We start from the raw sequence: 136,682 nt of genomic DNA on the forward strand, positions 1-136,682 counted from the left end.
TTCCATGACTTTTCTGGCTGCTTTCACTGGGTTTTTCACTGTGCGCAGGCAGGCCACGGATCCCGAGTTGCTCCCGCTGCCATCCACGATAGAGGCCTCCAGCTCATGTTGGCCATCTTTGTTGTAAACAGCGCCTTTGCCAGCGTTGAAGAGGAAACAATCCTCCAGGGCCACAACACTTCTCTCCACTGCATCCAAGCTGCTTCCTCCTCTTCTCAGAACTTGTGCTCCTAGACCCAGTGCAGTTTCCAGGGCAAACTCAAGGACTTCGACCACTTTCTGGTTCAAAGACACATCTTCGCCAGCACCGCCGTGAATTAACACTGTGAAGTCTGGCTTCATCTCCCTGGATTGTGGCGCTTTTCCACTCGCATTAGGGCCTTTGGAAACCTTTGGCTCCAGGCCGCCATTGATATGGAGTTCCTCACGTTCCTTCAGGAGACACTCTAGTGCGCCCATCTGTCCAGCGATGGCATACCTGACCGCCAGCAGCATGACTAGCTTCAGTGTCATCTGCAGGCTTGCGTGAAGCTTGTCCAGTACTCCCGCAAAGCTACCTTTTCCATTCAGCACGATGCGAACACGGTCTTTCCTCCCGAGGTAGGTGACTGCGAGTTGGTCACGGGCATACACATTTCCGACGGCGCACTCAACGCCTTCCATCAGGTCTTTCCCTGTCAGATACACAGACGGGCATCCGAAGGGATCGAGGAACTTTTTCAGGGGATTGTTTGGAGACATGCAATGGCGCAAGACTGCCAAGTGTGGACCCACTCCCTGACCATTCTTTGTGGCCTTGATCAGACCCTTGTGCTCAAGAAGGGCAGAGTGGAACATGCTGATGAGCTCCTTGGTGTACCTTGGATTCCCATCCGGTCCAACGCACGTATCCAGAGCGCTGACTAACTTCCTAGATCGGCTCGTGAGGGAGTAGGTGGGATCGCAGCGGCCGTGCTTGTAATGCCGCATGTGTGTGGGGGTCACCATGATGTGTTTTACTGCTGCTTCCCCGAGCGTTTGCCTCAAACTGAGCTGCAGTGCAAAGTTCACCCAAGCGTCGTAGACCCCTCGCTGACTCCTCAGGAGGGTAAAGACGTCGGGGTACGAGGGCATTTCGAACGTGAGGATGGGGTGGGTTTCTGGAGTGGTTGTGTTCGCCAGGTGACTCGGAATACTGATGTCGTCCAGTTGGAATGTCAAGGGTTCAGGTTTTGGGATGCCATCAGCAGAGTCTGATTGACTTTCTGCGTGAGCACGGATGAAATTCTTGCTCTGAGCCTCCGACAGGTAAAAGACGCTCTCGGCCACAAGCCCGGCCACCATGCCATCCACGGTGCAGTGCTCGAACACCAAGCCTGCCACGCTGTCTTTGAACACCACCATGTTGACCACCTGTACAGATGGGGAAAAAGGAAAGGAAACATTTTTTTTAACTGAAAGTGGCAATACACCATTTGAAACATTCACATTTTAACCCTGGCTTCGTTATATAATCGAGTTTTGCCTTTCTGCTGTCCTTCCATCGTTCTCTGACAATGCAACTTTTCCCTCCCAACTAGCATTTATTATTGAACAGCATATCATTGAAACCAGCTATCAATTAACTGGTCCTATCCGGTTCAGTGATATATGCTAGCTTGGGACAAAAAGTAAAATCACCTGACTCAAAAAGGGCTCTATAACCTCAATAACTAATTTACTCAATTAAAATAATTTCCTCATCCTGTCGTAATACCTCAGGCACCTCCATCCCCTTCCCCGGAGCAAGACAATTACTTTGTTTTGTATGATTTCTAATTACTTTTCCCATTCCCTCTCTCTCATAACTCTCTCCCCACCTTGTCGTAATACCGCAGGCACTTCCATCCCCTCCCCCCGAGCCTGACTGCGTTGAGCGTGCTGGCCAGGTCCGTGGGTGCCGGTCCGTCCTCCAGCGACACCGCCAAGATGGCACTCTCCATGACCTCCAGCGAGGCCGCGGTGGCCCCGCCCTTCTTCTGGATCTTCTCGCGGGCCGTGTGCCAGTCTCGGCGCGGCAGCGAGGACAGTTCGCAGATGGCGGAGGCGTCGTGGGCGGTGTCTGCGGCGGGCAGCGTGCTGATGTGCTGCAGTTGGCGGTAGATGGCTCTCAGGGGCAAGGCTGTGCAGGGGCCGCCCTCGCCCTCACGCGGCCGGCGCAGCAGCTGGACGGGGAACGCACCTGCACGACAGGTGAGCACGGCGTGAAGGCTGTCTGGGTAGAGCTGCAACACGGACATGAGACATAAGTTGGCTTATTATTGTCTTGTATACTGTATTGTACAATTGTACTTTTAGATGATTTATATGTATTATTAGAGTAGGTAGCCTGATCAGGGACTGAGGTTGCAAATTAGCTATCTAGCTATAAACCTTCCATGTATTCACATCTGCAAGTTGTGTCATGGCTTTGCCATGTCATGTTTGTAACAATGTGCACTGCATTGTCCCTGCCAAATAAACTACAAATAAAAAATAAATAAAAAGGCACAAAGAATTACATATAGACACATACTGAAGTTACACTGCTTTCTTATTGGCAGAGTCACACTGCAGTCAAGTTTAACCCGGTAAGACACAGTGCTATAAACTTGCTGTTACCTGAATGGCAATGACCAAGTCACAGTGCATTACGTAAGGCCCTGTGTTATGTCATAGTAGTGTAGTACTATGGTAGTTAACTTTTCAATGGCTATTACAGCGTGCCACTGGTGGTACGGCGTGCATTAAGGGGCTACTCCATCAATACACAGTAGACCACTGGTGCACATTTGAAGTTACAACTGAGGCAACGCAAGTAAAAAAAATAAAGCCTGTTAGTAATTTTAAAAGTTATACTTAAAATGCTTAACAAACTTAATAATGTTCAGGCCTTGTGCACAGGCCCTCAGTAATACAGCTGTGGATGTGAGGCAGGAAAACTTGATCAAGAATGAATATTCACAAAACAGTGTGCACAGATCGCTGTTCTCTTTTGTCTCGTTTATTTCTTGCATTGAACAATGCAAAGCTGAAGATACACTTGCCAAATACGTTTTTTTTCTCCATGAAATAAACCAAATAAAAAAGTGAAAAGTAATGAGTGCACAGTCATTTTTGAGCATTCATTCTTTATACTGTATAACATTGATGTGGTGATGTTTCCTCTGCCTAGATGTCGTATGTGCGCTTCATATAGAGTTGAGTATGAACCAAATGAAAGGACTCACTAATATAATTTACTGGTCATTTAACAGCCACAGCTGTTGATGCCTGACTGTGGGCTTAACAGGCAGTGACATCATCGCCCTCCCTTCTGTGCGTTACAGCAGCATAACGTGGGGATTGAAATATACCAGTGTCTGGATACATCCAGCCGGATTTGTTTATGCAACATGATGTGATTTCATCTGTTTAATGGACAGATGAATGAGGCCCATATATATATGTATTTAAATCCTAGAGCAGCTTAGAATCAATTCTGATTATCTCATTATGTGTCTTGGGAAATGTTTTTTCCTTCTGCTATTGCATCATGAGTCAATGGCATTTTCATTTAAATGGACAAATACATGAACAACACATTAAGTTTACAGTAAGCATCATACATTATCATCATTAAATCCGTCTACTTATCCAACATATCACACACATACAGCATGAGTAGCATGAGAGAGCATGGTCACACACGCGCGCACACACACACACACACACACACACACACACACACACACACACACACACACACACACACACACACACACACACACACACACACACACACACACACACAGGGAGAGGGAGAGAGAGAGAGAGAGAGAGAGAGAGAGAGAGAGAGAGAGAGAGAGAGAGAGAGAGTGAGAAAGAGAGGAGATTAATAAATTGGGAATAAAAGCTGTGAAATACACATTTGAAATTTGTCCATTAAAGGTACTATATGTCATTTTAGTGGTTTATTTTCTAAATGTGTGCCACCCATTTGCAAATGTGATCTTTTCTTGAGTATGACTAAGTAACAAACGAATATTTTATGGTCTGACCCAAAGCACAGTTTTGGAAGTTTTGCAGCCCAAGATGTAATTAATTTGTAATGGCAGATATGGAGAAGATCCACCTTTTATGTATTTTTAAGTGTACATTTCCAAATCATAATGAATACTCATAGTGGTGGTAAATATTCATGACAAAGATCTGCACAAAGAGGCTACACAAAAGTCATCTGACTTCTTGAGAAGTCAGATGTGACTTATAATAGACCTTCTCATCATCTTCTCTCTGATCCTAAATTAATCATATCAAATGGCAATACGTTTTTGTTTTATTGAATTTAACCGCTTTCCTATGTTCTAAGAATGAACTCGCATGTCACATCATGTGTCACCTCGGTCCCCAACCCTCCCCGGATAATGCCAACTTTCTCCCTTAACTCCTTACCTCCCCTCGTCACACAAACCCACCTCCTCTCCTTTTACCCCTTCCTTGCGCCTCTGGCCTAACACTTCAACACCCAAACCCACCTTGTCTCCCTTACCCTCTCTCTGCATACCTAATCTAAGGCCATGTCCACAGTAGCCTCTTACTGCAGATGGGGCCGCCGGCGGGCCTATTCACGATTTGTTGAAAATACTCAACTACATCATGACAACATTGCTATGACAGTACAGAGAGCTTTAAGCAACAGATTTAGACATAGCTATTACAATTTTGGTGACAATAAGGTTCTACGCTAAGGGGTCAGGCCAGATACATATGAATACAGGTGACGTTATGACTTCATGGGCTCCTGCTCCTCTCCCCCTCTCTTGCTCCCCCTGGCCCTTACCAAAGGTGTCAAAAGTAAAAGTAAAGAAGAAACACATTTTTCTTGAAACACAGATCATTTATTTGAGTAACCAGTAGACCTGTGTCCTTGTCTTAGGATCAGCTGACTGTGCACTAGGCCTTGTTAGTTTTTTTGTGTGTTTTTCAGTAACAACAGCCAGTGTGTCTCCCCAGCCAAACCTTCTCTAGCTCACACCTCTCACCCCAAACCCAGCCAACTAGTGTCTGTCACTCCAAACCCAGCCTATGTCCCTCACTCCTCTCACCATGAATTTACTTTTACTTTTGACAGCTCTGGCCCTTACCCACCCCAACACTCCCCTGGCCATGTCCTAATACAGTGGTTCCCAAACTGGGGGTCCGGACCCCAAGGGTGGTCGTGGAGGTCCTTCAGATGAGTCGCAGAGAGAAGGGAGCACTTGCATAAAACCCAAACAATTACATATACATCTTGACCTAAACCCATGTCCTTTACTCTCCTCCTCTCCTACCCCTACAGTCGTCCCTGAACCCATCTTTACCTAATGTCATGTTGCTCTTACAGCTCTTAACCTTCCTGTACCCCCCATTCTCCTTTACCTAATGTTCTACCTCCCCCTAAACCCTTGCCCTCTCCAAGCCCCCCCCCCCCCCCCCAACCTGACCCCGATTTACCTGAGCCCCTGCAAACCCACCTTGCTCTCTTTTTAACCCCCTCATCCCAACTTGACCTTGTCCTCCCTAAGAGACTCCCCCCAGCCCAACCTTGACTTACCTAAACCCCTGCAAACCCATCTGCAAACCCTACACCCCCCACCCCCAATCCACTTTGACCCCCCTTAAGCTTAACCCCCTGGCACAATCCACTTTGACCTCTCCAAGGAACCTTGACCTCCTTAAGGAACCTTGACCTCCTTAAGTCCCTACAAAGCCACTTAGCTTGGCTACAAAGCCACTTTAGTCTTCCCAAGCCCACCCAGCATAACACTTTCCCAGTCAAACCCTTTCCCCTTAAACCCCCCTCCCCAACTCCCCAAACTCTGTCTTCCATCTCTCACCTTGACCTCATCTTGTTTCTTCACCTTGTCCCCCTAACCTAACGCTCCTTAATCCCACCACCTCGTCCCGTCACCTTGACCCCGTCCTGTTTAATCCCACCACCCTGTCCCCCATCTCTCACCTTGACCTCGTCCAGTTTCCTCACCACCTCTCACCTTGCCTCCCCCCCTCACTCCAAATATACCCCCCATCCCCGACACACACACACACCTTTACCTCGTCCCCCCAATCCCACCACCCTGGTCCCCTCCTTTTACCGTTACCTCGTCCTATTTAATCCCACCACCCTGTTCCTCTCGTCTCACCTTGTCCATGGCCCCTTAATCCCACCACCCTGTCTCACCTTGACCTCGTCCTGTTTCCTCCCCGGCAGGCGGCTGGCGGCGAACACCTCAGACTGCTGCGTGCGCTCCATGGCGACGTCACCCCCCTCCACCAGTGAGGGCTCGCTGTGCAGCTTGGCCATGGCCCACATGAGGGCCGCAGCCCGCCCTACGCCGTCCCCAGTCCCCGTCCCTGCCCCCTCCCCCTGCCCCTCCGCTCCCCATGCCCGCGAGCGCGGCAGCACGGTGGGGATGGCGGTGGAGATGGGCAGGGCGTCTCCGCAGGACAGCAGGCGGCTCTTGAACTGCTCGGTGACCCAGTTCTCGCGGCCCGCGCTGGCCTCCGAGAGCTTCCTCTGGGCCTCCTGCAGGATGTCCCTCTGCTGGGAGAGCGCGGCCTTGTACTGCATGTAGAGGTCGGGGCTAAGGGTCAGCTGGAGGACGCGGCCCGCCTCCTGCAGTGTCACGTCCAGGTCTGGTATAGGGTAGTCATGCAGCGCCATCCTGTGGAGCAGAGGACACATTACAGCAAAAGGTCAGTTAGCTGGAAGCAGGAGGAATTGCACTAAAACCCCTCAAAACACAGCCACTGTTATATATTAGTGGTTACCAGAATGGCAATGACCAAGTCGTAAAGTATTACTAAAGGCCCTGTGCACATATATTACTAAAGGCCCTGTGTCATAGTGGTGTAGTACTATTGTCATAGGCGTACACAGATAGGGACACAGAAGTGGTGTTAAAGCACCTGCCCCTTTGCCCTGCTACACAGTAAATGCCCCTTTGAAAGTTTTTTTCTTGAATTTTGTTTTTAAATTGAACTGTGGTCCATGCTGACGTGATCATAAGAATGCTTGGTGATTAATTAGTAGGATAATATAATATGGTATAATATAATATATTCTAGGAAGGCACCTGGAAATTCCACACACCCCTGACCCCCTTTAGAGCACTTGCCTTTCAAAATGTCTGTGCACGCTACTGACTATGGTAGTGATGTTTTTTCAGTAACTATTAAAATGTTCCAGTGGTGAAAGGGTGTGGGTTAAGGGGCTAGCAACATGCCCACACATCAACTACATGCAGATTAAAACATTGGAAAATAACTGTAAGTAGTTTTTTTTTCAAACTTCAAATAATATTCCCAAAATGCTTTAAAACTGTAAGCAAGCAGTCATCTCTTCCATTCAGGTAAAGAAAAAGATCTAAACCTAAATCACATGGCAGCCCATCCTGTGTTGCTCATACCTTGAAAAACAACTTAACAATATTTGTCTTCTTGCATTCACATGCACTGAAGTGAATAATTGAGTTGAACCATACAGCCAGTTATGCAACTTCAATTAATGATGTCCAAAACAACTCACTGCTTTGCTTTCCACCATGAGAACGTATATAGGGACCCTAATCCCCACAGTGTCTAACTTCATTTTGAATTTTTAGGTTATTACAACTGGTTCAGTGATCAATACTTTTTGGAGAAGGAAGCCAACACATATCAGAGGTTTAGAAGTGCTGGTAGTGGATTATTGTTCACTTCAGAGGGAAGATACGATACCACACACTCTTGTCCAATGCTGAATTTATTTAACAATGTTTCAGCCAGTGTGGCCTTTCTCTTGGCCACACTGGGTGAAACGTTTGTTTAAATAAATTCAGCATTGGGCAAGAGTGTGTGGTATCTTCCCTCAGTCATCCACACTGCCATCAAGGGCATCAAAATATCACCAGAATGGCAACACAAACACAAATGGATGAACAGAAATGTACAGTTTACATGAGCGCTGTGGACGTGAGGCACATGTCCTACAATCTTCTACGAAGGCCGGATAATTAAGCGTCTTGCACGTGCTGCACGAGTTTCTCTGCTTTATTGTTGTGCCTTTAATTCAATCAGGCCATTACGGTCCCCCAATGGAAAACGTCTATCTGCCTGTCTTGTCTGTCCGTTTGTCTGTCTCTCTGTCTCGGGGGCAAACAACAGGCCCATTGTAGCCCAGTCGCCGCTTCAGTAGCCAAACGGCGCCTAGATCTGCCCCTGGATTTTTCCTGTAGTGAAATGTCTCAAAGATTAATTGACTTTTGGGATAAACCTCTTTGTGCACCCTGACGCATGCACGCGCACACACACACACACACACACACACACACACACACACACACACACACACACACACACACACACACACACACACACACACACACACACAGGATACACACACACACACACACACACACACACACACACACACACACACACCCTAGACACACACACACACACACACACACACACACACACACACAGGATACACACACACACACACACACACACACACACACACACACACACACACACACACACACACACACACACACACACACACACACACACACACAGGATACACACACACACACACACACACACACACACACACACACACACACACACACACACACACACACACACACACACACACACACGTGACTTGTGAGGATGCAGCCTGTCATGATTGTTGATGCCTATTCCCCTCTGTCCTGAGATAACTATGGAGCGCTTGTTTGCATTCCGTTGTCATGGGAGTGTGTCTCATGGTGCGTGACCTGAGAGCTATAATTTGATTAGAGCTGATGGGTAGAGGCTTTAGTTTTTCACAACACATACTCCAACAATTATCCTCTCCTCTCCTCAGCCATTCTCACCCCCAGATCTGCTCCAGGTTCAAGCTAGGTGAGATTTCATAAAGCAATCAACTTATCAATTAACTTTTGTTTGTTCCAATTACCACAGCACCGATTGAAGAATCATATTTAGGCCCATTGTATGAAGATTGTAGGCTGCCTAGCATTTGTACTGTCAAATCTAATTGCACACTGGGCACAGGCAATGATCTTTTTCACATTTTACAACTTCTGGCTGAAAATGAATCCAGTTCAAAGCTCTTAACACTAAGCCAGTCATCTTGTACATGCTGCAAAGACACACCCTACTGATTCAGACTACTGATACTGACTGACTTTGGATGTCGACGTATTAACACAGCAATATAAAACATTTTAAAATGTTCTTTTAAGTCACAATAAAGTGCATATTTATCAGAATGGATCAGTATACCTAGTAGACCATAACATTTAAATACAATCTCAAACCCCAAACAAGTTTTACCTATCGAACAAATATTTATGACAGTCAAACATTTTCCAATGCCTTTCAGGGAATATGCAATGTAATTGTGAAATAAATGTGTTTTACTTGTGACTAAATTGTTGAGCCACCCAGTTTCAACAGCAAAATATTTCAGAAGAATGCCAGCACATTCATGTTTAGACTTTAAATGCTATACACGCAAAAAACAATCTCATATAATATCAGCCAGTTATGCACAATTTAGCTTCTGAACACTCTCACACAATAATTTTATGCAAAATCCATCTGTGCCCAGGCCTTTCATATGAGGAAAAAGGGGAACGTGACCTGCGTGAAACGCCCATCCCCTGAAAACCTCCTCAGACAGTAACCGTATGAATAATAACTATACAATCTTAGAGCATTGCTAGTAAGTATTGTCTTACCTCAGTCCTGAACGTGTTGAAATATAAATGCCAGCACAACGGAGAGAAGGCCACTGCACAACAAGTTTTGTTGCATCCAACACAAGGGATCGGCAGTAATGGCTACCTAGTGACTTCAATTAAGCAATTCAATTTCCTGTCTCTCTGGACGGGAGAGAGCAGTTGGGTGTGCTCTGAAAATTCCCTCCTTTCACTGGAACTGAAGGAGTGTATTTTTGAAGTGACCTTGTAACGTGCTCTCAAAATGTGTGTGACCACTTAAACGAGGATTCACAAGCTCACAAGCTATCCTCCTGACACAGCACACAGAATATTTCTCTCTCTCATTTCCTGGATTCTTGGGGGGGAAACAAAAGACTGGATAGTTTGATCATTGAAAAAGAAATTAAAAAACAAGTCAGTTCAAAAGGGTGAAATAAATAGATAAAATTTGAGTCTGAAGTCTGAACAGGGAGGAAGGGTTACCGACTGTGTAAAGGTCCAACTGAGAACTCAAGAATAGGACAATTGGCTTGGCCTATTTAATTTACTGTACACTTTATAATGAGAGTCACTCAGAACATTGTATGCTAATATTTTATTATAAATTATTTAAAATGGCAGTGCTTAGTGTGTGGCGTCATGGTTATAACCGGTTGTTCTTGTGATCAGAGTGCCTGTTCAAAGCCCATACGCCTACCACTAGGAACTTGGAAGAGTGTGTGCGCTCTCCAGTGACCTCCCTCATGCATGGTATAAGTGCCTTTGCAAGGCAACTAAGACCACATTAATATCCTGTACATAAGCTACATAATGCTTCCAATAAAATGTGAGAAAAGTGGTAGGCCAAAATTGAATGACAGTGTTGACACCAAGTGGCCTATTATTGTCAGACACCTTTAGAGAGAGAGAGAGAGAGAGAGAGAGAGAGAGAGAGAGAGAGAGAGAGAGAGAGAGAGAGAGAGAGAGAGAGAGACAGACATTGAATAGACACCACAAAAGGCACTACACACACACGCGCGCGCGCACGCACGCACGCACGCACGCACGCACACACACACACACACACACACACACACACACACACACACACACACACACATAATATGTAGCCTATGTATTGATGAGAGAACTGCAAATAGGACGAATCACTGGTTCGCACACTTAGCTCGTGAGTGTCAACCAGGCAAGGGCACACTGGGCGCGTGGGCTGTGTTGTAACACCTACAAGTTCCTGTCAATTTTTTGTCAAGTTGTCACTTTTCCCCACCTAAAATTCTTGTTTTTTTCCTTACTGTTTTGAATTTCTTTCACACACTAGTTTGATTGGTCTTATGGACATCATTTTATCTTATGTCATTAAAATATATTGATGCTGCTGCATGTACAAAAAAAAGAGCTCTTATGGGAAAAAAACGGATGTGATCACAGCGCTGACAAAATCAGACCGCTGTCTTCTTCCGGTTTTCCGAGTCTCCACTGACCCTGGTTTGACGGAGAGCCCTAGACATTATGAGAAACATTTTTTGGGCACAAACATTTTTCTCTTCCTTTGGGTATTAAGCGTAAGTACCCGTATTTCTATGGCTTAAGCTCAACTGTCTTTCCCATAATCTTGTGGATGTATGATTAAAAACGGACAGAATTGATGCCGCTGCTACACCACTCATGTTAGCAGCTAACGTCAGTGGTGCCTTCCTATTCAACATGGCCTGTGTCGGCTGTCCAAAATACCTGTAGCTGTCTCTTGCTTTTTGGCACTGTGCTCTTCGTTTAACACCCCTCATTGACAAGCAAATCAAGACAAGCGAGGAGCTGCAGTTCACTGGGTTCGGGTTGTTAAAACATGTGAAATGAGCCAACATTCAGCGAACATTAACGTTAGCCTTCGAAGCTAAGTAACGTCATGCTTAGTCAGATACAATTGTGCGATAATTATGAAAACGAGAACCTTATCTTGTTTAAAGTGTCTCGCTAATGCTGTGGCATTTGTTATAAATATCCTCAGCTTGAACTTGGCAGCCAGCTTAATTAGCTTCGACGTTGGAATGCGGTTGGAAATGCACTGATCCAGCCATAGCATTTGGTCAGGCCAAGAAATGCCAAGGTTGTTTGTCCGATTTCTTTGCTACACTTTAAGAGGGCTTATATATATATATATATATATAAAAAAAAAATACCAACGAAAGTATTGAAGGTGTCATACATGCATGTGCTTTGCAGTTTACACACGGACACCGACATCTCTGGATCATGGGACATGTTGACATATTAATTTCCATCTTGATCAATAAATGATACTCTACAACTCTACTCTACTTTCCTTACATTGCCCTTTAAAACAAACACCACATTGGCAACTACACCTGTATGAGTTCATATATACCATGGAAACAGGCGGTCATTTTGTTTCCAAGATGTCAGTCTTTCTTTCTTTCTCCTAGATAGTTCATTGTCTACCTAACCTATCACACCACCCCTGTCTGAGGTGAGGTGTATATTCACTGTCATACAAGGTAATGACATTGCGTACACTACTGCTGTTGGGTTTGCGCTGTCAGTGTGTGTGCATGACTTGTGTGTGTGTGTGTGTGTGTGTGTGTGTGTGTGTGTGTGTGTGTGTGTGTGTGTGTGTGTGTGGTAATGATGTGGTCATTAGGGCATCCTCAGGCCATAAATACCTCTCACTAGGACTGCAGTCTTTCATCAGGCGGTCCTCTTCTGTGTGTATTGCGTAATGCATCATAACCTCACCGCATGATCTGCATGTTAAAAGAAGATAATAACTTGGTGTCTTTCCTTTATGAAATGTTATTTCAGAGCTATGATAGGCTACGAGATATAAGTGCTTAGTTTGTTGTCATATATAAACTTACTTATGAAAGATTATTGTGCTAAAAGGCACAAAAAGGCTATTGGTACGGGCCTGTATGGCCAGACTGTGTCTCTAGCTAGATGTTGGGTAAAGAGGAATAGATGATGTGTTTGGCTTTCTTTATGCAGTGTTGGATACGGAGGCTCTGGATGCAGGGTAGCTCAGGTTTTATGTGCTACGCAGGTTTAGCAGTTGATCCTTTTGAGGGTTTCTCCCCCCCTAGTTCTTCTAGAATTTGATTCCAGTATTCTAGCTCTTACAGCAGACGTCTGTGTTAAAAAGAAGCCCTTGTGACATCAGAGCGAGAACTGTAAAAACTTACATTTTGCCAAAATTGTAATCGCGTACTACATGTGATAAGAGGGCAGGTTCGCAGGTCCAGCTCAGGTTGGATTCTTGACAGTGGCAGGTGGGAAGGAGTGATTAGATTTCCCCTTTAAGCTCCCCCATGACGAGGTGCGTGCAAGATAATTTTAACTGTCTATTACAGATGGTCCACATGCACCATTACTTAATAGCCTATAACATCCCCCGAACATCTGATTTGGGCTGTAACAGAAGTATGATTGGGCCTCTATAACATCTCATTCATGCAACAGACAGGCTCATTTGAACTACTATGTACGATGAGAATGAGTGTTTGTGAAATTTGACTTTGAGTATTAAGTGCGTGCATGAACAATTTTGGTTCGGCTTGTGACATAATTTCAGCTTTTAATTTTGGCCATCAGAGAATATAAGTTTGATACCCGTTTTAGAGCCTGAAGACTGGAGATGGCGAAGGAGAGTAGAGTTGCCCTGCCATGACTGAAACCCGGAACTTCTGGGCTACCATAGTGGGGCTCTGATCGCTACACCAAAGAGCCAGACTGGTTGGCGTGACCGTTAGGGTTCACCCACAACTTTAGTGATGGCCACTCCAAACATCTTAAGGGGGCGTTGTCCCCTTTTTCTTCTTCTCTTTCTGTGGCATTTGGTGACTGCTTGCATGAGATGTGCGCTACCACCATCTACAGTGCGAAGGGAACTCCATTCATTCTCAATCTAAAGCCTCCAAAGGTCTCCTAACTGAACGTCTCCTATAGGGGCGTTCACCTGACATCACATGGATCCAGGAAATGCATAGGCTTCTCCATCATGGAGTGCGTTGCAATATGCGACCTTGCCTCCTCCACTTGCCTCCTCCACTTGCTTCTCTCCTTGTACCAGGCAGGAAGTAATATGTCATGATGACATCACTGACAACAGCACTATATTTCAATATCTTGCAAAAGCTCAATTGTAGAGTCTTTTTCTCATTTGCAATTGGGATGGTGAATGAAAAACAGTCCCTCAAAAGTTGTTGTGGCTAGGCTGACAGCTGGGAAACTTTATCGTTTTCTCCACAGAGGAGGGGCCAGGAGGCGGGACGAGGAGACAAGCACAAGTGGAGGAGGCAAGGTCGCATATTGTAACGCACTCACAGTCCCTTGTTAGTAAAATGAACTCCAGGCATTTGGCACCCTCCTGCTGTAACTTTGTTATGCCTGAGTAACACTGTATTTCCCCCTCATGTTGGTTGTCGTAGTTTATGTTAATGTTGCTGTTGTTGTTGTTTATGCTTTGGATAATGTGTGGAGCAGCTTCGCTCTAGTGGTTTAGGAGATGAGCTTCAGATCAGAGGGTTCCAGGTTCGAATCCCACCTTCCACTCCCCATCTCACTTGAGGTGCCCTTGTCCTGGATTTGTGAGTCGCTCTGGATAACATGATGTAACTGTGTAGTGTACTGTCCCTCACTCCCCACACTGCTCCCCATGCCCTATGGCTGCCCACCTGTTTGTGTGTGATGGTGGAATATGGTTGTGTTTTGTCAGTGCACCATGTGCTGTGCTGTGATGTGTTGTGTGATCACAGTGCCCAATGGGGACTTTCATGTCGCTTAATCTCATTAGAGGTTTGTTGTCATTTCGCCACAGAAAGTAGTCCACTGAAATAGATCAGTGTTGTTGTTTTGAGTCATGGAGTGGAAACTGCCCAGCTGCCAGTGTGTTTATAAAAGCTCTCTCGTGTAATGTCTCTCGTGTAGATGGTTTTGAAAACGAAACTACTAATAGGATGTCGGTCAGTACAGTAGGATCTGTTGACTTAGTGCTGTTTACACATATCCAGATATTTTTAAAAGTGGATTTAAAAAAAAATTCTGTTAGGGTGTTAACACAATATGTGGATTCAAATAAAAACTCCATTGTAACAAGTGCACATTACCCTTTAGATTTTTAATATACAGATGTTGAAAGAAAAATGTCTGCACACTTAAATCCCCTTTGTGTTCTTTTTAATAGGCCAAGCTTTCGGTCTACTGACCTTCCTCAGGGCTCAGTTCTTTCAATTTTACACAGTTTTTGTTTATGTTTGGCACCTTTTAATCGAGAGTGCGGTGTGATCCGGCTTTACACATAATATACAGATGTTAAAATTCTGTTTATGTGTAATTGGAAGGCCAAAACCAATGCGTTTTCAAAAAGATCCATATAGGTAAGCTTGCATGTAATGACTTCTTAGTTGGCTGTCACATTGTTCTCTCTGCGTCTAGTAGAAGAACTCTGAGATGGCTGAGGGTGTCAGGTGGTGGTGATTCAGCATGTCCTCTTCTAACTGTGCCTTGGAACATAACTATCTTTCTCTTTATCTCTGTCTCCCTGGCTGTTTCTGTCTCTCGCTCCGTCTCTCTGGCTGTCTGTATCTATCCGTCTCTGGCTGTGTATGTCTCTCTGGCTGCTGTGTCTGTCTCTCTCACTCACTCACTCACTGACTGCCTGTCTGTATGTCTGTCTCTCTCGCTGGCTTTCTCTTTCTCAGGTGTGTGTGTGTTAGAGATGTTAACCGATGACCATTTGACCGATGGTTGACCGAATCAGCACTGTGTGTGTGTGTCTGTCTGTCTGTGAGAGAATCTGAGAACTGCTGCCTTCTGACCTCCATCTCTCTCTTTCTCTTTCTCTTTCTCTTTCTTTCTCTTTCTCTCTCTCTCTCTCTCTCTCTGTCTGTCTGTCTCTCTCTCTCTCTCTCTCTCTCTCTCTCTCTCTCTCTCTCTCTCTCTCTCTCTCTCTCTCTCTCTCTCTCTCTCTCTCTCTCTCTCTCTCTCTCTCTCTGTCCAGTGACAGGTGTGTGTGTGTGTGTGTGTGTGTGTGTGTCTCTCTATGTTGGGCAGCTGGTATCGACTGCTACTGCCTTCTAACATCCCTCTCTCTCCCTCTCTCTCTCTCTGGCAGGTGTGTGTGAGCCAGGTGTGTGCGCGTGTATCCCTGATGGGCGGCTGGTCCCGCAGTGCCGTGCTGCAGCTGTACCGAGCGCTGCTGCGTGCAGGGCGCCACCTACAGTACACCGACCGCAACTACTACCGCCGCGCCGTGGCCCGCGAGTTCCGCCGTTGCCAGGCTCTGCAGGGCCCCCAGGAGAAGGAGGAGGCCCTCAGGAGGGGCCAGTTCTTCCTCAGCAGCCGGCTGGGGGGGCTGGTGTAGAGGGAGGGGGCCGGCTACTACATCACAGGTAGGAAATGCATAACAAATGCTGGTCATGAGGCAAAACCATGAAACGCAGAGGAATTCTGGAATGTAATACAATTGACCTATCCTGGGAACTCCCATGCTGTCTTTAATTGTACACAATCATTCTGACGTGAAAGAGGAAAATAATCTCACTTGTGATTAGGTCTGGTGGTAACCAGGCAACAATTGACCTGGGTTGCAATACCTGTTGACCTTTGCCGGCGTTGGTCGACTCCATGCACCACTGATGCGAAACTGTTATTAGAAACCATGGTAATGCAACAGAATATTTGTTTAGGATGCTCAGCAAAGTTGAATTTTCAGGAATTTGATAGTTGCAGTGAATATGCAGTGTCCCAAATGCATTTTCGCTCATTTAAGTGCAATTTATATGAAGAAATTTGACATTTAGTCACCTTTGACTAGGGGGGGGCTGCTACAACATTACAGGTAGGCTACGTCATATGTGTCATGCTGTTTAGCTAGTGAGTTCTACTCATTGGTTAACCATTATTAACTTACAGTAGAGTGGGCAGTGTCTGTCTTATACTGACTGATGTAACAGATCATGCCTCATGGTTGCGCATGGCCTTTGAAACAATGGGAGTCACTTCACTCACAGTGGTCAATGTGTAAGCTTAACTTACTACTGAATATCTACACTTGGAACTACGTTGTCCCCAAGGACTGACAACCAAAACACCAATTGGTTTTGTTATTGATTGCCTTAGCGCTGTTTTAAATTCCAGGCACTTCTTTACTGAAGCCACTTTGGGTGTGCCTGATCACACACCTCTGCATGCCTTAGTGCCCCCATACTCAAATAGCGGCATCTATTTGTGGCCCTCGAATAATTTTGAAAAAAAAAAAAAAAAATTTTTTTTGTTGTTGGTCCGATCGCGCTGCCGGCTCTTATTTTGAAATCGCGCCACAGACGCTAGGAAGATGCGTGCCGTGTCTCCGCCCCCTCAATCAGTTTCTCCCTGCAGGCTCCAAACCAAAGAGGGTTGAGACAAGAGGGCTTACTCACGTCATAACAGCGTAGTAGGAAATGATGGCGAGGGGAGTACGGAAATGTTATTCACTGTGGAACAGGTCATAGGACAGCGTGAATGTCTGTCAGCTGTCCTTAATTACCCCCAGCAATTACTGCTGACCAACAGCTGCCGTTACTTGGCCACAAATTACGGAGTACGAAAATGGCATCCATCATGGATGGATGACCAATGACCATGCGCAAGGGAGTTAATTTTCCATCCACTCGTGTCCTCAGGCAACGCCCCCGTACTACACCGTGGCCAATGCATTCCCCGCCATGAGATTGTTCTTTCTCTTGAGTTTCTTTGCTCCAAACAGAAGTGACTATGAGGGTGGCAGAGGCTGTTGTGAGGTAGACTACAGAAGGGAAGGACGGTAGAACTTGTAAATAAATTATTTACAAAGTTCTCTTTGCCTCGTTTTTGAAAGTAATGGTCCACATTTCATTGCATACAGTGTGTTAGGACTTCGAATTGGTTTAGCACTAGCTGTAGCTAGTTGCTAACACAAATGAAGGCAAATTGTGTTTGAGCTCTGCTGGCAGCTAACTAGGGGTAAACTTTTCACACTTTTAAACAGTCCCCAAATAGTTCGTTTGGAAAGCTAAGCCCCTCATAAGATTTCAAACAAAGTTATGAGCAACTTGATGATTTATTATTGGCTGTTGCATTTAATCAACATTGCATCAATGTGCCATTTTCTTGTTGGCAAAACCTGGTGTCCTCCTATCTATGTGTCCTCTTTGTTGGGTCCATTATTGCATCTGATTCTCATTATGCATGTGAGAGCTGCATAAACAAAGTCATAATAAGCAACATTTGTTTGAAAAGTGTTATCTTCAGGCTTATTGGTTTTCTCACTAAGAATTAAATGTTTATGGATGTAGTCTGCAAATATAGGCTAATCTTATGTCATTTAAAAAAGATAATCTTATGTCATTTAAAAAAAATACTGAAGGGTGGGTGGCAATGACAGCAAGGCAGGCACCTCACCCCACAGTGCTCCAGAAAAATGCAGGCCCTTTATGAGAGAAATGTTCTCCCATCCTGTCACTGGAAACTAAATATCTGCTGTGGGTGTGAGTGTGTGTGTTTTGTGATTACAAAGGCCTTATTTTTATTTATTTTTTTAAATAATTTTTTTGGTGGGGGTCGTGTCGTGTCAGCCCGGCCCGGCCCTTTGATGCTAAGAATTTTGAAAAACTGGCCCTCGGGGACTTTTAATTGAGTACCCCTGCCTTAGTGGCTTTCTCTTCTAATCTACCCACATTCCAATGTCAGCAACTGGGCTCAGCAGGGTTTTCAACAGGAGACCTTTGAGTTACCTTACTGCCCTTAGCTTACTGTCCTTTAACCCCTTAGCGCAGAGGCTATGTTATAACCTTACTGTCACCAAAGTTGTAATGGCTATGTCTTAATCTGTTACTTAAAGTGATACTGTCCCATTTTTGGAAATAAGCTTATTTTACACCTCCCCTTGAGTTAAATAATAGGGTTTTACCGTTCTCCTGTACTTTCAACCGTTCTCTGAATATGGCAGTGCAAATTTTACCTCCATGCTAGCAGTTAACATTGAGCCCTATGAGACCAGCTTGCGGCTAACTGGTCTCATAGGACTCAATGTTAACTGTTAGCTTGGAGGTGAAATGGATTGCGTCGCCGGATCGATTATTGTTGACGCCAGAAATAGCAACTTTGTCTCAGGCTTATGAATTAGAACCAAACTTAATAATGCCAGAATTTTAGAAACCGCTTTCCATAACTGATGAATATGCTGAAATGAAATGAATGCATTTTCCCAGCCACCCAACCGGAGAGTAGCCTTCTATTTTAGTGGCCCTCCCCTGTGGGACCTTATTGGCCTGCTGTTGGCTTGATCTGGCCAGCTGGTTAGTTGACTGGCTTAACAGCGGTGTATTTGCCTCTGATCACGTAGCGCTCTCTTAATACTTGTTTAATCTTTTATTATGTCATCCCCCTCTCCCTCTCCTACCTCCCTTGCTCCTCCTATTTTTTCGCCCATTTTCCACACTATTCTGCATTTTTTTCTTTAATTTATCCTTCTCCCTCTTGCCCCTCTTTATCTCCTGCAACTCTTCTCTCATCCTCCCTCCTCCTATTCTCTCTCTCTCTCTCTCTCTCTCTCTCTCTCTCTCTCTCTCTCTCTCTCTCTCTCTCTCTCTCTCTCTCTCTCTCTCTCTCTTTCTCTCTCTCTCTCTCTCTTTCTTTCTTTCTTTCTTTCTTTCTTTCTTTCTTTCTTTCTTTTTTTCTCTCTCTCTCTTTCTCTTTCTCTTTCTCTTTCTCTCTCTCTCTCTCTCTCTCTCTCTCTCTCTCTCTCTCTCTCTCTCTCTCTCTCTCTCCTCCTAGTTGAGGTATGGCAGGTGTGAGCGGTGACCGTAAGGGCGGTAAGAAGGATGACAATGGTCTGGGCACGGCTCTCGACTTCATGCTGTCCAACGCCAAGCTGGTGCTTGGGGTGGGCGGAGCCGCCATGCTCGGGATCGCCACCCTGGCCGTCAAGAGAGTGAGTGGACACACACACACACACACACACACACACACACACACACACACACACACACACACACACACACACACACACACACACACACACACACACACACACACACACACACACACACAGCATCGACCACAGGCATGGCACAGATTTGCATACGTCTCTCCTGACTCCTCTTGCCCTTGTAATCCAATCACTGGCGCCCAAGCCTTTACCCAGCAGTTCAGAGGAGGACAGCGCGGCTGGCAGGTGACATGTGAAGGCATTTCCATGTGTGTCGGCGGTGAGACTCTTGCCCTGCAGCAAGTGCCTGCTCAGCTGGTGGCTGTGTCGTATTGCGTAGTGGTCAGGCATAAAGGCCTTGTCACCTGGCTGTGGTCTGGTGTAAAGGCCATGGGTACACTCCATTATCCTAACTCCCGTCCTCGGCCTGCGCTGGTGGCCTTGCGCTTCACTGATGCCCCTCCTCCGTGTAGAAAACGGTAAAGTTTCCCGGCTGTCAGCCTAGCCACTTTTGGGGGACTTTTCCCCATTCAACATGCCGATTGAATTACCTTTTGAATTGTGGTTTAGTGAGATATTGACATAAACTTCAGTCGTCAATGATGTCTTGCAATGTCATCACGAGGCCACAAGCCCAACGGAGGATGGGAGTTAGGATAATGGCCTGTATCCCTTGTCACCTATCTGGCCCCATCAGCACATGCAGCATGACTCCACTGTGACTCCCGTCAGCTGCATCCCTCTGACCCCTCACCCTACAGAGCAGCATTGTTTCTGATCAGTACCTTTGCACCAGTATTTCTCAACCTTTATTGAATTAATGTAACCTGGACCTCATCATAAGCCCCCCAGTGCCCCCTTGACCTCATCAGAAGCCTGCCAACGCCCCCCTTAGTATTGAAAAATAAAATCAACTAATGCCCCCCCAGTGGCAACTAAGCAAAGCCCCCTCTCAGCTGTGTCCTTCTCAGCTCTCCCTTAGGGCTCCCCACGCCCCCTGGAGGACTGGAGAGCCCTCGTTTAGAAATGCCACTTAACACCCAGTTCTGTCAAGTTCTTTTGGCCCCCACTCACCCCTTCAGTAAAACACCCAATAAAGTAGTTCTGCTCATTCCTTGCTCTTCTCTGGCTCACTAGGTCCTTTTTATCTACCCTGTACATGTGCCCTGGTATCTAATGACCTCTGTAACCTTTCACCTCTGACCCCTGTAGATGTACGACCGGGCCATCAGTGCCCCCACCAGCCCCACTAAGCTGGAGCCATCGGGGAAGCGCAGCTGGGAGGAGCCTAGCTGGATGGGGGCGTCGCCACGGCAACTCAACCGCGACATGAAGAGCAACGTGAGCCGCTCGCTGCAGACCCTGCCCACCTCCTCCAATGCCTGCGAACCAGGTGAGCCCCGATACACCACACACAGGTGGACTAGGTTTGGAATAGGGCTACTACATCATACACAGGTGCAGACAGATGGACATTGGAACAGGGTTACTTGCATACCAGATACTGTACACAGGTGGACTAGGTTTGGAATAGGGCTACTACATCATACACAGGTGCAGACAGATGGACATTGGAACAGGGTTACTTTTGACTTTTACTCAAGTCATTTGACAAGATGATGCTGGTACTTCTACTCCACTACTTTTCTCCAGTACTTTATACATCTCTGCGTAAATCCAAGACACTTTTCTATACACGTGGAAACGCAGCGCGGGAACCACAGAAATTCCAGAGCCAGACTAAAAACTTTCCAATATCACGCAAAATTCGTGAAAGGACTGTCATGTTGGGGACACTTGGACAAGTATAAGGGATAAAGATTCAGTAACTAGAATTATTTTGAGCAGCCTAACCGTTGAACACCTATTTCTAAGCGTGAGGATATTAGGACACAGAAGACGTTGCCAAATCAGGGAAACGTAACCGGTTGGTAATTTCTTTTTTCAAATAGCCCACTGCAAAGGGTGTTACCATCACAGGCTGTCTTGTTCTTAATGAATCTCCCCCCAACAACAAAAACGCGGGTTGTGGTCATTGCGTTATGACAGTTGCGTTTGAGGGAAAAGACGCACACTAGTAGTCTATTTGATAAGCGGTCCCACGGCCCAAGCGGCCCAATGGTGCGAAACTGAAAGTTGTCTGAGGCCCTGGAGGCTGTGAGCGCGGCCCAACTTTGGGCCGCAGCCCTATGGTTAAGAATCCCTGTTCTATGATTTGCTGCTGCCATGAAAGACTGTTTGTACAATAGATGTTTGATACCAAACATGGTGTATTGCATCTATGGAAATGTAACTGACTCCATTAGCCATAAAAAACCAGAGTGGCACTTATTAGATTCTTACTACCAACTTCATATACCCTACTTCATGCTTTTCTAAATGTACCTCTAACTAGACTGTTAGTTTTGATGGTGTTTGCTGTTTGTGAATGTGTGTCGGACTATTATTACTGTGTGTGTGTACTTTCTCACATGAACCTCAGGACAATTGGCGCCTTCTTGGCAGCCTCCAGAGCTGGTGTTTGAATGTGAGAATGTGTAGCATGTGTATTTGAAAGCACTTTAAGTCACCTGTATAGTTGTGATATTGTGAATGTGTGTATAAACTATAAACGATGGCTTGTCCTCACTGACAGGCGCGTGGCTGCTCTACCTCTCTGGTGGGTGAATATTCCATGGTTGCCATAGCAATAGATATTTGTTGTTTCATAGCATTCCTATCATGTCCCCAACCCTAGCCCACCAGGCATGGATTCCAATCACGCTACCAGCTTGTTTAGGGACAGAAATAGTGACCTTACTCGTGTTATGTAGTCACCTTGCAAAAATAATGAAATTCATGTTTTTCTTTTTCTTTTTTTCATAAATCCTCTCCTTATGATGGTTCCTTCCACCCTAGGTTGAATCACCAAAGCCCTCTTGGGTAGATCATGTGCTGATTAACCTTTTGGGCTACTGTCTGGCATCTTGAGTGCTATCTTGAGGAGAGAATTTCTGAAAAAAAAGTATACCTCCCCCACAGAAAATGATTTGGGGCGTTATTTTTAGCAAGGTGGTGAGGTGCTACCTCTATAGTAGTCACTCCTGTTATTCCCCATATTGGCCTGTTCACTCCCCCTATTGCCCCTCGTCACTCCTGTTATCCCCCATGTTGTCCCTTTCCCTATTCGCAATAACCCCCACCCACCCTTCAACCCTGTTATTATCTCTGTCTCTGTCTCTCTGCACCTGTGACCCCTGTCTCTCGTCTGGTCACTCCTGAAACTCTTTTTTTGGCCCCTCTCTTCCCCTCCCCCTCCTCTGTCACTCGTCTCATTGCCCCTCTTCCTATTATCCCCTCTTCAACCCTCCTCTCCCTACTGCCCCATCCTACCCTCTACCACCCCTCTCTTTCCTCTGATTGCCCCCTCCACCCCCTCTCCTCTCCCCTCCTCCCTCTCTCCTTGCATTTCCCCCATGTCACCTATTTTCTTCCTATTGCCCGCCACCCTTTGCCTTTCTTCCTGTTGCCCCGTTGCACCCCTCTCTTTCTGCCTGTTGCCCCCTGCCCCCGTCCATTTATTCCTCCTTCTCTCCCCCCTCCCCTCTACTCCTCTCCTTACTGCCTCCCTTCCCCTCTCCTCTCCCCTCCCCTCCTCATCTCCTCCTCTCCCCTTCTGTCTCTTCTCTTCTCCCCTCCCCCGACCTCTCTCTTTCCTCCCATTGCCCCCTGCCCTCCTCTCCTCCTCCTCTGCCCTCCCCCAGAGCTGCTGCGTCGGCCGGGCGGTCGGCACGGCCACGGGCAGGTGGAGTTGGCGCGGGCGCGCATGCGTCTGTCACTGCAGGAGCACCTGTGGGCATACTTCCGGGAGCGTGTAGCGATCCCTGGCGACGAGCAGGCCGTGGCCAGGAGGGCGGCGCTAGACATCTGCAGCGAGCTGCGCGTCTTCCTGCACGCCAAGCTGCCAGACATGCCCCTCAGGGAGATGTACCTCAGCGGCAGCCTCTACGATGACCTGCAGGTGAGATGTGCGCGAGCGCGCATGCTGCATTAAACCAAGCTACCTGACATGCAGCTGCATGCAGATGCACCTCAGCAGGAGTCTGTTTTATGACTTACCGGTGATGTTAAGGGATTAAAAAAAGAACCTAAGTCGGGCCGCACATTTTCTGCCATCGCTAACATGGTAATGACAAATCAGTAGTCTGCAATCAATTTTTAAACATGTTCCTCTAACCTAACCTAAAGCCTAACTGCATTGAATGTGAATATACAAGACAGGCAGGAGATTCACAAGAAAATCACGTGTTGTACTGCAGTATCAAAACTGAAATACTGTATATACTGCTACAGTTGGGGTCCACGCCTGGACCTTATCTGGGCCGCATGTGGCCCTCGGGCCGCCAATTGAATAGCCCTGGTTTAGTGTGTGCTCGCGTGCGCTACTTTAACTGTATCTATGACGACCTGGAGGTGAGAGGGGGTTAATCTGATTGGAACCTTTGCTTGCTGTAATCTGGCCTTGGCCATGAACCCTCAGGACAATTGGCTCTGCCAGCCTAATCTGGAGGAAGCATGCCTTGACCATGTGTTTACAGAGTGATTTTAAAAGAGAAGGAGATCATTGTACACATTTTCATTATTATTTTTAATTATTATTATTATGATTTGTACTTTATCTGTTAAATGTACATTTATATTAAATGTGCACTGTGTAGGATGGTGGCCAGAGTCGGTATTGCAACTACCATCTTCCTCCTTCACCTGTCTTCAGGTGGTTCTGCCTGACCATGCCAGATTCAGACTAGAGCATGGCGGAACGGCAGCAAGACAACTGAGGTCTTTGTGCTTAGTTTCGACCGATGTGTTCTACTCTGCCTTTCACACCAACAGCGTCGGCGTGCGCGGCCAGTCCTGTTCAAAGTCCTCCCTACAGCCAAACCTAGCTCGCTACTTTGCCATTCATTTGAATGGGACACCGCCGGTTGCTGCCGTCCAAAATCCCCACGAATTCTATTTTCCAAATGCAGTGCGGAGCAGAGCCGGCTCCCGCACCGCTACTGCCCGACTACCACAGGTTGGTGTGGAAGGACCGATCTTGTTTCCATGTATTTTCGCCACCGCCACTAAAAATCTCTTATGTCCCGCCCTGCGTCCCCTCTCTGGTGGTCTAGGCTTAATGTGTAGCGCCCTGTCCGTCATATTAACCTGTGCGTAATACACCCGTCTGCTCTCTTCACCTGTTCTTCAGGTAGTCACGGCGGACCACGCCCAGCTGATGGTGCCGATGATCCTGGAAAAGAACCTGTGGTCGTGGGTTCCGGGCGAGGACACCATCATGAACGTGCCGGGCTTCTGGCTGGTGCGGCGCGAGAACCTGGAGTACTTCCCCCGCGGCAACAGCTACTGGGACCGCTGCATGGTGGGAGGATACCTCTCGCCCAAGAGCGTCCTCGAGGTCGGCCTTACTTACTTGTTTGTTTGTTTGTTTGTTTGTTTGCTTGTTTGTTTGTATTTATTTAGATTGGTGGTTCTCAACCTTTTTGAGCAAACGCCCCCTTGTCATCATAAGCCTGACAAAGCCCTCCTTAATTAAAAAAAATAAAATGGACTAATGCCTTTTCTCTCCTCTCCTGTCCTCTCCTCTCCTTTTCTCTCCACTCCTCATGTCAGGTGTTTGAGAAGTTGGTTGCAGGCACCATCAACTGGCCGGCCATTGGCAGCGTGCTGGACTATGTGATCCGGCCGGTGGTGCCTTCAGAGACACTGACTCTAGAGGTATGTTACATTGTACACTCATGCTGCGTGTAGACCGGATATGACCTACGAGACCCAGGTAGCTGAGGTCACTGAAGAAGTTTCGTCATGAATTCGCTTTATTCACTCAGGACGTGACATTGAAATGTTTGATTTAGCTAATCACATAACGGCTCTGGCTTGGCAGCTTGGGACATTCGGAGATATGAACAGTCCAATTGGTTTTCGCCAAACCGCATCAGCTAATTACCATAATATTAGCTTGCGGCTGGCGGCTAGCTAGTCTCATAGGACTCAATGTTAACTGTTAGCTTGGAGGTAAAATTTGTACTGCCATACCCAGAGAACGGCAGGAAGTACAGGAGAAAGGTAAAACGCAATCATTTAACTCAAGGAGAGGTGTAAAATAAGCTTATTTACAAAAATGGGACGGTCTCCCTTTAAACATTAGGCCATAGCTGTGCACTTAGTTATTTAGGTACAGAGCCAGTGTTGCCAATAGGCAGACTTAGCCATTACCTCGGGCCCCACAAAAACTGTTCGGTTGAAGGGTCCCCAACAGTTGGCTGCCATGGTAAATGCTAACAAAAATAATTCAAAAGGGACCCATGTCTATATTTTGCCTAGGCCTCCCCAAATGGGTAGGACTGCTACGGTTTCGGTGCAGCACAGGATATTGGTTACAGTCCCTGAGGACTTCCTTCCAGGTTTTAATAGGCTACTCTGCCAAACAATGGAATATAGTTATGTTCTTTTGTACTTACTACAACTCTGCTTGGCTGCCTCCTCCCACAGGTGCAGTACGAGACGGACCGGCGTCTGTACGTGGACTTCCTGCCGCTGCTGGTGATGGAGGACGGGGCGTCTCTGATCGCCAAGCCCCACCGGCTGGCAGCCGAGCGGCACCAGAACCTGTGGAGGCAGAGCTTCCGGGTGGCCGAGACCGCCAAGCTGCGTGCCCTCGACCAGGAGGACGGAGGATGCCGCTGCGTCTGCCTCAAGGTCAGGAGTTGGTTCACTTTACTTGCTTTATAGGCCTTGAGCCAGAAGCCAAAAATTGACCTCTCGCAATCGAACGGGTGGGCAAGTTCTAATCTGTTTTTTTGACTTCTTGGACATCTCAAGTTAACAGTTTGGCATGATAACCATTGCAAACAGGTAGCTTTTTGGTAGTTATCATGTGTTGAAATGGTGGACCAGTAAAATGGAAATGTGAAAAATCGGTATTGTGGTTCTTTGTTATTATGTAGTTTGTTGACCACACAGGGTGCTTAAATGACCTCAGGGATGCTTTCCCTTCTATCAGGACCCTACAGGAGTTGTTAGACCACACTAATAGGCTAATAGAATCACCTCAGCAATATGTGAATGACAAAATGTGATAAAATATGAAATCCGTTTTTGTTTTTATTAAGCTTATTATTATTACATTTCCCCCAACAGTAAAACAAAAACAAAAAACATAATGAACAAACACATACTAACATGTGATAACCATACTGTACATTAACATGGCATGATAACCATTGCAAAAAGGTAGTTAGTGAATGATCATGCATTGAAATGGTGGACCAGTAAAACGGAAATGTGAAAACTGTATTGTTTTTTGTTATTATGCAGTTTGTTGACCACACAGGGTGCCTACATTTCCTCAGGGATGCTTTCCATTCAATCAAGACCCTAAAGAGGTTGTTAGACCATACCAATTGACCTAATAGAATCACCAAAGCAATATGTGATTGACAAAATGTGATAAAAATGACAACATATGAAATCTTTTTTTTCTTAACTTTTCCTGCAGCAGCAAGAATAAATAAAGAGCATTATTTCAGTCCTCAGGATCTGACTCAGTCTAGTAAATATCTGCAAATATGTCACCATGATTATCCTCTTCATGCTGATATACACATGTTTGAAGTTTTCAGAGGGTTGTGCAGCATTTCCAGCTACTTCTCAGACATTGGCAATCCAGCAGTTTACATTGATGGCTGTACTTGCAAGACATCAGTTGTAACACTGCCTCAGGGGCTGAATATCCCCACATCCACTGTATAGTGAGATGGACATTTTCATCGTTGGCCCAGACATGGTCAAGTGGGCTTGGGATTTGTGGATGCTGCTGAAGACTTGCTTTCCAGATGCCAGACTGATAGTTGGCACACATAGTTTGCATGAGGAGGTAGTCCTCACACTACTACTACTACTACTACTAGTCCTCACATGGTGGAAATTGGCTTGATTCACACTCTCCATGCTGAGTGCAGAAAAGCTGGTAGCGGGCTGTATTTATGTTCTACGTATTTGTCGATGCTATGTAGAGTTGGCACCTAAATGCTTCACGAATAGGTCCATGGACAGTTCCCAGTCCCGTCCCAGCTCATGAAAAAACTGTTTGAAAGAGCTCTGAACTCATCGTGAGCTTTAAGGCTGAGCTTTCCACGACCTGCACATCCTTTTGTGTTTTTATGATTATTTTTGTATTTACTTTTCTATTGTAGCCCTAGCCTCTTCCCCCTTACATTAGAAAATTAGTATTTCAAGTAAAGATACTGTATACCCTATCACATAACCTCATGGCTTGGTGGTACTCACACTGGGTACAAAGTAGTTCAAGAAAACCATCATGTGGTGTACTCCAACTGTCATGTGGTGTACCCCGGCCGCCTTTAACGCCATAACGCAGTCCCTCTATTATAACAGATATTGTCATTATTTGGTGTCATTATTGTCACCAAAATGGTAATAGAGCTTGGTAAGTCCCGCCCCTTAGTTCCGCATTTCACGGGACCTAAGCTGACCATCTAACAACATGGTAGAGAGTAATTATCTTCCAATCTCAGTCATTACATGCGCTGGGCAATGTTAGCAATGTTCTTATAATGTAGTTCAGTGTTTTCAGCCAAGAGTGAATTGGCCTGTCGCCAGGCCCATTTCCAGTAAGAGGCTATCAGGGGTGGAAAGAATACTAAAACATGTAATTAAGTAAAAGTAAAATTACATCTTTAAAAATCTACTTAAGTGAAAGTAAAAAAAAAAAAAACTTAATAAAAATGTGATTTGAGTAAAAGTTACCTTCAGTTTGCTTTCATATCGCTTTCCTTCAATAGCACCCTTCGTGACCTCTAGCTACAGTATCTCTGCACAAGTCATCTTCCAATAACCTGGCGATCGTGACAACAAAATTCTGTGTGTGCTGGTGTGGCAAAGTTGCAGGGCTAGGGTCAGCCCATTCATACAACAGCCCATTACTCTGAACTTAAGGGTCTGGATTTCATTGTGTTTGGGTCGTGGGCCTTAAATTGCAAAGACTGGGAAGCCTACCAAAGGAAATAGTCTGGTGGATTTCATTTAATTGCCAGTTGTGAGATTAAATTCATGAATAATTTTGTTAATAAACAATAATTCTTGTATATATTTTAAAACAACTGATTTCAGGCTGCGCTGGTACTCCCTCAGCTTGAGTCCTTGGTGTGTGCTCTACTATTCCCAGCCAGTTACTTGCAACTCTATTGTGTACCGTCTGTGGGCTGTCGGACTAATGGTATGGGGCCGGCGGGCCCTAGATAGTCATCCAATAGATTAGTCCAAAATATATAATTTATGTTAAATGGTAAAAACACACAATTTCCCTTCATGTCTGACAGATTTTCCCCTTTATTTCAATTTTGCCTACCTCAGAATTTACTCAGACCTCAAGGTAGATTCAAATGTAAGTAAAATACTTTGGCCAAACTGTAATTTGGGTAGAAGTAAAATCACCTATTTTAATAACTACTTTGGACTCAGTTACTCAAAGTACTCAATTACAATAATTTGAGAAAATGTAATTAGTTACTTTCCATCCCTGGAGGCTATGGAACTTTTGTATGAGGTGGCGCCTTGTCAGTATACTGTACTTAAGTACTACTTATTACTACTTAAGTGTTTTTGGGAAACTCAGCCGAAGACAATATTATAAGAGTTACCAGCAGGGACAGCCAGATAACGGTAGATAACTGAGCAGCAGGAGACAAATGCCAGCAGACTCATGCTGTCCACTGCATCTGTCAGGCACAGACACACAGCCAATGCCACACCAACACACATGCACATTATGTGTTTTCTCTGGGTTTCTGGTAATGTGTGGTTTGGCAGCAAACGCCAGACTATATCGTCTAGCAGTTCGAAAAGAACGTGCAAGGCAGCATGGGTACTCCCAGGCTAGGTAATGTGTGGAATGATCAAAATTTTAGAATAGCATAACATGTGAATCTAGAAACCATCACTTATTTTCACATAGTAAATGTACTTTCATTACCAGACACTGAAGCAGCAACTGTAAGGGAATGCAACTCATCATTTTTTTATTCTTAATAATGTAATCGTGAAACATGTAATCTGTTATTCCCCATTACTGGCCTGCTCTCTGGACTCGGAAGGCTTTGAAAGTGAGGTGATCCCTCACCCCTCCTACTTTAAGTGCAGAGCGGGTCAGTCTGTTGATTTGGGACTTTATTTTTACTATTTCCAAACACAAGTGATTGCATCATTGGCATGCACAGATCTAGGAATGGACTTGGTGGTTCTAAAGCAACAGTCCCTTTGCCGTACTGGACGAAAAAAGGCCTTTTTTTTAAGTTCCTTTTTTTTCTTTTTTTGTCACAATGTGGTCCATATTGGCATGATCATCTATGGTAACGATTCTTGAGATCAAAAGCATGTGACAATTCACCTTGATCTAACATAGCATAATAGAAGGGTGGGGACTCTAACTTATGTCTCAAGATGTCTCCCTGATGTAATTTTAATCTTATGCAGTTTCACATGGAATATGACATGTTTTGTAAAGAACTGTTAGAAATTCAATTTGCAATACAATTAAGTTATGTTTTCAGGGGACCTAGTGAAGGTGAGGTCTGTTGTGAAGGTGTCCACCTTCAATATAGGCCTAACTGCAGGGGGAAATCCTGGTTTGTGTTCATAGTACAGCCCTTTATAAAAATTGAAGTGGCCCTCGAATGAAAACGGCTCCCCACTCCTGCTCTGGCAAGGCAACTGGAAGTTCCACATGCCCCCCGCCCCCACCTTGAGCACCTGCCCCCCAAAATGTCTTTGCATGCCACTGGATTGTATAGTGTAGTACACTCTCAACAACAGCATGGTAAAAAAGTGACTTTATCCTTAGTCTATGTAAAGAGTGCAGTCTCTGCTTCATCCAATAGGTCTTTGTCTACATATCGAATTTGGGTGTGTATGTAAAATAGCTCACATTTAAGTACATTACACTTAGTGTGGATAATGAAACACAACTTTCAAGAAAACTTGTAATACAAAACCCACCTGTATTGTAATGTAGATGATAAACTGGGAAAATTGTTGTATTTTTGTACCCAATCTACCAGTATTTTCTCGCTTGGGAAATAAACACTAATTTTTTAATGAAAAGTCAGTGAAAATGGGGGCCTGAACTAAATTAAGTGGGAAATCTGTGTAACGTGCCCTTTAAACTATCTAAGAATTTTGTAGAACAACTTTTCCTATAAATATATATATAGTCATTTTTACTTTCAATTTATCAAGATATTAGCAAATTAGCCTAGGCGTTTTTAGTGTAAAATGGTTCAAATAAGAAATGCATGATAAATATGATAAAGCTACTGTTCTGCAAAGGTTATCATACCAATTCATAAACTAGACATATATATCAATATTAAAATACCAACAAGACTTTGCCCACCCTTTCGATTGCGATCGGCGGTCTGGCTCATGGACTATTACTTGCTTTACGCTGCTGTGCACATGATACAATAAGACCACGAAAGCAGTAAGACAAGAGGCCTATACTAAGAAGCTGGTTCAAGAGTAAACCAGGTTAAGTTTAGCTTAGCATAATCACTTGAAGTAAATGTGAGCATTAGCATCAAGCCACAAGTGATCACAGGACGGCATTAAATAGTTGTTATGCACTCTGGTGAATTGTACATTCATTTTAAAGTAGTTTATAAGTGCATTTGATGATGCTTTGTTTGCTCCCATAGACTTGCATTGCTATGCTTAATTTGATTATACTGTATAACTAGGCAATGCAAACACATAGACGAAAAATCCTATGTATAATCATATTTTACTGCAACTTAACTAAATATGAGCAATTTCTTGAAATGAGGTGGAGGGAAGTCATGTAAACATGCCTGCCTCCTTGTCTCCTCATGTCCTCCTAAGGTGGCCAAGGCGGTGTGCAAGCTGAACCCGGCGTTGTCGCGTGTGTCGGCGAGCCAGCTGACTAACGCCATCCTGCTGCTGAGCGAGCGAGAGGGCGACTGGACGGAGGACGCGCTGGCCGACCGCTTCATCTCGCTGCTCAAGGCGCTGGTGGGCCACCTAGAGGCCGGGAGGCTACCCTGCGCCCTCAACCCCAAGGTGGACCTGTTTTGCGAACTCACTCCCCAGGAGGTGGACGAGCTGGGCTACACTCTCTACTGTGCCCTCTCCGACCCAGAGAGCCTGCTCAGGACTGTGTGATGAAACTAACTATCACAACACAGCACAGGAGACGCTATGGACCACAGAAAGAAAACACACACAAACACATGTGCGCCCTTCACACCATAGGAATGTCGTAATGTCAAGTCTTGAGCTTGATCCGGACTGTGTGAAAACTTCAAACGACACAGGAGACACTATGGAGCACAGGGGGAAAAAAAACACACACACTCACACGTGTGCCCTTCACACCATAGCAATGTCGTACTGAGTCTTGAGCTTGCTTACGACTGTGTGAAACACGAGACGCTATTGACCGAAAATACAAACACACTCATGCTCTTCACACCGTACAATACCAGTGACTTAGTAGGGTGATTGAGTATGTCCAACCCAACCCAGAGAACCTGTTCAGGACCCTGTGAGAGACACTTAATCAACGAAACCCTTCACACCATACCAATGTCGTACTGACGAGTCTTCAGCTTGCTTAGGACTGTGTGAAATACTAGAGACACTTTAACACACACACACACACTGTCATACCAATACCGACAGTGTGCGGCAGTGTGTGAGACGCTTCAGCGCACCCTTCACACACACACCATCATACGGTCATACCATACCGTACTGGCATACAATACTGCAGCAGGATGACTCCTGTCTGTCTGTCTGTCTTGTCTGATGCGGAGAGACTGCTGTGTGAGACGAGGCAGCATAGACCCAACACACCAAAAAAAATGCATCCAGGGTGATTCTGATGAACTGTGTGAGAGACAACAGCCATCACATACACACACACACACACACACCATCAATATCGTAGCTAAGCGGCTTAGTAAGGTACACTAAGCAGAAATGAGTTGAGATCAGTTAGTCAGCCTTGAATTTTTCATCATGCTCAGATTCAGTCTGAGACTGTGTGACACTGCAAAGAGGGGCGTCTCGCCACTTCCCACTTTTGTGTGAGATGCCATGCGCACAACACAAAATAACACCCCAACACTGTAGCAGGTGGACCAACCGATCCAGCAAAGAGCTTCTCTAGACATGCATCTGTCTCTGTGTTGTGAGAAATGGGGCTGAGACATCAGCGTATTGGCTTCAAACTTTCAGACAGGTTGTGTGGTCACTCGGGATGCACCATTAACATACCAAACCACACAGCACGGCGTCGTAGCCTAGGGCCGTGTGCAATGTGAGTGTCAAGCACTGAACTTTGCATCGGGCTCAGACAGATTTCCACATCTGTTGTCTGGTGGTTGACAGTTCAACAAAGCAGACCTCTGTGGTGGCTGAGTCAACTGCCTGTGATCAGCCTGTGAAAATGAGTCTCTGTGTGTGCTCACGGCGCCCTCTGGTGTTTCTCAGCTCACATTGCAATAAACCTGAGGCTGCTGGAATCATCTGAAATGTAAGAGCAATGACATTTATTATTATTATTATAAATAAACAGCGCTCCATTCAGACATCTGAAATCAGTAGCAGAATGCTCTTTGGTGTCGTGCCTGTGGATTTAGATGCTAGTCTTGGATGCAAATGGAAGCAAATGCAGCCGTCTGATTTTCATCATAGCCTGGTGGATCTGTGGGTCATCATTTTGTACATGCGTCACCATGATGTATATTTTCGTAATGGTGATTTGAAATATCTTAAGTAGAAACCGCAGCAGCAAAAGGCCGATGCAGTCACCGGGTGATTATGTAACTCATGCTGCCCATTGTTTATGACCCCTGGACCATACTATCATATCTGTTGCACACACACACATGCATGCACGCACACACACACACACACACACATACACATACACACACACACACACATACACACACACACGCACTCTCTCTCACACACACATACTGTGAAGGGTGATTGCTTTAGTGCACTGTTTCCGTTCTGTGTTGTCGGCTACTTGAAATGTTAAAATGTTTTAAAGCGCCATATGTAAGAGATTGTTGAATATATAATCTATCTTATGACAAGTTCCTGTCTGGTTTGATGATATGACATGAGTTCCTCTGCATCGTGTATCTGGTGTATGTTTGGGTTGAATGGGAGTGATGATGTTTTGGCAGGCTCAGAGTGAATGAGTTGTGTGGGTCTACTACAGTGTGTTGGAAATCAAGCTTGGACTTAAGGACTACTTTCATCTGAAGCACTTACTTGAGGGGTCGGCCTTGTTGCAAAAGCTTTCTCCAAACGCAGTTGTCCACTCAAAGGACTTTTGCCTGTAGGCACTGCTTCAATATGAGATGATGACAATGATGGAAAGGGACATTATGGCCAAAAGCTTGTTTAATAGAGATATGATGTTCATTGTGTCTCACTGTTATAGTAACACTTGAGTTTTTCTTATACTTCAGACGTGTAAACGTTTTTCATCTTTTACCTGACATGTTTCGACGGTATAGCTTCCATCTTCATCGTAGGGACTTTTACATGTCTGATGTACAAGAAAAACTTCACTGTTACTAAAGCTGTCTGGTTTAGGGCCTGCTGTGATCATGACATTATGGGACATTGCTAAAAGCCACCTTGTGTAGAGCCTGCAACACTGGTGATTATAATTATGACGGCATGCAAGATGGCTGAACACAGTCAGGTTTATTTAGAGCTGTCTGCAATCAGAGCCGTATACAGAGATATATACGACTCTGTCTGCAAGGGTGTTATAGCGCCCTCTGTTGACAGCAGTCCAGTTTCAAGTTGTCTGCAGTGGTGTCAGTCTGTTTCCTCCTACCTCATCCTCCAGTGTGTCTTGAGTGAAACTCCCAGTTTGATAGACGGCAGGAGGACGGAGGTGGAGAGGAGGGAGACGAGAGAGTGCCTCTGGGAGGGATCCTTCACCCTTTTAGTCAATGGGCTCGTTCGTGACGATTGAAGCAGTGCTGCTTTTGCTAGGCAGTGGGCATGCGCACTTTGCCAGTTTGATGCATTCTGGTTAGAATTTTCTAACCACAATGCATCAAACTGGCAAAGTGTGCATGCTCGCTGCTTAGCAAAAGCAGCACTGCTTCGTCATGAACGAGCCTAATATTTTGACACCGTAGGACCAGGCTTCAATATTTGATGCAAAGGGTTACCCCTTTTGCATTACCCTATTGCCCTGTCGCCTAGAGACCAAGATCTCGCCCTACCCCTAAACCCATCAGGGAGCCCTTTTTACACCAAGGAGGGGAGCTTTGCCTTTAGTGTCACTATGTGTAGACCTAACCCATCAGGGAAACTCTTTAGTGCAAAGGGGGTATCTTTTGCCTTTACAGTCACTATGCAATGCAAAGGACCTACCTAACTCTGACATCACATATTGAAGCCTGTTCATAGAGTTGTATAATGATACGTTGGGTTGAGGCCGTGTTGCCCATGGAGTCCATGTTGCGAAATGAGAGCAGTGTTGTGTATTGGGGGTGGGTGTCACATGGGCCTATGGATCAAACCAGAGATGTATGAAGTAGAAGTACTCTTACAGATGTAATTACAACACTAGTGGTGTGATCTTACATGGTCTCAGCTTTAATATCATACATCTAGTGTTGTAATACTTTATACATACTACTGGCCAGGCATACACCGCTGTCTAATGAAGTCTGTATGATGGGTTTCTGTTTTGTTCTGTCCATTTGTCTCTTCTTCCTTTCCTCTGTCTCCTTAATTTTTTTATTTTTATTTAATTGAATGATTTTTGTTTTTGTTTTTAAGTCTGGTCTGTCTGCGGAGCATGATGTCTCTATGATTGAATAAAACTCTGATGTTGATTACAAACCACCAGACTCTTGGCCTTCTTTACAACACACTCCTCTTCACAACAACCAGCTCTCTCTCTCTCTCTCTCCCTCTCCCCCTCCCTCCCTCTCTCTCTCTCTGTCTTTTCTGTCAAATTTAACAGAATATGATTTCCACATTATCGACAGTAGGATAGCTGCAGTAGTGGCAAGTGTCGTCTTTTTTTCTCTTTTCCTTACTCCAAGAGCAAGGGCCTCGTGTACAAAACTTACTAGCTCCGTAAGTAACTTTTCTCACATTTCAGATGCACTTAAACTGATTCATGTGAAGATGCATGTACTGAATTTTATGTGAAATCAGACATACTACTTGAATCAGCATGAAAACCTGTTAATGGATGGACTGATACATTTGAAATTCCAGGTGAAAAATGTATCTTTCAGATTTTCACTTTTGAAAAGATTCAGTAGGAAATCTAAGGAGGTGTTCATACATGAGGCCCTAGGGCAGCCATGACCCATAGGTGCCGGAAAGGGGGATGCAGTGGTGCATTCTCACCCTGACTTTTGGGCTCCCTAAATTTGACTCAACTTTTACTGCAAACAATTGAGTGTAGCAGCAGTAACATTTTTAGGAAATATAGAATCAAGAAAAAAAATATGCACCACCAACGCCCTTGGTGTGACCTGACAGTTAGGATAGTGGTCTGAGGATTACAGGCTCGAATCATACCCTTACTTACACCTCCATGCATGGCTGAGGTGCTCTTGAGCAAGGCTCCTAACCCCACATTGCTTCAGGGACCGTAACCAATATCCTGTAATTAACTGTAACTTGGTTTGGATAAAAACGTCAGCTAAATGTAATGTTAGAAAAAAACTGCACCCAAAGCCGCGTTCTGCGAAAACCCCTTGCTCCCCTCTCTCCTTTGATCTCTCTATCTTTCACTCTTCTCTCTCCTTCACTCTACTTTGATCTCTCCATCTTTCTCTACTCTACCTCTCGCCCCAACCACTCTCATTCTCTCCCTTTTGAACTCTCCATCATTCTCCTTTTCCCCTTCGCTCCCACCCCTCTTTATCTCCTTTACACGCACTCTCTCTCTCTCCTTTGCTCTCCATCTTTCTCCTCCTCTCTTCCTTGCTCCCCCTCTCTAATGTCATTACTTGAGAATGTGCTGGGACAATGTGAGTGTGGTCCTGTAGTGGATAAGAATGCCTTGTCAGAGCCAGCGATGGCAAACACACACACACCGGAGTGGATAAGAATGCCTTGTGAGAGCCAGCGATGGCTTCATTGGAGTCATGTGGCGTGCGGAGGCCACAGGGGGTCATGTGGTATAGCAAGAGCCAATGGGACGTGCGACGCGATTCACTTCCTGTCATATGTCAAAGAGGTCAGGAGGGAGTCAAACACATCCATCAGACATCTTTAAAACTGATGCTTTAAAACTTAATCTGAGCCCCTTAAGTTGATTTAAATAACTGTTGTTCTATACATGACCGCAAAATGTGTCTAATTTGAAAAACATAACGTTTTTATGGAAACACTTTAGAGTACAGTAACTACCCCTAAAAGGCTTTACACACATAAAAACATTTACAAATGTTTGTAAATCAAGGAGAAATACTATGTTACCATAGCAGACACACAGCAGTCACAACAGTCCTGGAGGTTTGTTCTCCAAAGACCAGAAGGCATGAAACCATGGATATAGAAATATTCGGCAGGCAAACACAAATAAAATTCATCCAGTGAGTCAAATCCCACTAAAAGGTTTTCTTTATGATCAGTCCATTAATAAATGTTCATAAAGCTTTTAGAGGTAGTTATTCTAGTGTTTTTTATTAATATGAGATAGATGCATGATTCATTTGCTCCTCTTTGGCTCCGGTGTGCTGGGTCATGTTGGCTTCACAGCCCCAGCCCCAGCAGGTTTTGGGGCCAATAATGCTTTAATAGCACCAGACAAAGGTTTACTTGGAGTTGTAGGGTTAAAGAATGTCCTCTCCCTCTTGCCACCTCGCCAGCAGGGGCAGATTATGACTACATGGGCCCCTGGACCAGACAAAAAAGCCCAGCAATTACTTACAGCAATATAACACGATACTTTCTACCAAAAAAACCCAACAGACATAAGTGTGTGTAAATGTATTTATTAAAGCTGGAAGCACAATCACCTCTGGTACAGAATGGCAATCATTAGAATATGGAGTGGGCAGTGAAAGGTCCATCCTCGTAGAGTGCAGAGGGGATTATAATTAGCCATTTGTACAGCAGGTTACACATGAGGTTAGATTTTCACTCGGTAAACACCTTTGGTCACACACACAAAAAAAAAACACTTCTCCAAAACAGTCACTGATCATTCAAACATTAAATTACTGTACCAAGAAAAAAAAAGCTCATTTAAAAAAAATACATACATCAAACCAGTGTACCTTTACCAAAACATAAGCAACGCGATTTTGTTTTTCCTTTTTAAAAAAAGCAGAAGTGGACAGTACCCAAAACAGCAGGGGAGAACTGGACAGCGAGGGAATCGGCACCAAAATTGTGACCCTAATTAGTTCCAAGGGGAACCTGCAAGACCCATTCTTGGCCTGGTCCGTCATCAGCTGGCCTTGTTCTTGTTTGTGTCTTTCAGTGGGGGGGGGGGGCGCCAATGAGAAACAGGCGGACACAGAGGCCTTGTGGAGCGTGTGGACATTATACTGCAACAGGACATCACGTTACATCACATGCACTTCCCCCAGCTCACTTGGCAGGAGCCAGGCCGATACGGTCGTTATCTCGGTCGAAGACACTGCAGTAAGAACAGAGGAGAGGAGAGGAGAGATGACTTCATTAATCCCCAAAGGACATCAAGGTGTCCAGCAGCAAAATGGACAATTCTGACATCATGTGTACATGCATGCATAAAATAACGCACAAAAAAAGTCTGCAGATAACGTAGTCCAAGTGTCTTATGCAAGGGACATATAGTAGGAATACAAGGTGAATTCACTTGCACGCGTCCCTGGAATCAATAAGGTACGGTGTGTTATTGTAATTCAAGTATTATAATTAGTGTGCTGTATGGAACTGTAGTCCAGGTACAGTACTTCAATAACGTTCAATGTGTGGTGTGGTGTGGTGTGGTGTTATAGTCCAAGTGTGGTACTAAGGCGTGTGGTGCTGTAGTAATAGTGTGTTCAGAGTCTTACCTGTAGTAGCGGCCGATGAAGACGTCTCCCAGGATCCAGAGAGGCCCAGCAGGGGGCGGCACATCCAGTGCCATGAAGCCGGACAGGCACACCTTGGCTCCCATCTGACTCTCCTGGGGGAAGAAGACACAGAATTATGAGATGGCGGGTACACACAAGGACCATTTTCACATGGGTATATCCTTCAGTTTTCAGAGGAAGAGCTTAACACTGCTTCTTTACAGGTTCGTTTTTAAAATAGACTAGGATAACCTGAAAGGCTGCACCTGCTGACAAATAAAATCTCATGGTGTGTGGCCCCTCGCGAAACATATTAATATCCCCCTTACTATCCACGGTTACAAGGATGTCGCTAGGGCTGCACGATTATGGAAAAAAATCATAAATCACGATTATTAATCACGATTATTGATTTTTGCAGATTTTTTTTGAAAATGATAAGATGAAATATAACCAAGAATGAATTACATATACAGGATGAGCAAAATAAAAAGAATTGTAATAATTATGTAAAGGCAATAGCATGAAACTTAGGTGGACATATTTCTGGACAGAAACACCAGCCTGTCAGTATGTTCTGGCTTCAAGGACGCTCTCAAAGGTAGGTCACTATTGCCACGATTAAAATCACGACTTCAATTTCATGAATTGATCACGATTTTCGATTATTTTCGATTAATTGTGCAGCCCTAGATGTCGCCATTACCATTTGGTTAGCAATTGCTAGTGCCAAATAATTCAGAAGTGCAACAGGAACCAAAACGTTGACATGGGCAGGGTAATCAGGTGGATACTGCATGTGTGTTTTTACACCATGTAACGGCTCAGGATTAAGGAGGGTTTGGTCTGGGCACTGTTTAGTATTCTTTTAGTTTAAAAACAGAATTTTGTGAGGAGTGATGCTTGTAACAGTGTTTAATGACATGCCAAAAAAAACAAGCTGTGGTATTCAACACAAGAAATGCATCGGCGAACAGTCTGCACACACCATCAAATGTCCAATTATTGCCCAAGATTCATGGCATGGATAGGTGCAATTTATCTTTCAGAAAAAAAATAATAAAGTCAGGTTTGAACACAATTAACACAACAATTTGCAAATGTCAGTTTGCTTATGAAGGAGAAGTAAAGCTGCAAGAATAAAAAAAGATCAAAGGGAGGAGAACCTGAGCTGCAAGCTGCTCACCTGTAGGACGTAGTCTTCCCCAGTCAGGTTGAAGAGTTTCCCCCCGATGTTAAAGGAAACCACGGGCAGGTTGGGGATCTTGCCGCACTCAATCCAGTACTAGAGGAGAAGGGGAAGAGGAATTAGGATGAGAACCTCTCCATCCAGTACTAGAGAAGGGGAACTAGGAGAGGAGCCCTTCAATCTAGAACTAGGGGAGAAGGGGAATCGCCCCTCAATCCAGTACTAGAGAAGAGGAACTACGATGAGTACTGCTCAATCCAGAACTAGAGGAGAAGTGGGAACTACATAGGATGAGGACCCCTCAATCCAGTACTAGGATGAGTACTGTCAACACAGTACCCGAGAGCAAGGGGAGATACAGTAGGGATAGTACCCCTCAATGGGGCACCTAAGTCACGCCCTCTACTTCCTGGTTCATGGGGCAGAGGGAGTCAAAAAATTATTACTGGGCTTGAAAATGAGTGATTTTTGGATTTGTGGTGCATGGGTGGAGGTCCAAGGTTTGGATTGGTGCCAAAAAAACACTGAGTAATTATTTTTAGACTCCCCCTGCTCCATGAACCAGGACGTAGAGGGCGTGACTTAGGTGCCCCATCCAGAACTACAGAACTAAGGGAATTTAGGTTGAGGGCATCTCAGTCTCTGAACACCTTCATAGATGTTGTGTTACCACCCACAGGTTCGCCTTGCCACCGCTTGATGGGAGAGTGCAACATGTCGGCGATCTGACATCGTCAGTTTCTAAATACAAAGCAGTGATCAACGCAGCAGCTAGTGTTGAGATCCATGTTGTGGCCCTACCTACCTCGCCCATGAGCAGTGGCAGGGCTCCGATGGCCTTGTGGAGTGACCTCACTTCTTCCGCAGGTCCCACCAGCAGAGACGTCCCCGTGTCAACAATCGCCTGGCAACCATCCTTACACAGAGTCAGCTGATTGCCAACCTCAACTCTGATTAGCAGGGGAGAAGAATATTGTGAAAGTCACAAAGGTTAATTAAATTTAAAAAAAATAAATAAAAAAAAAAAAAAAAAAAAAAAAAAAAAAAAATTATTAGTTTTGCTCGTTTCATTGATGGTACAATGAAATTGATACACTTTAGCACATCAATTGCCTAGTAAATTATACCAACTCCATTTCGCCTGCAACAGAATATGGGCAGGCACATTTGAACCATGGTTGGAATTTGTTTGTGAAATTAAAATTTCAGTGTTAAGTGCATGTATGCACAGTTTTAGTTGTGCATCCTTTTTTTTTTTAAATAAATATTGAGTTTGGCCTGTGACTTCGTTCCAGATTGTGGCCCTCGGTCTATTTGAGTTGAACACCCACGCTCTAATGTTCGGCTCCGTTAAGTTGGTTCTATGCCTCTTTTGAGTACACGTGTTCAGAGCAGTCATGTCCCAAACCGTTCAAGTTGACTCACGCGTCCATCTTGATCTGCCAGTAGGCCTTGCGTGTGACGTTGACGTAGTGGAGTTCCCCCTCGTAGTACTGTGGATCAGTGCCCCCCAGCATCAACTCTCCACCCACTGGAGCCTGCGTGTTCCTATACAGAACAAAGATACAGAGCACACAAGATGTTACTCCATTATCTACAGCAGATTTTCTTTTAAAAACAACCAACTCCCATCAACTGGACGTCACAGTATCATCTACATAAAAATATTAAGTCTACCCACCACAGCCTGTGTGGTTCTACATTATACAGATGAGCAGACAAGACATTACTCTATAATCTACGCATCACAAGATCAGCTCTCCACCACTATAGCCTGTGTGTTCTTACATCCTATTACTAGGATCTGTGAGTTCCTACAAGTCAGTAGCTTAAGTGTGTAGACAGACAAACGAACAGAAGCTGAAAGTATACTTGTCAAAGGATCATTGCATCCGCTCTGAGACAGAGTTCCTACAGGTATTCAAATACAGAACAAAAGCCGAGACATTACTAAATCACCTGACAGACAAAAACATTATCCCTTAATAAATATGACTCGTGAAGGCATTAGGCAAAGACCAAGAGGGAGGACACACACATGGAAAATATACAGTATTGTATGCTTTGCAACAAAAACGGTATGTTCTGTTCCAACTTCAGCTTTTACAAGAGGAAGTACTGTAGCTGTTATCTTTCCATTTCACACTCCGTAGTTCCTCTTTGTACTACTCACTCAAACAGAAGGAGGTTTTGCTCCATGTCTTGACCCAGACCTGTGCAACATCTGATCAGTACAGCCCATCTTCAGTGATTGCCGCATGGACACTTGTTTGGAAATCAAAGCGAACCACAAAAGTTTGTTTTGCCCATTTTCACTGCCCATATGCGCTGATGCAGGAGCATTTTCAAACTGACGTGACATAGATTAAGTAGAAGATGTACGTGCTCTTCCTGTGTGAAGAAGTGTACTAAAATAGGCAAGTGTTCACAGCTTGTGCAAAACGGCTGTGACAACAAAATGTCAGACATCAACTGGAAAAGAATTATGGCTTTGTGCACACTGTTTAAGTAACATTTGAATGAGAAGGGAAGGGCAAATACAGCCTGCATGACAAATACTCAACATGTTTGAGGACCAAGGAAATTTCATGGATACTGTACATTAACAGTCAAGAGTACATAGAGTACATTAACCAGTCAATGTGGCCCAGCTAACAGATAAAGCAAACAATACAAGCAACAGTTTATACAAACCTCCAAAAATCATTCGAGTGGTTCATCTACTCGACACAATACCTGGGGCCATTTCCAAGCTAGTTGCTTAAGAAAAAACCTGAACTTGCCAATTGCTGAATTTCTTGAAAGTATTAGACAATTTCCATGCATTAAAAACTTAAGTCTTGTTAACACTAATGGGACTTTCATGCGACAGACATCTTGGATTAATACATTTGATGCAGGTACAATTTGCACCCGGTGGCAAGGACAAACTTTACAATTACCTTATCCAAAGCAGCTGAAGTCATTTTTAAGTACACTGTATTTGTTACAGTCCCTGGAGCCGTGTGGAATATATGCCTTGCTCAAGGGCAACTAAGCCATGGAATGAGAAGGGTGGGAGGGAGTGGAAGGGTGGGATTCGAACCAGTCATCCTCTAATCAGAAGTCCATCTCTTTCACCACTAGGCCACAGCTTCCCCGTAAACTGCATGCCACCGTTTTCTATCCAAAAACGGCAGACATTTATACCCGATTCACTTCAAAACTGTATTGATTTACCCAAATATGATAGTAGACCACTACACACCTGTTGAGGTAGAAGGAGAAAATGTTCTGAGGCAGCAGTTTCTTGGCCATGATCTGGTCGAAAACGGGGGTGACCTTCTCCACGGAGATGGTGGGGTAGCCCATGCCAAACACGCCGTCGAAGCGTGCCACCGCAAACACAATGCCAGGCTGCTGCACTGCCTCGCCGAACTGCTGCCCTGGAACGTTCACACCTGCCAGCTAGGGAGGGCACACACAAACATTTATCACAGACTGAACACCATTTATTTATCTTTTGAGGAGGAAAAAAAAGAAAATCTACTCTTATTAAAGAGATCCCTCCCACCTTCACAAATGTGGACACACCTAACCATTAATTTATCTTTTGAGGAAGAAAAATAAAACCAATTGTTCTCTTCTCACCCAATGATGAGGAGATCCCTCTCCCTCTATTACACATGCACACTCATAATTTATTAATCTTTTTATTTTCTGACATAGTTTCACCCTTATAACATTATAATGATTAAGATAGATATAATATGTTGACATTAAGAAATGTTATATGCACTCATTTAGACTTTGGCGACAAGAGAAGAGACAATCCAACCAAGCTGCTGCCCAGGCATATTCAGACAGCCTATGGGAGGTTGCCAAGACACGTGACCAAATGGGTAGGCAACAACTTTTGCCCCCATTGTGGGCAAATCAAATTCTAGCGCCTGTCAGATAGTAGCCTGGATCCGCCAATGCTAGTTGTGTAAACAAGACTAAACAGACCTAAGGTGAGCGCCATGACGTCACGTTGGCCATCTCTATTGGGAGAGACGGGTATTGAACACACTTCAACACGGAGACGGATACATTTTACACACCAATGGACGCAAACAGAGGAAATGCTGTCACACAGACACACGCAAGACACACTTGCATCTGCCAACCTGGGTACCACCTATACGCACACCTGGCATGACAAGACAACCTAACAGAACCAGATTCCAAATACTACCAACAACATTGCACAATGGCACTTGGGAGTTGAAATAGTCAAGTATTGTTTCAAATTTTCATTATGTCTGCATCCGTGTTCCATTTGTCCCCTGTCCCTCAATTCATTCACCGGATAAGGAGGATCTTGCACATGTCCTAATTGGAAGCACCTGACACAGCAATCAAACCATATTCAGGCCTTGTTTACACAAGCATCAGACACTGCAATCAAACTAGATTAAGAGCTCGTTTACACAAGTATCAGACAGAGCAATCAAGTCCGATTAAGACCTTGTTTACACATGCATCAGACACTGCAATCAAGCAGCAGGATACTCAAAGACCTTTCTTGTGAGGGATAGCTGGGGCCTCTTCAGTCATGGAACTTGTGTTTGCCTTGTGATTTGAACTGTTTGGCAGCTTTTATGATGGCTAATTTCAGTCATAATGTTAATGTAGCAAAGGGGAGTGGGGACTAGAGTTGCCCTGTCGGGACTCGAACCCCAGCCTTCTTGGTACTGGGGCTCTGACCGCTACACCAAAGAGCCAGGCTCATTGGCTTGACAGTCAGAACACACTCGTATCCCTAGTGATAGTCACTCCATCACACTGCCTTCCCCTTCAGGCTTCACATACTTATGGTGTTCCTCATGCAACTGTCCATCATGCTTCTCCCATCCAGTGTGCCTCACCCATCGATGGGGTCCCTCACACCGGGGTCACCCATCCTGGGGGTCTCTCAAAAGGAATTACTGCTCACACACAATGGGACACTTCCGATGGTCTCACGGTAACCATCCCACTTCTCACACCATTTGTAGCAAAGGGGAGTGGAGTTGCCCTGCCTGGACTGGAGCCACGGTTTTGTACTCGGAAGGCCTGAGTTTAACTGCTACACCAAAGAGCCAGGCTAACACGTCCACAACATTAGTGATGGTCACTCCACCACAGTTAATCTTAATAAAATCCCTCAGGTTAGGTTGAAATTTCAAGTGTTTTGATAATCACTAAGATTAGTGATTGTTTGAGTTGGGCTACAGGCTCATACAGAAAAATTATCTATGTAAACTTAAGTCACCTTACTGTAATTGCAAGCGCTATACATTTGTCATTCATGATACCAATTATGCAATATTGACAGTCCAGATTGATCAGGGTAAAGGTATCTAAATGGAGTCTTACGCAAATCTCAATATCCCTCCTAAATGCACTGTTGGCTGCACACAAAGATCACAACAATATTTCTATAGAGTATTAAACCAAGCCCAGTTGGCCTCATCTCAAAAGTAGTGTTGCCTGTGAAGCTATACCGCCAACATATATCTACCCAGTAATGGTGTGAAACATGGCGTCACTACACAATTAGGACGTGGTGAATTTTTTTTATTTTTTTTTTATTAAAAAAAAAGTATGTTCAACTACACATTTGCTTGCAAATAGCATGTGTCGTCTTACCTGCATGTTTACTGAGCAACCTGCTGCCCTGTCCATGCATATGTGAATATTCAGATGCAAGTGCATTGACAAAGACACACACACACTGACCACTGACCACATCATGTTTCGCACGTCTAAGTAGTGCAAATAGACCTGCGTCTACACTCACATTGACCACACGCCATGGGCTGTGTGTGGTGTGCGTTTACACGCTCATGTTGACCGTTTCTTCAGCTGCCTCGGTCACACATGATGGTGAGAGTGTATGTGTGCCAACACTCACATTGACAAATATCCTGCATGTGTGCTCGTCTACTCACATTGACAGATATCCTGCATGTGTGCTCGTCTACTCACATTGACAGATATCCTGCATGTGTGCTTGTGTACTCACATTGACAGATATCCTGCATGTGTGCTTGTCTACTCACATTGACAGATATCCTGCATGTGTGCTTGTCTACTCACATTGACAGATATCCTGCATGTGTGCTTGTCTACTCACATTGACAGATATCCTGCATGTGTGCTCGTCTACTCACATTGACAGATATCCTGCATGTGTGCTCGTCTACTCACATTGAGAAATATCCTGCATGTGTGCTCGTCTACTCACATTGACAGATATCCTGCATGTGTGCTCGTCTACTCACATTGACCGTGTCCTCGCTGATGAAGCCGGAGAGGCTGCCTCTGCCGTACCTGATGGCGAACTTGGTGCCGTTCCTCACATAGGAGCTGGACTTCCTGGAGTTGTAGCGATGGTGCAGCCCTGGAGAGAGAACATGAATTAAAAGCACAATAAATTAAATGAATACTTCGCTTGTGCATTGTAGCGATGGTACATCACTAACGAGAGCACACGAGTAAACATCACGGAGGCTATGTCTCAAATGACACTTTTGTCAGTGCACTGACAGTCAGTGCACAGTGCACACAGTGCACACAGTGCACACAGTGCACACAGTGCACACAGTGCACACAGTGCACACAGTGCACACAGTGCACACAGTGCACACAGTGCACACAGTGCACTGACGTCTTTAGTACATAGTGTCGTGGAAATTTTGAGCACTTTGCACTGTGCCCTCACTGGAAGTGACGGCTGAGCATGGCAGTAGCTCGACAAAATATGAGTTGGCTACTGTTTACAATGCAATGTAATGTAATGTATTTCTATGTCCTTAACCCCAAAGGACAACAATCACACATACAATACTTTGGTTGGCATGAAAAGGTTGGTGTCCCATCAACATTACTTACAGAATTAGGAGACTGTTGACCAAACTCTTCTACTGAACTGAATGCCACATTTCCTCCATGTCATTGTCAACATGGCCGCTGTTTAGTGCGTGCAGTGTCCATCATTCAAGCACTGCATTTTTCTGTCCCTCCCTGTTAGGGGATCATCCTGGCACTTTCAGTGCACTGGCTCAAGTGAAATTTTCAGCTTGAGCGCCCTAGGCACTGAAAAACAGTGCCCGAAGTGCACAAGTGCGGCATTTGAGACACAGCCAGTGACTCAAGTTTAGTTGGAGAGCTACCTGGAGCTAGTACCATGTAAAGATGGTGGTCACTTGAAGCCAGCTCACTTCCTGATGAAGGCTTCATGCAAAGGCATGTCAGTGTTTCAATGGGGTTATGCCCATTAAAATAAAAGGCATTTTAACTACAAAGATGAGTGTATCTGTGTTCTACAGTTTTAAAATGATCACAGTGAATGAAAAATGCATTTCAGCAGAGCTCCTTTTGATGAACATCACCATGAATAACGAAAAGTATTCAAGCCATTTAAGGCTTTCATCATCCTGACAATTCACTTGTGGGTAAATAGTGCTTTTGGGGGGCTCAGCTGTCAAGTGGTACAACCACAGCTAATACCCATCAATTAATTAGCAATGTGTAATTCATGTACTGCAATCAATAAGCTTTAGATAACCGACTGAGAAAACAAAAATCCATACAGTGGCATTGGCATAGGCTGTGGTTGCACCACCATGACGTGTGCCATTACTAAAATGCATCCCATGCAAACCTGGAACAATGGGGATAATTCAGAAAAGACAATGCACTTAAGTTCTTCAGCTGAATCCCTGCACAAAACAGGTTGTTCACAAACAAAGGACAATGCCATTTTGAAGCATTTCATACTTGAGGCTCATGACACACAAGAGCTGGGTTTCCTTCTGTTGATGCAAAGATTACAAAAGTTGATCACTGAAGACAGTGCAGTGACCGTGCAGTTCACAAGAAACCCAAATCGAAGTCAGTGATTTCGTCAGTCTAACAAATGTGCCGTTTTATGGTCATTTACGGCAGTAACATCCTACTTCAACCAGAACAGCGCAGGTGACCCGTCCTGACCAATAAGGACACATGCATGACGAGTCATTTAATTTCAAATCATTGATCAATCGTTCATTCATTATGACTCAAGTCTTCAAACTACTAATAGTGAAAATGACCATGCTGCAAGCAAGGCCCTCTTTTTTACCCCACAGCAGTCCAGGGAGCTTCACATGTTACGGTCACAAGACTGTCTGCCATTATTACTCATATAGACATGTCAGGCTTCTCTGAGGCAGAGGGAGATAATCTGATCTGTGCGGGGCCTAATGGGACCACAGGTACCGGCCTTCACCACACCAGCACAGATCTCCTGATTCCACTCATTTTTAATAAACCGCTGACACACAGCCAAGTGATTGACTTGACTGATTGCCTGCTTGATGGATTGATTTGACTAATTTCTATCAGGTGTGCTACTGCTGGCCTGAAAATAAGAACAAGGGGGCTCACACACAGACAGGGCTTTCCCTCGCCGAGAAGCGCCTTTAATTTCAACGTTCCTACTTACAGCAGGCGATATCAAGGAAAGAGCAGTGGACTGAGGGAACCCAGAGGTTTGAAGAGCCGGTGTCGAACAGCACTTTGAATTCCTGCGGTGGCGTTCCAATGCTTATCACGCCGAAGTACTGGGCCTGAGAGAGGACAAAGAGAAGGTTGAGAGACCACAGGATCATACATTCAACACACTGCTGTTATAGATTGGGCAGGTCTCAATTTACGGTCAACATGGGCCGACAGATAAAACCGTTTGTCCGACCAGTTACGCAGAAGAACAGCACGTCCTGTACACAGACCACCCTCTCATTCCATCACATATTTCCGAGTGCACAGTGGACACAAAAACAATGAATTCATGAACTCACGTCCATGAAGTTGGTGAGTTTCTCGGCCGGGGCTGGAGCTGAGGTGGGCGCTGGCGTTGGTGGGTCTCCTCTTTGCGCCAGGTCAATGTTAGCCCGGCTGAGCGCTAAAAGTTGCTCCACACTCATGCCGTTATCGCTCATCTGACGCCTTGCCGTCCGCACCTTGTGCAAAGGAACCCTGCAGCAGGCGAGTAGATTAGCGTGAATAATTATAAAGAAAGTTCTGAATGGACAAAACAAAACACTTCCTGTGTGTGCGTCAATTGGTTAATTTGTGTCGGAGTTTGTATCACTGCTCCCGACACTTCTAAAGTCAGAGAGAAAAGACGGATAGAAAAAAATGATTAACAATGAATAAATAAAACCCAAAAGGCAGAGTTTCCTGTCCAGTTTCAGCTATATTAGAATTAACTGAAAGACACGTGTGACGCATCACAAGCAAACAGATTAAATCAGGCAGTCCGCCATGGAGCTTTTACACAGCGAGCAGAGAATAAATTCAGACAAAAGCGATACGAATGTTTGCTTGACATAACATGCCATTACAGTGTAACGGAATGTAAATCATAACATTTCCATACCTGATAATTGCATAGCTGTGTACCAGTAGCACAGAGAAGACGATGAAAAGTTCTTTGGCACGAAACATTTCGCTTCCCAACACACCAACTTCGACTCAATTCCTCTCTCAACTATCCACTCTACCGTGCCCAACTCCTGTGTGCCGCTGGCCTAATCAACACCCCCAGCGTGGGTCAGGTTAGGATCATAAATGACATTCGCGCACCTTCTGAACAAGTCGCATTTGTTTGCGCATCTCCACTCGGGTTGGCCAGAGCTTCACATTGCGACGCTGTCATTGGCGATGGGAAGTGTCAATCATGCTGAAGAGACAAGCGGTCCCGCTGTTTTATAAAGTCACGAGTTGTCAGGCACGTCGTATGGAGGTCATCATTGCGTTTTGGAGATGCTCCCAGATGACAATGTTTCCTTTTTATTCTATGATATACTAGTTTGACTTACCCTCAAAATGTAAAATAAAAATTTGTATCGCTCCAAAAATGTTATTGTTCACATAACTAAGCTAAAGATAAAAATGAAATGTCCACCTTTGTTCTTCAAAGGGTACCTACCTACACAACAGCTATAGCCTATCCAAACCTTACTGCTGGATGGGAACCTAGCTTCTGTGCATGGCTGTTTCTAGTCAATTTGGTGCCCAAGGTGAGCACCCCATTTTCTTTTTTGGAATAAAAAATTGGCATTTGTAAACATAGTGTCACACCTTTGATCAAGCACAGCTGATCTAGGACCTATCAACTTTAATTATTTATTTCACTTAATACTCTAAATATGTGGGATATTTGGTGCCTATAGGTGACCTCCTTGTGTGCCTATGCACAGCACTGTCCCTGTTTCTGTGTGCCAAGCCAAGTTGGTTGTCTTTCTTTGCTTATTTTTCCTAATCACTACTGTGCAGCAGGTCTATATCTCCATGGTCTATAACTATGGTCAAAGTAGGCCTAGCTGGAAGGAAGGGGTAGATAACGCAGCCAGCGGATGTCTGTTTTCACATGTGGTTAAACTGCTGAAATGTCTGTTGCACACATGTAAAACACAGCGAGCAAGCGAGCAAAGGGGAAGTGACCAGTTTATGATAGTTATATTTCATAAAACTCAGAAAGAAGTTTCTAATTCATGTACAGACCTCATTAGGCCTCTTATGCACATGTTTCTTTACAGACAGTGCATCTACTGCATAGCATTTTTTTCTGACATGCTGCACAAAAAATAATCTGTAGGCATTTTTGCTGGTTAATGATGACCACTAAAAGGGAAATCACAAAATGCAATTCCAGTAATCAAGCTGAGTCAATAATCCATTGTCTAGCCTCTATGATTATTTTATTGGCCTTCAATTGCATTACAAGCTCCTGCACTGACTTTGTCCCCGAATACACTGACTTGAGCACAAGGATGCATTTCCCCCTCTTGGCCACAAGATGTCAATGCCTACCCATCTCCCTCAAAGCCCTATACTCCCCTGTGCAGGCGATTCTACAGAAGTCCTGCAAATTCACACGTTGTAGTGCTAAGCAAGTTAGAACATCTAGTGTACTCTCATCTCCCCAAATTTGTCACAACCGAAACACATCAATATTTGGTAAGAGAACATTACTTTTTTGTACAATATTTGTATTTTATTTTCATTAATATACCAAATGTATTTCTTGTTATGGTTATCTGTTAGCAGTGGCAGCAGCAGCCACAGTGGCAGCAGAAGCAGCAGCAGCCACAGCAGCACCTACGCCAGCCGAAGCAGCAGCAGCCACAGTGGCAGCAGAAGCAGTGGCTGCAGGAGTGGCAATGGCAGCAGTGTGTGTGTGTGTGTGTGTGTGTGTGTGTGTGTGTGTGTGTGTGTGTGTGTGTGTGTGTGTGTGTGTGTGTGTGTGTGTGTGTGTGTGTGTGTGTATATAATAAAATAATAATCATATAATGAAATAAAACCATGAAATAAAAATACTTTTAACATTAAATAAAAGGTGAACACACTCAAACTGTATGTCTTGTGTACTTTGTCATCTGGAAGTGAATGAAAATGAAAATGAAAATTTTCAATTATTTTCTTCAAAATAATTACACTTTAGACTTGCCATACAATAAAATGTTACAATCAAGAATGACAGATACAGTATAACAGGAGCATTACAAATATGATTTCTTTTCGTAAATGAACATTTCCTGATAAGAGGGGCAACACGCATAGCCTACTTATGAGGCTGCTCTACATGAATCAAATGAAGACGATATACAAGTGAAGCTTTGCGTTGTAAATTTGTGTGGGCCTATCCACCATTTTCGGTAGGCATTGAGAACTCATTGAGCAGCATGAATCCTGCATTCCGTTGTTGCATTGCATGCTCAGTTTTTTTCATAGGCTATTAAAACATGCAGGGGTGGATTAATGCACGGGCCTACCGGGCCTTCAAAACCACCTTCGCAATAATAATAGGCCCACTGACATCCACCTTGCGATAATTTACTAGCAATAGCCTACGATTGCAATATGAAGACGAAATTTGCAATATTTTGTAATTATACTGGTCCAGCCCATGTGAGATCAAATTGACTCCAAGTGCCCCTGAAACCCCTGCCCTACAGCCTATGTATTCTCTGGGCCCAAGATGCTTGTGGTTGTACACACTGCCACCTGCCTGGCTGATGTGCTCTGCATCCACAGGCCAAACGAGTAGAGTACTTTTATTCATCTGGAAATAAAGGTTAGAGTACAGCACTTTTAATACATTTCATTAAATAGCAGACTACTGTACTTTTAAAGTATACTCTGCTATAGTCTGGCTCTCCATTTTGCCTGTGGGTGATCGATCTTGTGCGGAACCTCACAATGGAATGGAGCAGGGCCCTGTGTTGTTGTCTGGCCCAGGGGCCCTTGGAGTAATGAGGCTGCGTTGGCAGTTAAAGGGGACTAAATGATTCTGCACACCAATAGCACAATGTCAACACTGCTGAAGACAAGACAGCATAATTACAGGACGAGGTGTGACAATGACAGAGAAGACAATGAGAGAGGTGTGTGCGTCAACACTTCTTTAGGAGCTGGTTGTTGGGGCCTTTTCATGTGTGTGTTTGTTGCAAATGTTCCAGCCATGCTCATGAACAATAGTGTCAATTAGCCTACAGTACATCCAGTTTCACTGACACTACTTATGGTTGGGAGGAGGAGAGGAAATGGATATTATTGTTACAAAAATGTGAAACAAAATAGCGTTTTTTAAATCGAGAGTGAAATTAAAAGTTTTATTTTGTTTTTGAAAACAGACATAATTAAAGCTTGTGTAAATATTGTATAAACCTGCTCTGCAACTCAGGTTAAGCACCAAGTGATGACCCAGGCCGTCACAAACATAAACACGTTGACAAGAACTACTTGGTGCCAGTCTATCATCTCTATAATGGGAAGCAATGCAACATTACACCACATGAGGTTTTAGGCAGGGCTTTGAACCAGCATTGTTTTGCCATGTGCCAGTATTTTAACGCTCCTGGTTTTCTGTTCCACCCTAAAATTGATGGTCTGGAACCAGTTAGAAGTTATCGTGGCATCTTCATGGGGGTGCAGAGTCATCATTCTGTTATATACAGTAGCCATATAGTGTGTTTGCAATAAGTAATTGATGCTTGAATGCAAGGCCTTGAACCGCTTCAGGGAACGAAAACAAAAAACAGACACTTTTGCCATTGTGCTCAGAACACAAACAAAACCAGAAGCTTAATCCTTTTTATTGTTTTTTTCTAAATATTCTTTTTTCAAAATAATGGTGACTGGTTTATGGGTCAGTGAATAAGGGTCTCTATCGTGCGGAATTCAAAAAGCTCTTCAGAAAGCATAAAACATTTTAAATGCTTCCAGCAGGTTTTCACAAGTCTCTATTTTGTATTCATGTTAGTTTAGTGGTGGAGTTTCAAATTTTGAGTAGCCTATGTAGGCTAAGTAGCCTATTTAGATCAAAGCCTTGGATTTAGGACATATTCACAGATTATTTCTGAAGGACTCTTAGGCCTACATATAGTATACATACATATAAAGTCAGGGAGTCATAATGACCCTGACCAAGGCAAACCTACCTGTTCGACAACCGCTGACTTCATACGTCAACACACAGATTGCTTTGGAATGTAGATAATTGTAGGCCATCATGTGTAACAGAAGAAACAATGCGTATGAGAACCAGTTGTGCGTCACACCTCTCCAGGGGTGGATCGCCCATTGATAATGGTATGGCACAACAAGTTCAAAGTGGCTAAAAAAACAATAGCTCATAGTAAAAATCAGGTATCACTGATCCCTAACATGTCTTGTTACATTTCATCACAGTTGACCAACTGTGTTGACAAGGCTTTTTACTGCACTGCAATATTCACAACTGATGTGAATAATAGTGTGTGTGATAGTGATATGATAGTCTGTGTGTGTGCGTGTGTACATATTCTTCCAGGTTGCAATATACCTATAAGGCCAAATCTGCTCTTAACCCCTTTCGGAGTTATATGTAGGCCTATCCATTTTTCCAAATGTTTATGATTTGCAGTGACTTCAAATTGGACATCGCAATATCTCTAAAACATTTGGACCATGAGGCGTTGTCTCAACATAAAGGAGGAGTAATGAAGACCATTCTCAGTCTGAACAAAATTTTGACAAAATATGTAGGCCTACTGCACTTTGCCTTTGTAGGGCAGGTCAGCGGATGAGGGACAACAGGAGCAGTGATGTGTCAGTCGCGAACGAGCCTGTTCTAGGAGCCGGCTCTTAGAAGTGAACATCAGGAACCGACTCCACAATGGGAGCCGTTCTGGTAGCCAGATTCTTCCAGTACTTCACCCTGTCTCCCCCTCCCTTTTGTTGCATCTATGCCCTATGTAACCTATGTCATTTTCACAGAGGCGACAATTTGTTTCCCCTTGCCGGTGCGGGACTACACTTTTTTCTCAATTTCTTTGCGTGAAAACATTACATATTTGGCCAAGATGTATAATGAGCATCCACAGGGGTTACCGACAGCAGTCAAGGAGCAGAAACATAACGGGAGCAGACCAGAAACTCGAGAAATAATTGACAGCCAAAAGAGCCAGCTCTCATATTAAAGAGAGCCAAAAGAACCGCTTCGAGGAAAAGAGCCGAAAATCCCATCACTAAACACGGTCTGCTACAGAGGTAAAAAGAGCTAACTGAGCTCCAGAGGGCTACCAGTGGCCTAATTCAAACCTATGTCTTGACGGCCGTTTGCGGCAGTTGAAGCTGTTTTATCCGGCCCCCCGATATAATTTTAATGTTATGCAGCTTCACATGAAAGGTGACGTATTTTGTAAAGTACATATACAAAAATACAAAAAAAAATACATTTGCAAAACAATTAAGTTACATTCAGGGGACCTAAAGAAGGTGGGGTCTGTTTTAATGATTGCTGCCTTGAATATAGGCCTAATGTGCAGGGGAAATCCTGATTTTTGTTCATAATACGGCCCTCTGAGGACTTTTACGACCCTCGGAGGAATTTGAAGTGGCCCCTTGAATGAAAAAGGTTCCCCACCCCTGCATTACTGACTCGCCCTGGCCTGGCATTACTGAGTGACACTAACCTGGGTCCGCCCATCCTAGTGTGACGTTATACATGTTTTTTTTGTTTATCAACACGGAGTGCATCTTAATATGCGACCTTGCCTCCTCCACTTGCCTCCTCCACTCGCTTCTCGTCATGATGACATCACTGACAACAGCATTATATTTCAATATCTTGCAAAAGCTCAATTGTAAAGTCTTTTTCTCATTTGCAATTGGGATGGTGAATGAAAAACAGTCCCTCAAAAGTTGTTGTGGCGAGGCTGACAGCTGGGAAACTTTATCGTTTTATCCACGGAGGAGGGGCCAGGAGGCGGGATGAGGAGACAAGCACAAGTGGAGGAGGCAAGGTCACATATTGGGATGCACCCACGGTGTTGAGGAGGGGCAAGACACTGGCAGCTAACCACATGGCTGCTTAGCATCTTTTCCTTCCCAACACGAATGTTTGTAAATGTGAAATTTATGTATTAGCCCACAGAGAAGAGTAGAGCGATGGAAGTAAGAGTTCAGCCGATCCCACTGACCTTAAAGGATAGCTTCTGCCAATTTCAATATGCTGTTGTATTGCTCACGGTACCCTTGACTTGTCAGTACCCAGTGATGCTGCATTTTTCAGCTCAGCCCTTTCCCAGATCTGAGCGATTTTAATGCAGGCAGGCTTTGTTCATTTTAAAACCCTTCTTAACATAAGCCTACTCCAAATATTATCCCAAAAGGTATCGCTGTTTGCTAGTTGTCTGCTGATGTTGCATAATGCATAAAATGTAAACAAACGCCTGCCCCCATTACAATGACCAGGATCTCGGAAAAGGTTGAAGGAAAAACATTTTTTTTTCAGGTACTGATAAGTCCAGGGTAGTGTGAGCATTACAACAGCATGTCGAAATTATCCTTTAAAGTGGAAATGAAGCACTGACAACTATTATCATTTTTTGGCGGCTTATTTATTTTCATAAACGAATGGATGTTCGTTGAACTGCACTTTTAAGTAGTTTTGCTGAAAAATGACATGTTATTACCGAGTTTCGCCACAAGGGCGCAGCCATGTTCGCCGCCTACGTAACGCGAATGGTAGAACTTGGTGGCTAATGTAGCCTTCCATTCACTTAACGTTAGCGTGTGCTAACTACAGCGCTAACTGACTCGAATCGTGGCAGTAAAATTGAAGAAGGACGAGGGGTTCATTTTACATTGTCCATGGGGTTTCTATGTTATATACCTACTATCAGATGAAAGAGAAATGCCAAGTGTCATTATCACTTTGTCTCAAAAAGCCTTTGCTACGAGCATGGTGGGATAGCTGCAGCCATCCACCCATTGCCTCCACCATAGGACAGGAGTCAGGACTGGGGCTGCTCGATCTCATAGGTTTGTAGTGACAGACCGTCACCAATAACGTCTTTTTCCTGCATTGTTGGACGCTAATCTGAAAGCCCATGTCTTTAAGTTGGCTGTGTGGTTCAATTCAGTAATAGAAAATAACTTGCAAAATTGGCGAAAGTTTGGAAAGCTTTGTGAAGGGAAGGGATGGGACGCAGCCTGTGTGTGTGGCTATCCCATCCTCTCTCGTCTCGCTCTCGGAGTTGGAGGAGCTTTGGGGATTTGAAGTTGATGCCACGGGAAATGACATGTTAAACTATCATGGCCTACATTAAGTTATGGCATGCTTAAAGTAGCTGCATCTATTGTAGTAAACTATTATGTTATTTAAGTCGCGGATGCATCCTCAAACTGGCTGGAATAGCGTTGTTGCCTTGGATTATTGTTGACTGGATAACATCGATAAACGTGGGCACGGAGATGTCAGGTGCTTGAAAAATGTTGGCGAAATCATCGGAAGATGAAGGTAGGGAACTGCAACATTGCACGACATCGCACGATTATGAATAGTGATCATGTTGGCTCATACCAAAATGTGTTAGCGACTTGTCACCTTAGCAAAAAAAAAGCTGCTTGTTTACCTGTGGTTCATGTGATGGGATGTCTTGTCTGCCTTCATGCCTCATATTTGTTCTGTCCCACCCAAACACATATTCTTGCTTCATTTGGGTTAAGCAAATAAGCTCATAATCAGCCACGCAAGTCCCAAATGTTTAATTCACTACTATCATAACAGCATTAGAATAGGAGACTACCATTCGCGTGACGTCACCCGCTGTTGGCTGGAAACGTTAACAGAAACGTTACGTGTTTGTGCTTTATTTTTTTATTAACGACTTAAATTTCAGACTTCAGAAAAATATATATTTGCTGGCTTATCTTACTGGTGTTATAGACCCCTATATTAGGTCACTGCTTCATTTCCACTTTAATGTTCAATTTGTTACACAGCAATGGCAGTTTGACGCATAGACCACCATTGACATACAGTAGTTCCACAAAGTTGTGTACACTACATATTTGCTTGTTATGAAGTGGTTCTGTGTTAATCTCGAGTGAACCAAAAGCTGCCGCCTAAAACTATTTGAATCTACATTAATCTTGTCACCATTCAACTTACTGTGCCCGGGTTGTCACAACTCTGGGGTGCATTTCTGGAAAGTGTAGTTGTTAGCAGTTAGCAACTTCTGTAGTTGCCAATGGGAAATTGCATTGCAACTGACAACGTAGCTAACATAGTTAGCAACTACGCTTTCCAGAAATGCACCCCTGAATTCTATGGCACTGAACAAGAGTGGCACAGTATGATGTCAGTATGATGCAGAGAAACCAGTGACTACAGCCATTCAGTCACATGCTCCACATATTCAGATGCATCATGGGAATCTAATTAACTGAACTGGGACAAATGGACCAATTATATGTTTAATTGGAGAATGTAGCCGTTTAAATTGCTAACGATATTCTGCCATTCTGCTCACAAACCCCATAAGGACATGTTCACTTTTCATTTAATTACACAAGTATTCACTTCTTGGGTTATTTTATTTAATGTTGTGTTTGTAAAACTCATTGCAACTAATACCAAACTGAACATCTCTAAGACTGCATGTGACTGCTTATGTTATTACCAAAGGAAATGGCCTTATTGGGGAACTATGAACCTGTGAATGTGAATTAACTGCTCTGAACTGCATAGGCCTGATGTAAGACAAAAAAATGGAAGGCTTTCCTATTACCATGTCATAAACCATATTAGCAAACATAATAGAACATGCATTTCTGCTACAACTAGTTGCTAGGAGATTTTTTTTAGGACAATGTGCACTGACATGCTTTCTAGACATTCCTCACACATCACGCTGTGCTGAGAGCAATGCCTGTGTGTGTGTGTGTGTGTGTGTGTGTGTGTGTGTGTGTGTGTGTGTGTGTGTGTGTGTGTGTGTGTGTGTGTGTGTGTATCTGTGCGTGTGTGCATGTGTGTGTGCATGCGGGGATGGTGCCTTACACCACAGGGTACCACAGTATTCGAGAAAGCAAAAGCCCAACTGCGAAATTCCAAATCATTGTCATTGTGACACAGCACTCCACAGCATACAAGTGCACACTGCACACAACAAAATTACATTTACACCTCACTCGTCCAAGCGGGCAGCCTTCAATGGCGCCCGAAAGGGAGCAGTGATGTGGGACGGTACATGCTCAGGGTACCTCAGTCATGGAGGAGGATGGGGAGAGCACTGGTCAATTACTCCCCCTGCCAACCTGACGGGTGGAGAGTCGAACTGGCAACCTTTGGGCTACAGGTCTGACGCCCTAACTGCTTACGCATGACTGACCTTCTTACCCATGACTGCCCTTAGGTGAAGGAGAGAGAGAGAGAGAGAGAGAGAGAGAGAGAGAGAGAGAGAGAGAGAGAGAGAGAGAGAGAGAGAGAGAGAGAGAGAGAGAGAGAGAGAGACCTTTAAAAAGCCTTTTATTAACACCATTCAGCCATCATACATTAGCACAGTACAGCCACTGCCCAAACGCAGACCAACACCCCCCTATATGTTCACAATCAGCTCTCCGTTCCCCCCCAACCTCACACAACACACCCCCCACACACCAAACATTTGAAAATTTCTCCAAATCATTGACCAAGTGATAATACATGTATTCCACCTTGATGCGACTTTTAGCCATTCCCAAAAAACCCTCTAAGGGGTCTACATACACCAGGTTCAGCATTTTCTGCTTGCGGGTCAGCCAAATGGCCAACTTTGCCATGCCTAATAGAAAATTTACCAGACAGACCTCCTTCTTGACATTTGCGTTGTATTTAGGCCCACTAATGAAAAGAGACTCAGAGAGAGAGAGAGAGAGCTGTTCAGTCACCAACCCCACCCAACTGTTGGTGTGGGGAATTAAACCCACATCCCTTAGGCTGCAGGTACGAGTTCTTACTGTTACCCCTATCTAATGGGGGATGCTTCCATGTGTGTGTGTGTGTGTGTGTGTGTGTGTGTGTGTGTGTGTGTGTGTGTGTGTGTGCGTGTGTGCGTGTGTGCGTGTGTGCGTGTGTGTGTGTGTGTGTGTGTGTGTGTGTGTGTGTGTGGGTATCCCCTAAGATCCCTGAGAGATGTGAGATGTGTTATTATTATCTGTTATTAGCTTACTGGAATAGAGAATGAGGAAGACTTCCTGAATGGCGACCTGACCTGAACCTGACTGGCTGGTTGTATTGTTAGACCCCGCCCCCAAAACGTGTCAACTCCGCCCCTGTAAGGTATTGACCCCCCTCACACCTGTTGACCACACCCCTGAAACCTGTTGGCCACACCCCAGGAACATGTTGCCTTCCTTACTGAGACACAAATGAGTATGACCAGACAAGTTCTCCTTGACACACACACACATACGCACACATACACACACACCTCAGACGTGCACTGTCTGCCTGTCTCCGTTGTGTGAGTGTGAGGATGTGAAGTGGAATGGATGAGTGGCTCCACTGAAGAAAACATGGTGAGTCTCTATTTGGACCATTGAGTTAATGTGGTGTCCCCGAGCACTATAGCTGTGGCAGAGAGAGAGAGAGAGAGAGAGAGAGAGAGAGAGAGAGAGAGAGAGAGAGAGAGAGAGAGAGAGAGAGAGAGAGAGAGGGAGAGAGAGAGGGAGAGAGAGAGACAGAGATGTGAGATGGGTTAGGGATAGAATGAGATGGGATGGATGGATGGATGAAGAGCGTGATGAGCACAAACACAAGAAATGTAAAGGATTGAAATCCAAATATTCTCCCCCAAAACATGTTTTGATCTCTACCTTGGGACCTGGGACTAATTTGAGAGCTATGACAGTTGAGTGACAGCTGAGTGACAGCTGACTTTTAGCTAATTGTGCTGGTATATTTGTCCATAAAAAGGAGACAAACCACACACTTCAGGTTTTTTTGTGCAAAGAAGCTTTACTTGACTTGCAAGCTCTCGGTCCTTAGACCTTCATCAGGCAGAGTATTATGCTTATGTCAATGCCTATCAAATGCTCATCAGGTACTGTCAGTAGAGCGTAGTCTCAGGGCTGTGCTGCACTGTCTCTGAGAACAGTAGCACTCATCAGTCATTGTTTGTTTGGATTATGTAACAGTTGTGGTTGTGGTTATGTCAGGGCTTAGGAAACAGTAACAAAACAAACATACAGTATATCACGAAAGTGAATACACCCCTCACAGTTTTGCAGATTTTTGAGTATATCTTTTCATAGGAAAGCATTACAGAAATTTCACTTTGACACAATGATTAGTGACCTTTTAACAACATATTTAACCGCTTAAATTTCTTGTTCACTCAGAAAAACACAAAATACAGCCATTAATGTTTGAACATGTACTCACAAAAGTGAGTACACCCCAGATTAAAATCCGGTAGAGAAGGGGCTATGTTGGCTCGAATCGTCTCGAAATGAAACGAAATGAAAAGGGATGACAAGGGAGGTCATCAGTGTGCGTTTCAACCTTTCTTTGCATCGAACATTTACATTCTGAGTCTGCATCGGGCTTAAATAGATTGGTGTGAGATTTGAATGCAATCCTATGGAGAATATCATGATCTGCTTCAGTAGTCACAGTGCATGTTGACATGCATGTTTCTTTTAGGTGTATTTCAGATTGCCAATGTTGACAGCATTCATGCATCCCCAAACCATGCCAGTCCCACTACCATGCTTGGCTATTGAGAGGATACACCTTTTTTGTAAAACTCACTTGTTTACCACCACACATGCTTGACACCATCGAAAGCAAATTTGTTTATCTTGGTCTCTTCAGATCACACGACATGGTTCCAGTGATCCATATCCTTGGTCTGTTCATCTCTCTTGAGACCAAGATTAACAAATTTGCTTTAGATGGTGTCAAGCATGTGTGGTGGTAAACAAGTGAGTTTTACAAAAAAGGTGTATCCTCTCAATAGCCAAGCATGGTAGTGGGACTGACATGGTTTGGGGATGCATGAATGCTGTCAACAATGGCAATCTGAAATACACCTAAAAGAAACATGCATGTCAACATGCACTGTGACTACTGAAGCAGATCATGATATTCTCCATAGGATTGCATTCAAATCTCACACCAATCTATTTAAGCCAGATGCAGACTCAAAATGTAAAAGTTCAATGCAAAGAAAGGTTGAAACGCACACTGACCTCCCTTGTCATCCCTTTTCATTTCGTTTCATTTCGAGACGATTCGAGCCAACATAGCCCCTTCTCTACACGGATTTTAATCTGGGGTGTACTCACTTTTCTGAGTACATGTTCAAACATTAATGGCTGTATTTTGTTTTTTTCTGAGTGAACAAGAAATTTAAACGGTTAAATATGTTGTTAAAAGGTCACTAATCATTGTGTCAAAGTGAAATTTCTGTAATGCTTTCCTATGAAAAGATATACTCAAAAATCTGCAAAACTGTGAGGGGTGTATTCACTTTCGTGATATACTGTAGGCCTACAAAACACTTATTTTAGTTTCAAATCAAGTTGCCTTTTACACTATTTTGGCGTTTTAAACTAAAAAAAAAGAAGCATGAAATCATAAAAGCAGATCTTCAATCCAGGCAAAGGTTTCGTCCTATGCAGATATGTTGGTATCGACTTGACAGCAACAGAATGTTCTTCAGTTCAGGGGCCAGTTTTGTGAGCTATCTAACCGGTTTCATGGTTTGTGGTCATAACAAGGGCATAAGGGTCTTTTTTGTACCAGTCCCAATTTTGTTCAAAAATGCTGTAAAGCTTTGCTTACAAGTGTGGGCGTTTTTAGACATGGATATTGTTTTTATCTCCTGTTTACACAACATGTGGATAAAATAAATAAATTAATCATTACACTATAACACTAATTGGCACAGAATATGTTATCTCTTCTCAATGGGATTGTCTGCTTATCAAACAAACAAGTCAACATTTTTAATTTCTTGCGTTTTGATAATGGTCAGATAATGCACCATGCTCAAGGTTCTTTGAAAGTTGTATCAAACTGAGCTGAGCAATTACCCCAACATACAGTATCACACCAAAAAACAGAGACTAAACAGGATGTTACAACTTTAAAACACAACTTCTTTTAAATAAAAAAATAAAAGCTATGTTTTTCAAGCAAGAATAAGCTAAATTATAGCTAATATTTTCAATGGTGTCGTGTGTGTTAGGCGTATGACCCATCCCTGTTCTTGACATGTGTCGCTGTCTCAGGGTGCAACTGCATAACTCTGAGCTGCAGACATGTCACTGATATGAGAGTTACTCAACAGGTCAGACTAGACGCCATCGCTGTGCGAGAGAGAGAGAGAGAGAGAGAGAGAGAGAGAGAGAGCAAGAAAAGGATGGAGAGACAGTGAGAGAGAGAGAAATAGAGAGAGAGAATGAGCGTGTGTGTGTGTGTGTGTGTGTATGTGTGTGCGTGTGTGTGTGTGTGTGAGTGTGTGCGTGTGTGTGTGTGTGTGTGTGTGTGTGTTTGTGTTTGTGTTTGTGTTTGTTTTTTTTTTTTTACCCAAAACTGGGTCAAGCATGAATGCACACAGACATGGTGTCATTACTGCACCATCCTTACAGCATTCCTGCACCACACCACACAAGAGAGAAGTTTCATATCTCCTGAGTCGCTGTGTATGTTGCCTATGGTCTAGGTTGCAGGTTTGAATTTCGTACCGCTCGGGAACATATTAGGCCTAATGTAGGTGCTATCCAGTATCTCATCCATGGCTGAAGCGCCGTTAGCCAAGGCACCTAGCCTAGCCTAGCGAGCTAAACCCATACAGCTTTGCGGCCTCTAGGGGCTAGATTTCTAGATTTCTAGGCTACACCTGACCCCAAATTGCTCCAAGGACTGTAACCAATACCCTGTACCAGCTATGTAAATTCGCTTTGGACAAAACTGTCTAAGTGTAATGAAATAATAACCATTTCATGACTAATTCCTTTGATGTGCAGTCCTAAATTAAACACTGCCTACTTTCCTAGAAAGCATTCCTCATTCGTCATGATATTATGCAGCACTAATAACAGGTTACCTCTTGGCGCACATCAGAGTTTATCACAAGTGAGATATGGTCTGGAGACCGCCTATTGAATTTCTCGTAGGGAACAGGGCCACTGCTAAGGTTTTGGAGGCCCTTAGCATAACTGGTCAGGAGGCCCCCCATCATAATTAAATAATAATAATAATAATAATAATAATAATAATAATAATAATAATAATAATAATAATAATAATAATAATAATAATAATCTATTCATCAATAAATATATGTTTTGTAATGTAATTCAATATGTTTTTTAGTTTTTAGTCCATCTCAATTTAAGAAGCCCCAATTTTGGGGGCAAAGTGGTTGGTGCCCTACCTCAGGTTAGTGCTTTGGAACAAACATGGGATTTCCGAGGCTAAGTTACCTCTGCGTTTGGTGTCAATTACCGGTGTGCCATGGGTAACGATACCGCATTGTTCCTTTTTTTAAAATATACTGTATATTTTTTTGCCTTTTTTCCTAATTCTTAATTCCGGACAGGAGGTAGAGGTAAATAAACAGGAAACGGTCAGGGAGAGAGAGACAGGGAAGGATCACCAAAAGTCACCGGCGTAGCAGTGCAGTGCCCAGCCGCCTGAGCCACGGCTGGGTCGTCCATTGTTGATTCTGATTCACGATTGCGAATGCTTGACCGACTGACTGACTGAATGACTTGAATGAATACGTAAAGACAATGGGACTTACATGGCATTATGACACGCAAGTCTTTTAATGGATGGATAAACAAATTGGTTCTACACGCACTGTAAACTTGTGCAAGAATCATAGGCACAAACGACTGACCGTGTGTGTGTGTGTGTGTGTGCGTGCGTGCGTGCGTGCGTGCGTGCGTGTGTGTCTGCCTTGGAGCTTTGGGGCTTGCCACAATCCAAAGCACCGCAAGTCATCATCAGAGGTGGACAAACAAGCTTCAGAAAGCTCCTGCCAAGCATTCCTTCTGCCTGTGCTCTAGGTGGACGAGGCGTGTATGTACGTGTATGTGTGTGTATGTGTTGTTGTTGTCCGTATGTATGGGATTGTGTGTAATTTTATCTGTCTTGCAATGGACGGTGTGTATCTTTAAGCTGCTAGACACCTCAATTTTCTTTGGGATAAATATAGAAAACTGTAATCTAATAACACTAACACTAGTGTAACACTAGTGATTTCCCTATTATTGACTGAGATAAATACTGCAGCCTTAACTGCATACTTTACTAATGAATGCTTTCTTTTCCCTACATGGACAGAAGGCCGACACTTTCTCGACTTTGCCCAGGTCTGCTAAGCAGCCTCCCCCTGTCCCACCCAAGAGCCCCTCTCAACGCGGGGTGCGTAGGACGATGAATGATCCCTCTGACATCACCAAAAGCTCCGCTGTTGGGACACATCTGGACACCAAAAGCACCGCTGTTGGGATATATCAGCAAACCGCAATAGACACCCCTAAAAGCACCCTGCTTGAGGTCTATCAAACACCAAGTCATCAAGAAAACATCTCTTCTCTTGGGGTGCCTCAGACACAGAAAGATCAGGACATGCCCAACAGAGTGTCGTCTGAGGTGTATCAAACACCAAGTCATCAAGAGCAATCCAACAGCGAGTCTCTTGGGGTGTGTCAGACACCCAAACGCCCTCCTCCCGTTCCTCCAAAAAGCCCCTCTCTAAAGGGAGTGCGTCAAACACAGAATAGCCAAGACAACATCAACAGCCAGTCACTTGGAGTGTACCAGACACCAAACGATCCGAACCTGCTTAACAGACAGACTCTTGGAGTAAATCCAAAGACACCAAAGAATGAGGATGCCCCCAAAAGCGCCTCCTTTGGGGTGTATGAGTACGCCCCCAAAAGCGCCTCGTCTGGGGTGAATGAAACCCCAATAGATCCCCCTGAAAACTCTGAAAGTATCTTCCAGGGGATGTATCAGAATCTAAATCAAGACAACTCAAGCACCACATCCACTGAGGTGTATAAGACACAGAATAAGCCGGACACCCCTAGCAGACAGACAGTTGGTGTGTACCAGGTACCTAGTTGTCAAGGCAACTCCATCGAGCCATCTCTTGGCGTGCATCTGACACCAACATGCCCTCCGCCTGTTCCTCCAAAGAGCCCCTCTATTAAAGTAGCACGGCGAACACAGAATAGTCAAGGCAACACCAACAGTGGTGCTGGAGTGTACCAGACACCAAAAGATGCAGACATTCCCAAAAGTCAGTCAGTGCGACTATACCAGTCACCAAAAGATGTGGATTTGTCAAATAGTCAGTCACTTCGGGTGTGTGAGCCGCAGTATGATAATGAAAGTCCCAGATATCTGGACATCACTAGCAACCTGCCTTCTGGGGTGTCTGAGATGGCAACAGATCTTCCTGAGAACCCTGACAGCCCTTCTGTTGGGGAGCATCAAACACTGAGAGACCCGCTGGTTCCTCCAAAGAGCCCCTCTCTAAGGCCAGTGCACCAAACACAGAATAATACAGACACCACCAAGGACACACATCTTATAGTTTATCAGACACCAAAGCAAGGCAGCTCCAACAACGAGCCTCTCGGAATATATCAGACACCGGGTGACCCAGTCGTCACTAGCAGCCTGTCTTTAGGGGGGTGTACAACAACGAATGATCCTGCAGGTGCGAATCGAGCACAGGGTAATCAAGACGATGCTAGTGACCCATCTCTCGGACAGTACCAGACACCAAAGGATTGTGATGTCATCAGCAGCCCTCCAGATGATCAAGAGGTATTTACCTCCACCTGAAGCACTTTATTTATTTATTTATTTATTCAAGGATATTAAAGGGACACTGAGTGAGATTTTTAGTTGTTTATTTCCAGAATCCATGCTACCCATTCACTAATGTTACCTTTTTCATGAATACTTACCACCACCATCAAATCCTAAGTATTCATTATGACTGGGAAAATTGCACTTTTCATACATGAAAAGGGGGATCTTCTCCATGGTCCGCCATTTTGAATTTCCAAAAATAGCCATTTTTAGCTGCAAAAATGACTCAACTTGGATCATACTATGAAACATTTGTTTATTACTTAGTAAACTTCCATGTAAAGATCAAATTTGGCAATAGGCAGCCCGGTTTCAATGAGCAGCATAGTTGCAGTACCCTTTTTGACCATTTCCCTTTAACAGCCTCCAAAAGCTATGATTCTGCAATATCTATATGGCTCTTTCTTTCTTTATTTATGTCTTAGGTTTTTTTAATTTGTAACAATGAAAAAAAGACGCACATCTGTCTCTCATGAAAAGGAAAATAAAGTCCGCGACACCAAGCTCCCATTTGTCTTACTTTAATGTGACGTTTGAGGCAGCATGGTTGGTGTCACAGACTTTATTTTCAGATTTTATTTGTATTTTATTTGCTATTTTATTTGCTATTTTTATTTGCCTTTTACTCTAATAGGGTATATGTTTATTAAATTTAACATGCATGCCGTAGTATTAATATGGCTCTTTCTTTCTTTCTTTCTTTCTTTCTTGTTTTTTTATTTGCTATTTACTCTATGATATGTTTACTAAATTTTGCATGCATGCGTTGCCTGTAGGGCCCATCTGCCATGGACAGCTCCGCCTCTCCCGTTCCAGCCCGCCCTCCTCCTGTACCACGAAAAACTAAGAGCTACATCTACCTGCGCCCCAACATCTCTGCCAAAGGTGACGGCAGCTACGGCAGGCAAGCCTCCTCTCCTAGTCTGGCGTCTTCTCCCTCCTCCTCCCAGCCTCCTCCCCCCACCCCCAAGAGTCGCAACATCTACCTGTCATCCAGGGACATTCTTGCTGGATGCAGCACGACCCCTCGTGACCTCTCACCCAGGAGCAGCACGACCCCTCGTGACCTCTCACCCAGGAGCAGCACGACCCCTCGTGACCTCTCACCCAGGAGCAGCACGACCCCTCGTGACCTCTCACCCAGGAGCAGCACGACCCCTCGTGACCTCTCACCCAGGAGCAGTACGACCCCTCGTGACCTCTCACCCAGGAGCAGCACGACCCCTCGTGACCTCTCACCCAGGAGCAGCACGACCCCTCGTGACCTCTCACCCAGGAGCAGCACGACCCCTCGTGACCTCTCACCCAGGAGCAGCACGACCCCTCGTGACCTCTCACCCAGGAGCAGCACGACCCCTCGTGACCTCTCACCCCAGTGCAGCAGCACAGACAGCCAGAAGCCTGAGAAGCAGCCTTACTGCACCTTTACCGAGAGCACACCTCTAGTGCAGATGCCAGGGACACAAGGGGTGGCGCCCAAACAGACATGTCCATCAGAGCCAGAGGTAGGTCCATGTACTGTATTGAGCATATGCTATTATGTAATCCATTGCAATCCATGTAATCCATGTGCAAAACTGTGAATATAGCTGATATATGGGATATTAAATTATACAGTATTTGTTTTAATGAGAATGAGACACAGACCAGGATGCTTGGAATGCATGTCAAGGAGGGCTTTTCAAACAGTCACATGTTAACACGGCATTATAAATGAGCTGTTGCTAGAATGGCAATGACCAAGTAATGCATTAGGCCCTGTGTTATGTCATAGTAGTGTAGCATGGTAGTTAGCTTTTCAATGGCTATTACAGCGTACATGCATTATGGGGCTTCGGTCTGTGGTGCTGTGACACGACCTGTTTTTTTGTCCCGGCAGCCTGCCGAGTACGACACCTTGCTTCCAGACGACCAGAAAGCCGCCAGTGCTGCCACTCCACCTCCAGTGCCGCCCAAATCCAAGAGCCGGCCCAGGCCCCAGTCTGTCACCTCCCCAACAGGAGGTTGCTACAACAAACTGCCCCATTCAAAGGTAGAAGTGAAGATTACAGTCGGGTTGATGATCAGTGATGGGTAAAATGTAATCATTAGTTACAATCTAGTGCCACATACAGTATACCAAATTGCTTGGTTTTATCTGGCCAATTTAGCCAGGTGTCTGGCTGGTTGAATGATTACCTGGTTGAATTAGACATGTAAAACAAGGCCATTTGTAATATGTGGCACTGGGCTGTAACTAATGAATATATTTTGCCCATTACTGTGGATGACACATTAATGAGCAACATGTGTTGATGACATTTAGTTGGAGATCTAACGTGCACCATAATATATCCAGTGCTCCCATACAGACCTCTAAATTCAGTTTTTTCATCACCAGCCAATATGGCTAGTAGGTCTTAATCTTACTAACCAAAACATACATACTCACTACCAGTCAAACTAGCTAGCAAAGTTTATTTTCCTACCGGCGTTTTCACCAGCATTTGGCCGGTTGGCGGGCGTTCATTTACAGCCTTGCTCCCCATATTTCTCATGTCATTGTTGTGTTTATGTTTCCAATAGTCCCTACCCAGATTCCCTGCATCAGCCAGCAGCTCTGCCTCTACTTACCAAGCACCAACAGCAGGCTCATCTGGCAGCAGCCATCTGCACACTGCAAAGGTGGGTATGCAACCACTCACCACTGATCCTGTTATACAGTATGGAAAGTACCGGTATGTAGTTATTAGACATTTCATTATCGCTATAGGTAGAGCAACATAGAGTAACATGTTAATCCCAGAGGAAATTAAGGAATAGAGTGTGTGTTGTTTTGCTGTTGCATAATCCTAGCTACACTCCAAAACTTCAGCCAAAGGCCAAAACTTCAGCCACTTGAGTAGTTGCTTTCATGTCTCATTTTCTTTGGTTTCTTTCTCATTTTATGTACTTTGTACATGTCAGTATACATGGCGCATGTGTAATATTCTATTCTATTCCATTCTATTCTATTCTATTCTATTCTCCTGCCAGTGGGAGGTTGAGTCTCCAGGTACTGGCACCTCAGAGCCAGAGGCCTATGCCGACCGTGATGTGCGACCCATGAGACCCAGAGCCACCCCTAGGGGGAGCCACAAACACACAGTGCCCACACCAGCACCGAGACCACAGGTGGTTCTAATAATGACTTAAACTACATACAAAACTGGACAAGAATAAGAAGCCAGGACAGGGGATGGGATTATCTGTTCTAGAATAGAATAGAATAGAATAGAATAGAATAGAATAGAATAGAATAGAATAGAATAGAATAGAATAGAATATGTTGTACTCTCATAGATAACTAAGGTTGGGCTGTCATGGGTCTACCCATTTGTCTACTAGGCCTATTCCTAATCCCTAATCTTAATGCTCTTTCTTTTAGCAAAAGCAAAAACAGTGTCTGACGTCTCTGAATTTTGTTTTTTTTGTTTGTATACATAGTGGAAAAAAGGCCCACCCATGAACATTTCTTTGTTGAAGTCGCCATGTTTTGGAAAATTACTTTGAGGCAGATACTGTGATGTGTGAAAATACGATACTGAGGTGTTGTAAGGTCCCTGTACCATTCAGTTCCTCTAAAAACTGCATGACACAGCAATTTCTTTGAAAAACAAGTAAATCTATTTTTCACACTTTTCACAATCTCACATGGTGTGTTCATTTTTTCCCCCAGGGACCCGCCCTGAGCGCGCCACACCAGTCTGCCATCTACGAGCCCATGGTACAGGAGATGACGTCACCCACCACGCAGGTACCCAGATGAGGAAGAACTGGTCTCAGATAAAAATAGAACAGCTGCTTGGCTGCTTTCACCTTTCCCCCCGAATGCTGTTACAGCATGCTGCCAATGGACTGTCTTGACTTTTGTTATTGTAATGGTTTAGTAAAAATCAAAAGACTTGCAGAAGGATCTTATCTTCACGTTATTTGCAGAAAAAGAAAATCCAAGAACACATCATGGGAAGGCAGTGTATTGTGCTTAGGTAGTGGCCTCAAAAAAACTTCTTGGCTTTTTCAACAAAAAAATTCCCAATATTGTTTATTGTTTGACAAGTTTATGTTTACATCATTTAGCTGAACGGCCCTGTCAAAACATGCTGTTTCACATTGCCAAACTCTTACAGTCTGGCAAATGTATAACGTGCAGTATGTTTTAAAAGGATGCCTATCCTAACCTGTTGATCATGTCTTCAGAGTCTGTTTAAATGATTTAATGTTTAATTTTCTGCATCCAATACATACCATAATGTCTTTAAACTTGATATAACCTGGTATGCTAAATACTGTCTGAAGGGCAGCTGCAAAACCAACACAATGTCTTCTCTCTCCCCTTACCAGCCACCAGCCACCAGAGGAGGCTCGACGTCTTCCAACCCCCCGCACCCTCAGCCCCCTTCCTTCTCTCCCCCACCCCCTCCCTCCCCATCACCCCGTGTCGCCCCACGAAGCCCCTCCTCAGGGGTCTACCAAGAGCTCATTGAGACCCCGTTGCCTGATGGATCTTCAGGGGCCTATCTAGAACCCATCGGGACCCTATCCCCTTGTGGGTCCGCAGTTTACCAAGAGCCTACCGGGACCCCATACTATGTGAGCGTGCTTCCCCAACTCCCTGGAACGCAGGTAGCACAAGTGCCGCCATTCGCACGCCTGTATGCCTACACAGTGATGAGCAATCTGAATTCAGAAGTTACAATTCAGTGCCACATATTCCAAATTACTTGTTTTTACCTGTCCAAATGCAGTAATTGGACAGGTAAAACTGAGTAAGACATTTGGAATATGTGGCACAGGATTGTAGCTTCTGAATCCAGGTTGCCCATCATTAATCCTTGGTACAGGCCTCACACCAGTCAATTATAGTGCTACCAGGATAGTTAACAGTAACACAACACATTTAGCAGCACGGTCAGTATAGAAACCACTCGTCAACAAAACATACTCATTTACACAGTCATGCTGGAATAGCAAACATACAGTCACAGGCCTACACACTACCATGACCTGGCTCTCACCAGATTACATTACATTACACTTTGCTGACGCTTTTAGCCAAAGCGACTTACAGATATTCAGGGTATTGGTTACAGTCCCTGGAGCAGTGTGGGGTCTGGTGCCTTCAGGGCACTTATCACACCACGGCTGCCCCAGATCTGTGTGTTTCTACTCGACTTTGCAAGCGAGGAGGGGCCACATTCATCTGCGGAGAGCCAGGTTAATAGATCCCAGACTAACAGTGGTTTACATCATTTTTGTTTCAGGTATCAAGTTAGTTAAGCCCAGCTAAACCGCATGCATCAATTTGCATCTGCCTACGTATTTCATTGGAAAGAAGTTCTCATAATGTGTGTTTGGGACATGAAATAAAACTCTAAGTGACAGAAAATATATCTGACAGTGTTTCCTAATGTCTCCTTTCCTGCTCTCGCATGACCTTCTGAAATGCGGTCACACTTCAGAGCACTGAGATACTGCCACATCACAACACTGAAACGTTGCCAAGGAGACCGTTTGCGAATGATGACGAGGTATGATGGGTATCTACTCCAGAATGACGAATCTCATCCATCTGCTCTGACTCTTTACGCTATTACGTCTGTGATGAAATCAGAGAGGTTTGTCAAACAAGTTTTTTTTTGTTTTGCTTTCTTCAGGGAACTAGCTGGTTGAGGAAAACGATGGACACAATGAAATGTGAGTGACATTGCAGAATTTCATATGTATGAACGTACTGCATACTTTTTTTTTAAGCCCACCTGGGAAACTCCAACTCCCATTGTTATTGTGACACAGCACTCCACAGCACACAAGTGTTCACTGCAGACTGCAGACAACAAAATCGCATTTTATGCCTCACCCGTGCAAGGGGGCAGCCCCCAATGGCGCCCCAAGGGAGTAGTGCGGCGGAACGGTACCATGCTCAGGGTACCTCAGTCATGGAGGAGGATGAGGGAGAGCACTGATTATTTACTACCTCCACTGACCTGGTGGGTCGGGAGTCGAACCGGCAACCTTTGGGCTACAAGTCTGATGCCCTAACCGCTTACCCATGACTGCCCCCTGTTGTTATTATTATTATTATTATTATTATTATTATTATTATTATTATTATTATTATTATTATTATAATATACTGACACTTGCATATGAAATACATGACATTTTGAATGGCCTTTGTGTTTCAGTGTTCTCACACGATTCGTCCCGCTATGTTATGACGGCCGAAGACAAGATCCAGTAAGTAAAACAACTAGATTCATATTCATCACTGGGTGGGTTTGATGCATGCTGTGTGTGTGTGTGTGTGTGTGTGTGTGTGTGTGTGTGTGTGTGTGTGTGTGTGTGTGTGTGTGTGTGTGTGTGTGTGTGTGTGTGTGTGTGTGTGTGTGTGTGTGTGTGTGTGTGTGTGTTTGTGTGTGTGTGTGTACGTGCGTGCGTGCGTGTACTTACCATGCTCTTCTTTTTTACTTGTAATTGTGTCTGACGGTGTTGACAAAGACAAGTAAGAGCCTATTCTATGAAAAAAGTATTTGCTGCCGCAAAGCCAAGACCTTTGTCTATGATTATGGATCTCCATGTTTTTGTTTTTAACAACTTTTTTTCTTTCAAAGTTAAAACCCGTTTTATCCACCTTCCCAAGAATCAGTGTTGTGTGTTTTAATCATTTTCTTTCATTGGTGTTTCCCCAGACAGATGAACCGCATGGCCAAAGAGACGCGCATGGCCCTAAAGTGTTTCCAGGCCATGCTGCAGACGCGCGGCGACGCACTCCGCTCGCACATCTCCGATCTGCAGGGCATCGCGCAAGAGCTTGAGAGGGTTTGCCAGCGCCACAAGCTGGCGGGCATCACGGGGGGCACGGCCAGCGCGGCGGGCACAGTGGCGGCGGTGGTGGGCATCGCCCTGGCGCCCCTCACCATGGGGGCCTCCCTCATCGCCACGGGGGTGGGCGTAGGGGTTGCCGTGGCGGCAGGAGGGGTGGGCGCAGGCTCCGCCATCAACAAGAAGAAGAAGAAGAGCTCCGACGTCAAGCGCGTGGAGGAGATCATCAAGACCTACCGAGAGCAGGTCAACTTGTAAACTTTGTTTTTATAAAAAAAATGTTCTATCTTAATTCCCACATTTGCATTTTTTTGTTGTGGCTGTTGTTGTTTGTGAAGCATATTAGGTTGTCTTTCTGTGTGTGAAATGGGCTGTGATAAATGAAAGAGCTTGTATTTATAAAAGTGTTTTGTTTATGTTTGCCACATTTTCATCGAGAGTGCAGTGTATGAATTGAGCTATTGAAAATAAATGTGACTTGACTTGACTTGACTTGACTTGGCAGGTGGGCGACCTGGATCAGTGTCTGGAGATGGTGAGGACGGGCATGGAGAGGCTGCGGAGATGCCAACCGGTAGCGGGCGTCAACGGTGCCAGCGATGAGGCCGTGTGGATGGCACAGGTGATTGATTACTTATGATTATGAAATATGATTACTTATTACTTGTTACACTATGTTAGTGCTCCTGTGTTGTACTTTAATGTATGTTCTGTTGATAACAACAGTAATCATAATAATCACAATAATAATACATAGGTTTTATATAACGCTCTTCATGACACTCACCCAAAGACGTCTTGCCAGGCCTGTGTATGTCTATGTCTTTTGCATGGGATAGAGACAAACGCAATTTCAATGACTTTCTATGACCTCTGCATATGAAGAATCTCTGAAGAAACATACAATAGAGCCAACTTGACTTGACCTGATTTGACTTGACAGGTGGCGGAGGCGGCATACCGGCTGGGCAAGGAGGGCAGTGCCACCCCGTCGTCGTCGTCATCGTCACCCAAGAGTGCCAGAGATGTGCTGAAGGACTTTGACGATGGGGCTGGGGAGGAGGTCTACTCCAACACCAAGGAGGGCAAGAAGCTGAGGAAGGGCTCGGAGAAGAAATTTGGGGAGAGGGTGTGCACCCTGGCGCAGCAGCTGCAAGAAGCGCTGAACGACATGACCCATGCTCACGAGACATTCACTCTAGCCACCGCCAGCGTTTGAACGACGTGACCCACGCTCACGAGACATTCACTCTAGCCACAGCCAGCGTCTGAACGACATGACCCACGCTCACGAGACATTCACTCTAGCCACAGCCAGCGTCTGAACGACATGACCCACGCTCACAAGACATTCACTCTAGCCACAGCCAGTGTCTGAGGATGCTGCACCCTGGCTGTACTGATGAGCAGGGCTCTAAATTAACACTCGCCAACCGGACAAATGCTGGTGAAAATTTGGTTTGGCTGGTAGAAAAGAAAAGACACTAGCCACTTTGACTGATATGGGGTGTAAGCATGGTAAGATGTAACATGTACTATAACCAAATTGGCTAGTGATGAAAAAATGTAAAAGTATAATGTATAATGTAAAAGTACTTTTACTTCTTCTTTATACAACTCTGGTAGAATGCCTGTAGAATGCATCTCGTCCACTCAGATAAAGTTAAGTTCATGGACCGGATCTAACTATTGTATTTTATATACATTTATATATTTATAGCCCTGCTATAATATAGCCTAATAATAATAATAATTGTATTTGTATTGCACTGTATCATACAAGCCATACAACTCAGTGCTTAACAAATGGGAAAGTGCTTAACAAATGGGAAAAAAACATCATTGTTAGAGATGGATTTAAAAGGAGAGGTAGAGAGGAGAGAAACAGCAAGAAGGCAGAGGAAGAAGAGATAGATTGAGTTTGTAGAGTCATAAGGTCCACGTAGGTTGGGACCAGGATTCTTAGAGGTGTAAGGTCCATAGTGGTTGGGTCCAGCATAAGTCATAGATAGTCACACTGAATTTGGGCGCTCAGATGTGGCCCCTGGTGGCATCAGGGGTGAGGGAAAATTCCCTTTTCACTTGATTCATAGTTTGTAGGGGGAAAAATCTCAGTGAGGTCTGAGAAAAAAACCTTATAGCCAGGAAGAAACCTCAGGCAGAGACCAGCGGCCACCTAGGGGAGCCCCCTACCAGGGCTGGTTGTGAACATTAAGGAAGCTGCGGCAGCTGGGACGCTGTGACGCCTGATAAGGTTCACAGAGGATGCTACACTCTGTGAGAAGGCTGTAGCTGGTTGATATGTATATTGTATGTAGAGGGGGCCTTTCATATGACTTTGTCCCAGGCCCATAAAACAGCCGTCATGTGTGTGTGTGTGTGTGTGTGTGTGTGTGTGTGTGTGTGTGTGTGTGTGTGTGTGTGTGTGTGTGTGTGTGTGTGTGTGTGTGTGTGTGTGTGTGTGTGTGTGTGTGTGTGTGTGTGAAGAGAACCCACCCTTCCTGAATGGAGCTTCTGTTTGTGTTGGTATAGAACACCAGAAGTGTGTTTATTTTTCACATGCATAGAAATACTGTGAACTTTTATACAGCCAAAGGTATGATACCCACTCTGTGCCCATTAGACATGACCTAGTATCTTTCTCTGCCTACCCTTTGGCATCTTATTATTACACTCTGTACAGTACAGTGTCAATAAAGACAACCCCACTGAACTGACGGTTGTGGCCAAACAACGCCCTCTGTTGGTAACCATGAATAAACTCAGGTTGCTCATCATGCTTTCTAACTGTGTAAACTCTCTACATGTTGATTGTTACCATATTGTGAGCCACTTCTTGCACATAGTTTAGGCCCAATAGTGTTAAATTAGTGATACAACCTGACTGTTTCACAACTTGGAGATGTAACTGAAGTGTTGCTGAGCAGTCCGCCACAGGGCTCGAACCCACCAGCTACCAGTCAAGGCTCCAGTTTGGGCATAGAGTAGAGTAGAGAAGAGTAGAGTAGAGCAGAGCATTTTTATTAATACAGAGAGAAATGAAGGTGTCTGACATGGGAGATGTCTGGGCAGGGGATGCACAATATGATGACGCTGAGCTAAAGGACCAGTCGGATAGCTCAGTGCTACTGATAGGCCTACTGTATGAGGCACACACACACACACACACACACACACACACACACACACACACACACACACACACACACACACACACACACACACACACACACACACACACACCAGTGTTAATTTTGTCAGCTTTTTTCTATTTAGTCGTAGTCACAATGACGAAAACCAATTTTAGTCTTAGTCATATTTTAGTCATTGCCTTCCCAATTTAGTCTTAGTCTTTGTCTAATTGATGAAAATCAATTTTAGTCTTAGTCAATTTTTTGTCATTTTAGTCAACACTGTACATAATAGAACTTCTCCACACACTGCTTTTCTTTTTAATATATATCATCGACTGTACAGAATAAACCTTCTCCGCACACTGCTTCTCTTTTTAACATATATCACACACTGGTTCTCTTTTTCTCTAATTTATTTAACACCAGTATTAATTTCATCAGCTTTTAAAAATTTAGTCGTAGTCTTAGTCACAATGACGAAAATCAATTTTAGTCTTAGTCATATTTTAGTCATTGCCATCCCAATTTAGTCTTAGTCTTAGTCTAAATGACGAAAATCAAAAAAGGGCTTTGACGAAATATTTTAGTCATAGTCTTGGTTGACAAAATTAACACTGACACACACACACACACACACACACACACACACACACACACACACACACACACACACACACACACACACACACACACACACACACACACACACACACAAGGTTCAACAACTGGAAAAACGACGACACAGCAGTCAAAAGACTTCACGGGTGTTTAGGGGTGGAGTTGGCATATCAGCAATCTCACCTCCACATAGCCTAGAATAGGCTACCGGTAACAGAACAAAGTTTGTGGTGTGCCTGTCATGAGCAATTCCTGAATGGAGATGCAAAGTGCACATTGTCATGTTGTTGCTTATAAACTTCATTTTAGTAGGCTATGTTGATATATGATTGCAAATATTTAATCCAATATAGGTGACCTCGCTCCCCCAGCCTCTCGATAGGCCTAGTCTATCTTGTCCGTGCGTCACTCGGAGCAAACGCAGATTTCAGCACCACGCACGTGGACAGCTCCAGACACACCGTTGAAACAGAGATTTTGATAGGAAGGTGAGATGGGACAGCCATGTAATCGTACATAGAAATTAACGGTGAAGATTCGCAACGCAAAAATGGCGTCTACCCGCACATCTCCCGCCTTTCTGGTAACAAGAGCCAATGTGCCTGCTGAGCTGCGGTGCCAGTGATCCAATCATCTGGCTGCATCGGCGCACGCGAAATGATGCGCATGCTCAGTTGTGAAAAGCCGTACTCTCGCGCCGTTACGGAACTACTGCGCCTGCGCTCTGTCAAAAAAAATGTGAGAAAAGTGGCTTAAAAAGCTTTGTTTTGACTCGTATAACACAACCAAGCAGTCTAGATTGATCAGTTTTTCACGGTGGTTTCAACCATATGGTTTTCACAACCACTGGGTTCTTCTCTGTCCTATACTCAGTTTCTCCATTCATTTTTCTCATTGACTCTCAGATCTGGTCTACTTAATCGCGAAATAGCACTCCGAAGGCGTCAACAAGATGGCCGCCATCTGTCCTGTCTCGATCTAAACCGTCTCTGGTTGAAAGTGTACACTCGCGTCAATCGGAGCAAACGCAGATTTCAGCACCACATACGTGGACAGCTCCGGACACACCGTTGAAAGTGTAGGCTACACTCGTGTCATTCGGAGCAAACGCAGATTTCAGCACCACGCACGTGGACAGCTCCAGACACACCGTTGAAGTTGCATGCTCGCCCGTTGACAGCTGCTCCCCACAAGAGTAATGTGGTGTCGGAATGGCGGTTGCCCCCCATTGTCATTGTCCACATTATAGAGTCAAGTTTGCTAAGTGTTCTCTTCTCTGCACTGGTAGGGAAATAGGACTAGGTGGCTATATGACCTGTTGGCTCATAAACATAGGCCTAGACCTATGTTTTAGTGTCAGAAGTTTGTTTTAGTCCTTCTGCAGTTGGTATCTACTGTGATGCTCATCTGACCTAAAAACTCAGAATGGGAATTTCCCAGACGTCACGTCATTAGGCAGGCTATTAGCCCTAAGGTAGGCTACATAAAATATCGATCTATAATCATATTGAATAGAAAATGCGCGTATAGGAAGGCTTCCGCGTTCCGGTAGATGTCTGGAAGAGAAAACACAATTCTACACTCATATTCATTGTAAAGTCCCGATACAACCAGAACTAGCGTTTGGGGCGGATGGATACAGCCGTGGTCGGGGTGTGAAGTGGCCCTATATAGAACTACCGTCGCCTTGCGCTCGGCGATTTTCATTTCCTCTTTGACAACAGTGTTTTGGTTTTCTGACAGCTCGAGCGAAATCGCTCTAAAGCCACGATGGCCGCGTAATTGTTTGCAGCAGAGGAACAGCAGCAAACACCGCAGTGCATCAACCCAGTGCACTGATTCCAACAATATTTATATCAAAATGGCGTAAGTATTTTTTTCAAGAATTGAAGTGATGTTTCTCTGTAGAGAGGGCCTGTTTGGGGTCCTGTTAGCCTACATTGTGTTTTTTCAATGTCCTTATGTCTTTGACAAGAGTGTAACGCGTTGAACACAGTAAAATCGCTAAGCCGCTAAACTAATTTTAGAAATCCTACATTTGACATTGCCGTATGGCATAGCCCACTGAACACGAGTTGTCCTCGAATTACGTCGAATATACACTGTTTTCATTGACTGCTGGCTTTGATTATGAAATGTGTCGCCGTATGCCATATGCGTATGGGTCAAAGTGACAAAACTCAATGTTTTGCGTTTGTTTATCATGGTAGACGTCGTCTAGAAAATACCAGCTGGCGCATTTAAAATGGCGACCACAGTCTCTCTAACAAAGAATCTGGCTGGAACTGGCTCGTAGACAAAATGGCGACAGGAAAAATTATTTTGGCCAGTAGGTCACGACATATGCATACTGCGCACAATTTTTATTGAAGTAGTGTCAAGTATTTGGAATACATTTTTACAGAGTGGGTTGTCAAAACAGAGTAGTAGAACGATGCCCATTGATCTTTTCATCTTTGAAGTATGAGATCATCGCAGTCCTCCATTCCACGAGACCCAGGGGTGTGGTGTGGGGTGGTGGGCGGAGTTTCCATCAGGGCTTGTGTTATTTTTAGGCAGTGGAAGCAAAGAGGATTTGTTAAAATACTGGCACTTAGCATTTGTTCCTTGAAACCACTGAAACGTTTGAAATAAAACCTTCTTGTCAATTAAAACAATTCTTGCATCCATATTATCAGCCGCTGCACTAATAAGGGCGTTCATGACAGCGTCTTTCCTGCGAGGTTGAAAATTTGCTAGGCAGCGAGCATGCTCAGTGTGTCCGCGTGAAGCATCCTGGTTAGAATTTGCCGTTCACGATGCAGTTGGAGGGAGTGACCTCTGCGCGGCAGTCGTGTCACATGGCGTTGAACAAAAGTTTTGTCAAGCTGCCACGCAGTAGCTGAAACCAACTGCGCTGGGCAGAAGACCTCCTCCATGATGTGAGGAATCTGCCGTGATTGGTGTTCATAGCTCATGTGATTCATGTGTGTGTAGTTGAACGTGCTTCATTTTCTACATGCTGAAATGCATTTCATGCTCAAATGCAGCATACTCAGAGTGGTATCATCCATATGTATGGTCGCACAACCCACTTACAACAGAAAAAAAAGAAACAAACCACCCTGTCGTCAGATGCTCCATCTTCGCCACGTTAGGAGTGTATGCCGTAGGTTACAAAACCAGTATTATTCCGTGGGCTGCCTACTCGACGGTTAGAGTAGTGGTTGCGCGCCTGACTTCTATTCATGAGGTCCCCGGTTCGAAACTGCACCGAAACACGGGGAGGCTTTAGTTGCTGATGGTTAATGTGGAAACAGACCAGTTGCGAGAGATTTATCTTGTCTTTTATGTATGAAAGTGCACGAAACAGAGTGGCCTTTGTGGTTGGCGCGCCATGGTAAAGCTACATATTGAACACCTGGGTTCAATCCTCGCAGCATGGGTAATTTTAAAATGGTCCTATCTGAATGACGACTTTGGTCCCAAAACACAAAATGAATAGCCTAAAGTGAGCACTAATTAACTGAATTATAACATGGAAGTGAAGCCAAATCATCACAAATTTAACTAAGAGTTGTACCATGATTCACCGAGTAGTAACCTGTGTCTCTACCTCAAGACCATCCGATTTCTCTCCGAGAGGCAGAGAGTCTCGGATTTCATAAGCATGTGCCGACATTGGTAAGCACGTCATGGAATTAGTGCCATGATGATTTAATTCCACGAGAGGGCGCCCTGGTACACCCGCTGTCAAAAAAGGTAGATCCACCCACAGACCTATAGATCCACCTTCTTTGCCGCTGTTGAAATCTCGTCGTCCTGATGTGTCCAGCTTGATTGCGACGCAGTTATCCCCTCCTTTTTATGACCAAGCAAATCACGTTTTGATCAAATCTTTTGCTGCGTGGTTGCAAACGAGCCTATTGTCATTATATTCACTCTGGTGCGATCCATATGAAATACTCAATTTCCATCCCCCTCTTCTCTCTGTCCCGCAGGTCCTTTGTGACATTCCCCATCACTGCTGTAGCAGACAGCATAGAGGAGACCTTCGACTTCCACCAGATCCGAGACCTTCTGATCCTTCGCGTGACCCACAGCCATGTCACTAATGAGCTCACAGTTTGGCCTAGACGATATGGAGGCCCTGTTTTGGGGGCCTTCGACTCTGATGGCTGACCCACTGCGATCGCTACTGGACCCCGATGACATGATGGCATCCCCGTCCGAGGAAGCCGCGTCTTCGCCCCTCTCTTCTCTTTCTTCGCCCCCTTCCTCCTCTGCCTCCCCCTCGCCCTCCTCTCACTTCTCCTCCTTGCCCTCCCCTCCGTCCTCCCCAACGCCACTGCTGGACGACAAGGTGGGAGAGGCCCTGATGCCCCTCGCCTGGCCACCTGCTGACCACCCGGCTCCCAGTGACGCTAAAGGTGAGACTTCCAAAAAGCCATTCAAATATAACGGTGTGTTTCTTTATGAGCGACTTTATGTTAACTATACACTCTCATCTACATTAAGGCTGAAAGTGTGTCACTTAACACTGTGGCAAGTTTAGAAGAATAATAATATTGAATAATGTCTATTGCTCGGGTATTCCACTTAATCATTTCCACATACTGTTGTAGTACTCTAGTAAATCGTGACATGATGTTAACAAAGTTGTGCGTGTTTTGGCTACAGAGGACGCCTTCAGTGGGATGGACTGGATGGCGGAGCCGATGGACCTGACAGACTTCGACCTGGACTCCTTCATCACCTCGTGCGGGCCTGACGACCCCCCCAGCTCCCCCGAGGAACTCCTCTCCTCCCTTGACTCCCTGGAGGCCCAGCTGCCCCTGCCCCTGCCCCTACCGCCCCTTACCCCCACAACCGTCCCCATGACAACCGCAACAGCCGTATCCGCCGCCACCGTCACCCCGGTCTCCATAGCAGCGGTCCCCGAGGTGCAGGCGGAGCTGGAGATCAAGACGGAGCCCCCGTCCCCGGTGCCGTCCCCCTCTGTGCTGCCCCCACCGTCCCCAGACATCACGCTGGAGCTGGGCAGCGAGGTGGACGTGTGTGACGCCAAGCCCATCACCATAACGACCGCTCCTCCCGCCATCACGGCGATGACCGCAGTGTCACCACAGCAGCAGGTGTCCCGCATTGTGCTGTCCCTCTCCCCCACGCGCATCGTTCTTCTCCTGGCCCCGCCTAAACAGGAAGTAGGCATCGCTCCGCCCCCCTCGTGTGCCGCCGCTGCCGTCAAGATGGCTGCCGCGTCATCTCCTTCCTCTACAACGAAACACTACCAGGCCAGCAGCAGCAGCACCAGAACGAGGCCGTACCCGGTCCCCAGCCAGGCCCCCCTCAGTAGCCGCACCACCACTCGACCCAAACCCGGCCCTAACCCGGTGCTGGTGGTCCCGGCGGCAGCAGCAGCAGCAGTATCATCGCCCCCCTCCTCCTCCTCTGCTGCAGCCCAGCCGGCACCGGTGGTGTCCAAGGCCCGGTCCAGGGTGATGGAGAAGAAGCAGCGCAAGATGGAGCAGAACAAGACGGCGGCGACGCGCTACCGGCAGAAGAAGCGCGTGGAGCAGGAGTCGCTGCAGTCCGAGTGCTCGCGGCTGGAGGAGCGCAACCAAGAGCTGGCCGAGAAGGCCGACTCCATCACCAAGGAGATCCAGTACCTCAAGGAGCTCATGGAGGAGGTGCGCCTTGCCAAGCAACGCAAGGCCCAGGCCCAAGGAAGTGGTGGCGTATAGAGAGTGTTTGAAGAGTGTTAAGAGAAGAGCAAGAGAGAGTTGTGGAGGTGGTTTACAGATGGCCCACTTGAGTTAGTGAAACCGAAAGACTGGAAAACAGAAAGGGTTTATGTTTTTGAAGTGTTGGCTTAAGAAGACGAGAGGAGGTTGACTCGTGTGTCCTGTTAATGTCAAGAGATGCATTTAAATATTTTTGTAGACTCACCTGTTACTTGCCCTTGCACCCCCCCGGTATCCTCACACTAGGAACTGCAGTATCACAGTGACACTTATAAACAGTATAAACATGACCTACCCAAGTAATTATTATCTTACTGCATCCTAACTATTTTTTTGTCAAGTGGTTTAGCCTTTATGGTATTCTTGTGCTTAGTATTGTACCTGATATCTTTTACTGATCATGTATCCTAAATCTATTTTATATCTTATTTTGTACCATCAACGTTGGTATCAAATAAACCTTTTAATCTCACATCGCCGCATCTTGACTCTTCATGTTATTTATTCCCAAAAGAAGGCTATAATGCACAGTACTGTGTGATTTGTAGCAATAAGCCTACTTCTACAATAAAAGGAATCACCTTATAATGTTAAATATAAAGAACATGAGGCAGCATAATCCCATTGAATGCCTACCATCTTATAATGAATCACAAGTCTTAGTATGCGATACCACACATGACAAGGCAAGCAATGTTTGAATTTATGGGGAACACATCCCCTGTAAAAGGTGCTCAAATGAAACATCTCGTGTTTCATTCTGTTTACCAAGACTTAACATCATTCGTCATGAAATGCCATCCAGAATGCAGGCAGTCAGCTCAATTTAGTTAAAAGTGCACTGTGTAATATTTTAGTATCTTATAATATCCAGAATTCATGTTCATGTTCCCTCTTTCACGAATACTTGCCACCACCATGAAATTTCAGTATTCATTATGACTGTCCTTATCCGCCATTTTACATTTCCAGAAATAGACATGTTTAGGTGCAAAACGTATTGTACTTTGGCCATACTAATGTGTTTATTACTTACTAAATATTCAGGAAGATATCAAATTTGGCAATAGGCAGTACAGTTTCAGTGAGCAGCATAGTTACAATAGTTACTCTGGCCACCATCCCACACAGTGTACCTTTACCTAACCAAAGAGATCCAGTCATTTTGAGTGTGCAAAACATATTTATTGGGCATGATAACACCTTAATAAAGTGAAATGTGAATACTAGCATTTTCAAAAAAACACAATGTACACTTAAAAATTATTTGGCAAATGTACAAAACACAGTCCTCACTCAGTATACACAGTAGTACACTCATTTTCAGTGTTTTCCAAAACATTCCATGTTCCATTGTTCATCAGCTTTGATTTAAACAGAAAATAATTTTATTTTCACAAAGACTAACAAACCACTTTCGATTCGATAAGGAATGAACTTGAATCTGCTTCAGTTTCAATTGCTTTAACAAGGGCTCTGCACAATCAATAGCCTGAAGTAGGAAGTGCACCTTTGGAAGTTGTTGCATTAGCTTTACTTTTGGGGACAGGATCACAAAGTGCGTTACTTTACCAATTCAATGTTAATACTGCAATTGTACACATGTGCAAATTTAATGGGACATAGGCAGGCACCAATAGGCCTACATACTGTAGTTGAAACGGACAAAAAAAAGTTCCAGGCGAGGAGGGGGTAGTGTGTTTTTTCAGGGGCGGCATATAAATTGGAAAAAGAGATCAAATAACGTGTAATGTTTTGAATATACAGTATAATATAAAAATGTATAGGGTATGAATTTTGCAATTAAAAAATGATATTTAAGTCATTGGCTGTTCAACACAGGGGCCAGGAGGAAATCTACTGGGGCCTTGGTCCACTCTGGCCCTTGTGTAGAACCGTCCCTGCTCAGGGGTACTTAAGCTATGGAGTAGGGTGCTGAAGAGGTAAAGTCAATTAATTGCCCCAGACCACATTCTTCCTACTGTAGTGAGGGGTTTAAACCTGTGACCTTCCAAGACCAACTCTCAGACGACTACCTAACTGCTGCAGTCTTTGGGAGTGTGGTCTCAATACTGGAACTCAACACTGACCATATGGACAACACCTGTGGTTCCAATACTAATACTCAGAGCTATGGAAGTAAGGCTAATCCCATTGACCTCAGTGTTCCATTTTCTACACAACAATGGCGGCTCATGGAGCAGAGTTTGCCATTGACATAGTTCCACTACATAATTCCAGGAAGTTGGCGGTTTACTGCACAGACTGTGCAATAAAAGTAAATGTAAATTAATTTGTACTTGATCTAATTTTATGTAGTGGTTCTGTGTTAAAAAAAAATAAAGAAAAATAAAACCGCTGCCTATTTGCATATACATGAATCATGTCACCAACCAACTTCCTGTTCCCAGTTGTCTCAACTCTGAATTCCATGACTCTGCTAATACTACAACTCAAAGTGACAGAATGGACAGAGGCATGTGGATAAATGCTTAAACATTACAAGTACAAGTATCTACACGAATCCACCTGAATTTCTGACAGTCATGGCAACATTCAGGGTCAAGACGTAAAGTGCACAACTGCCACGCAAGTACGGTTGTGTGAAATGTACTTAGAAGGCCCTCTCACTCTCCAAACTTTTTTAAGGCATGTCTTGGTGAATGACAAAAATAATCTGACAGTAGATCATACATGTGCAAATAACCAGCATGGCACACAGACATGTTTAACTGGCAAGGCATACAATGTCTTCAGTCCAAGTTACTACATGCAGAGGAGGTGAGAATGTGAGCATCCAGCATCCAATGGTAGCCAAGAAATCTAGACGCCCCTTGTGGCCGCTGTAGGGGTTTAGCTCGCTAGGCTAATCCAATGGGGTAGGTGATGTGAGTCATGACACACACATGCAAGGGGGGCCTGAAAAAGTAAAGCTGGTTGGGGTTGGGGACAAGAAAACTGAGGAATAAAAATCTCTGTAACAACATACTACTGTAGAAATTACACTGTAAAGGAATCATCACGGATGAAGCAAGCAAACAGTCAACAGAATAATATATCTCAATGCAATTTTCACAACAGAGACATTACAATCGTGTATGTACAAAATACTGTCAACGAAAGATGTCACAAAATAGACCTAAATGATTATGTGCCATTACCAGGTGCTGAATAATTGAACGATCAATTAAAATCAACACAGCTCCTGAAACCCTGAAAAAGGCCTTGCGGGCCGAAATGTATAGGCATGTTTTTCTCTTTCAATGCTGAATGCCCATATCTGTTTTCCTGTTACGTAATCTATGAACATAAAGATGAGCTCGAAAACGTTCACTTGGAAAAAGAAAAGAAAAGCAACACAGGATCAAGTGTTCGGACATTCATGTTCATAGTTTTCAGAGCCTTTCGTCCTGCACCTGTCGTTTTGGATGTGCGCACCACTACCTCACTGGACAGTTACGAAATCTGGAATTGAAGACCACCAAGAAAAAGCACTTCCACCTTGCAGCACTCTAAACGCACCTGTTAACTATCTGAGTGCTGGGTTAGAGTTCAGCCATGTGACTTGAGTCATTGTCAGCGCCATGTCTTCATAGGAGGCTACACGTGCCACATTCCATCGTCTCTGACTGGTCCACTGACTCCCGATCACCGTCAACTGGGATAGCAAAAAGATAATCACGGAATAATGTATGATTATATACGTATGTGTAGCAGTACTCTTCCTGTTAGAAGTATCAGATTCATAAACAACATTTTGAGTTTCCCTGTATTTATTATTCACCGTGCAGCACTTTTTATCTGATCCAGTGGTATTACAAAGTACCATTTATACCTTAAGCTGACTATTTTTTTTATTCTTTTGACTTAATTTGTTGATGAGATAGTAGGAGAGGCAGACAGGAAGCGAATGGGAAGAGAAACGGGGAATGGTAAGCAAAGGACCCGGGCTGACTAGAACCCGGGGGGCCGGTGTAGCAGCCCAGTGCCCTACCATTAGAGCCATGATAGGGCCTGCTTTTGCCCTTCTATATACTGTAGATAGAAAATACAGCTACTGCTACAGTCTCCCTGTTGTCCTTAACTCCCTGAGGTCCAGCCGGTCACCAGTGACCGGATTTGACAATTCTCCAAAAACACATCTGTAACTCTGTGAGTTTTTGTTGTTCAAACATATAAGTGGCACCGTTAAAAAAAGGGGTCATAAAAATACATCTAGTTTTCAAAAAAAAAAAAAATAAATATATATATATATATATATATATATATATATATATATATATATATATACACTCTCTGCCTGCAGTAGACTCCGAAGTCACACCTATCTCTATTCACATGTAAAGTACCCAGTGTGTGAGTGGCTACACAGAGGTGTGAACATGCCCCTACACAGAGGTGTGAACATGCCTCTGGTAACCACAATGCATCAAACTGGCAAAGTGCACATGCCCACTGCCTAGCAAAAATCTTACTGCGTCGTCACGAACAAGCCTAATGGCACATGGCAAGTGACAGGGGGGTGGGGACCATCAGAGGTGTTACCCACCCATTTCATTAGTATTCGGGTAATAAAAGACAGTTTGAAGACCTCTGAAACAGTTTCTTTTGTACAGCTGTGTTTACACTCAATTTAAATAAAACATATTTGTATTACATTCACTTTACTCTCATATTCTTTTTTGTAAGGCTTTTCAGAATACAACCATATGTGCCACATTAGTATAGATGTTTAGAGTTAGTTGAAATACTTGAAAAAAGTAAAGGTGTTCCAAACTGCCTGAAAGCCTCTGAGAGGCCCTAGACTCCAGAGGGTTAAATGGTAAGCTCACCAGCTGCTTGGGTGTCAGTAGGGTCATGCTTCTCTGACTTTAAGGAGTTTGTGAATAGTCTAGTAGTGCTTCCCATCCAAACAAAACTACTCTCAACTTACCATACATGGAAGTACCCTTACAGCTTCTTACACCTGTGTTTACTCTGTGTTTCTCTGCACATCTGTAACTAGGACATTTTTGATAAACAGGACTGTCAAGTGTCATAACAACAACAGCAACAACAACAACAACAATAATAAAAAAATAAGAATAAAAAATAAGAATGATAATTTTAAAAAATAATTTCAAAAAGTAAGACTTACGGTTAACAAACAGGTAAGGCTCGGTGGTGTTGTGCGTGACGATCTCCTCTATCTTGTTGATGAGTTCGGGCACCTGTCTGTGTCCCGTGTCCAGGTTGAGGCCGTCCAGGACATGGTAGAAGTTGCCACAGGTCTCCAGCAGCCGCACCATCTCCTTCCCAGCGCTGTGGATGTGCTCCTCTATGGAGTAACCCTGGCAACGCAGCCAGTCGCCACACGTGAACAGCACCATGGTGTACTGGAACCTGCACATTACATCACAACATTACATTATTACATTATAATTATACATTATACACTATAACATACAGTTACTTAGGTACAGGGTATTGGTTACAGTTACTGCCTGTGAACAGTACCATGGTATACTGGAACCATAACATTACATTTACATAACATTACATTAAAAATTATACATTATAACATTATACATTAATGTTGCCACATCTGAGTCAATTATGAACAGTTTCACAGTGGCAGTGATAGAGGCACAAAACTTTCGACCCCCTGTTAGAAAGGTGACTATGCTAAGGAACTTAATCTTCCAGAACAACAATTGCCCTAAGCACACGCCCAAGTCTACAAAAGAATGACTTCACCAATAAGATTGAGGTTTTTGGAATGGCCCAGGCAGAGTTCAGACCTGTATCCCATTGGACATCTGTTGGGTGATCTGAGGGGGAAAGTGCACAGGAGATGCACTCACAATCTGTACGATTTGCAGTGCTTTTGTAAAGAGGAGTGGACAAATATTGCCACATCAACATGTGACATGCTGAGAGACTCTTAACAAAAAACGACTGAGTGCTGTAATAAAAGTCAAAGGTGCTGCAACATAGTATTTGCTTAAGGGTGTGCATTTTTATGCAACAATGTTAATTTATTTTTTATTTTCTATTTTTTCCCCTTTCATTAGTGTGCTATCTGAAATTAGAATTCAGTAGCCTATGTATGCATACATCTTCGTTCTCGATGGAGAACGGGCTTCTCGTGATAGTGGGTTTCTCGCAGGAGAACCGCTGTCCGCGTGGCGAACCGATCATAAAGGTGCTTTACGGAGTCGCTGGACCACTGCACTCGAGGAGCGTAAGTTAAAAGCAAATAGCAAAATAGCAGATTGGGCATGGTCACTGGCCATGGTGCTGAAATTACTGCCGAGCCAGATGTTGGCTAAGTTTAAAAAACGATTCTTGGGCTCGGGAGTTCGGGGATGATGGATACTCGCGAGAAAGTGAGTTTCTGCCTTATAATTGCGCTTACAAATCCGTCGAATGATGGCTGAGCAGAGAATGAGCATCAGGTGGATAGGTAGGCGTGCCTGTCTTAACGCATAGAAAATAGACGAATGACACATAAGCAGGGAATAGAGTGCAGGTGTTAATTTAGACCTGTCAAATTTCATTACGCTTCTCCCGAAATTTTGTTTTTAACAAAATGTGCATTTAAAGCTTTGACTTTGTTTTTCATTTGCATTGTACAGGATAATACATGGGTTCTACATTTTGTTTATAACCTGACTGCGCAAACCTAGCTGCGCACAACTCAACCTCTGATTGTTGGAAACCGCTGTCGCTCAAAAAATTAGCTCTCGTGGTTGGCTGCCAGCATCTTACCCTCCTCATAACATTGTGTTGATAAACACTGAGAACGTATAGCTTAGATTAAAGTGGGAAAAGTTGTGAAACTATTTGTCTTTCTGTCATCTCTTTAAGTCACAAAAACCTGGCATTTGAACAGGGATGCGTAGACTTTTTACAGGCACTGTAGTTTGTTTGCAGGCACCAGAAAAAACTTGTTTCTGAACTATTTCACTGAACAAGTTCAAGTACAACAGAGTGTATAACCCACCAGTGGCTGCCAAAGATCTTCTCCATGTGGTCTTCAAGGGTGTTCCTCTTGCGTGCGGTAAGGGAGGAGACCAGGGGGAGAACCAAAAGCAGGGCATGGGGGCCCGGGTGGAGCAGCTCCTGGGCCCTGAAGGACTCGCGCCGCACCTGCTTACACACGACAACAACAACAACAACAACAACAAAAACAACATGTATTATAGCACAATATTACAACTGTACAGTTGACTCAAAGTGCTTGTAGATACTATACACGTCTCACATTCACACACCAACTCCGGAGGCTGCAAAAAGAAGGCGCCAATTGTCCGGGGTTCACGTGAGAAAGTGCACACACACACACACACACACACACACACACACACACACACACACACACACACACACACACACACACACACACACACACACACACACACTAATAACTGTCATAAATCCTGGGCCCTGAAGGACTCGCACCTCACCTGTTTAGACGTCTGCCTCACCGACCACCAGTCCCACCCAGGAGTGTCCACCACCGTCAGCTGCCGCCCTGACACCTGCCATGACAATCATAAATAACAACAGGACACCTGCCATGATGATCATAAATAATATCAAGACACCTGCATGATGATCATAAATAACAACAAGACACCTGCCATGATGATCATAAATAACAACAAGACACTTGGGGCCGATACTACAAAGCTGGTTCAGGAGTAAATCAGGTTAAGTTAAGAGCTAAATCGTCTAATAGAACAGTCCTAATTTTCTTAAAAAACACTTTGGACTCCAGGCCCTCCTATTAGATGATTTACCTCTTAACTTAACCTGGTTTACTCCTGTAGTATAGGCCCCTTCCATGACGATAATAAATAATAACAACAAGACAAGAGACCTGAATATAGGCTGGCAGGGGATGGATACTGAATATACGATGGCAGGAAATAGACATACTGTGCAGTACAGGGGCCTATACAAAGACGCTGGTTCAGGAAAAGGTAATTCATCTAATAGAAGAGCCTGGAGTCCACAATGAGGACTCCAGGCTCTTCTGTTAGATGATTTACATGTACCTCTTAACTTACCCTGGTTTACCCCGGAACCAGCTTCTTAGTATGGGCCCCAGGATGGCAGGGGATGGATATACTGCACCTGAGATTGTCTGCGGAGGCTGAACTCCGTCTGCTTTCCCACGTCGAAACCCTGGAAGCCTAGGATAGTGTTCCCTGCCATGCTCTTCCCCGCACCCTTCCAACCCAGCAGAATCATACGCAGCTCTGGAGAGAGGAATGACAGAGAATAGAATAGAATAGAATAGAATAGAAGAGAAGAGAAGAGAAGAGAAGAGAAGAGAAGAGAAGAGAAGAGAAGAGAAGAGAAGAGAAGAGAATGCAATACAACATAATTAAATAATCTCTTTTACTGACATATACTCCATAAAAACTATTCACACAATAATAATATAATTCAGTAATAACATAATTCAGACAATTATAATTCAGTAATAATCAGTAGGGTTAGACTCCAGAGCCAGTAGGGGGTGGGGAGAGGAAAACAAGGTGTCCAACTGAGAGAGTGGATTGGGAGGAAAGAGGAGCAAAGAGTGGACAACATAGTGGACAACAGTGGACAACATAGGAAGGGCTTATCGCTTATCGTGGCAGACAGGAAGACTGCTGTGCTACAACGGCATGCAATCACATGGATGTGCTCTCTCATCGTCAAATACCGTGGAGCAAAATCCTGTTTTCCAACTATTTGCTGCCAAAAAGCACATGTAAATAATTATTCAGTCAAAACCGCCAAGCTAACCGCTGAACACACACACACACACACTCACGCACGCACGCACGCACGCACGCACGCACACTCAAACACACACACACACACACACACACACACACACACACACACACACACACACACACACACACACACACACACACACACACACACACACACACACACACACACACACACACTCCACCATCACCAACAACAACAACCACAAAACAAAGAGCAGACAGAGCTGTAGTCCTCCTCCTTACCTCTGGGGGGCGATATATACATGGGCTCCGGGAGGTTCCAAGACTCCATCACAATCCTCTCGGCCCCCAGGGCCACATTCCACAGCTGCCTGCTCCGTGCTCGGTACTGGCTCAGTAGAACGCAGGAGCGGCCCACCTCCAGGTACCAGCCCTGGTTCTGTTCCACCACCTCCTCCACCTTCACCAGCAGCTCCTTCACCTGGCCCCGCTCGCTGGGGCACGTGTTGTCCAAGCTGTGATACCTGTGGTGAAGGAGACATATTTCTTGAAATAAATGCACCATTATTGGCTGCGTGTGCAGTTTTAGCTGGGCGTACTTTGTCTGTGCGGCATATGTGTTGAAATAAATGCTCTATTATTGTCTGGCCTCTCTCGCTCTGCTCGGACATGTCTTGTCTAAGCTGTGGTACCTACAGGATCCGGGTGTATAAAGCACAAGTACAAGTACTTCAACTCGAGTGTAATTACAACTCTAGTACATGCTCTTACAAAGTTCATACCCTAGTATACATAAACTTTATACCCAAGGTTTATATTCCTCTGTACCTAATGAGGTACAGTATATACAGTGCAAGAGTATTTCTTTTTTTAAAGTATTTTTTGTGTTAATTTTTATGCTTTTATTTGAGATAGGACATTTTCAGAGTTATTCTATTTCTGCTTAATACACTTCTGTTTTAGGAGACATAGTTCTTGAAAAATATGCACTATTATTGCCTACATGTGCAGTTTTGGGTTGTGTGCATTGTAGTTTGACCTGCCTTGCATACTATAGTATATGATATTATGTGTACTATTTGTATCATGTGTTGTATGTGTATTATGTGTAGGTTGCTGGGCACCAACATTCCCTATACATAGTAAGGATGAATAAAGGAATTGTCCTCTACTCTACTCAATGTCTTTTATGTCTTTGTTTTCTAATCGAAGTCACGAGAGTTCCAGCAGACAGTGGATGTAATATTCCTATGATCAGCAGACAGGGGATTCGTATCACCCCTTCTCTATGAACTATTCTACTGATATGTTATTGAGAAACCGACATTCCATCACTTTCTCTTACGTTGTGTTCCAAGACCAATTTTGCTTTGTTCAATTTTCTGTGCCTGCACACTTTCTTTCTCTATAACATTGTCGTGACATACAGTATGTTATGCTGGACTAATACATTGCTGTACATTGTTTTGGTACCATGTTCATGGTGATATCACACTTATAAACTGAAATTGAACTGATGAAACATCATAGTCTGGAAATAATATTGTCAACAGAGTTCTATTCTATATATGTTATATCCAAAGCAACTGAGAGTTACTTGGGCATAGGGTATTGGTTACAATCCCTGGAGCGACCTGATGTTGTAATAACAACAACAATAGTACATGATCTTACAAAGTGTCTACATTAGGCTATTCCCCTGTAAGGTAGACACACTGCAAAGAGTACTACTACTTCCACGTTATGCACCTCTGTTACAGCAGATATAGTTCTTGAAATAAATGCACTATTATTGTCTGCATGTGGGCTACTTACAGTTTGGGGTTGTGTGCATTGCAGTTTGATCTACCTTGCGTACTATCTGTAGCCTGGTACTGGCCATCCCATAATACTACCATTTCATACGTGCAGAGCCAATCTTTTGGTGGAAGTATGTAGGATGGCGCGCAAGGCTATACTGTGTGTGCCATGTCGTGTACTATGTGTATTCTGCTTGGGATCCTCCGTAGGCTACCATTTCTTTTCCCTTCCGATCTGATCCCGATAACACGTTACCTGTTCCCACATTTCTCCACCAGGTGCTGCAGAGGCTTCCCTCCCTCGATGATGTGGCTCTCCAGACACTCTCCCTCTTTCAACGCATCGCAGCCGGTGAAAAGCACCATGGTAAACTTCCACACACCTGTAAGAGAGGTACACAGACGATACCAGTTGTGAAAGAGACACGCAGGCTACGTATACAGCACAATATGCTTTCTTGGCAGCCAAAAAGCCATGGGGAGTGGAATGACAGGTGTGAAGGTTTTAATCTTTGCTGCATGGATTCACTCTTCCTGCAAAACACACCTACAGGTACTATTGCGTAAACAATCAGACAACCCCAGTGGCAACTACCTGTATGTCATTTGATACTTATTTATTAGTTATTACATTGTCATGTCCTGTGATCATCATGGCCAAAGGTGTAGGGCAGGTTTGGAAAGTGGTGGGGACAAATTATCTAGTGTTAATTTTGGGGACACTTTAAGATCAAAATTGGTATGGACAGGTGACCACCATCTATTCTATAAACTACACCCATCCTCACGGCACGCACCTTTGCCAAGCCCCTCCAGGTGAGCTTCTAGAGCTTTCCGGTGGCTTTCGGTGAGGGTCTGCGACACAGACAGCACCACCAGGATGGCGTGAGGCCCAGGAGAGCTGAGCAGCATCCCCGAACTCAGATGCCACCGGTCGCCCTGAGTAGGACTGCTGGCATCCCTCTCTCCATCCCCCTCTCCTCCTCCTCCTAAACCTCCTCCCAGTGCCAGCCCAGGTGTATCCACCACCGTCACCATGCAGCCCAGCACTTCCCCTTGACAGGCGCTGGTCTCAAGTGTCACTTCCTCCGCTGGGAACACCTGCTTGCCCAGGATGGTGTTGACTGAAGAGCTTTTGCCTGTCCCCGGACCCCCTATCAGCAGTAGGCGGCGGGTGTGCAACTTTGGTTCTAAGCAGAGCAAGAAATCAAAGACAGGCACAAAGTTGCATTGATGGTCACTCACAGCTATGCTGCACATTGACACATTTACTCTGACATTTCAGCCTCGGATTCAACAACAGTTCAAGGATTGCATGCAGGGTTGTGAAGACAATTAAGGGGCTGAAATAAGAATGGGTGTTAATAGGAATGGTGCAATAGTAGTGTGTTTATGAGCACAATGCCTTACCAGTGTACGAACCAGCCATCTTGTTCCTTCCTATCTCGATTTTGTTTCTCCTTGCGCCCCTCCTGCTGCTCGTAAAATCAACCGTCAGAGATGAAGTCGTGGTGTAGGCGTGCAGTCGTTCTTCGTGATTTATCTTATAAAAAAACACACACTAGACTGACTTACGTGTCAGACAGACCACCCATTGCACACATTGCCTCTTTTCTGGCACCGCTAATTGCGCTGCTCGTTTACATTCTACCTCCGTTCTGGAGATTTCTTTCCTTGCGCTCCTCACAGCCCGTGTCCCGGATGGTGGAAGAGAAACCAAAAAGTTCACCGTCTTACGAAATCATGACGCAGACTGCATTTACTGACAACGCGTGCATTAGTTCTGGCGAACAGCAATGATACTCCAGCCCATTTCCTCTGTATAGGCTTCACTAGTAGTTGTACATCTGCAGCACTTCGGTAATTCCCCTGATATTTATCTCTTATCATGACGCCGTTTCCTGGCAGTCTTCTGGTGTGAGAGGGGTCTCTCTCGACTGGAGCGCAGGGAACTCCCTGCTGTGCGATATCAAAGGTCTTACAGTATTTTGTGCGGGAGATTACAATCGGTCTGGCATACTGGTTCAGGTTGGCATTAAAAAACAACACGCGCGCGCGCACGCACGCACGCACACACACACACACACACACACACACCAATCACTTCATCATTTATTATCAATGTTATGTGGACCTTTTGTATTGTAGCCTTTATAGGCCTACTTTTTTCTAGTGCCTGTGTGTGAGTCAGTGAATGTAAAAATCAAGTAGAAATGTCATGGGAAGGTAGAGAGTCGTGTAGAACTAGACCTACACTGGAAAGCACAACGAGGAGGTCAGGTCATTGACACGACTGAGCCGTTGACAGCTGACTGTGGTGTAAACAGCATCAGTGGATGGAGAACCATGGCAACCTGCTGTCGCAAAAGTATGCCGCACAGCACTTGAACTGTCGTAACCACGTGTCCATGTGAGTTCAAAACTGCACAGGGACTAGCGCCGTGCGCGCACACGTTGCTTGGGTGGGCTCCTGCATGATTGTGTGTCCTGTCTCTGTCTTGAATTTATAGTTTAAAACAGTCAAACTTGCCGTTATGGATGCCTCTGCAGACGAGTTTATGAAATATCGGTCGCCACTGGTGTCACGATATGCCAGCAAGGAAATGGCTTACAACTTCAGTGACAGGAAGAAATTCACTACCTGGAGGAAGCTGTGGATATTCCTCGCCAAAGCTGAAAAGGTTGGATATTGAATGGGCCTCTAACTCTACTTGGAGTTTGCATAGCAATAGCACTGTTATGTGAAAACATGGATTTGCTTTAGGAAGAACGGGTAGTGACTTTGTTGTCATCGGCAAAATATGTCCAATTCTTTCGACCTTGAAGAAATCATCTCAAATGTCTCCATCTTCTAAAAATAGCAGCAAAGTTCCTTCCACTAGTAGTAGCCTACACTGGCTACTTTGTAGCGCGACCTCCAGCCCTGTTGTGACTGCAGTTTATTGAAGAACTATGGCATCATTAAGGAGTTGTCGGTTTGATTGTTGTCGGATGCAATATCTGCCTTCTCAATTTAGTAGCCTGGCGGAGTTAATTTCCAGTCATTGATAGTTGTTCATAAAAAGTTATGGATGTAGGCTATGAATTACTGAAGAACTAGAGCGACGGTTCACACCAAATCTGCAATCTATTTATCTCCAAATCTATTCATTTCTTGGAAACCTGTTCAAAACTAATCCATTATGGAGCCTCCTGCAGTGTTGCATGGAGTTTGCTGTCAGGTAGTTTTGTTTTTGTTTTTTTTGCTGTTGAGTATTACGTCCAAGCAGGTCCATCAGAGACACGAATACTTATCAATGAAGCAGCAAGCAGCACAGCACTCGCCAACAGTCATTACATTAATGAATGTGCAAAGTTCAACTAAATCCTCGTGTTGGCAGGGATGCTGCTCATTATCACACACAGTGTGCAGCTCATATCTTACAAATTTATCTCCAGAGGGGAAGATTAGGCCATCATGTGACATTTTTCCATGGTCACCCTGCCTCTTTAAATGGGGACACTAAATAGGCTACACTGTGTCGTGTATGTAGGCTTCTCAGAACATGAAACCCTGGCTGCTTTGAAAAAAAGTGTTCCCACAAACCAAGAGTGTGTGTCCATGCCAGTGCATGCTTTACCATCTGTAATGTGTAGTTCTCATAGCGTGTGGGTGAGCCAGGCTCTCTCTGTGTGTTTTTAAAATAGCATGTCTGAAATGTCAGGGTAATAGTAGAGTAACTCAGGGGAGCTGACCTTTTGACCTCTTCCTTTTGAACTCTTCCTTGGCTGGTGCAGCTGAGGTCCTGTCTTATGTATTCAATATATAGTAGGGGGGTTAAGTGAGTTTTGACTTCAAGTCATGATGCAAAGGTCCCCTTTGGCATGGAAGTACCTTGGGGTCATACAAATAAATTTATCCTAAGAGACAAGTGAGATCACTCTTTTTTTCGGAAATAAACACGTTTTTTCAAAATGGCCGCCAATGCATCGAAAAATTCACTATAGAGGCTATAACTTTACTTCTGTTACCGCTACGATGACAAACTTGGTGTCAAAGTATACATTTTTGTGGTCAAGGAATCCAATAAAATATGTATCAAGTAAAGAACAACAACAGTTTATCCATTAAATGATAATTGGAGGTAAAATATGTGATTTTTTAATAAAAAAATGTGTGACAAAAGCATATTGCGTTAGTACTTCAGTTAAATACATATCAAATAAGTGTTCAATATTGTATTGTAGTGAGAAGGACAACAACAACTATGTTCACAGTTTGAGGTAGGCATGTTATACCCACAATAGTGATTAAAACTCATAGCTTAGCGTCAAAATGGCCGCCAATGCATCGAAAATTCCCTATAGAGTCTATAACTTTGCTTCTGTTACCGCTATAATGACAAACTACAAACTTGGTGTCAAAGTATACATTTTTGTGGTCAAGGAATCCAATAAAATATGTATCAAGTAAAGAACAACAACAGTTTATCCATAAAATGATAATTGGAGGTAAAATATGTGATTTTTTAATAAAAAAATGTGTGACAAAAGCATATTGCGTTAGTACTTCAGTTAAATACATATCAAATAAGTGTTCAATATTGTATTGTAGTGAGAAGGACAACAACAACTATGTTCACAGTTTGAGGTAGGCATGTTATACCCACAATAGTGATTAAAACTCATAGCTTAGCGTCAAAATGGCCGCCAATGCATCGAAAATTCCCTATAGAGTCTATAACTTTGCTTCTGTTACCGCTATTGTGGTGTTGCTCACAGGAGGAATTGTAGAGACTTCAAATGATGAGGAGACCGTATGTCAAGTTCATCCTTTTAATGGAACTGTCACGGGCACACTGAACAATGTGAAGTAGCGCAGTATCAATATATACCATGGATTGATTACACCTCTGCAGTGCCACCTACTGGTGGTGGAGTACATGCACCCAAGCATAATAAGTAATACTGTAAACACAACATCTCCCCTGTTTCTCATAAGATTACTTTACCCATATGAAACTGAGATTAGATTTCACTGAACCACATTTGTGCATATAATGATCCATTCATTCTTTAACCATAAGTAACCTGTAGAAACACAAGATTAGAAGTGCCAACCTGTAAACGGCAACATTAGTGTTAACTGCAAAGCATACAATTGTAACTTAAGATTCTTCAAGTATCAGTGCATCAGAAATAACTCAGGTAAGTATTATCAGCAATAACTCAGGTAATCATTATATCAGTGCATGAGAAATAACTCAGGTACATATTTAGTGCATCAGAAGTGTATCACTGAAATAAGGCAGATTAAACTCATACTGAAAACATTCAAATGTTTTTTTTTCATTGTCAAAATCAACACATTGAACAGTATTAAATTCTTCTTCTTTTCATTGTCTTTTTTTTCCTCATAGGGCAGCGTTCGGCGTGCACCCTGTATGTTTCTTTTTTTTTTTTCATAGGGCAGCGTTCGGCGTACACCCTGTATGTTTCTTTTTTTTTTTTTTTCATAGGGCAGCGTTCGGCGTGCACCCTGTTTATTTCATTTGTCACTTCATCACGTAATCCTTCATCCATGAAGGTGAGTGACTTTCTCTGTGCCGTGCCACAGGTCTAGGAGATGTCTCTGCTGGAGTGGCACGGTCGTTGCTCTCGTCACGCCGAGGTATCTCCCTGTGGAGAGACAGGCGCGCAGCATTCCACCTCTTCCCATCACTCAAGACGAAGGTGCTCGGGCCGGTACGCCTAAGCACTGTGAGGGGTTTGGTGTACCGTCTCTCTCCCTTTCCCACATGGAAAGGCTTGCGGATGCGCACTTTGTCACCAAGGGAAAACTTGGGGACTTTTGCGCCTCTCTTGGAGTCGACGTACAGCTTGCTCCGTTTCTGTCGGCGGATGACTGTAGCTCTGACGCCGTCGTACTCTCTGCTCTCTGTCGGCGGTAGGACGTGGAGCTTTGTCCTCATCGGTCGTCCTCTCAGCAGCTGGAAAGGACTTTCGCCGGTGGTTGCATGATCAGTAGCTCTGTAGTTCTGCAGCATCTCCGTCACTGCAGGCTTCCATGGACGCTGGGCTACCTCTGCTGCCTGGATACAGTCTTTTAAGACACGGTTGAAGCGCTCCACGCACCCGTTTGACTGTGGGTGGTATACGCTCGTTCTGATGTGTTTAATGCCTCTTTCCTTTAGGAAGTCAGCAAAAGCAGAGGACGTGAATTGGGGCCCATTGTCACTGGTAATTTCGAGGGGGTTGCCTTCACGTGCGAACACGTTGGACAGGAATTTCAGCACTGTTGCAGTAGTTGCATTTGAGGTGAAGGCTACCTCCGGCCACTTGCTGAAGTAATCGATGAAAGTAATGGCGAATCTGCAGTCATAGGCCGCACGCTCGAATGGGCCTACAATGTCAATTGCCACATGCTGGAAAGGGCCGCCAGGAAGGTCAACAGGCTGTAATGGGGCTGGAGCAGCTCTGGCGGTTTTGTCACATGACTGGCAGATCGAGCAGGACAGCAGGACTTGATGGACAAGATCGTCCATGTGTGGCCACCAGTAGAGCTCTCTGAGGCGTTGCTTTGTGCGGACCACGCCTTGATGGCCTTCGTGCGCCAGATGCACGATTCTCTCCTGAAGAGCCTCGGGAACCAGCAAGCGTGTACCTCGTACGATCAGCGGAGCCTCAACTGCAAGTTCATGTCGCACTAGGAAGAATGGCTGTAGTTCAGCAGAGAGAGCTTTCTTCACCTTGGGCCACCCTGAGTGAATCACTTGCCGCAGCTGTGTAAGTATGGGGCAATTTTCACATTCAGCTTTGAAGTCTGCAAGCGGCAGTGCATTGTGAATTGTGATCTCAGCTATCTCTGTGCTCAGGTCTCCGTCAGCTTCCGCAGCAGTGTTGGAATCAGTGAGGGGAAGACGGGACAGGCAGTCCGCCATGACGTTTTCTCTCCCTGGCTTATACTGCATGTCGTACTGGTAGCACATCAGCTTAGCAGACCATCTTGCGATCCTCATGCCGGCTCTGTTCATGCCTTTGGTGTTGAGGAGAGTGGTCAGCGCTTGGTGATCTGTTCGAAGAGTGAATCTGTGTCCCCACACATACGTGCGCCATCTTTCCACAGCCCACACGCAGGCGAGGGCTTCCTTTTCAGTAGTGGAGTACTTCCTCTCGGCTGCAGACAGTGTGCGTGAGGCGAAGGCCACTATGCGTTCTTGGTTGCCAGAGTGTAGCTGAGTCAGTACGCCCCCCAGGCCATAATCAGAGGCGTCTGTGGTAATGAAGGTAGGTAGCTTCGGGTCAAAGACAGCCAGGACAGGGCTCTCTAACAGCATCGCTTTCAACTTGGTGAAACTTTTCTCTGCGTCACTGTCCCACTGTAGCTCAGACTGTGGACTTGATCTGAGCAGCTGACGCAGTGGCTCGACTAGTGTTGCATAGTTTGGCAGGAATTTGCTGAACCATGATGTTAGCCCCAGGAAGGAACGCAGGGCAGGCATGTCTTTTGGGGCAGGCGCATCGGCAATGGCAGTAAGATGCTCTGCACTTGGGCGTAGCCCCTCTTTGGAGATGACGTGTCCCAGAAAGGGAATGCTTGTCTGGCCAAATGAGCTTTTGTCGTAGTTAATCTGAAGGTTTGCATCTTTCAGGCGCTGCAGGACTGCCTGCAAGTGCTCATCATGTTGCTCTTTGGACTCTCCACTTACTATTATGTCATCTAAATAGTTCTGAACTCCAGGTAGGCCTTTTAGAATTGTTTGCATCATTTTCTGGAATGCAGATGGAGCGGACGCTAGTCCGAATGGAACTCGTGTGAATCGGTAGAGGCCATCGTGTGTAATGAAGGCAGTGAGGTTGCGACTCTCAGTGTGCAGTGGTAACTGATGGTAAGCTGAGCTCAAGTCAATCTGACTGTAGTGTGTGGCGCCTGCTAGTGATGAGAATAAATCCTCCATATGAGGAAGTGGATAACAGTCCATGATCACACTTTTGTTGGGCTCACGGAGGTCAACGCAGAGCCGTATTCCACCTGAGCGCTTTCGTGCAACCACAAGAGGACTCACCCATTCAGATGCATCCACACGCTCGATGATGCCGGCCTGAAGTAAGCGATTCAGCTCCTCCGACACCTCCTCTCGTATGCTCAGCGGCAGCCGTCTCAGCTTCTGACGAACTGGCTGCACCGTGTTGTTCACCTGGACCTTGTGAATGAAACCTTTCACACAACCGAGCTGCTGGGGTGAAGTAGAATCAATGTTATTCACAGTGACATTTTGAGCATGCTGCCTAGCAGTGTTCACCTTGCCTCCCATGATGTTCACATTGAGTGCTTTGATCAGGTCAAGCCCCATCAGTGGCGATCCAGCTTTCACGATGTAGAAGTGAGTGGAGACTTTGTTGTCATCTGCAATGTAAACTGTAGCAGGTAAGCAGCCAAGTACATTCAATTCACCTTTTGCATAAGTGACTAATCTGATTTTTGGTTCACAGAGTGAGCAATCTGCAAAGTAGCTTTTGTACATTGACTCAGGCAGGATAGACACAGAAGCGCCAGTGTCAACAATGAGTTTCAGGGAGTGAGAGTTTCCCTGTGGTGCTTCGACATTCACCGCACATGTTAGCTTTTCTTCTGCCGCAGCCGCGGGCTTATCATCCACGCACAGCACCTCGAGCTCAGGCACCGTAACTTCTCTCACTTCACTCACTGAGGATTTGCATACTTTAGCAAAATGTCCCTTTTTGCCGCATTTATTGCATTTCACGGACACCGCTGGACAGTTCTTGTCATTCGCTACATGTTTGTTGGACCCGCATCTGTAACACTTGCGATCGGAACTCGCAGAATGGCGGTCTGTAGCTGAGGGTTTAGCTGGGCGCGCTCCCTTTTTCCCTCGAAACTGTGCACTCGTAGCCCTGATAGCTTGCACGGATGCCGTTGGCGGGCTTTTAGCTGAAGACAATAGCGTTGAATTTTTAACGGCTTCTTCAATTTGGCACGCAAGTGTCTGTGCCTTGTCTAAATTCAGATCATCCTCCATCAGTAATTTGTCTTTTACGGCACTCAGGTAAGCACAAGAGATAAGCTGATCACGAATCATTTCCCCTTCCATAGCTCCGAATTGGCATTGTGAAGCTAGGGATCTCAAAGCAGCGACATACTGGCTAGCAGTTTCATCAGCTCGTTGCAACCGCTGTCTGAACTTGTGCCTCCATGCAATCACATTCACTTTCGGTACGAAATGCTTTTCTAGAGCAGCCATGGCTTGGTCAAAAGTCGTACCTTGATTTGGTAAGTCGTAGAAAATGCGTTGTCCCTCCGGACCTAGGCATTGTAGTAGTACTGCACGCTTTCGTACGTCTGGCCATGTGTTTCCAGTAGCATGAATTGCTAGCATATAATTATCGAAGATTTTCCTCCATGTAGCAAACGTAATCGGTGGCTCACCCACTTGTGGAAGGAAAAGTGGTGGACTCGGTACCAATGTGCTCATCCTCGTCGCCAATTTGTGGTGTTGCTCACAGGAGGAATTGTAGAGACTTCAAATGATGAGGAGACCGTATGTCAAGTTCATCCTTTTAATGGAACTGTCACGGGCACACTGAACAATGTGAAGTAGCGCAGTATCAATATATACCATGGATTGATTACACCTCTGCAGTGCCACCTACTGGTGGTGGAGTACATGCACCCAAGCATAATAAGTAATACTGTAAACACAACAGCTATAATGACAAACTACAAACTTGGTGTCAAAGTATACATTTTTGGGGTCAAGGAATCCAATAAAATATGTCTCAAGTAAAGAAAAACAACAGTTCGTCCATAAAATGATAATTGGAGGTAAAATATGTGATTTTTTAATTAAAAAATGTGTGACAAAAGCATATTGTGTTAGTACGTTATTTAAATACATATCAAATAAGTGTTCAATTAGTGTATTGTAGCGAGGAGGACAACAACAACTATGTTCACAGTTTGAGGTAGGCATGTTATACCCACAATAGTGATTAAAACTCATAGTTTACTGTCAAAATGGCTGCCAATGCATCGAAAACTCCCTGTAGATTCTATAACTTTGCTTCTGTTATCGCTATGATGACAAACTTGGACTCAAAGTATACATTTTTGGGGTCAAGGAAATAAAATATGTCTCAGGTAAAGAAAAAGAACAGTGTAAAATCGAGGTAAATAAGGACATTTCACACAAAGTAAATGATCATGTAGCATACTTTGTCATCAGAGTGACTTTACTTATCTCTTCCTCCAAAAACTTGTTATTGAAAGGGGCCCTATTATGCTTTTCCATGTCCACTACCCATTTACTGGGTTACACAGCATCTGTTGTATGCAAAAGCTTAATGAAAGAAAAAAAAACATGAAGAGCCTGACTCCACAGTAAAAACACGGCGCATGACTGATGAGTCCACCAAACAAGACTTCACCCACATCATCATCATCATCATCATCACCATCATGTGAACCACCTTCTGTGGTGAGGTGGGCAACAAAAAGGAACTGAGGAGGGCTGCCACCTTTGCCTTGGATAGAAAAGTAAAAGAATGGTGTTCTGGCCCCACTTCAGGCAGTTAAGGGTGTCTTCACAACTGGTGGTATTGACAACATTGACCATAACCCTTCATCAACGACAGCAACATCAGCCCTCCATGGAACATGCATCAGCATTCAACAGCAATTTTCAATATAGTTTTCAATAGTTCAATACAGAGAGCCGAGTTGCTTTGTTAAGTTCCCCATCATAACACAGTGCCCTGTGCCGTAGTGAGCTAGTGCCTAACTGTTCTCTAAACTCTGCATCAAAAGAAACCTGAAGAATGCCATAGCTATGGGCTACATGTTCACACAATAGAAATCTGAAACTAACCAGTCTTTGGACTGCTACATTGTTGCCATTGCCAAGGGTGTTTGGAGTCCGTTAGTGTAACAGAGAACGGTCATTTCACGTGAAATGACCCAGATGGTATTTGCACAGCCCTCTCCCACATAGCACTTTAAAGAATGAATGAATTCATTTGACTTTTCTGATGTTAAACATGGGCCAGTAACAGAACCATACATTAAAAGAAAGAAAAAAATAGTTGAGGATAACACAAAAAGCCTGATGGGTTATTTCCATATTGGTCCCTAGATGGGTCCCTAGACTTACCTCTGAGGGGTATACTAAGAATGGACTAAGTTCTGAAGTAAACCAGGTGAAGTTAAGTGAACTTCATTTATTTTCTTAAGAAAATGACTCCAGGCTCTTCTGTTTAGATGATTTGGCTTTTAACTTAACCTGGTTTACTCCTGAGCCAGCTTCTTGGATGTTGTCTGTCTGCAAGGCCAGACTCTGGCATACTTTCCCCTGAAGCCAGTCATGAAAGGCCTGAGGTTAAAGGTTGGCATTGTTGTTTGTTTACATTTGCTTTTATTTTGAAGAAAATCTATTTGCTTGTGGCTTCTCGCGTTGTGCAATGTGTGCTTGCTCATCAGAGTTGTGTTACCAGTTTGAAAGAAGTAGGTCTCAATGCAGCAGCAGCATGTGTGTTTTTTTTATTACCCCAAGTGAGCATTACATTACATGACATGACATTACACTTAACTGACACTTTTGTCCAAACTGACTTACAGTTATTTACAGGGCATTGCTTACAGTCCTTAGAGCAATGTGGGGTTAAGTGCCTTGCTCAAGGGAACCTCAGTCATGGATGGAGGTGTAGGGAGAGGTAAGGGTAGGAAGAATCAAACCTGCAACCCTCCGGTCACATCTCCCTAAACCGCTAGGCCACAGCTGAGCATCTTGAGTGTTCATTTTAAATAATCATCAACAACATGGTTAATATAACTTAGACCATACTATTGTTTTTATTTCATCCACATTAGTGCAAATTCCACAATTTGTTGATGTTAATTCCGCACTTATTAGACAATAGAACCAGAGTGTTATAGAACAGAAACACTGTATGGAAGAGTGTTTAACCCATTGATGCTGGATGCTGCGTTGCGCAACATTGACCCTAGCACTGGGAGTGCCAGGACACAGCTTTAGACTCATGGAATCCGATTTTTAAAAAATAAATAAAAATGTTAGTATGTTAGAGCTGATTAAACTTGCTATAATGCAATATGAGGGTCTTATCTTTTCAATACAATTTATTTCATTGTTTGGAAGTCAGAGGCGTGCTCAGTCCCTTTAGGAAGATGAAAAAAGTATTCTTGTGGGTGCTCTTTGGTTCAAGGTTCAATGTCAAAAAAGTTGCTTGAAAAGAGAAAAAACTTTTCTTCACCAAGGCACTCCAAAAAGTATAGTTAAAATGTCTTTATTATTATGACATGTCCATTAAGGACTTTTAAAATGGCCCACGCGTAGCGGCAGTTGAGCCTTCTTCAGGGCATAGTCAACAATTTATTTCATATTTTGTTGTGTTTCAGAGGCTGAGATTTAGGTTTTTATGGGCTGACTTTTTCCCAAAAATGGCTCAAGCATTCAGCAGGCATTATTTGCAGCAGGTGTTTTAGGCAATGATGGGTGAAAACATTGAAGTTTATTTAACACTCTTCCATACTGTTTGTTCTACTCCAAGTGTTCAATTAACACTAAAATAACTACTGCAAAATAATCTCTCCTCTCCTCAAAACACATTCCTAGCAATTGTACGTTATACTGTTGATATGGCTACAATAAGACTTGCACTTGAACTTGTACTTGTACTTGAACCCATCCTCTCCTCTCTTCCTCCTCTTCTCTCCTCTCCTCTTCAGGCTTTGGGTCTGCCCATCACGGATGCCCAGGTGTCTGAGATGGAGAGTCATGCGGATGACATCGACTTCGCGATGGCCGCCGAGGAGGAGAAGCGCCTGCGTCACGACGTCATGGCGCACGTCCACACCTTCGCCCACTGCTGCCCCGCCGCCGCCCCCATCATACACCTGGGAGCCACTTCCTGTTACGTTGGGGACAACACAGTAGGTGACATCAATACACCTAGACACTAATACACCTGAACACTAATACACTCTTGCTCTTCAGTGTTGGGCACATTAACTTTAAAAAAGTAACTAGTTATAGTTACAGTACTAGTTACTTCTCCAAAAAAGTAACTGAGTTCCTACGCAGTGGAAAACCTCATGCCTCATACCAGTGCCGAAAAAGAACTGAATGACTACAGACCGGTCGCCCTCGCATCACACATTATGGAGACATTTGAGCGTGTTTTGCTGCTCAACATACTGAAACCACAGGTTCGCCATGCACTTGACCCCCCTACAGTTTGCATAGCAGGAGAATGTTGGAGTAGAAGATGCTATCCTGTATCTGCTGAACAGGGTGCATTCTCACCTGGACAAGAGAGACAGGGCTGTGAGAATCATGTTCTTTGATTTCTCCAGTGCCTTCAACACTATCCAGCCACTCCTGTTGAGAGACAAACTGCTGCAGATGGGAGTGGAAACAGTGCTGGTGACCTGGATTACAGACTACCTCACAGAACGGCCCCAGCTTGTTAGACTGGGGGACCTCACTTTACATACTGTGGTCAGTAGCACTGGAGCTCCTCAAGGAACAGTTCTCTCCCCGGTGTTATTCACTCTCTACACCACTAACTTAAACTACAATTTAGATAGCTGCCACTTGCAAAAGTTCTCAGACGACACATCCATTGTGGGCTGAATTAAAGATGGGCAGGAGGGGGAGTACAGGGGACTGGTGGAGAAATTCATCAGTTGGTGCAGGACCAACCAGCTGCAGCTGAACACCAGCAACACCAAGGAAATGGTGGTTGATTTCAGGCGCACTACCCCACCCCTCCTGCTGCCTGTTTCAATTTAGGGGGAGACAGTGGAAACAGTCAGCACCTACAAGTACCTGGGGGTACATCTGGACAATAAACTGGACTGGTCTGCTAACTCACAAGCACTCTACAAGAAGGGCCAGAGCAGGCTTTACTTTCTGAGGAGCTGAGATCCTTCAATGTGTGCAACAGACTCCTGCAGATGTTCTGCCAGCCTGTCATGGCCAGTGTGCTTTCCTATGCTGTGGCATGCTGGGGAGGTAGCATCAGGAAGAGGGGGATGCTGGACGCCTTATGTGCATTCCAATATGCAGACTTGCTTCCTCCACTTGTGGCCTCGTACCAGGAAGTAATACGTTGTGATGACATCACTGACAAGTTGACAACAGCATTGTATTTCAATATCTAGTAAAAGCTCAATCGTAAAGTTATTTTCTCATTTGCAAACTGGATGAATGAAGAATAGTCCCCCCAAAATTGTTGCGGGTAGTCTGACAGCGGGGAAATGTAATTGTTTTCTCCATGGAGGCAGGGCATCAGCAATACGTGAGGCAGGGAGTTCACATATTGGAATGCCCCCCCTTGACCGGCTGATGAGGAAAGCTCGGTCGGTTGTTGGCACAGAAGTGGAGGCTCTTACTACCACTGCTGAGAAGAGGACACTGAGCAGACTCGATTCTATAATGGACAATTACAATCACCCCCTGCACCCAGTCTTTGACAACCAGAGAAGCTTATTCAGCTACAGATTCCGTGCCATCCCATGCAATACAGACAGGCTACGGAGGTCCTATGTCCCCAGGTCCTATGTCCTATGTCCTATGTCCCCTATCCCCTATGTCCCCACGTAGAAGGACACCTAGAAAGAGATCATCATTGGTGACTGAGCTGCATAATCAACCATCCCACTCTTGCACACTCATCTGCACTTTTTTCCCGGTATGTTGAGGTTGCTGATACGCTAAGTCCACCACCCGCCCCCCACACCAACCAGGAACAACAACAATACAGTTTTTAATACAGCAAAGTGTGTGTGTGCGTGTGCGTGTGCGTGTGCGTGTGCGTGTGCGTGTGCGTGTGCGTGTGCGTGTGCGTGTGCGTGTGCGTGTGCGCGTGCGTATTAAGAGGGGTGGTCAACTTGTGGATTTTGCACGACTGTTAGGTAGCAAATCAGCTCTCTGCTGCTCGCAATGGCTCAAGTGGAGGGGAACGTATTGTGCTTAGCGTAACCTACATTTTGGCAGTATAGACTAATGACAAAAGCATTGTTTGAACTCGATATTATGAAATTTGATATTGTTTGACAGTATTGATATCACAATATAAATGCAATATATTGCACAGTCCTACCAATACACCTCAGTGTCATCATGCACTTCTGCCAGCTTCCGCTATATCGATTACAACACACAAGCACCACACCTAAGGAAACTATTGAAGTTGCAGAACAATACCTCTCTTTAATATATGTTCTCTGTATATCTTATGTTTGTCCAGTCTTGCCCTTTAAACGTCTGTGTGTGTATTGTATTGGATACACTACTGAATGTCTGTCTGCTATGGGAAAGTAAGAAATGTAATTTCAATTCTTTGTATGACCAGTGCATGTAAAGAAATTGACAATAAAGCCAACTTGACTAGCATAGTTAGCTGGCCTGCCTCCACATCTGAGCACCAGCTTCATTAGCAGTATTCAGTATTCAGCATATTATCGGAAGTAAGTCAGTTATGAGCAGTTAGCATAGTGTGTAGTTATGTTCGGTGTATTTTTTTGAGAGGTATTTATTGACCAATCATTTTCTGTTTCTGTAGGACCTCATCATGCTCAGAGACGGTTTTGACATCCTACTGCCCAAGGTAAGCACTTTCAGACTACATAAATGACTAGAAATGCACTAAGAGTCCAAACCTCCACCAAGGAAGCTGTTTGCTTTTTTCCCAAGTCTTTCTGCCTTTCCTATCCCGCCATGGTGAAGAATCTTTCAAAAAAATGCGCCTCACCACCAAGATTTAATAACCTTTTCATTGTGTCATTTCCCAAATCTGTGCATAACTTTTTGAGTTACCTGATTGACAGACAAACAGCTACACAGACAAACAGACAAACCAATGCAACCGAAAACATAATCTCCTTGGCGGGGGTAAATGTGGTCAGCCGACAAAATAATACTTGTACGTGCTAAATGGGCTTTCGGTTTAGTATAAATTAGTCTTTCTCAACGGGGGCTCTACAGCCCCCTCAGGGGTCTGATGACGTATAGGGAGGCCTAGGGGGGACGTTGAGAAGGATACAGGTAGCGAGGGGGTTCTCAGTTGCCATTGGGGGCATTAGTCTCAGGGCGGTGTTGAAAGGCTCATGAAGTCAAGGCACACATCCCATTTAGACTCTAAATATTAACACCTGAATCCTTGTATTGCAGCTGGCTCGTGTAATTGATCGTCTTGCCGCCTTTGCTGAGAAATACGCCCATCTCCCCACGCTCGGCTTCACCCACTACCAGTGAGTATGGTCTCTCTCTCACACACACACACACACACACACACACACACACACACACACACACACACACACACACACACACACACACACACACACACACACACACACACACACACACACACACACGTGCTGTGTCTCAAATGGCACACTTGTGTCAGTGCATTGACGTTTAGAGCATAGTGCACTTAGTGCACTGAGGCCTTCAGTGCATAGTGTCGAGGGAAAGTTTAGACTCTCAGTCACTCCATTCGTCCCTACCTTCCTCCTTCTCCTCCTCTCATCACTCCATTCGTCCCTGCCTTTCTCCTCCTCCTCCTCCTCCTCCTCCTCCTTCTCTCCCCCAGGGTCTCTCAGCTGACCAGAGAGGACAAGCGTATAGGTGCTGTATGGACTCTGTGTGTACACAATATACTTGTGTCTCCGAGTTTTCCTCCTCTCTCCTCCTCCTCCGCCCAGGCCCAGCTGACAACGACGGACAAGCGTGTTTGCCTGTGGATCTCTCCTCTTCTCTCCTACTTCTCCTCTTCTTCTCTCCTCCTCCTCCTCCTCCTCCTCCTCCTCCTCCTCTTCTTCTCTCCTCCTCCTCCTCCTCTCTACATAAATCTCTTCATCCCTCTCTCTTTCTCCTCCTCCGTGTCCTCCATTTCTTCATCACTCCTTTCATCTCTCTCTTTCTTTTCCTCCTCTCCTCCAGGCCTGCCCAGCTGACGACGGTTGGTAAGCGTGCGTGCCTGTGGCTGCAGGACCTGACCATGGACATGCGCAACCTGCAGCGTGCCCGTGATGACGTGCGCTTCCGCGGGGTGAAGGGCACCACGGGTACCCAGGCCAGCTTCCTGCAGCTGTTCCAGGGAGAACATGACAAGGTGCGCGTGTGTGCGCGTGTGTGCGCGTGTGTGCGCGTGTGTGCATGTGTGTGCGTGTGTGCGCGTGTGTGTGTATGTGTGTGTGTTTTGGGGCACCCAGTCCAGCTTCCTACAGCTCAAGGATAACATGATAAGTCCACTTTGTCTGCCTATTTGCAGCATATTGTACATTTAGACACAGGGCCGCTGACAGCTTTGGCTGGGCCCGAAACAAAGACATCTGAAAAGGCCCCAAACCCACATATAATGTATGAGTATCCAATTCTGGGCCACCTCTCTCCCTGGGCCCGGGACACGTGACCCCTTTGTCAGCTTCCCTGTTTAGACGAATAGGCAGGTATGGCATTTGACTCATGCTTTGGCAGCCTCTAAAATGAGTGAACACTGATCTTCATCAACCATCATCAGCCTTTGCATCTGATTTCAAAGGTTAACAGGAAACACATTGGTAGACCTTTCAGCTGATTGACAGGGGAAATAAAATAATTACACGTGTGACATCAGGACTGGCAATGTCATAATTAAGTATGCATCGGTAGTGAAGAACTGCTAGTGCTTCTGTTTGCTCATTGCCCTGTGGTGGAGCTTGTATCTGTCTAAACTGGGGTCCAGTAAATAATCATTGGCCGCCCTACACATGTAATTATCTCCTAAAAGGATCCACATTAAAATTCTCATCGGAATGACAAGTACTCCCTCAGATTTCTTTTTCTCTTGAACTGTGGGATAACTTTATTGTATATCCAAAATAGATACCCAAAAATACGACAGCAACAGAGTCATCCTGCCGCCTACACAACACCGCCACACATATGCCACCTCACCTCAAAAAGAGAGGGAGAGAAAATGTTTTCCCAGGGCGGACTTTAACACACTGCCAGAATTTCAATAAAGCAGAGGAGAACGGACCCCGAGTTTGTGCTGTTTAATTAGCTGCTGAAGAACACCACCATTTGCATGTGAGTGAAAGAGGCGATAGTCATTGAGCACACCCACCTTCCCTTCCCTTCCCTTCTCTTCGGCAGCTGCCGTGTAATGCTGGGAGAGCTTCTAAGAGCCTGTGAAACGGCGAGCGCCCAAGAACCCAGAGCCCGGCTGGCACCCCGATGCCAAGGCTCCCCCAAGTTCGGGGTTGCTATTCTTTTAATTACTCATCATAATGAGTCCATTTAGCCATTCCATTTAATGCCACCCATTTAATGGCGCCGATCAGGGCAGGCATGGGAAGAAGCCACGTCCTTGGCAGGGTCGATTCTGCAGCTGCCCCACCCACTGCATCCCCACACCCCACCACTCCACCGATTCCCCTTACCCGACACGACTCGGAAAGTTTTTCTCTCTTCTGTTGCTGAGATGAAAAAAGTGAGGTCGAAAGATTAAGGGGAGCGTGGGGGAATTAACAATCAATTAACATTAATCTAATGTAACACTATTATATAACACTGACTGTGTTGACAGGTTATGGTTGGGACAGTACCAGTGTCCAAACAAATTAACAAATTTAAGAGAAAATAGTAAACTTACAGGAGCTTCAGGGATGGGGAAGTATGACGTAGAGCTTAAGTTTGAAAAGGGGTCCACAGTAATGACAATGATCTTGTGCATACCTGAATTTATTGTCTTATAAAAATATATCTTATCTTATAGTGGCAATGAATATGTGGGATACATTTTTAACAATCAGAAAATACTAGTAAATATTGTTTTAAACTCTCTATTTAACGCACCAGTTTCATTCGGCGCTAAAGTGCTTTTCTGCAAACCGCTCGTGTTCATAGCAGGCTCTGAACTTTTTCTGCACGTGACTGTTATGTCAATTGAAATGATGATATCTGTCCTTGGGACAGCAGTTTGTACAGGGCCGGTTCATAGCCATGAAAAGTAATAAAATTACACTGAAATATTTCAAACAACTGTACATTTGTATAACAGACCCCTTGGCCATTACCTGGATTTATTTTGTTCATGAATATGTAATTGATTTTCAACAGAATTGGCACTTTAATTGTTTTTGCCAAACTTTCAAGAATCAGTGATACATGTTGTAATTTTTCAGGTGGAGGATCTGGACAGAATGGTGACAGAGATGGCTGGCTTTAAAAAGTAAGTAGTTGCAGATAACTACAACAACAACCACCACATCTTCTACAGCAACAATAGAAGTTTCTGAAAGACTTTTTTAGAAATCAATTCACAATCAGGAATAATGGCATCATCCTCATACCAAAGAAAGAGTGAAATTTATGTTGCGTGCGTGTGTGCGTGCGTGCCTGTGTCTGCGTGTCTGCAGGTCGTACCTGGTGACTGGCCAGACCTACAGCCGTAAGGTGGATATAGACTCCCTCACCGTGCTGGCCAGCCTGGGGGCCTCCGTCCACAAGGTGAGTAGGTTGCGACCCGCTTTTCTATTGCCAATGGGTCATTAACAGGGTGCACGACCGCTGACCACTTTGGATGGGCCTGGGACAAAGTCATTGAAAGGCAGCCCCAGCCCAATACATGCATTATAATGTGAATCCAATTCTGGGGCCCCTCTCTCCCTGGGCCCGGGACAACTGACTCCTCTGATCTTACCTGATCAGGTGCACCACTCCCCTGCAAGAGGGTCTGATTTCATGTTCCCTTACTCATCTTTCGTATAAAAGCATATTGGGAAGAAACATTACAAATATTGCAAAATGCTGGTTGTATTTCAAGTGGGTTCAGCTTGTATAGATGAACTACAGGTTGTTGAGATGTTTTCCTGTCTGTCCAAGTGTCCTCCTCAGATTTGCATTAACTGGCCAAACTGAATATAAGTTAATTACTTAGTAAATATTCATGAAAAGATCAGATTATTGAGCTGTGGGACAGTGACATTTTAGCAGTAGCACACGTCAGGGCGGCGCAACGATAACCAGTGCCACTATTGTGTGGATTTTGTTTTGTTTTTAGTGGTCTATCTACTCTACTCTACTGCAGGGATTCTTAACCTTTTTGACGTTGAGGCCCATTTTTTTCCGGTGCAGAGTGGCCCGGGGCCCATGTAATATTGGCCATGCCCATACACATTTTATATATATTAGTGTTGCACCGATACCAGTATCGGCCGGGGCCCCGATACTGCACTAAAATGGTGGTATCGGTATCGGCCGATACCAACAAATAGGGCACCGATACCATTTACAGATGCTAGTATGACAGTTAAACGGAGCCTTGATCTTAGTTATTTTATATCATAGGTATTTAAAAGTATAAAAAGTTCTACTGGAGTAGGCAGCAGCCTGACAAAGCCATAATAGCAATGATGTTACATCCAAGTAGTAGCCCATATAACTTTTCATATATATACTGTATATAACTTTCTAACAGAGTAGTATCTGTATGGTATCGGTATCGGCCGATACTGCACAATCAGTTATCGGGTATCGGTATCGGGGCTATAAAATGGTATCGGTGCAACACTAATATATATATATATATATATATATATATATATATATATATATATATATATATATATATATATATATATATATATATTATTGTTGCTATTATTATTAGGTATTTTTATATATATATAAAAAAAAAATCTTGTCTTTGATGTCTTCCACTACTAAAAAACAGCGGTGCGTGGTCAATTAAGCAGCAGAGATGCGCTAGAGTTAAAAGACACACGCTGTCTTCAGCATCTTTTTTTGATAGTGTACAGTTGCACGGCCCTGCGCGGCTCTCAAGTGCGAGGTTGAAACTTTTCCGCGGCCCTTAAGTTTCTGATCACGGCCCAGCTTTGGGCCGCGGCCCTATGGTTAAGAAGCCCTGCTCTACTGTGCTCTACTCATTGTAACATATCAAGCACTAATTACTGATTAATTGATGTGCACTAGATATCGTCTTTGACCCATGTTTGTTCGTCTTTCTTGACAGATTTGCACAGACATCCGCCTGCTGGCCAACCTGAAGGAGATCGAGGAGCCTTTCGAGAAGGAGCAGATCGGTGAGCTCAATAGTCGCCTTGTTTAGACTTCACAGCAAATCTGTGAACTCAGTAGTTGTCTTGACTAGGGCTAGGTATCGCAGCCATGTTCCTGTATCGATTCGATTCCGATTTTTAGGGCTTTGAATCGATTAATCACGATTCAATTTGATTCGATTCGATTCATTCCGAATCGACTAAATCCGTTCCCTTTTGATGCCAGGATTTCTCCCAAAAGATGCTGTTGCCTATTTTTATATAAAAATGTCAAAGGGCTGTGGCTTGACAGTGTTAACAGATTGCTAATTTGTAATAAGTAGGCCTAGGCCTAATTGACTAATACCTACTGGGTATTTTCCATAGACCTAAATTAAACAAAAAGAACAAAAAGAAAAAGAACAAAAAAAAAACGATTTTGTGCCCTGAGAATCGATTATGTGAATTTCGATTTGATTCGATCGATTATCGATTAACTCGATTATTTTACCCAGCCCTAGTCTTGACTCCAGTTCATACAGTAAATCCAGATCATCATACGTTCATGTAGTTCATATCATATTACAGGTTCATACTTTCCAGTAGAGATACTTAATTTCCTGAAGATGATTAAGTCCTTGTGTCCCGCTTCCTCATTGACTCGCGGTCTCTCTCTCTCTTATTATCTCACCCCATCTCTCTCTCTCTCTCTCTCTACCCCCATTTCTCTATCCCTGCTCCTCAGGCTCCAGTGCGATGCCTTATAAGCGTAACCCCATGCGGTCGGAGCGCTGCTGTAGCCTGTCTCGCCACCTGATGGCACTGGTGTCGGACCCCCTGCAGACGGCCGCCGTGCAGTGGCTGGAGAGAACGCTGGACGACAGCGCCAACAGGTAACCACCACTACGTCATGGCCAGCTGATCTGATGCAGACTCCACTTAATAGACTAAAACATTTACTATTTGATGCAGAAACGTTGTTGCTATTGTATTTAGGATCATGTTCTAAAACTCTCACTCATGTCTTGGAAATGCTGTCCTGATGTTGAGCTTTTCCAGCAAATAGTGATTTGCATTGGCAACAGGTAACAGGATGTTTTGGTTAATTGACTAAAAAGTTACCGCTTCAATGCAGAGCCTCTATTATAAGCTTGTTGCTAAATTGTATTGATGATCATGTCTTAAGACTCTCGCTAATGTCATGGCAATGTTGTCATGATGTAGTTGATCTTTTCCAATAAATAGTCAATCTTAGGGCTGTAACAATACACTCAACTCACGTTTTGGTTCGTATCACGATTTTTGTTTGTTACACCCCACGATTTTTTAAATGCATCTTCATCACTGAATTAATTTGCTTTTTCACATTTACCAACATTATAAAATACAATTATGAATACAATTATATTATAGTTTATAGGTAGAATCTGTAATGATGATAATGTGAAGCTTAGACGCACTATCACATCATATCATGTGGTTGATTTCTGGATTGAAGGGTAACAGAACTTTGAAAGGCCATATCACGATACTGCCCTCTTGCATCACGATAGAGTATCATGACTCTGTGCTACATCACAGTCTTCTAACTAGTATTGACGATACACAATCATTTGCATGCAAATCATAGCTCATCTGGGTTTTCTCTCTCTCTCTCTCTCTCTCTCTCTCTCTCTCTCTCTCTCTCTCTCTCTCTCTCTCTCTCTCTCTCTCTCTCTGTGTCTCTCTCTCCCCACCTCTCCCTGTCCCTCTCTATTTCCCCTCTCTTTCTCTCTCCCCCTTCTCTCTGTATCTCTCTCTCCTTCCACCCCTCTCTCTCTTTCTCTCTCCCTCTCTCTTTCTCAATCTTTCTTTTCTTTCTTTTCTTTCTTTCTTTCTTTCTTTCTTTCTTTCTTTCTTTCTTTCTTTCTCTCTCTCTCTCTCTCTCTCTCTCTCTCTCTCTCTCTCTCTCTCTCTCTCTCTCTCTCTCTCTCTCAGGCGGATCTCTCTGCCAGAGTCTTTCCTCACAGCTGATATCATCCTCAGCACACTGCAGAACATCACTGAGGGCCTGGTGGTCTACCCCAAGGTAAACACAGACGCACACACACACAGACGCACACACACACAGACGCACACACACACAGACGCACACACACACAGACGCGCACACACACACAGACGCACACACACACACACACACACACACACACACAGCTGGCAAGGAAGCGGCAATGTAGAATGCTGTGTTGGGAGTTACTACAGGAGGTGTGTGTGTACGTGTGTGTCAGGGCCTCTGTGTCAGTAAGGCCAATGGCTGCTTATCAGCCAGAGCACTGATGCCATCTTTAGATTAGTACACACATACACACACACACACACACACACACACACACACACACACACACACACACACACACACACACACCAACCTGAAGGTCTTTAGTACATAAATACACACACACACACACACACACACACACACACACACACACACACACACACACACACACACACACACACACACACACACACACACACACACACACACACACACACACATACGGATGAAGGACTTCAGGGAAGAGAGGCCATCTCAGGTTCCCACACACACCACAGGACACAGACGGTTATTGCAACATTATTGAGTCATTTGGGGTGACCTGTCCTGGGGCTGATATGAACACATTTGCCTAGCTATGCTGAGAAGTGCTCAGAAATCAGAGGTGTGGGAACTGAAGCCAGAAGCCAACTGGAGGCAGTACATTCACTTTGTTATTGTCAAATATCTACAGTAGTGTTTCACAACGGGGAATCTACAGGCCCCCAGGGGGTGTTGGGAGTTGAGAAGGATAGGGGGCGGTGTTAAGTTGTCATTGGGCGTCATTAGTTTATTTACATTTCTAATACTTGGGAGGTTTATGATGAGTTCCAGGGGGTGTTTATTCGAAAAAGGGTGAAAACCATACACTGCAATGCAATACAATATGTATTTATATAGCACTGTATCACACCTATAGAGTTTACTCAAAGTGCTTACTCACTCACTCACTCACTCACTCACTCACTCACTCACTCACTCACTCACTCACTCACTCACTCACTCACTCACTCACTCACTCACTCACTCACTCACTCACTCACTCACACATGTGAACGCATGGACACACACACACAAATGTAGTAACAATAGTCTTAAATCAGATTAGTCTGTAAGAGACCACAACATAATTTCACAACAACAGAACTAGACAATTCACTGAGTCAGAATGCTTGGTATGTTGTAGATGTGTTTCCCTAGTTTTCCTTTGAGCTCCTTTTTTAAATTCAGTTCCATCCTCCGCTTTCCCCTTCCACTCATACCAGGTAGTGTGTGTAGCAGGGCCCCACTCCAGCCAACCGGCCAAAAGTTGTTGAAATTTCAGTTTGGCTGGTCGAAAAATCAACTTACTAGCCCATTTGACCCATTAGTAAGTGTGTGCTTGGCCAGGTAGTGTGTGTAGTATGTGTTCCAGTGTCAAAGGTGGAGAGGTCTGTTTTTTCCCTGCACAAACGGCACATTCGCTGTACATGCACTCTTTGTTTGAGGAGCAGGACAGTGACTCAACCAGATCCTCAATCGTGCTTTGATGACCTTGTGGAAAAGGAGGCTTGTCTGCCTTGCACTGTAGATTTTTGCAGTTTTGCAGAGACATGTATTTCTGTCTCTGTCAATCCAAAATGGTAATTTCCTCACTTACTTATCCTCTTCGTCTCGGCTGGGACATATGGTCGCAATCATGACTGTTACTACTTCTGCTATTATTGCTACTACTATTTAACTGTTACCATTACTTCTTCTACTACTACTACCACTACTACTACTACTACTACTACTACTACCACTACTACCATTATTACTACTTGCTTCTTACTATTACTAGTACTACTACTTGCTTTCTTAATAGCACTAGTACAACTACTGCTACCTGCTTCTTACTACTACTCACTACTACTTAATATGCTCTTCTCTGCTGCCTTTTTTTCCGTCTGCCAGGTGAATGAGAGGCGCATCCGCCATGAGCTGCCCTTCACATCTACATGTATTGTAGTGCTACTGCTAGGGCTTTAGCGGAATACAAAAATCACGGTTCGGTAAATTTTCGGTACAGTATATGGGAGCAAAATGGAAAAAACATTTTCTTCCTCAGCACGTTTATTTCACCAAAAAAATGAAAAAAGGAAAATGCATTCAAACTGCTATTTTGGGTCAGAGATTTCATCAGTGTAAGAAATAGCACTTTTCTCAAGGTCTCACAAAGAACAAGCCTTAACACCTGTTGCATTCTCTCTCAGGGTTCTGCCACTGCATGTAGTGGCAGCATAATGTAAAAAGCATGAACAGATCCTCCTCTTGTGCCGTCTTTGTATCTACTTGTATTATAGTGCTACTACTGATAAGTCCTCTTGTGCCGTCTTTGTTTTGGTCTACCAGGTGATTGAGAGGCACATCCGCCATGAGCTGCCCTTCATGGCTACTGAGAACATTATCATGGCCATGGTCAAAGCTGGAGGCAACCGACAGGTACAAACACATACTCTCTCTCTCTCTCTCTCTCTCTCTCTCTCTCTCTCTCTCTCTCTCTCTCTCTCTCTCGCGCTCTCTCTCTCTCTCTCTCTCTCTCTCTCTCTCTCTCTCTCTGTCTGTCTGTCTCTCATACATTTACGTAATACATATTGATATATATCTTTGTGTCTTTTTTAACCCCTTCAGTAGTGCTATGAGAAGATCCGTGTGTAGTTTCTCTCTCTCTGTCTCTCTTTCTCATACATCAATGTAATATCTATTTATATACAGTGCCCTCCATAATTATTGGCACCCCTGGTTGAGATGTGTTAAAAGCCTTAAAATAAATTCAGTGTTTATTGCAGAAGAATACTGTCACACTGAAAATTGTAGGAAAATGTAGCCTTCAACTCAAATGAATTGTAAGAAAATAAAAAAATCCCTGACTGAAAAATAATTATTTTTCATTAAATCACCTGTTCCACAATTATTGGCACCCTTAACAATTCCCAGGAAATAAATATAATTGAAGCATTTCTGTCATTTCTACAGTAGTTTACAAAGTTTACCAGAGTATGTAGGAACATTTAATTAGTAATTCATCACTTCCTGTTTCCCTGGGGTATAAATATGACGTGACACCGAGGCCATTTCTCTTATCCACTCTTAAACATGGGAAAGACAAAGGAACACAGCATACAAGTGAGGCAGATGTGCGTCGACCTTCACAGGTCAGGCAGAGGCTACAAGAAGATTGCCACTCAACTGCAGCTGCCCATATCCACTGTGAGAGGAATAATTAAGAAGTTCAAAACAACTGGAACAGTGGTAAACAAGCCTGGACGAGGACCCAAGTTTATTTTGCCACCACGCACAGTGAGGAGGATGGTAAGAGAAATCAAAAGATCTCCAAAGCTCACTGTTACAGAATTACAACAAATGGTAGCATCCTGGGTTCACAAAGTCTCCAAATCAACCATCAGGCGCTGTCTACACGCCAACAAGCTGTTTGGGAGGCATGCACGGAGAAAACCTTTCCTCACTCACAATCATAAACGCAAGCGTCTGGAGTTCGCCAAGCGGTATTGGGGCTTCAACTGGGACCGTGTGCTTTGGTCAGATGAGACCAAGATTGAGCTTTTTGGCAACAAACACTCTAAGTGGGTCTGGCGTACCACGAAAGATGCGCATGCTGAAAAGCACCTCATACCCACTGTGAAGTATGGGGGTGGGTCAGTGATGCTGTGGGGCTGTTTCGCTTCCAAAGGCCCTGGGAACTTTGTTAGGGTGCATGGCATCATGAATGCTTTGAAATACCAGGACATTTTAAATCAAAATCTGTTGCCCTCTGCCTGAAAGCTGAAGCTGGGTCGTCACTGGGTCTTTCAGCAAGACAATGACCCTAAACATATGGCCAAATCTACACAGAAATGGTTCACCAGACACAAAATCAAGCTCCTCCCATGGCCATCTCAGTCCCCTGACCTCAACCCCATTGAGAACCTGTGGGGTGAGCTGAAGAGGAGAGTACAGAGGAGAGGACCCAGGTCTCTGGATGATTTAGAGAGATTCTGCAAAGAGGAATGGCTGAAGATCCCTCTTTCTGTCTTTTCCCATCTTGTGAAACATTATAGGAGAAGATTAGGTGCTGTTTTGTTGGCAAAAGGGGGTTGTACAAAATATTAACACCAGGGGTGCTAATAATTGTGACACACATTATTTGATGTCAAATAATTATTTCTTTATGTGGGATTTTTTCCCCACTGAATAAATGCACTTGTATTGAAGGTTGGATTTTTCTCTTTTTTTCCATTTAGGTCCCATATTATTTAGAAAAAAAATAAAATAATTGGAAGCTAAAAAACACATCTCAACCAGGGGTGCCAATAATTATGGAGGGCACTGTATGTTTTGATTTTTAACCCCTTCAGGACTGCCATGAGAAGATCCGAGTGCTGTCTCAGCAGGCGGCGGCGGTGGTGAAGCAGGAGGGGGGTGATAACGACCTGCTGGCGCGGGTTCGAGCTGACGCCTACTTCACACCCATACTGGGAGAGCTGGACGCCCTGCTGGACCCAAAGACATTCATCGGACGCGCACCCCAACAGGTACACACACATGCGCACACGCGCGCGCGCGCACACACACACATGAACACGCAAACACATACACACACACAACCCAATAGGTGTATACACACATACACCCTGGGAGACGCAGTTACACATAGTGATCCGATGGAGAAGATCTCTTTGTCCCTTGTTACGCATATAATGCACACATACACAATCTATGTCTCTTTTGTCACACACATGTACACTTTGGTACACATAGACATCTCTGTCTGTCTTCTCCAGGTGACCCGGTTCCTGTCAGAAGAAGTCCACCCCCTTCTGGAACCCTACAAGAGCAAGATGGACATCAAGATCGAACTGGAACTCTAAACACACACACGCATTCACTCGTGTGCAACCAAAAAATATATTCGAATGTAAAACATACCTCAAATACTTTACGATGCTGCCGTGTTTGCAGTTGACATTCAAAGATAATAAGATGACACATGCCCGAAAGGTCACAAACGATTAAAAACCTTTTTTGAGAGAATGCTTCTTTGTCTGTTTTTTTTAACTGTTAGTTGTTGGTCCAGAAGCCAGACAGAGTTGCTGGATTTGATTGGAGTTGCTTTGGGCCCACTCCATCTCTGACTAGTACCATCTGCTGGGCCAGGCTGCCACCCGTTGTGTATATTGAGAACATGGTGAAGTGATACAACAGACTTGGGTAACCTACAGGAAGTGGAAAACCTGCTAATAGATATACCGGCAGACATTATTTAGTTAAGAAAATTAGGACTCCAGGCTCTTCTTTTAGTTGATTGACCTCTACCACAAGGTTAACTGAACCTGGTCTACTACTTAACCAGCTTCTTTAGTATACCTCACAGATTTCATGATCCCCTGGGCAAGACAGTGGTGTATGTACGTGTGTGCATGTGCGCTTGTGTTGTCACTTGTCAGTGTATCAGTGTGTTTTGGCCAAGACTCCTGCTTCCTGCCAGGTGTGTCTGGTGTGGTTTATGGCGCCGGGGTAAAGACAATAAACACATCATGAATCATTAATCTATTGCACCATTTAGCTCATAGCAGAACTAATAGCTGTTCACCTGTCCACATCCTTACCTAGGCCACCTCATTAGGACAGTCTAAATACCTGTCCATCTCATGGAACAGAACTAATATCTGACCACCTCGTCACCTGTCCACCACTACAGCCATTTTTAGATCTGCTTGGGGAGGTGAGGTGAGTTTTCATTTGATTTTTTCACTTTAAAATGTTTCATTATTCGTCAGTGCTTTCATCTTTTTTGGTACGTTTCTGTTATGTATGAATTAAGGAATTGTTTTGTGTGTACCTATGTGTGTGTCCCGGTGCATGACTGCCATCAATTGGACACACATCCTCAAAGTTGGTAACTGCTAAGGTGTAGTTGCAAAATGATGCCTTAACACGCCGAGTTGCTACTTCCCAGCAGGGGCCTCATGTACCAAAAACTGTTTTCATACTGATACAAGTGGTCCATCCGATTTCACATGAAAATTAGTATACATTATGTGCGCTTTTTCATGTTCAGTGAGTCTTTGCTGAAAATGTGTGTGAAAAGTTACTTGCATAGTTTTTTTGTGCGTAAGCAAGCTTTGTACCCGAGGCCCCAGGACATTACGAACAGTGACTTCACAGGAGGACATTACGGGTTCAGAAACTGCTTATGCCTCATTGCCATGACAGATGCCTAGAGCTTGAAAATGCAGCACTTGTACTTTTGAGACGAGCAGAGAAAGTCTTTTTTTTCATTCAGTCCTCTTTTTAATTCCCTGAATTTTATCCCCTGAATTTTATGCTGGCCTCCACCCTTTTTTCCTGGTGATGCCGTGGTAATAATCAGAGCTAACAATACAGCCGTCTCCAAAAGAGTTGTTGCCTATCCATCTGTTTGGAATAACAGCTAATAACCTGACTTTCAATGAATCACTTGGCTTCTGAATTCACTCGTATGAAAGCTACGACCCTCCCGAAGGAAAATGTATGTACAAAAATAAATTTCATGCACCAAAGAAAGATTGACCTTTTAATAAACACAGACAGGGCAGGACATAGACGACAACTCTTTTGGAGACGGCTGTAGATCTGCATATCGACTATGTAAACATTACCATGATAGAACGTGGCCAAAGCAGAGCTTTGACATTGGCACCTACCAAATGTCATGTACGTCATGTAGCGACACTAAGTCCATAGCACTGATCTTGACTTGTAGAAAAGCTGAGTGGCTAGTGACTCAGGAATACCACTATTACCACCACCACTACACAGCTTAATGCCAAGCCCCGGGCCAAAGGTGAGAGCCTATCCCCCTTATGTCCTGTTGTTCTAGTGATGATGGCTGTGTCCAAGAGAACTGGGTCATTCTTTACTATCAGACATTAAACAAGAGACTTCTCTCATGCTTTCAGTGGCCTGAAGTGGTGAGCCTATGATACAAATTTTGAATTAGTTATTGATATTTCTTTTGTTATTATTCAGAAGAAAAAATAATATTTTTCATTTACTTTTGGGGAGAACGTGAAATTCGATTTGAAATTCAATTTACATTCATGTTTCATGACCTGAACTCACCTCTCTATTTCCATACTGCATAAATTAATGACACAGAGTTTCCCCACAATAAACACAGCAGAGGGGAGTCCAAAGTGCACTCAGATAGGCTACGAACACACGCATACACGCAGGGAGGGGGAGGAAGTGGGTTGGTCTATTCCATTTTTTGAAGTGTGAATGCACTTTGAGACATGCTTGAAAGGGGATTTAAGTTAAGGAGGGAAGAGAGACTGGTGCAGTCCCATATCTACAATATCGACAGTCCTGTGTGCACTGTGTGCCTTTGATAAGGCTCTCAATGACTGATCTGAGAACAGGAGCGTGTGTAATGTTCAACACTCTTCTCTGAAGGTCTTAACAGACTGTTTTTGTTTATAAACTACATGGCACACAGTTAGTAAGAAAGACTGCTGCATCGCTACTTTTTTAACCTTTCTCCTTTCTCAAGGTAAGTAATCCAATGTGAAATCATTTAAACATTTTAACATTCATACAGCACTACTGTATGCGCTCTACAAACAGGTTGTTTTCGTTGTTAAAATACTGCCATAACTCGTTCTAAACAGCAAAACATTTTTGTCATTCCCTACAATACAAACAGAAATGACGATGTTTGCTGTTAAGAAAGATGGTTATTAGTATGTTATTAGCATAAGTATTTTAACAACATAAGTCACAAGTTTATAGCAAACATATTGCCGGTTGCCGGTGGTGCCTGAGAAGGTGATGGATGTGATGTGATGTGATGTGGTGCCTGAGTGGGGGGATGTATGTGATGTGATGGATGTGATGTATTTGATGTGATGTATGTGATGTGGTGCCTGAGTGGGTGAAGTATGTGATGTGGTGCCTGAGTGGGTGATGTATGTGATGTGATGTGGTGCCTGAGTAGGGGGATGTATGTGATGTGATGTATGTGATGGGATGTGTTGCCTGAGTGGGTGATGTATGTGATGTGTTGTGATCTCTGTGCAGGTGGTCTGACTGGACAGCATGTGGGCATGGGCACTCCTCCCCATCCTCCTGGCACTAGGAGGCACTGTGGGCATCTGGGTAGTGTTAGTATACCTTTCTTTCTTTCTTTCTTTCTTTCTTTCTTTCTTTCTTTCTTTCTTTCTTTCTTTCTTTCTTTCTTTCTCTCTCTCTCCTTCTCTCTCTCCTTCTCTCCTTCTCTCACGCTCTCTCTCTCTCTCTCTCTCTCTCTCTCTCTCTCTCTCTCTCTCTCTCTCTCTCTCTCTCTCTGTCTGTCTGTCTGTCTGTCTATCGATCTCTCTCTCTCGCTCTCTCTCGCTCTCTCTCTCTCTCCCATTCCCTGCCTGCAAAGATGGCAAAAAGTAAAAGTAAGCATAATTAAAAAAGAAACACAGTTTCCTTCCAACACAGGTAACTTATACACACTTATGCACAATTATGGAAAAAATCACAATCTCGATTATTTTGGTCAAAATCATAATCATGATTATTAATCACGAGTATTGATTTTTGCAGATTTTTTGGAAAATTATATCAAGATGAAATACAGGGTATAACCAAGAATGAATTACATGCGGGATAAGCAAAATAAAATGAATTGTAATAATTATGTAAAGGCAATAGCATGACATTTAGGTGGACAGATTTCTGGCCAGAAACGCCAGCCTGTCAGTATGTGTTGGCTTCAAGGACGCTCTCAAAAGTAGGTCACTATTGCCACGATTAAATCACGATTAAAATCATGAGTTCGATTTCACTATTTTATCATGATTTTGATTATTTTTCGATTAATTGTGCAGCCCTAACTTATATGAAAAACCAGTTGACCAGTCTACTTGTCTTACGATCAGCTGACTGTGCATTGTCTATCAAATTTGTGGTGAGTTGTTATTAGGTTTTTACTGGTTTTCAGTAACAACACAGTCTATTTACCTCATTAGAGAATGTAATATAATGTGCTAGTGTTGTACTTACACCATGAATTTACTTTTACTTTTGACACCAAAACACAGCTCATTTGCCCTCTTCCTTCATCTGATCTCTTGTCTGAGTGTCAGTCATTACTGAGGTGTAACTCACATCTCACATCTTAAATGTGCTCTCTGGCTTTTGTTTGTGTCTCTCAGGTTCTTCATGGCCGTGAACAATGGATCTGTTAATGTAACCGAAGCCTTTCCTTACATCAGGTACACACAGCAACAGATATATTACAAATAATATAAAACTAGAAATACTCAGAGAGTGCAGACCTTTGCCAAGGAAGCTGTTTGATAGAACATCTGACTTTGTTACACCCTATTTTTCCCCAGTCTTTCTGCCCTGTTTTTGTTGAACAAGAAACTGAAATGTCAAAATTGGCCCTATCCCGCAATGGTGAAGAATCTTGAAAAACATCCTAGGTCCGGATAGTGATCCGCATCACAACCAACCACAGCCACCACTTTTGTCATTTCCAACAACTCCACAAAGTTTTATCCAAATCTGTTCTTAACTTTTTGAGTTATCCTGCTGACAAACAAACAGACAAACCAACGTGACCAAAAACAGTACCTCCTTGGCAGAGGTAATAAAATGAAAATAATCACAGATATACTGTATAACAAATATATGAATATATTATAGTATGGCGATGCCCGATTTAGTATTATCTGAGACCTTGTCGAAAATAAAGAACATTTTCACAAACAGATGTACTGTATTGCCATGATTTACATCAAACAGGTTTTGCCATGGCTCTAACGGCTGGGCACTGGACTGCTAAATCGTGCATTGTCTTCTTCTTTTCTTTCTTCAGTGCGTGTGGTTCCTATGTTCCTCAGAGCTGTCTCTTTTCTCAGATCTGCAATCTGAGCAGTGTGTTGAGTGAGTATTCTCTAACTCGTGGAAATCTTCATTTCCCCACGTCTTGCATATTGTCAGAAATGAAGCATTGCCATCATGTTGATGTAATCAATCATCTACTGTATGTGGTGTCAAACTCAACTTGACTGAGGAACAAAATAAAAATCTGTAGCGAAATCGAGGCCCGAACTCAACCTTCAAAAAAGGTTTTTGAAAATGGGCTAAAATTGGGCCCACATGGCCTAAATACATTTCACACACACTCTTTCCCATCATATATGGTGGTTCAAATGTGCCTTCATTGGCCTTGGTCAACTCTCGTGATGCCAAATTACATGTTAAAGTCTCTGTAAGCTATACATTATGATTATATGATCATTCTCTCTATAGTCCTGTAGTGTTTCTGCTGTATTTGATCACATACAGTGTTTGTTCTCTATGTTCTGTGTTTGTTCAGTATTAAATCATGGGATTTGCTCTCTGTCCTGCAATCCTGTGGGTGGTGTCATGTTTATGTAATCATGCATATGGTGTCGCTGTGGCCCTGTAGTCAGTGTTTGTACAGTATTTAATCATCTGTTTAGTCTCTCTGTCCTGCAGCATTTCTGCAGTATTTAATCAGGTGTATTTCTGCCCTGTAGTATTTAATCAGGTGTATGTCTGTCCTGTAGTATTTAATCAGGTGTGTTTCTGTCCTGTAGTATTTAATCAGGTGTGTTTCTGTCCTGTAGTCCTGTGGGTGGTGATCATCCGGTTCCAGCAGGTGTGTGACCTTGGCAACAAGTGTCACCGTGCCAACATCGCCACCCTGGTGCTCGGCTTCATCTCCGCATTTGGAGTGTCCGTACTCGGCAACTTCCAGGTGCCAATTCTATGTTTTCACTTTACATTAAATTGCACTACACTTAGCTGAGACTTTTATCCAACCTGATTTACAGTTATTACTTACAGGGTGTTGGTTACAGTCTCTGGAGCAGTGCACCTGCACAAGGGCAACTCAGCTATGGAGTGAGACTGACACAACCTTGAACTTTTTGTTAAGTCGTGTACGGATAAAGGGGTGTGGTCAGTTAATACGGGTCGTGGGTTAAGTTTTTGGTAAGGGGGTTTGTTTTAATAGGGTAGGGTTGGGGTTGGGTGTATTGGGGTTGGGTGTGAATGTTTGGACCACGAATGCTTCAATGAAAGGATTTTAAACGTCAAACATCTCTCTCCCTCTCCCTCTCTCTCTTTCCCTCTCTCTCTCTCTCTCTCTCTCTCCCTCCCCCCCCTCAGCAATCTGTGTCTATGGGTATCCACCTGTTAGGAGCCTTCCTGGCGTTCTTCATGGGGCTGGCCTATTTCTGGATGCAGCTGTGGCTGACGTACCGCGCGGAGCCGAGTGGCGACCGCTGCTGGATGGGACCCCTCAGGGCCTTCTTCTGCACGCTCAACACCGTATTCCTCATCGCTAGTATCCTTAAAACAACACTAGGAGTTTCATCAGCTTTAACTGCCTAGTCCTAGCTTGGTTTGTTACAATAACAACAACAACAACAGTAATAATAATAGTAATAATAATGATAAGTATAATAATAAGTATAATAATAATAAATATAATAATTATGATAATAATAAAACAGACTCAACACCATATTTCTCTAGAGCTGTCTGCCTGTCTGCCTGTCTGCCTGTCTGCCTGTCTGTCTGCCTGTCTGCCTGTCTGCCTGTCTGCCTGTCTGCCTGTCTGCCTGTCTGCCTGTCTGCCTGGCCTATGTTCCTTGACTGCCCTCTCTCCCCCTCTAGTGGCCATTCTGCATAACACGGGCCACAAGTCTCCGGCGGCCATGTTTGAATGGGCTCTGGTGATGACCTTCTTCCTGCTCTTCAGCCTCTTCGCCGCAGAGTTCCGCCACGTCCAGTGCCACCGCCTCACCGTGCACAAGCAGGAGCCTTTAGAGAGGCGACCTGAGGGGAATAACGCCATCATGTGATTAATTGTGTGTGTGTGTGTGTGTGTGTGTGTGAGAGAGAGAGAGAGATGGGTTGGTAGGTGTGTAATGTATAGCAGGTTAGTTTTTGCAAACAAGCAGGACCTGCCTTAGAGACGACCATTATTGGATTGTTATAGAGGACGAATCGTGCATGCGTGCGTGTGTCAGAGAGAGAGAGAGAGAGAGATGGTTGGAAAATGGGCCGTGTGTGCCGGTGTATAGCAGAGTTCACAAGCAGGAGTGCGTGCGTGCGTGTGTTTCGGGGAGCCACATAGCCCCCATGGGAGCGATACTGGATGGCTGCAGTGAAGGGTAACTACAGCATCACACCGCTGATGAGGGACTGACTGCCGACATCAGAGTGCACTCTGCATGCATTTCAGTGTGTATTATTGCTCTATTACGGGGCAATGCAGACGTGTTATTGTGTACTGTATGTCTCCAGGATTGTTTTTTTATTATTGTTTTGGTAAACTTTGTATCCTGAACTTGTGTGTGTTTTTTTTTTTTTTTTAAATATACCTGGGATGTTAATAGTCATGTTGTGGTGTAATTTTTGCTTCAACATTGCTATGCTATGCCAAGTCCGAACTATGTACTTACATTTTAGCCAGCTGTGATCTGTAAATCTGATATTACTTGTGGAGGGTAATTTTGTGGTCCTATTACAGCCAATGGACTTTATATTTGAATATTGTGTGCATGATAATGTCATTGGAGAAATCAAATTGAAAAACATTAAATGGAATGGAAATGTTACATTCCTACACTTCTAATGAGTCCCATACTGCACACGATTGGGATTAAATGATACAATTACTGTAGTAGGTAGGGGGGAAGTGGTGATTGGCCACCGCTCATCTGTTTGGAAGGTGCAGGATTCAGGTGCAGGTTGAGGTTTGTGTGCAAAAAGGAGTCAATCCGCACAATCCAGTCTTTTTTGTGCAAAGCTTTACTTGACTTGCAAGCTTTCGGTCCTTAGGTCTAAGGACCGAAAGCTTGCCTGTCAAGTAAAGCTATGGGGGGGAAACGCATTAGGCAGTCGATTGGGGCTCCATCCTGTCACTGGGCTATGCAGGCAGCCGATTGGGGTCCCTAACCTCCTGGATGGTGATTAACAGTTCATACTTTGCTTCAGTAGTGGCATATTTCGTTAATATGTTCACTCTTTTGAAATTTCGCTTGGGGCCCCAGCTGAACCTAGAGTCGCCTCTGCCTATGAGCATTGGGCCAACTTCATTAAACTTCAAGTTCAAGTTTCAACTTTATTGTCTCCAAAAGGAACCTAAATGTGTAACAAGACAACAGATGGCACAGGACAGAGCATTGAGTGCAAGGTTAAAAATGACCATCAATAGGGTTATAAAGTAAAGTAAAAAACATAAGAGACAAAAGACAAACCGTCACACCATTAAATGCCATAATTAAAACACCAGGGATCAAGCCAAGTAATCAATGAGGATCTGAATTCAATAGAGAGATGGCAATACTATGGACAAATGAAAAGCTAAATCTGTTGGTTTTGAAAGAGGGGAACCTGAAGCTGAACCAGATGGAGGATGATGGAATTCAGAGGGTGGCACTGACTGATAAAATAGACTCAGCCTTCCTCAATCCTCAGGGTGGCTTTCTTGTAGGCCTACAGGTCAGTGACTGTAGGCTAATTGCTGTAGTCGCCAAGTAGGTAAATGTAATGATGTTTTGAGGTTCATTACATTGCGTTTTTGCGGTTGCGCAGTACAAACAAACAAACATGTGACATGGGAAATAAACTGCCTACGCCTTTAAATCGTTCATTCATATTGCGCGTTGCGCATTTATTTGCTGTTTTGCTCACGCCCAATAGTATCATGCTGGTGAAGTCAAGCGAAATCTCAAGTCCTCGTAAAGTACACATACTATAATATTCGAAATGTTATTGTAGACTTGTGAAAAAAAAAATCCTCGTCGTAATTATTCGTGGGAACTTGCTGGGGAAGATTCCTTTCCGATGTCACACGTTTACTTAATATTGTTTAGGTAAGGATAAGTTACGGGCTAAGCTCAAGTTTGGCAGGGCAAATGACAGGGCAGTGGCTGGCGTTGACAGGGGTATTCATAAACTCTTTGTGTACGCGATGTAAACAAATAGTGTGCGCGCTCAACTCCTCGTGCGGGTATGTGGACATGGACATTACTTCCTGTCTTGCTGACAGTGACGGGCATCGTGGGAACCTGGATAGTGTGAGTATTGCTGTGTGCTGTGCTGCTTGCCTGTGTGTGTGTGTGTGTGTGTGTGTGTGTGTCCGTGCGTGTGTGTGTGTGTGTGTCCGTGCGTGTGTGTGTAATGGTACTGTATATCGTCACCTTCTTAAAATAATCGCCTAAGTCATTTTTTGGTCAAGTTCACGTTTTCGCCTAACTCATGTCCTCCCCGATTCTGAGGGAGTTTTTGTGTTCCCTGACAAACCTGGAAAAAAATGACTTAGGCGATTATTTTAAGAAGGTGACGATATGTATGTTTGTGTACAGTGCACAGCAATAATGAAAAGTAACATTTTGAACAATATTCAATAAGCACACAAGTTATTTCCAAAATGGGCATAGTGTAAGTGTATTACAAGATACAAGATACAAGATATTTTATTTGTCATGTGTATATATATGAAACATATATATACAATGAAAAGCTTCCCTGCTCTGGGAGTCCCAAAAAAAGGTTAAAAAGAATGTTTAAAAAGAATGTTAAAAAAGAAAAATATATATTTAAAAAGTTGAAAAAAAGGCAGGTTGGAGAAAGGGGAGATGTGATGAGTGGATTTCTTCCTATGTTGGTGATTTTGTATTCAACAGTCTGATACATTGAGGGAAGAAGCTGTCCCTGAATCGGCTGGTGTGAGCACGTAAGCACCTGTATCTCCGGGCAGATGGTAGAAGGGTGAAGTGTGTGTAGCTGGGGTGGTATGGATCAGCTATGATTCGTTTGGCCCTCCTCAGACACCGCTGGTTGTAAAGATCCTGGATGTTAGGTAGATCTGTTTGGATTGTCCTTTGAGCAGATTTGATGACTCGTTGGAGGTCTCTCCTATCTTGGGCAGTGGTGTTACCATACCAGGCTGTGAAATTACCAGTTAAAATGCTTTCTATTGTACAGCGATAGAAGTTGGCCAGTATCCTACTCTCCATTCCATATCTGTGCAGCCGTCTCAGAAAAAACAGTCGCTGTCTAGCCGTCTTAGTGATGCAATTGATGTGATGAGACCAGCTGAGATCCTCCTTGATGTTGACTCCTAGGAATTTATAGCTCTTAACCCTCTCCACTGCAGTATCAGCGATGTAAATTGGCTGGTGTGGCTGGTGTTGTATCCTCCGGAAATCCACAATCAACTCCTTTGTTTTGCTGACATTCAGGAGTAGATTGTTATCCACACACCAGGTTGACAATGCCGCCACCTCAGCCCTGTAGGCCGACTCATCTCCATTTGTGATGCAGCCGATTACCGTAGTGTCGTCGGCAAACTTAATGATGGTATTGGAATTGTGAGTGGCTGTGCAGTCATGCGTGAAAAGGGAATAGAGTAGGGGGCTGAGCACACATCCCTGGGGCGCGCCGGTGCTGAGGCAGAGTGTGGAGGAGGTGAACTTGCCCAGTCGCACTGCTTGAGGCCTATCGGTGAGAAAGTTTAGAATCCAGCTGCAGAGTGAGGGATTAAGGTTTAGAGATTGCAACTTTAACACTAGTTTGGATGGAATAATTGTGTTGAAGGCAGAGCTGTAGTCGATAAAGAGCAACCTCACATAGGTGTTACTGTGATCAAGATGAGTAAGAGCGGTGTTTAGTGCAAGGGCAATGGCGTCATCAGTTGATCTGTTTGACCTATAGGCGAACTGAAGTGGGTCAAGTGCAGCAGGAATAGATGATGTGATATGCATTTTGATAAGCCTCTCAAAGCACTTCATGGCTACAGATGTAAGAGCTACTGGTCGGTAATCATTCAGACAACTCACTGTAGATTTTTTAGGGACTGGGATGATGGTAGTCCTCTTGAAGCATGCAGGGACAACAGACTGCTGTAGTGAGAGGTTAAAAATATCTGTGAAGACATCAGCTAATTCAGATGCGCAGGCTTTAAGCACACGACCTGGGATGTTGTCAGGTCCAGGAGCCTTGTGAACATTCACTTTCTTGAACGATGTGTAAACTAATTAAAATCTGTATTTTATCTGTATTGTATCTGTAAACTAATTACGATCTGTAAAACTAATATTAATACACCACCTGTCAATCTTACAACAAAAAGTAAGGCAATAGTACCTATAACTGAATTCACATATTTTTCCATTGTTGTGAAATTATGCTGGTGCAAAAGTGAGTAGGCCTACACCCCTAGGTTAAACTCCAGAGAGGATCATGATCTCCTTCAGTTGTTGCGGTAGGCCTACATGTCACACAGCTCCGAACCATGTCATTCCCACCATGCTTGAATTTAAGTATGGGACGCTTTTTTTTTAATACAAATCACTTTTTACCACAACAACATGTTTTACACCATCTAAAGCAAAATTGTTTATCTTGGTGTCACCAGATCACAGGACATGGTTCCAGTAACCCATATCATTAGTTTGTTTGTCTCTGATGTTACCATGATAAACAAATTAGTTTTAGATGATGTCAAGCATGTGTTGTGATAAGTGATTTGCACAAAGAAAAGTGTCCCATGCTTAAAGTGAAGCATGGTAATGGGAGTGACATGGTTTGGGGCTGTGTGGATGCCATCAACACCAGGAAGTTGAATTTCCTCAAAAGAAACGTGCTTGATGTAGCCTACTGTGGCTACTGAAGCAGATCATGATCCTCTCTATGGGAGTTTAACATAGAGGTGTACTCACTTTAGCACCAGCATAATTTCACACAAAAAATGAAAAAAATATGTAATTTAAGTTATACTATTGGCCTTGTTTTTCTGTTGTAAGATTGGCAGCTGTTGGCTTGAACGTACACTGTGCACATGTTGGAAATAACTTGTGTGCTTATTGAAATATTGTTCAAAATGCATGCATGCATTTACAATAGTTCTATGACCTGCATCTGTAACTCTTCACAACTTCTAATCACTCAAAAATATGTAGTCTGCTATTTCTATTTTACTTAGCCTATTGGTTTTACCATCTCTAAGCTGTATATTTTAATGCCACAACTGTAGGAGGCCTATGAGTTTCCTATTTTACATTTATTTGTTTATTTCGGGTTTTTTTTTTTTTTTTTTTTTTTTTACAGATGTGCTGTTTCACTGTCCAATGATTCTGTCAATGTGACTGTAAAATTTCCTTTCATCAGGTGAGAATATATTGACATACCTGCATGTCTTAGCCCACACATTTCAACGTTTTATTTGTTTGTTTGTTTGTTGTCAAGTATTTGACTGGTTTTGCACTGCGTATGACTATAGCATGTATTTGAGCACAACTGCCACTCTACATATTGTCTCTTCTTTGGACCATTCTCAGGCTAATTCCTAGAGATGGTTGTGTGTGGAAAATCCCTGTAGATCAGCAGTTTCTGAAATAGTCAGACGTCCTGACACAGCACACACTTCCCCGTTGTAACCTCAAATAGTTGTCCTTACCACCTCACTCATGCATGCCTAAATGCATTTGGCTTTTAACTCTAATGTGATTCATACAGTAACTAGCTGTAATTGTAATTAGTATGTAATGAAATTGCCTGTGCAATTGGTTGATTTGTGTTATCAAGCAATTAATATGTAGCATAGTGGCGAGTGTACAACACAGGACAATAACTGTCCTCTGAGGTCAATTACTGACATGTTCAAGTTTCATGGCAAACCCTGTCTCACACACACTACATGATTTCTCAGATACACTCTGTATGTTTTCTCACCACTGAAACCCAAAACATCCCGAGTGAGTTTGCAGCAGTAGTCTATATTATGATATTGTGTAAATGCATGATGACGATTCAAATAGTGGAGCTATTATACTACATTAAGTGAGATGCTTGAGATTGTTGAGCCAGTTGAGTGGCAATGTTTGTTTACGTATGTATCCGTGGAAACTTGCTGCTAGTATTGTGTCTTGCTAAAGCAGTAGTGTACATTATGCAGACTCAGTCACCTAGTCATCACAACAGCCTTGTGCTAGTATTGCCATCTCAGTAATATTAAATGAAATGTCAAAATACCAGGCCTGTAATAGTCATGACATTTTATATCCGAGCATCTCACTGTGTGTGTGTGTGTGTGTGTGTGTGTGTGTGTGTGTGTGTGTGTGTGTGTGTGTGTGTGTGTGTGTGTGTGTGTGTGTGTGTGTGTGTGTGTGTGTGTGAATGAAAATGTAAATGAAATGTCAAAATACCAGGCCTGTATAGTCATGAAATGTTATATCCGAGCATCTCACTGTGTGTGTGTGTGTGTGTGTGTGTGTGTGTGTGTGTGTGTGTGTGTGTGTGTGTGTGTGTGTGTGTGTGTGTGTGTGTGTGTGTGTGTGTGTGTGTGTGGTTTTTGTCACCAGTCAGTGTGCGGTCCGTCAGCCTGAGAGTTCTCTATTCTGCGTCTTCTGTAATGTGTGGACCTTTCTGAGTGAGTATGTTGACAACGAGGCACTGTCCATCTTATCTTTAATTATGACTAATTATGAATTATGACTGCTCTTTCTGGGATGAATAGTCACATTGATAGCATAATCGAAATCTGTTAAGTGCTACAAATGCTTTACCAATTTGGACTTGATTATGTGGTGAATATGAAGTAGGTCAGTGGTTCTCAAACTTTTTGTGTGAAGTACCACCCGAGAAAATATTGAGCTCTCCGAGTACTACCTTGACAACCAACATTAGAATATCGCAGCAAAGTCCTTTCATATTCACTTTTGCCAGTCAATACAGGAGAGGTTCATAACGGCATCAACAGCTACGGTCACGTTTCTTGCTTGCCTAGTAGTATTATTATGCATTATGTTTTCAGATTCATACAGTTCAATATTACAAGATGTGAGACCAAAGAGACATTTTCGACTGAAACAACTTGATCAGCCTTCAAATCAATGCACAAAAAATGAATTCTTCTAAGTACCACCAGAGATATCTGAAGTACCATCAGTGGTACGTGTACCACAGTTTGAGCACCACTGAAGTAGGTGATTCTGGTGTGTGTGAGGTGTGAAGTGTGTGAGGTCAGTGAGTGAGGTAGTCTCCTCTGTCTACTTTGTGGGTACGTGTGTGTGTGTGTGTGTGTGTGTGTGTGTGTGTGTGTGTGTGTGTGTGTGTGTGTGTGTGTGTGTGTGTGTGTGTGTGTGTGTGTGTGTGTGTGTGTGTGTGTATTTGTCCTCAGTTGTGTGGGTGGTGGTGATTCGCTATCAGTTGGTCAGGGAGCTGAGTGACAGCTGTTGCCGCGGTAACCTGTCCGGCCTGGTGCTCGGCCTCCTCGCTGCAGCTGGAGTTACTCTGCTCGGAAGCTTCCCGGTAACCTGGCAACCTGTCCAGCTTTCTGTCTGTCTGTCTGTCTATCTGCTGATCTGTCTCTCTGTCTACCAGTCTGGATGGCTGTCTGTCTATTGGAGTTACTCTGCTTGGAAGATTCCCGGTAACCTGGCAACCTGTCTGTCTCTCTGCCTGTCTGTCTGCCTGCCTGTCTGCCTGCCCGTCTGTCTTTTTGAGTCACTCTGCTAGGAAGCTTTCCGGTAACCAGACTAGCTGTGTGTCTGTCTGTTGGTCTGGCTGTCTGTCTAGCTGTCTGCCTGTTGGAGTCACTCTGTTTGAAAGCTTCCCGGTAACCTGGGTAGCTGTCTACCTGTCTGTCTGTCTGTCTGTCTGTCTGTCTGTCTGTTGGAGTCACTCTGCAAGGAAGCGTCCCGGAAACGCAGGTTTCTTTGTGTCTGTCTGTCTAGCTGTCTGTCTGTTGGAGTCACTGTGCTAGGAAGCTTCCTGGTAACCTGTCTGTCTGTCTGCCTGCCTATCTTCCCATTTACCGTAACTGCATCTGTGTATTTGTGTGTCTGTCTGTGTGCATGTCTGTCTACACAGGGATCACCTTCCTGGTACTGCTGGTACTGAGGGCCTGTCTGCCTGCCTAACTCAATTGAATCGATACAATAAAAATAAATGTTAACAAAAATAAAGGTTCTCTTTATTTCACTGTCACTCTCTCTCTTCTGATACACACTACACACTCTTTATTCTGTCTCTCTTTCTCTTTCTCTCTCTCTCTCTCTCTCTCTCTCTCTCTCTCTCTCTCTCTCTCTCTCTCTCTCTCTCTCTCTCTCTCTCTCTCTCTCTCTCTCTCTCTCCTGTAGATGAGGGTATTTTTCCTGATGCACCTGCTGGGGGCATACCTAGCCTTCTTTGTGGGTGTGGCATTCTTCTGGGTGCAGCTGTGGTTGACCTATCAGGCGGAGCCGTCCCATGACAGGTGCTGGACCGGGCCACTGCGCGCCTCCCTCTGCAGCCTCTGCACCTCCTGCCTTCTAGGCAGTATCCTTACGCCAGCCCCTGTTGCAGTCCTGAAAGGGGTCCCTCAGTACGCTTTCATATAGAATGCTGTATACTGTATACCGTAGGTAACCTGCTTTGTGTTCTTTAACCTCA

General features: G+C 44.2%; 9 protein-coding genes and 1 long non-coding RNA gene across 15 annotated transcripts in view; 7 read left to right on the forward strand and 3 right to left on the reverse strand.

The window, feature by feature from the left end:
• Window positions 1-9,829, reverse strand: part of si:ch211-256m1.8 (uncharacterized) — a 13,545-nt gene extending 3,716 nt beyond the window's left edge. Inside the window, exons 1-4 of one of the 2 annotated variants that reach the window (XM_063219679.1) lie at window positions 9,750-9,829; window positions 6,200-6,683; window positions 1,839-2,243; window positions 1-1,392 (exon numbers count right to left, since the gene is read on the reverse strand). The exon at window positions 1-1,392 is cut by the window's left edge and continues 3,716 nt beyond it. In XM_063219679.1, coding sequence (XP_063075749.1) covers window positions 1-1,392; window positions 1,839-2,243; window positions 6,200-6,682 — 2,280 coding nt within the window. In that variant the 5' untranslated portion in view covers window position 6,683; window positions 9,750-9,829. Of the gene's footprint in view, window positions 1,393-1,838; window positions 2,244-5,977; window positions 5,984-6,199; window positions 6,684-9,749 lie in introns of those variants that run through there. The other variant, XM_063219687.1, reaches the window with a different exon arrangement.
• A 1,371-nt stretch (window positions 9,830-11,200) lies between these two features.
• LOC134465830 (uncharacterized) lies at window positions 11,201-15,877 on the forward strand. Its single transcript, XR_010038187.1, has 3 exons — window positions 11,201-11,293; window positions 12,177-12,244; window positions 15,856-15,877. It is a non-coding gene; the product is annotated as an uncharacterized LOC134465830 (long non-coding RNA).
• A 169-nt stretch (window positions 15,878-16,046) lies between these two features.
• mief1 (mitochondrial elongation factor 1) lies at window positions 16,047-34,143 on the forward strand. The gene is made up of 8 exons (XM_063219712.1): window positions 16,047-16,132; window positions 19,536-19,692; window positions 20,902-21,082; window positions 23,433-23,689; window positions 24,920-25,126; window positions 25,342-25,446; window positions 26,221-26,427; window positions 31,627-34,143. The coding sequence occupies exons 2-8, from the start codon at window positions 19,543-19,545 to the stop codon at window positions 31,924-31,926; spliced, it is 1,407 nt and encodes a 468-aa protein (XP_063075782.1). The 5' UTR covers window positions 16,047-16,132; window positions 19,536-19,542; the 3' UTR covers window positions 31,927-34,143.
• Window positions 34,144-37,753: 3,610 nt separating this feature from the next.
• Window positions 37,754-49,636, reverse strand: napsa (napsin A aspartic peptidase). The gene is made up of 10 exons (XM_063219731.1): window positions 49,436-49,636; window positions 48,855-49,032; window positions 48,500-48,623; window positions 46,296-46,414; window positions 43,256-43,455; window positions 41,434-41,556; window positions 40,814-40,958; window positions 40,006-40,104; window positions 38,820-38,932; window positions 37,754-38,419 (listed from the first exon to the last, which is right to left on the reverse strand). Exons 1-10 carry the CDS (start codon window positions 49,501-49,503, stop codon window positions 38,371-38,373), a joined length of 1,218 nt encoding a protein of 405 aa, XP_063075801.1. The 5' UTR covers window positions 49,504-49,636; the 3' UTR covers window positions 37,754-38,370.
• Window positions 49,637-59,777: 10,141 nt separating this feature from the next.
• On the forward strand, window positions 59,778-76,186 carry LOC134465844 (mucin-2-like). Of its 3 annotated transcripts, none has more exons than XM_063219742.1 (14): window positions 59,778-59,886; window positions 64,667-66,163; window positions 66,988-67,716; window positions 68,091-68,243; window positions 68,777-68,875; window positions 69,227-69,364; window positions 69,909-69,986; window positions 70,574-70,855; window positions 71,692-71,760; window positions 71,887-71,926; window positions 72,418-72,469; window positions 72,922-73,300; window positions 73,560-73,676; window positions 73,998-76,186. In XM_063219742.1, the coding sequence occupies exons 1-14, from the start codon at window positions 59,860-59,862 to the stop codon at window positions 74,271-74,273; spliced, it is 3,936 nt and encodes a 1,311-aa protein (XP_063075812.1). In that variant the 5' UTR covers window positions 59,778-59,859; the 3' UTR covers window positions 74,274-76,186. The 3 variants fall into 3 exon arrangements, 2 of the variants coding, with proteins under 2 accessions (XP_063075812.1, XP_063075820.1); XM_063219750.1 differs by having other exon boundaries at window positions 70,574-70,822; XR_010038189.1 differs by lacking the exons at window positions 71,887-71,926; window positions 72,922-73,300; window positions 73,560-73,676; window positions 73,998-76,186 and having other exon boundaries at window positions 70,574-71,847; window positions 72,418-72,456.
• Window positions 76,187-78,489: 2,303 nt separating this feature from the next.
• Window positions 78,490-83,001, forward strand: atf4b (activating transcription factor 4b). Its single transcript, XM_063219774.1, has 3 exons — window positions 78,490-78,672; window positions 80,787-81,215; window positions 81,466-83,001. The coding sequence occupies exons 2-3, from the start codon at window positions 80,891-80,893 to the stop codon at window positions 82,527-82,529; spliced, it is 1,389 nt and encodes a 462-aa protein (XP_063075844.1). The 5' UTR covers window positions 78,490-78,672; window positions 80,787-80,890; the 3' UTR covers window positions 82,530-83,001.
• si:dkey-110g7.8 (GTPase IMAP family member 8) lies at window positions 82,536-95,022 on the reverse strand. Its single transcript, XM_063219767.1, has 9 exons — window positions 94,474-95,022; window positions 93,861-94,253; window positions 93,320-93,446; window positions 91,547-91,788; window positions 90,651-90,775; window positions 89,978-90,052; window positions 89,515-89,660; window positions 87,667-87,911; window positions 82,536-86,187 (listed from the first exon to the last, which is right to left on the reverse strand). The coding sequence occupies exons 1-9, from the start codon at window positions 94,490-94,492 to the stop codon at window positions 86,120-86,122; spliced, it is 1,440 nt and encodes a 479-aa protein (XP_063075837.1). The 5' UTR covers window positions 94,493-95,022; the 3' UTR covers window positions 82,536-86,119.
• A 456-nt stretch (window positions 95,023-95,478) lies between these two features.
• adsl (adenylosuccinate lyase) lies at window positions 95,479-121,264 on the forward strand. Its single transcript, XM_063219764.1, has 13 exons — window positions 95,479-95,744; window positions 105,806-106,009; window positions 108,646-108,690; window positions 109,254-109,333; window positions 110,028-110,199; window positions 112,256-112,302; window positions 112,490-112,580; window positions 114,106-114,175; window positions 114,876-115,023; window positions 116,108-116,198; window positions 118,584-118,673; window positions 120,587-120,763; window positions 121,013-121,264. The coding sequence occupies exons 1-13, from the start codon at window positions 95,598-95,600 to the stop codon at window positions 121,097-121,099; spliced, it is 1,449 nt and encodes a 482-aa protein (XP_063075834.1). The 5' UTR covers window positions 95,479-95,597; the 3' UTR covers window positions 121,100-121,264.
• A 3,029-nt stretch (window positions 121,265-124,293) lies between these two features.
• Window positions 124,294-128,842, forward strand: tmem150b (transmembrane protein 150B). 2 transcript variants are annotated; one of them, XM_063212465.1, is made up of 6 exons: window positions 124,294-124,372; window positions 125,414-125,473; window positions 126,082-126,149; window positions 126,860-126,990; window positions 127,404-127,581; window positions 127,914-128,842. In XM_063212465.1, the coding sequence occupies exons 1-6, from the start codon at window positions 124,308-124,310 to the stop codon at window positions 128,099-128,101; spliced, it is 690 nt and encodes a 229-aa protein (XP_063068535.1). In that variant the 5' UTR covers window positions 124,294-124,307; the 3' UTR covers window positions 128,102-128,842. The 2 variants fall into 2 exon arrangements, with proteins under 2 accessions (XP_063068535.1, XP_063068539.1); XM_063212469.1 differs by having other exon boundaries at window positions 124,317-124,367; window positions 127,914-128,841.
• A 1,110-nt stretch (window positions 128,843-129,952) lies between these two features.
• LOC134459971 (modulator of macroautophagy TMEM150B-like) overlaps window positions 129,953-136,682 on the forward strand; it is a 7,796-nt gene continuing 1,066 nt past the window's right edge. The window contains exons 1-5 of one of the 2 annotated variants that reach the window (XM_063212478.1): window positions 129,953-130,324; window positions 133,359-133,418; window positions 134,612-134,679; window positions 135,430-135,560; window positions 136,391-136,568. In XM_063212478.1, the coding sequence (XP_063068548.1) occupies window positions 130,260-130,324; window positions 133,359-133,418; window positions 134,612-134,679; window positions 135,430-135,560; window positions 136,391-136,568 (502 nt within the window). In that variant the 5' untranslated portion in view covers window positions 129,953-130,259. The remainder of the gene's footprint in view (window positions 130,325-133,358; window positions 133,419-134,611; window positions 134,680-135,429; window positions 135,561-136,390; window positions 136,569-136,682) is intronic. The other variant, XM_063212482.1, reaches the window with a different exon arrangement.

Source organism: Engraulis encrasicolus, chromosome 2, assembly GCF_034702125.1.
Source record: "Engraulis encrasicolus isolate BLACKSEA-1 chromosome 2, IST_EnEncr_1.0, whole genome shotgun sequence".
NCBI classification, from domain to species: domain Eukaryota; kingdom Metazoa; phylum Chordata; class Actinopteri; order Clupeiformes; family Engraulidae; genus Engraulis; species Engraulis encrasicolus.

Bases quoted from the DNA above. Each gene is read 5' to 3' on its own strand.
- mief1 (XM_063219712.1), top strand. From the start codon at position 19,543: ATGGCAGGTGTGAGCGGTGACCGTAAGGGCGGTAAGAAGGATGACAAT. The intron at 21,083-23,432 runs GTGAGCCCCGAT...GCCCTCCCCCAG, and splicing joins CTCCAATGCCTGCGAACCAG to AGCTGCTGCGTCGGCCGGGC. The intron at 25,447-26,220 runs GTATGTTACATT...CTCCTCCCACAG, and splicing joins CAGAGACACTGACTCTAGAG to GTGCAGTACGAGACGGACCG.
- napsa (XM_063219731.1), bottom strand. From the start codon at position 49,503: ATGTTTCGTGCCAAAGAACTTTTCATCGTCTTCTCTGTGCTACTGGTA. The intron at 40,105-40,813 runs GTAGGTAGGGCC...CTTCTCCTCTAG, and splicing joins TGCCACTGCTCATGGGCGAG to TACTGGATTGAGTGCGGCAA. The intron at 38,933-40,005 runs GTGAGCAGCTTG...TTCTTCCCCCAG, and splicing joins GGGAAGACTACGTCCTACAG to GAGAGTCAGATGGGAGCCAA.
- LOC134465844 (XM_063219742.1), top strand. From the start codon at position 59,860: ATGAGTGGCTCCACTGAAGAAAACATG. The intron at 68,876-69,226 runs GTGGGTATGCAA...TTCTCCTGCCAG, and splicing joins GCCATCTGCACACTGCAAAG to TGGGAGGTTGAGTCTCCAGG. The intron at 71,761-71,886 runs GTATGATGGGTA...TGCTTTCTTCAG, and splicing joins CGTTTGCGAATGATGACGAG to GGAACTAGCTGGTTGAGGAA.
- atf4b (XM_063219774.1), top strand. From the start codon at position 80,891: ATGTCACTAATGAGCTCACAGTTTGGCCTAGACGATATGGAGGCCCTG. The intron at 81,216-81,465 runs GTGAGACTTCCA...TTTTGGCTACAG, and splicing joins GGCTCCCAGTGACGCTAAAG to AGGACGCCTTCAGTGGGATG.
- si:dkey-110g7.8 (XM_063219767.1), bottom strand. The intron at 93,447-93,860 runs GTGCGTGCCGTG...CCTCTCTTACAG, and splicing joins CCTGGAGGGGCTTGGCAAAG to GTGTGTGGAAGTTTACCATG. The intron at 90,053-90,650 runs GTGCAGTATATC...TTGTCATGGCAG, and splicing joins GCCTCCGCAGACAATCTCAG to GTGTCAGGGCGGCAGCTGAC.
- adsl (XM_063219764.1), top strand. From the start codon at position 95,598: ATGGATGCCTCTGCAGACGAGTTTATGAAATATCGGTCGCCACTGGTG. The intron at 95,745-105,805 runs GTTGGATATTGA...TCTCCTCTTCAG, and splicing joins TCCTCGCCAAAGCTGAAAAG to GCTTTGGGTCTGCCCATCAC. The intron at 115,024-116,107 runs GTAACCACCACT...TCTCTCTCTCAG, and splicing joins CTGGACGACAGCGCCAACAG to GCGGATCTCTCTGCCAGAGT.
- tmem150b (XM_063212465.1), top strand. From the start codon at position 124,308: ATGTGGGCATGGGCACTCCTCCCCATCCTCCTGGCACTAGGAGGCACT. The intron at 124,373-125,413 runs GTTAGTATACCT...TGTGTCTCTCAG, and splicing joins ACTGTGGGCATCTGGGTAGT to GTTCTTCATGGCCGTGAACA. The intron at 126,150-126,859 runs GTGAGTATTCTC...TCTGTCCTGTAG, and splicing joins CAATCTGAGCAGTGTGTTGA to TCCTGTGGGTGGTGATCATC.